Source organism: Balaenoptera acutorostrata, chromosome 12, assembly GCF_949987535.1.
Source record: "Balaenoptera acutorostrata chromosome 12, mBalAcu1.1, whole genome shotgun sequence".
NCBI lineage: Eukaryota > Metazoa > Chordata > Mammalia > Artiodactyla > Balaenopteridae > Balaenoptera > Balaenoptera acutorostrata.
The window spans coordinates 14,507,510-14,651,688 of NC_080075.1; the positions used below are offsets into that span (position 1 = coordinate 14,507,510).

A 144,179-nucleotide genomic window follows, 5' to 3' on the forward strand; every position below is an offset into this window, starting at 1 on the left:
CTGTAAACAGTCTACCTGCCAGGATCCACAGAAGAACATGCAGTTAACTGGCAATAGAGTGACAGCAGGTGCTGAAAGCCCAGATTTGGGCAGGTGGTTGGACACTTCCCATGTCACCATCTTTGGGAAGGAAAATGAATCAGGAGTTCATCTGTTGAAAAAACTAGTCCTGATATAACCTACTTGCTCTGAAATATGTCATGCTACTTACATTTATTCAGCAAAATGGCATATATTTAACCAGGATTTTTATTCGGAGAGAAACCTGTGAACTATAAGGTATTAAAGACCATCCTCAAGAGTTTAGCACCAAACTCATTCCCTTACCCCAAATATCTCCAAAACAGGGATCAGGAGACATGAGAGCAGCTTTCAGCCAAGCATATTCTCTGCTGTTACTGACTGAGGGCAGACTTACAGACTCGGCTATATTTTCATGGCTATGGAGAGGATGAGAGGTAACATAACCAAAGCAAAAGACAGTTTATGGTATAATGTGCACCAGACTGGGTTATACAGAGATTGGAGAAAGGCTCCTTTACAATTTCAAAAGTTTTCTAAGGGCTAACAAAAAAACTACAATAATTCATTCAGTTGCATTCCTTTAACTCTAAGGAGGAATGTATCTAATTAACCCATTCTGGGACAATATATGTGTTTTATTTAGAATCTGGTAATCAGAGACCTCGAGTTTCTTCAAGCAGCTTAGAGTTTTTAGTCTAGGAATATGTGGTGTTAACTACAAGTTGCTTCTTTATCTGAGAATTATTCCATAGCCTGAGTGCAGTACTAGTGTTTTCTGAAATAATATTCCTATAGGGTGGACCATAGGTGGGAATTGGGAAAGGCTTTTGATGCCTCGTAACATGTATTAATCAGCTAAAAAGGAGAGGAGTAGGACAAGAAAAGGATGGAACAAATGGACAGTACCTTCCCCATCTGTTCCTTCCTTAACCATTTTCAGCCATCTAGGGAAAATACATTCTTTTTTCCCCTTTAATTAAAGTTTTTACTGAAGGGCAATATATCTCCATAAAAGTATATAAATATTAAATGTGAAGATTATTAATTTATCACAAACTCAACACACGCTTGTAACCTATCACCCAGATCAAGAAACAGAGCAATTGCCACATCCCAGAAACCTCCCCTGGTTCCTTCTTAGTCACTACTTCCACCATCCTCCCCAAATGTAATCTCTATGATAACTTCTAAAATCATAGATTAGTTTGGCTTCTTTTTGAATGTTATATAAGTGGAACCATACAGTATGTAGTATTTTGTGTATAGTTTCTCTCATTTAAAATTATGTTCGTGAGGTTCATCTCTATTGTATGGAGCAGTCGTTTGTTCATATTCATTACTGCATAGTATTGTATGGACATACCACAATTTATCCATTCTATTATGGTGGACATTTGGCTTATTTCCAGTCTTTGGCAATTACAAATAGTGCTGCTATGAACATTCTTGTATATGACTTTGGGTCACATTTCTGTTGAGGGTGAAATTTCTGGGTTATTGAGTATGCCTATGTTCAGTTTGGGTAAACACTGACCATTTTCTAAAGTGGTTATACCAATTTACACCCTGCTCAGCACTATATGAGACTCACAGTTGTTCCACATTCTTGCTAAAATTCGATGGTATAATTTTTTTTTTCATTCTTGTAATTCTGCTAGGCATGTAGAGATATCTCTGTGGTTTTAGTTTACATTTCTCCAATGACAAATGAGACTGAGACCCTTGCCATATGTTTATTGGCCATTTGTATTACCTCTTTTGTGAAGTCCTTTTTCAAACCTTTTGCCTATTTCTCTATTGGGTTGCTGTCTTTTCTTGTTGAATTATAGGAGTTCTTTCCATATTCTGTATATAAGTCCTTTGTCAAATATGTATATATTGCAGATATTTTCTCCCTGTCTGTAGCTTTCCCTTTAGGGGAAAGGAGGGATTTTTTAAAACCATTTTTTTCCCTTGGAAAATTTTAACCATACACAAAAGTAAAGAGGTTAATATAATAAATTCCCATATACCCAACTTCAACAATTGTCACCTCACAACCAATCATGTTTCAACTATATCCCTTCTGAAAATCACCCTTTTCTAGTGCCCTAATCTGTCCTTTTGTTTCCATTATTAATCCTTTGGGCCTTTATTACCTCATTCAACATTCATTTGTTTATTCTTCATATATTGATTGGATTAATTCCAGTTGAATTAATAATAAAATCCAATGAATGTATTTTTGTACTTATATTATCTGCGTTCTCTGCATATGGTGACTCTATTGACCACTCCCTTCTTGAAATTCCTTTCCCTTAGGCTTCTCTGAAACTACCTAGTTTTCCTCCTACTTCTCCAATCCTTCCTTCGTAATTTCCTTCCTGGGATCTCCTTCCTCCCTTCCTCCTTCAGAGTTCTGTTCCAGTTCTCAAGTCATTTGGGTGATTTCATCAATATTCATGTCCTTGACTCCCACTTATGTGCTGATGGCTTCTGAGTCCATTTCCAGTTGAGAACACGGTCCAATACCAGACTTCTATATAGAGCTATCTTCTGAGCATTTCACTTGGAGGGTCCACAACATCCACGGCACACTTGCTGATGGTGGCCGCCTCACACCCTGTCACCAACCTATTCTCCCATTCTTCCATTATACTAGAATTTTAGCTGAACAAATATCCAGCTATCAGCTATATTTCTCAGCTCACATTGTGGTTAGGTGTGACCAGTGTGACTAATTCTTGTCAATACAATGTAAGCAAAGTGATGCATGCCACTTCTGGATCTTGACTTAAAACACTGGGTATATGTATTATCACTATCTCTTCTGCATCCAGCTTGCCAGATATGGTGATGACTAATGCAGCCTTGAAAGTTAGGTGTGACCAGTGCACAGAGCTGCCTCACCAGCCTGGGTCCCTGCATGACCTCACAGAGCAGAGCTACCTGACTATGGAGAGTACTAGACTGTTCCACAGACAAGTACACTTAATATTTAAATAATTGCATTTTGGGGTCTCTCTGTTATAGCAGATTAGCCTTTAACTATTACAGCATCTCAATCATACCATATCAAAAATTTACTAATCATCCTTTCACCTAAAAATCCTGTGTCTATGGTTCCAGTATGAGTAAAGTCTGCGGTTACCTAGTCATTTTTCCTCCATCCCTACATCCAATTTTCCTGAGTGCAGTTCATACTGTTTCTTTTTTTTAAAACAGTTTAATTTTTATTTATTTATTTATTTAGGCTGTGCTGGGTCTTAGTTGTGGCATGCTGGATCTTTGTTGTGGCATGTGGGATCTTTAGTTGCAGCATGTGGGACTCTTAGTTGTGGCATGTGGACTCTTAGTTGTGGCATGCATGCGGGATCTAGTTCCCTGACCAGGGATTGAACCCGGGCCTCCTGCATTGGGAGTACGGAGTTTTATCCACTGGACCACCAGGGAAGTCCTGATACTATTGCTTAATAATGACTCAGGACTTCTACTTCTGGCCATGTTGGAGTAACTGGTACTAGGCTGGTCTTCTTGCCTTAACTGTAAAACCAGACAAAAATATATGAGCAATTGCTTTCAGGCAGTGGACAGTAGGCAGCACAAGACCAAGATCCCTGAGAGAAGGGCACCTAACAGGGTAGCCCCACAATTACCCAGCTCACTGCAGAGAGCAGTTTCCTGACTGCAATGCAGAGAGCTTGATCCCAGCAAAGCACGGTGAGATTTAACCATGATGTTGCATGTATATATAGTTCATTTTTTTTTCTTTTTTAAAATTTTATTTATTTATTTATTTATTTATTTATGGCTGTGTTGGGTCTTCGTTTCTGTGCGAGGGCTTTCTCTAGTTGCGGCAAGCGGGGACCACTCTTCATCGCGGTGCGCGGGCCTCTCACTATCGTGGCCTCTCTTGTTGCGGAGCACAGGCTCCAGACACACAGGCTCAGTAGTTGTGGCTCACGGGCCTAGTTGCTCCGCGGCATGTGGGATCTTCCCAGACCAGGGCTTGAACCCGTGTCCCCTGCATTGGCAGGCAGATTCTCAACCACTGCGCCACCAGGGAAGCCCGTATAGTTCATTTTTTGTATTGCTAATTAGTATGCTATTGTATAAATATACCATAATTTATGTATTCATTTGCTGACGGACATTTGTTTCCAGTTTTTGCTGTTATGAATAAGTCTGCTTTGAATATTATTATACATGTCTTTTGATGGACATGAACACTTACGTTGAGTATGTAACAAGGGAAGGAATTGCTATAACATAAGGTTTATATATGTTTAGCTTTAGTAGATCCTGGTAAAGAATTTTCCAAACTAGTTGTACACTCTCATTGCTCCATATTATTTTCCAACACTTGATATTGTCAGTGTTTTTAATATTAACCATTCTTTTTTCTTCCACTTCAATTGAGATATAATTGACATACAGCGCTATAGAAGTCTAAGGTGTACAGCATAATGATTTGACATTTATACGTCATGGAATGATTGCCACAATAAATTTAGTGAACATCCATCATCACATAGAGATACAAAATTAAAGAAATAGAGAAAAATGTTTTTCCTTGTGATAAGAACTCTTAACATTTACTCTCTTAACTACTTTCATATATAACAGAACAGTGTCAGTTGTATTTATCATGTTGTACATTACATCCCTAGTATTTATTTTTAACTGGAAGTTTGTACCTTTTGAGTACCTACATCCAATTCCCTCTTCCCCCCACATCCTGCCTCTGGATCTCTTTTTCTATGAATTTCTTTGTTTGTTTGTTTTTGAAGTATAATTGTCCTACAACACTATGAGAATTCATGGTGTACAACATAGTGATTTGATTTTTCTTTGCAAATTTAAAAAAATTGACGTATAGTTGATGTACAATATTATATAAGTTACAGGTGTACAATATAATGATTCACAATTTTATACTCCATTAATAGTTATCATAAAATATTGGCTATATTCCTTGTGTTATACAATATATCCTTGTACCTTATTTTATACATAATAGTTTGTACTTCTTAATCCTCTGCCCTTATAATGCCCCTCCCCTCTTCCCTCTCCACACTGGTAACCACTGGTTCTCTATATCTCTGAGTCTGCTTCTTTTTTGCTATATTCACTAGTTTGTTGTATTTTTTGGATTCCACATGTAAGTGATATCATACAGTGTTTGTCTTTCTCTGTCTGACTTATTTCACTTAGCATAATACCCTCCAAGTCCATCCATGTTGTTGCAAATGGCAAAATTTCATTCTTTTTTATGGCTGAGCAGTATTCTGTTGTAAATATATACCAAATCCTCTTTATCCATTCCTCTTTTGATGGACTCTTAGGTTGCTTCCATATCTGGGCAATTGTAAATAATGCTATTATAAACATCGGGGTGCCTATATCTTTCTGAATTAGTGTTTTTGGTTTTTTTGGATATATACCCAGGAGTGGAATTGCTGAATTCTATGGTAGTTCTACTTTTAGTTTTTTGAGAACCTCCGTACTGTTTTCCACAGTGGCTGCACCAATTTACATTCCCACCAACAGTGTAGGGGGTTCCCTTTTCTCCACATCTTCACCAACATTTTTTATTTTTTTCTTTTTGATGATAGACATTCTGATAGATGTAAGGTGATATCTCATTATGGTTCTTATTTGCATTCCCTGATGATTAGCGATATTGAGCATCTTTTCATGTGCTTGTGGCCATGTTCAGTTCCTCTTTGGAAAAATGTCTGTTCAGGTCTTCTGCCAATTTTTTAATCTAGTTGATTTTTGATCTTGAGTTGTATGAGCTGTTTATATATTTTGGATATTAACCCTTTATAGGACATATAATTTGCAAATATTTTCCCCCATTCAGTAGGTTGTCTTTTCATTTTGTTAATGGTTTCCTTTGCTGTGCAAAAGCTTTTAATTTTAATTAGGTCCCATTTGTTTATTTTTGCTTTTATTTCCTTTGCTTTAGGAGACGAATCCCCAAAAAAATATTATTACCATTTATGTCAAAGAGTGTTCTGCCTATGTTTTCCTCTAGGAGTTTTATGGTATCTGCTCTTACATTTAGGTCTTTAATCCATTTTGAGTTTATTTTTGTATATGGTGTTAGAGAATGTTGTCATTTCATTCTTTTACTTGTAGCCGTCCAGTTTTCTCAGCACCACTTATTAAAGAATCTGTCTTTTCTCCATTGTATATTCTTGCCTCCTTTGTCATAGACTAATTGACCATAAGTGTGTGGTTCATTTCTGGGCTCCCTATTCTTTTCCATTGATCTGTGTGTCTGGTTTTGTGACAGTACCATACTGTTTTGATTACAGTAGCTTTATGGAATAGTGTGAAGTCAGGGAGCATGAATCCTCCAGCTCTGTTCTTTCTCAAGATTGTTTTGGCTATTGAGGGTCTTTTAAAAATTATTTGCTCTTGTTCTGTGAAAAATACCATTGGTATTTTGATAGGGATTGCATTGAATCTTTAGATTGCCTTGGGTAGTATGGACATTTTAACAATATTAATTCTTCCAACCCAAGGACACAGTATATCTTTCCATCTGTTTGTGTCATCTTCAATTTCTTTCATCAGTATCTTACAGTTTTCTGAGTACAGGTCTTTTACCTCCTTAGGTAGGTTTATTCCTAGGTATTTTTTTTTCTGTTTGATGAGATGGTATATGGAATTGTTTCCTTAATTTCTCTTTCTGATATTTCATTGTTAGTGTATAGAAATGCAACAGATTTCTGTATATTAATTTTGTTTCCTGAAACTTTACTGAATTCATTGATGAGCTCTGGTAGTTTTCTGATGGTGTCTTTAGGATTTTCTATGTATAGTATTATATCATCTGCAAACAGTGACAGTTTTACTTCTTCCTTTCCAAACTGGATTCCTTTTATTTCCTTCTCTTGTCCAATTGCTGTGGCTAGGACTTCCAATACTATTTTGAATAAAAGTGGTGAGAGTGGGCGTCCTTGTCTTATTCATGATCTTAGAGGAAATGCTTTCAGCTGATCCATTCCTTTGTATCATTTAGTCTACTGTTGATTCCTTCTAGTATATTTGTCACTTCAGTTATTGTATTTTTCATCTCTGGTTGTTCTTTATGTTTTCTAACTCTTTGTGAAAAACTTCTAACTTCTTGCTCTGTGCATCCATTCTTCTCCTGAGTTCTTTGATCACACTTATGATCATTACCCTGAGCTCTTTCTCAGCTGGATTGACTATCTCCACTTCACTTAGTTCTTCTTCTGGGGTTTTATCTTGTTCCTTTGTCTGGAACATGTTCCTCTGCTGCCTCATTTTGCCTATGTTGTTATTTGTATTTTTATGCATCTGGTAGGTTAGTTACATTTCCCAACCTTGGAGAAGTGGCCTTCTGTAGGAGACGTCCTATGTGTCTCAGCAGCACACTCCCCTCTCATCACCCTAGCTATATGTTCTAGGGGTTCCCCCTGTGAGGGCTGCATGGGTTCTTCTGTTGTGGTGGGCTGACTATGTGGGCAGTCCGGTAGGCTTGCTTGGCGCCTAGTCTGATTGGTTGCCAGACCTGCCTTGTGTGACTGCTGGCTGGGGAGGCTTAGTCACGAAATGACTGACTATAGAACCCCAGGGGGGCCCCAGGGCTAGTGCTGACTCACTGGTGGGCAGAGTTACGGCCCAGAAGACTCTGGGTGGGTGAAGACACTGGTGGGTGAAGCCAGGTCCCGGGGTTAGTGCCAGACGACTGGCAGACAGAATCAGGTCCTGGAGTCTGGCTGCAGGGCCCAGGGATCCCAGAGCTGGTGTCAGATCACTGGGGCAGCAGGGGGTGGGGGGGGGGGTAAGGAGGAGGCTGGTTCCTGACACTATTGGGTACAGGATCCAGGGTGTCCTGAAGCTTGTGTTGACATAATCGTGGCCAGGGCTGAGGCCCAGCTGGTCCCAGGGCAGGGTCTGGCTTGCTGTGGGCAGGCTGGATCCACAGGCTGCAGGACTGTGGTTTTCTTGTGTCTGGTGTCTGCCTCCTGGTGGGTAAGGCTGGTCCAGAGGCTAAAGTAGACTTCCTGGAGGGCTGGGCCGGTGCCTGCCCACTGATGAGTGGAGCTAGGACCTGGCAGGTTGGCAGGGCCATGTTTAGGAGCAGGTCTAGAGGCAGCTGTGGGCCCAGGATGTCTTTAGGCAGCCTGTCTGCTAATGGCTGGGGCTGTGTCCCTGTGCAGTTAGTTGCTTGGCCTGAGGCGTCTCAGCACTGGCACCTACAGGCTGTTGGGTGAGGCCAGGTCTTGGCACTGATGAGCTAGAGGGAGGATCCCACAATGATGGCCTCCAGCAGCAGTGTCCATACGGTAGAAAGCTCCCATATATGGCTGCCACCAGTGTTTATGTCCCCAGGGTGATCCACAGCTGCCACCTGCTTCTCCAAGAGACTCTCCAAGATCAGCAGGTAGGTCTGGCTCAGGCACCTATCAAATTACTGCTTTTGCCTTGGGTCCCAGTGCATGTGAGATTTTGTGTGTGCCCTTTAAGGGTGAAGTCTCTATTTCCCAGGACTCCTGAAATTAAGCCCCAATGGCCTTCAAAGCCAAATTTTCTGGGGGCTGATCTTCCCAGTGCAGGACCCCCGGGCTGGGGAGCCTGATATGGAGCTCAGAACTCTCACTCCTGTGGGAGAACCTCTGCACTATGATTATTCTCCAGTTTGTGGGTCACCCACCCAGGGGTATGGGGCTTGATTATATCACGAGTCTGCCCCCCTACCCATCTTGTTGTGGTTTCTTCTGTATGTCTTTAGTTGTAGAGCATCTTTTCTGGTAGGTTCCGATCTTTTTCATGGATGATTGTTCTAGAGGAGGTGAGCTCAGGGTCTTTCTACTCTGCCATCTTGGCTGATTCCTCATTGTATTTTTGATTTTCATTTCCCTGATGGCTAATCTATGGGGTTTTTTCTTGTATGTTTGTGTGGCTTAAAACAACAACTTATTATTTTTTTTAACTGAAGTATAGTTGATGTACAATATTATATAAGTTACAGGTGTACAATATAGTGATTTACAATTTTTAAAGGTTATACTCCATTTATAGTTATTAGTAAATATTGGCTATATTCCCTGTGTTATACAATATATCCTTGTAGCTTATTTTATAGATAATAATTTGTACTCTTAATTAAATGTATTTGTATAGTTTTTAGTGGTTGCTCTAGGTATTACCATATATATATAAAATTCATCACAGTCAACTGATGTCATCATTTTACCAATTCAAGTATAGAAATCTTACCTCCCTTTAGGTCCTTTTTCCCTCACCTATTTATAATATAATTATTTTAAGTATTACCTCTATTTAGAACCACATTAGACAGGGTTGTAGTTTTTGCTTCAACCATCAAACACATTTTGGAAGACAAAAGGGGAGCAAAAGCCTACTGTATTTTTCCATATTTTTGCCTACTCTGATTTTTCTTTCTTCCTAATGTTCCTAGATTCCTTCTTTTATTGTAACCTTTTTGTTTAGAGAACTTTCTGTTTAGAGACATCCCTTTCTTTCAGGGTAGTTTTCTAGTGACAAATTCTACTCCTCTCCTCTTCCTCCCCTCTCCCTCCTCCTCCTCCTTCTTACTATGATTCGCCTCCTGGTAAATTGAAATTTTTATCATTATGTAACTTCTTTATCCCAAAAAAGTTATTTTGCCATAAAATCTATTTTGTCTGATAATATTATAGCTATGACATTTATACCATTGTCTTTTGTGACTTCTACTTTTCCTGACTTTTCTGTGTCTTCTTTCCTATCTTATTAAGAGTAGTATTTTTAATTCCATTTTTTCCTTTACTATTTTGGAAGCTTGCTTTTATTTCACTGCTTATCCTTACAGGTCTAACAAATTTATTTAAAAATCTAAAATTATTGGGACTTCCCTGGCGGTCCAGTGGTTAAGACTCTGCACTTCCACTGCAGGGGGCATTTGTTCCATCTCTGGTCAGGGAACTAAGATCCCACATGCTGCATGGTGTGGCCAAAAAAAAACAAAAACAAAAACAAAACATAAAATTATTCAATATCTTTACTCCTTCCCAAAGAATGTTAGATCAGGGCTTCCCTGGTGGCTCAGTGGTTGAGAATCTGCCTGCCGATGCAGGGGACACGGGTTCGAGCCCTGGTCTGGGAAGATCCCACATGCCGCGGAGCAACTAGGCCCGTGAGCCACAACTACTGAGCCTGCGCGTCTGGAGCCTGTGCTCCCCAACAAGAGAGGCCACGATAGTGAGAGGCCCGCGCACCATGATGAAGAGTAGCCCCCGCTTGCCGCAACTGGAGAAAGCCCTCGCACAGAAACGAAGACCCAACACAGCAAAAATAAATAAATAAATAAATAAATAATAATTTTAAAAAATGTTAGATCAAGTATGTCTTGTTTTCAGTATATCATTGCTAATGGGAAATAATGGAAGGCATGTGAATCCCCTTTGATCATTTTAACTCCAATGACTTCCCATTCATTTTTCATATTACTAATGTAGAAAGTTTTAGTTTTATCTTTTTAACTCTCCAAATTCACTACTATTGTTTATTCAATAAGCTTTTAGATTAACCATATGTTCACTAAATTATTTGTCACGATTTCTACTTATATCTAAGGCCTTCCTTCAAAGATCACTGTTATTATTTCTAAAACACATTCTTAAAAATTGTTTAGTGTTGATTTGTTTGGGGATTTTCTTGTCGGTTGTTAGTTAGTTTTCCCCTGAAGATGTCTTTATTTTGCCTTATTTGGAGATGATAACTTAGCAAGGTATACAGTTACAAGTTAATAGTTTTTTGTTTGTTTTCTTTTCTAACCACTCTGCAGATGTTCTTTCACTTTCTTTCATCTTCCATTGTGGCTATTGGGAAGGGTACTGTCAGTCTGACTGTTGTCTTCTTGTATGTAACCTATTTTTTCTCTCTGATTATGTTTACAGTATTCTTTGATATTTTGTACTGCCACTTTAATGCATAGTTTTAAAAATCCCACATGCTGCATGGTGTGGCCAAAAGAAACAAAAACAAAAACAAAACATAAAATTATTCAATATCTTTACTCCTTCCCAAAGAATGTTAGGTCAGGGCTTCCCTGGTGGCTCAGTGGTTGAGAATCTGCCTGCTGATGCAGGGGACACGGGTTCGAGCCCTGGTCTGGGAGGATCCCACATGCCACGGAGCAACTGGGCCCGTGAGCCACAAGTACTGAGCCTGCACGTCTGGAGCCTATGCTCCGCAACAAGAGAGGCCGTGATAGTGAGAGGCCCGCGCACCGCGATGAAGAGTGGCCCATGCTTGCCGCAACTAGAGAAAGCCCTCGCACAGAAACGAAGACCCAACACAGCCAAAAATAAATAAATAAATAAATAATTTTTAAATTTATTTATTTATTTATTTATTTAGCTGCACCACACAGCATATGGGATCTTAGTTCCCTGAGCAGGGATCAAACCCATGCCCGCTGCAGTGGAAGCACTAAGTACTAACCACTGGACTGCCAGGGAATTCCCTAATTATGATTTCTTAAAGAAGTCTTCTACTTTTTTCATCAGAGCTGTGGCCTAAAACAAACATCTTCTTCTTGGTCCCCTTTGCTAGCAGACAGACTTTTTTTCTAGCCTGTTCTTTCACCAAGGATGAGGTTTTAATGGCTCCTATCTTCAGGGGGTCTCAATTTTGCTTCACCATTTTACCCTGCCAAAAGCCTTGCCTCCTGTTCCTCTAACCAATCATTAAAACCAAGCATACTATTTGATTCCATTTACGTGAAGTTCAAGAAAGGCAAAACTAATCTATAGAGATAGAAATCAGAATGATGGTTATCTTTTGGGGGTATTGACTAGAAACAGGCATGATGGAGCCTTCTAAGGTTTTGGAAATGTTTTAAATATTGATCTGCATAGTGGTTTTATGGGTTTATACATATGTAGAAATGCATCAGGTCATACACTTACTTGTGCACTTTACTATCTACAAGCTATATCATATTCTTTTTACAGTACACAAACAGGGTTCTTGGCTTCTGTTATTGGCAGATATTACTGATTTCTCTTAAACCATGCACATAAAATAGTGCTGGCTGTATGTTATCAAGAATCTCTATGTGTTTGCAGTGAGTTTTTCAGAATATCCAGTCCACTGTAATGTTGAATGTGTGAGTTGGATGCTACTCTTCCATTTCTGATACTGTGATACTGACTTTTGGAGACTTTAATAAAGTATTCCTTAAAAATTCAGCTCGATTTTTTTTTTTTCCCTAAGTTCAGGCTTTGTCTCTGCTGTGCTGTGGAGAAATAAGAAAAGGCATGTAACCTCCCATGAGAGGTGCTTTGGTGGTGGAAATGGTGCTCTAGATGGCAGTGTGAGATGGTTGCAGTGATTACTGTGATTTCCCGGGGAAGGTACATCCTCCAAGCTAGAGTCAGTCCTCAGATATCTACTTACCCCTCCCAAGTGGAAACTGTCCCTACTTTGGGGCCACTCATGGAGGATAGAAGTTCGTTGTTGTTTTTTAAAGGATTCAGCTAACCAGTCTGCCTCCACCCTCTATCACCTTCTTCTTTAAAGTGGGGGACCCATGTGTATAAATGAGGATTGTTATAGGTTGAAATGTACCCCTTCAAAAGATATGTTGAAGTTCTAACCCCAGGTACCTCAGAATGTGATCTTATTTGGAAATAGGGTCATTGCAGATGTAATTGGTTAAGATGAGGTCATGCTGGCTTAGGGTGAGCCCTCAATACAATATGACTGGTGTGCTTATAAGAAGAAGAGACACAGAGGCGAGAACATTGCTATGGGCTGAATTGTGTCCTCCCCAAATTCATTATATGTTGGAGCCCTAACCCCCAATGTGATGGTATTTGGAGATGGGTCCTTTGGGAGATGGTTAGGTTTAGATGAGGTCATGAGGTGAGGACCTCATGACGGGATTAGTACTCATAAGAGGAAGCAACATTAGAGTTCTCTCTCTCTACCATGTGAGGACACAGCAAGAAGGCCAAGCCAGGAAGAGAGCTGTCACCAGGCGGGCACTTATCTTGGACTTTCAGCCACCAGAACTGCAAGAAAATTAATTTCTGTTGTTTAAGCCACCCAGTCTATGGTACTTTGTTTTGGCACCCCAAGCTGACTAATACAAAGACCACATAACAACAGGGGCAGGGATTGAAGTGATGCAGTGGCAAGTCAAGGAAAGCCAGTGATTGATGGCCATCACCAGAACCTAGGAAAGGGCAAGGAGCAATTCTACCCAGAGTCTGAGAGGGAGCATTGCCCTGCTGACACCTTGATTTTGGATTTCTAGTCTCCAGAACTGCGAGAGAATAAATTGTTTTAAACCACCTAATTTGTCATACTTTGTTATAGCAGCCCTAGGAATCTAATACAAGAGTCATTGTAAGGTTGGTGGAAGAAGGTTGCAAGTGGGGAGGAGATGACTCAAGGTCTTTCTTTGCCTTATCTCAAGTCATAAACTGTGACTAGGAGTCCCTCATACCTGAAGGTTGGTCAGAAATTAAGAAATCCACTCCAAAATTATTATATAAGGCAAGGGAGAGAATTCAATTTCCCAAAGGTCAGTTTGTATCTAACATTTTCAGAGTCCATCTGTTGTATAAAACAAGGTGCATCTTGTTTTTATTAGGTCAAAATTCCTGCCAGGAATTGGATTGTGACTTTCTTGCCCAAAGCATTTCATTTAACAGTCTACCTGGTGAATGGGGAACAGTTGTGAGCCAGGAAACTCACTAAGGTAGGAAATCTTACTGAAATGAGCAAGGACAATCTGGGGAATGAAGGAAAAACAGTCCTTTCTATTTGTCATTTCAAATTTAGGGAAATATTTAAAGCATCAGGCACTGAGGCAACTTTCAAGTCAAGGATATGCATCTATATATCATATTTTTCAGGGATCTGGAGGAGAATGCATATAAAACCTTTTCAAATGTGTGTGCATAAATGTCTATGTGAACATATGGCAAGGGAGTGTGATCCTGCTAAATACTTGCTGTGTTTGGCAGGAGCAAAGAGCTAGAATGCCTGCTCACTTAGTTCTTCCCACCCCCTCAGATGTGAGTCTCAGCAGGTGGGAGGATCCGGTGCGTGCTTCCTGAGGTCTGTGTAGGAAGGACAACTTTCAGCCGCAGCCACAGCTTTGTCCAATGCCAAGGCAGTATCAGGACACGAAGAGAAAGTGTATGTTGCTCTAAGTGTGGAGCCTGGAAAATGCGTGGAAGATGCATAGTGCCCTTCCAGTCGCTGAGGAGCAAATGCATTGATGTGTATGTATGTATGTATGTATGTATGTATTTACTTACTTATTTATTTATTTATTTATTTATGGCTGTGTTGGGTCTTCGTTTCTGCGCGAGGGCTTTCTCTAGTTGTGGCAAGCGGGGGCCACTCTTCATCGCGGTGCGCGGGCCTCTCACTATCGCGGCCTCTCCTGTTGCGGAGCACAGGCTCCAGACGCGCAGGCTCAGTACTTGTGGCTCACGGGCCCAGTTACTCCGCGGTATGTGGGATCTTCCCAGACCAGGGCTCGAATCCGTGTCCCCTGCATTGGCAGGCAGATTCTCAACCACTGCGCCACCAGGGAAGCCCCACTGATGTGTTTTTAAGGCTCTGTCGGTAGCTTTGGGCTCTGTATTTCTGTGAGATGCCACGTACCAAATCAAACTGTCCTCCACACTCTGTTTGGCCTCTTTGTCCTCGATGACCAACTTTAGAACAAATGCACCTTTAGGAAATGAAATGCCTGTGGCCCCAAACCCCCAGCCCCTAGTAACTGGGAAGGGTCTTAGGCACATGCGGTTTCTTTTGCACTGGAAACTCTTCACCCCTCTGCTAGCTCATCCTTCAGGCCTCAGCTTATACAGGCATACCTCAGAGTTATTGTGGGTTCGGTTCCAGACTGCCACAATAAAGCAAATAATGCAAGAAAGCTTGTCACACGAGTTTTTTGGTTTTCCAGTGCATATAAAAGTTATGTTTACACTATACTGTAGTCTGTTAAGTGTGCAATAGCATTATGTCTAAACAAATGTACATACAAAAATACTTTATTGCTAAAAAATGCTAACCATCATCTGAGCCTTCAGCAAGTTGTATTATTTTTGCAATATAACATCAAAGATCACTGATCACAGATCACCATAACAAATATACTAATAATGAAGAAGTTTGAAATATTGCTAGAATTACCAAAATGTGACACAGAAACATAAAGCGAGCAAATGTCATTGGAAAAATGGTGCCGATACACTTGCTTGATGCAAGGTTGCCACAAACCTACAATTTGCAAAAAAAATGCAGTATCTGTGAAGCACAATAAAGCAAAATATGCTCAGGGAAGAGTCACTGAACACCATGTTCTTCCTATAGTCAGAATTTTACACACTTGTGGTAATTCACTCAATTTTATTTATCGCCATTGTTTAGTATCTGTCCTTCTCATCAGATTGTATGAGGTTCTTTCTTGTTCATCGTGGTTTTCTTACAGCCTATAGAATGTCTGACACATAGTAAGCATTTAATAAATATTGTTGACTAATTGGAAGTCCAGTGACCTCCCACCTGAAAAATTGCTGCCTTATAGTTCATTCTCAAAAAAAAGAAGAGGGATATGGTGAAGGAGACTTAAAAACATTTCTACAGATCTCTCATCTTCAGAGAGCTCCATCACACTAAAAAAAAAAAAAGGAAGGGAGGAAGGAAGAAAGGGAGACAATTCAGTGGAAAACGGGCAAAGATACGAAGAGGCAATTCACAGAAGAAATTCAAATAGCCAACAAATATACCAAAAGATGCTCACCTAGACTAGTAATCAGAGAAATGAAAATTTAAAACAATATTTTATACCCTCGAGTTGGCAAAAATGTAAAATATTGATTAAATTCATTATTAGCAAGGATTTAGGGAATAGGGTGCTCTCACACACTGTTGGTAGTTCAAACTGTGCAACCTGTATGGAGGATATTGGTAGTACTTGAAAAATTTAAACTGTGTCTATATTTATTGCTAAAGGGGAAAACTGGAAACCACTTAATGTCATACAATAAGGAAATGGTTAAATAAATGTTAGTACATTCCTGCTTTGGAATCCCTTAGCTCTAGATATTAATATCAATGAAAATCTATGTAAAAAATTTTTAAAAAGAAGATTGCAAAACAATATGTAGAATATGCTCCCAAATAAGTAAAAATATATTTAAAAAATTCTCCAAAGGAAAGATCACAAAGAATTCACACCAACTATTTAATATTATAACTATAGGTAGTTTGAGACCTTTTTCCCTGAGGAAGTGACTTGGAGGTTTTACTTTTTACAGTGAACATATACTGCTATTTTTTTAAAAAGAACTTTATTGAAGTATGTTGACATAAAGTGTACATATTTAAAGTGTCCATTTTTACTGAAGTATAGTTGATTTAGAATGTGTTAGTTTCAGGTGTACAGCAAAGTGATTCAATTATATATATATATATAATCTTTTTCAGATTCTTTTCCATTACTGGTTATTACAATATATTGAATACAGTTCCCTGTGCTATACAGTAGGTCCTTGTTGTTTATCTATTTTATATTTAGTAGTGTGTTTCTGTTAATCCCAAACTCCTAATTTATCCCTCCTCCTCCTTTCCCCTTTGGGAACCAAGAGTTTGTTTTCTATTGTCTGTGCGTCTGTTTTCGTTTTGTAAATAATTTCATTTGATCATTTTTTAGAGTCAACATATAAATGATATCATATGATAATTTGTCTTTCTCTGTCTGACTTACTTCACTTAGTATGATAATCTCTAGGTCCATCCATGTTGCTACAAATGGCATTATTTCATTCTTTTTTTATGGCTGAGTAATATTCCATTGTGTGTGTGTGTGTGTGTGTGTGTGTGTACACTGCATCTTCTTTATCCACTCATCTGCTGATGGACATTCAGGTTGCTTCCATGTTAAAGTGTCCAATTTTTAACACTGTAGGTATCTGTGAAATCATCACCAGAAACAAGATAATATCCATCATCCCCCCAAATATTTCTTATGTCCCTTGGCAGTCCCTCCTTCCAGCCTCTTTCAAAACCAAGCCCTGTGCCCTAGCAACCACTGATCTACTTTCTGTCACTATAGTTTGCATCTTCTAGAGTGTTATAGAAATGAAATCACACAAAATGTACTCTTTTTTTTTTCTGGCTTCTTTCACTCGGCATAATTGAGATTCATCCATGTTGTTGCACGTATCAAGTTTGTTCTTTTTTTATTATCTACCACAATTGGTTTATCTACTCACCTGTTGATAGACATTTGGATTATTGCCAGTTCTTGGTAATTACAAATAAGGAGGCCTGTACAAGTCTTTGTAAGAACATACGCTTCTCCCCCTCTTGGATAAATAGCTGGCAGTGGAATGGCATGAGATAGATGTACGTTTATCATTTAAATAATTTGCCAAAATATTTTCAGAGTGGTAGTACCATTTTACATTCCCACCAGAGATGGGAGTATGGGGTTGAGGCACTAAATGACTCTTCCCATCATGAGAGGAGGTAATGACAGCAGCCATCAGATCACCATTGTAGGTTCAATCAGAGATTGCCCAGCTAAAATGCGACTAGTCCTTCTTAGTCCCAGAGTCCTCTGAGAATTTGATTAAGGTTATGGTCTATGTGGACTGCAGGACCACACACACACACACACACACACATGGCAGGTAGGAATTATTCACGCTGGAAATGGCGAAGGCCCAAACAGAAGCTGTGACACTTGGGATGAAAGGGGAGGGCTGGAGTTCAAAAAAAAAAGGGAAGTTACAATTGTTGGGACTTGGTAAGAGGGACAGGAAAGATAATGTCCAGGTTTTAGTGACTAGGTCACGGTAGTGACAACAGAGGGGAGGAGTAGGTCTGCCGGGAGGAAGAGGTCATTTCTGGCTCGCTGCACGTGAGGTGCCTACGGGACAGAAGGACAAAGATGTTAGGAAAGTGGTTGTAAAAGTATTGTACCTCGTTTGGGTAGAGATACAGATTTCCGGTGCCACAACATACAGGTTTAGGTGAGCAGGCACAGCTGTAATCACCAGGTGTAGTCAATAAACTCGCATCTTTCAGAGCAACCACCTCCACGCCTCGGGAGAACACACCTGGGTCCACAAGTCCCCTCCCAGAAAGTGCGCAATCGCGTCAAGGTTTCTGACAAAACTCCGCCGACCCGAGTCTGCGCATGAGTTCGGCGCATGCGCACCAAGGCTCCCCGCGGCCGCTCCCTGCTCCTGGCGCCCCGACTCCTAGCCTCTCAGCGGCCCCGCCCAGGCGGCTGCCCGTGACCTGCCTGGGCGCAGGGAACGGAAAGCTGGGAGGGGTGAGACGAGTTCAGTTCGCCATGGGACTGTTTGGAAAAACCCCAGAGAAGCCGCCCAAAGAGCTGGTAAGGGCTACGGCGGCCGCACCGGAGTGGGTGGGTTTGTGTGGGGCGCGATAGAGTTGGTAAACGACTGGACAGTCTCCCCCCAGCGGCTGGCCAGGTGCCGCTCGGCCCCCATTTCCGGGGCCTCCCACTCGACTGAGGGGCCGGAGGAAGTCTCTTAGGAGACGGCTGTAGCGAAAGAGAACCCTGGTATTCCACTCCACAAGGGAGCCGAGGGCCGGGTTAAGACTTCCTCGGCCTCGGCTCCGGGCGCGGAGGCAGCAGCGCCGGCCTCGCCTCTGGAACCCCTTCCCCGGCGCGCGTTGGTACGTCCCGCCCGGAACCTTTCCCTGGCGCAGGCCCCGCCCCCTCACTCCCGCCCGCGGACAGTTGGCAGACCTCCCCTGGTTCCGAGCGTGGTACCCGGAGGACCCCGTCCCCGCGGCGGGACGGTCCGGGCGCCCGCCGCCCGTTCCCCACCAACTGCGCCGTATTGCGAGGGAGGCTCTGGATCTCTTTCCCCTGCCCTCCAACGTTCTGTTGACACCAGACGCGCAATGATAGCAGGGACCCCACTCGGAAGAGTGGTCCAGGAGATAACTCTGCATCTGGCTTAGACTTCTGAATCTGCCTGTCAACTGCGATCACGTCGGGATACTGTGGAGCGGTTCAGTGCCCTGCAGAGTCCGTGTGCCTAAATTTGTAATCTGGTTCCGCACACATCAGCTTTGTGATCTAGGCAAAGTTAATTTCTCCGAGCCTTAGTCTTGGGTGTCAAGTAGGAATGATAATAGTGTCACTTAAGAGTCATTGAAGATGAAAGGACGTTAAGTTTTAGCTAGTAGTGCTAGTTAGGGTAAATTTGTGTTTTTGTTTTGGGCCGCCCCAGGCTGCTCGTGGGATCTTAGTTCCCGACCAGGGATCAAACCCTGGCCACGGCAGTGAAAGCCCGGAATCCTAACCACTAGGCTATCAGGGAACTCCCAGGGTAAATTATATATTCTACAACCTTGCTCTCATTGGCAGGCAGGTTCTTAACCACTGTGCCACCAGAGAAGTCCAACCTTGCTTTCAAAATGCAGACCAACAACATCAGCATCACCTGGCACCTTGTTAGAAATTTTGAGCCCTACCCGAGACCTACTGAATCATGATTTGAACTCTGACAAGATCTCCAGTGATAAATATGCACATTAAAGTTTGAGAAGAATTACAACACCCAGTACAGACTTACACATAATGGGAAACAAACCTAAAATCTTTCATTTAATAAATGGTCTCACATGTTCAGCTCTAGTAGGCCTGTTTTAAAAACCAATGTCATGCATCATGAGGTTGTTGGCACATAAAATGTGTGTTGATGTTGATCGTATTTGTTAATGTACTAGAACAGTAGGCACTCAATAATTATTAGTTCCCTCAGGCAACTTATGCAATTTCACTCCCTGGTAAAATAAAAATTGCGGAGCTTAAATGAGGTAAGAATATGTGACATTACTTTTCAAACTGTAGAGCATTATATAGATGCACATTTTGTGGCATGTATGTATTCTGAGATGCTTATTGTAGAAGTGCATTTCTGACATTAGGAAGGATTATTACCTTCTGTGTTTGGTCTTAGGTTTGCCATTCATAAAATGAGAAGATTCTGGGAAAACAGTCTCATTACTATTTGATCTCTAGTATATGTATTACTTGAATAGCACTTAGACTGCTTGTAAATGATAAACGTAATTGCTAAGAGCTCGAAGATTGTATACTCTTCCAATAGGGTAGCCTACCTGTGAAAGTAAATTAAAACCTGAAAATCACAGGGTTGATGCACAAGATTGTTTTTTTAAATATGCCTGCCAGAGGGATATTATAAAGTTGAAATAAACAGCCAAAGAACGTATCGTCTAGCAAGTAAGATATGCATTTCAAGAACAAGTCTGGATTGGGTATCACATATATAGTTACAGGAATTCAGAGGTTGGAGTGATCACCCCCAGACTTGTGTGATTAGAAATGATGTGGGGGACTTCCCTGGTGGTGCAGTGGTTAAGAATCCGCCTGCCAATGCGGGGGACACGGGTTCGATCCTGGTCCAGGAAGATCCCCTGTGCCGCAGAGCAACTAAGCCCGTGCACCACAACTGCTGAGCCTGCGCTCTAGAGCCTGCGAGCTACAACTACTGAGCCCACGTGCCACAACTACTGAAGCCCGTGTGCCTAGAGCCCATGTTCCACAACAAGAGAAGCCACCACAGTGAGAAACCCGTGCACCACAATGAAGAGTAGCCCCTGCTTGATGCAACTAGAGAAAGCCTGTGGGCAGCAACGAAGACCCAACACAACCAAAAATAAATAAATAAATGAATAATTTTAAAAATATGTTAGAGTGAAGCTGTACATTTAAAAAAAAAAAAGAAATGATTTAGCCCTCCACTATCATATTTTCCACACACCTCCTGCCTGTGAATTGGTTCTTGACTCTCTCTCCTTTTTTAAAAAAATATTTATTTATTTATTTGGTTGCGCTGGGTCCTGATTGCAGCACAAGGGATCTTAGTTGGGGCATGCATGTGGGATCTAGTTCCCTGACCAAGGATCAAACCCAGGCCCCCTGCATTGGGAGCGTGGAGTCTTAGCCACTGGACCACCTGGGAAGTCCAGGTTCTTGACTCTTTAGTAGGAATTTTAGTGTTAGATTATTTACTTTAACTGGTACTGGAGATACCCTGCCCAAGATTTTCTTCAAGTTCCTCTTCACAGTACTCCAAGCTATCCTTTGAGTTCTAATTATACCTTGTTCTAATTTGTCAGAAGAGTGTCTCTGTTTTCTTTACATTCAGTTTCTACCAAGCTCTTTATACCTTGTGATTTATGAGGAAATTGTTTTGTCACCTGCCACAATTATTTAGCATTGAATTTGTAATTCCAGAAAGTGCCAATAAAGCAGGAATGAGAAATACTTTTTTCTCCGTAGAGCTGTGGAAGCACAGGTAAAGTATTGAGAATCAGTATATGAATAAGAAGACAAGTAATGTCTGACATTTTAGTTTTAGTTTGGCATTTTTTTGAGAGGGAGAAGGAGAAAAATTTAAAATTCAACTTTATAAAAGAAGCTAAGTAATGGAAACTTAAAAAACAAGCCAGGGGCTTCCCTGGTGGCGCAGTGGTTGAGAGTCTGCCTGCTAATGCAGGGGACACGGGTTCGAGCCCTGGTCTGGGAAGATCCCACATGCCACGGAGCAGCTGGGCCCGTGAGCCACAATTGCTGAGCCTGCGCGTCTGGAGCCTGTGCCCCGTGACGGGAGGGGCCGCGATAGAGAAAGGCCCGCGCACCGCGATGAAGAGCGGTCCCCGCACCGCGATGAAGAGTGGCCCCCGCTTGCCGCAACTGGAGAAAGCCCTCGCACGAACCGAAGACCCAACACAGCCAAAAATAAATAAATAAATAAATAAATAAATAAGAAAATCCTTTAAAAAAAAAAAAAAACTTCTTAAAAAAAAAAAAAAAAAAAAAAAAAAAAAAAAAAACAAGCCAAAATCCAAGATAATGTTGGCAGAGAGAGAAGAGTTAGAGGAAAAAGAGAACTGACTAAATGCTGTAGAGTCAGCTGGGCAACTCTTGAATTAGGATCAATTTACAGTATGCCTTCCACTGGGGAGTGGTAGATGAGGTCCCAGCACAGAATAAGCAGGGGCCAGGTGCAGCCATGCCACACCATCATCATTGTCACTTAGGCTGTGGTGACAAGTCAGGTCAGGCAAGTCAGGTCACATCACATATACATATTTATGTTATGGGTGATGACGCCAGAGCTTTGGTAAAGTATGCAGCACAGAGTACGTGCTAAATAAATATTGAGTGATGAATGAGTATCAGAATAAGATTAAGTGAGGTTTCAAGTCAACTAGTATTAAGATGAGCAGTGTTTCAAGGGATATTCCAGGGAAACATTAGCTGTATAAGGGGCTTTACAGACTAAAGTCTTTGCCCCCAGCTATCTCAGATACTTTGATGGAGACATCTTAGTGGTGAAACTTGTTCTATCTTAAAGTGTCCAACTTAAGACTGGATTGGGCCTGCTGAGGATGAGCCTTGTAATCCATTTAGAAACTGAGACTGTCTTAGGATGGGAATCAAGAGGACATGAGATTATGCTCGAAAGAGATTCTTCTCTTGGACCTGAGGTTCTGCTGGAAAATTGTGCTGTCCTTACTTAGGGACTTTGCTAATTTAGCCTTTGGGTAGAACATGTAGTCACCTTTTATGGCATCAGAATTCTGAAATCATGTAAGTAAGTTATATCCATAGACTGAGTCATGACACATGGTTGTGGGTTGCTATCTAAAGGGGGAAGAAAATGAGAAAGGGAGATGGGGGAAAAGAGAAGGCTTCATTCACTTAGTTCATACAACAAACGTTTATTGAGATATTTTAGTGTGTATTGGGTTGACATAGGTTTGCAAAAATAAGACACTGGAGGACAACTTCAAAGAATACCAAGTTTTGGGGGAGGCTGACATGTGAACAAATGCTTATATTTTAGGGTAAATAAGAGCAGTAATATAAGTATGTACAAGATCTATGATGTCACAGTGTGTGGGGGGAGTAACTTACTGTTCAGAGTAGGGAAGAGGACCTGGTCATGGAGGTTATCTGGGTCTTGTCATAAGAGGCATTAGCCAGGTGGATGGATTGGTATAGGACTGGGAAAGAAGAGGCATTCCAAGCAAAATAAACTGCAGATGCAATGTATATAGAAGTGTGGAATGTAGGTTGGAGGAACCAGAAAAAAGTTTAGAATGGTTGAAGGATGAAATAAGGTTATATCTGAGTGGGATGCAGGAGGAGTGATGGCAGTGGTAAGATATTAAATTGGAGAGGTAGGTAGAGGGCAGATTAATGAAGGCCTATGTATCATGCCTACTAAGGATGGGGAGCATTCAGAATAGTGGTTTGGAGCAAGAATTGGAGGGAAGAGACTTAGGTATGGAGCAATTAAGTGGCCCAGATGAGAGATGATGCTGGTCTTAACTGAGAGCAAAAATGGGGATAGAAAGGATAGGAGGAGTTTTAGAAATATTTAGGATATATAGTCAGAATTTGCTTATCTGCTGGATGTGGGATGAAAGTGCAAAGATGATTCTTAGGTTTCTGTTTAACCTCACCGCCATCAAATCCATCATCCCACTCAGTGTTGGTGTCATGAACTGAAATTGAGAGAATTCAGGAAAAGAGCAGATTTTTGACAGGATGGTGATGGAGAGGAAGGAACCACAGAGCGTGGTTTTAGACAGAATTCAGGGGATCAGGGAAGACATTAGAAAAAGTGTTATCCTGGAAGAATACTTTCTTTCTTACTTCGTGTCCTCAGCAAAATTGTAAGCTTCTTAAGAGCAAAGATCGCGTTTTTCTTATCTACTTTGCAGCATAGTGTTGAACTCCCTTAATAAGAGTAAGGTGTCTATCAAATATTTGCTTCATGAATAGAAGTAGAGATGGTGAGAGAAAATGCTTACACATTTGAAGATACTCTAATTGACCATCTTCTCTATATCCATCTGACAGTGATCAGAGGAGGCAATTTTTGACCTAAGTTCACTTAGATTTGTTGCTTTTGGCTAATTTCTAGTTTTATGTATGTTTTAAATCTTGAAGGATACCCAAAGTCCTAGTTTACAGACATCACCTTCAGGGAGAGGAGCTAGGTAGCTGAGGGTCAAAAGTGGGAGGGGAACTTACTTTTAACTATATATCTGTTTTAGTCCATTTGGGCTGTTATAACAAAATGCCACAGACTGGGTAGCTTATACACAGTAGAAATTTATTTCTCACAGTACTGGAAGCTGAGAAGTCCAAGATCAAGGAACCCTCAGATTCAGTGTCTGATGATGACCTGATTCCTAGTTCATAGATGACCATTTTTTCACTGTGCCCTCACATGGGCAGAAAGGGGGATCAAGCTTTCTGGAGTCTCTATTATAAGGCACTAAACTCATTTCATGAGGGCTTTGCCATCATGACCTAATCACTTCCCAAAGGCCCCACCTCCAGATACCATCACATTGACGACTATTTCAACATCGGAATTGGGAGGATACAAACATTCTGTCTATAGCAGTGTGATTTGTATATCCCACCCTGATACGTGGAATCAACCATTTCTCCAAGGAGTACAAGTTTCTTTTAGTGGGAATGGTATTTAGAAACCAAAATTTAGGTGCTCGTGGTGCTTATTACTACTGGAGTGTTCTTGCTTCTAGGCCTTTTAATTAGAAGAAAGAAATATATTCTTTAAAAAATCATGGGGGCTTCCCTGGTGGCGCGGTGGTTGAGAGTCTGCCTGCCGATGCAGGGGACACGGGTTCGAGCCCTGGTCTGGGAAGATCCCACATACCACGGAGCAACTAGGCCCGTGAGCCGCAGTTACTGAGCCTGTGCGTCTGGAGCTTGTGCTCCGCAACAAGAGAGGCTGCGATAGTGAGAGGCCCACGTACTGTGATGAAGAGTGGCCCCCACTTGCCGTAACTGGAGAAAGCCCTCGCATAGAAACGAAGACCCAGCACAGCCATAAATAAAAATTAAAAAAAAATCATGAAGGTGATTAGAGACTAGGTTTTTTGAGCCAACCCTCCTGCTGAAAATAACTAGAAGAGCTAGATTAAAAGTATAACTATTTGAAATTACTGAAAACTACCAAGGTAGTGAAGAATTGCAAAATCAAGATCTGAGAGAAGTGGGAAGCTCAATTACATGAGCCCAATCATTTGGGACCAGTTTTTCCCCCTAAAGAGATCCTCTAATTCCTCATGCAGTGTTGAGAAACTGAGAATTTGAGGAGAGATTTTGACATCCTTTGGTTAGGGGGTTCAAAAATTGGAGTTCAGGGCACACCAAGGATGAGGGACTCAGTTAAGTCCCCAAGACTTTTGGTTAGAACTCTGAAAGGATACACCTTAGTGGTAACAGTGAGCTAGAAATAAACCAGCCTTTACAAAGACTGAAGTCCAGTGTCAAATCATCCCTATCCCTGATTGGATTTATTAAGCTTAATTAATAACCAGTTGTCAGTGTTCTTAAGCTAGATGTTTGCCTGAAGCAAATTAGGTCTTCTGTGGAAGAAGATAACATCATGCAGAGACACGTTCATACTGTGGGTTTTCACATACAAAGTTCAGAATTCACAAAAAAAGGCATTGATTCATAGGAAATCTTTATGTATCCTGGATACAGGTCTTTATATATTCTGGATACCAAGGCTTTATAAATGCTTTTGTTCCCATTTATGTGGTTACAAATAGCTTCTCCAATTTTCTGAACTTTTTCCTTCCTTTAAATGGTATCTTATGATGAGTAAAAATTCTTAATTTCAGTGTAGATAAGAATATCAGTCTGTTCCTTTATGCTTATTGATTTTTGTGTCTTGTTAAAGAAATCTTTTCCTAAAAAGAAAAAAAAAAAGGAAGAAATCCTTTCCTAATCTGAAATCATAAAGGTATTCTCCTATACTGTCTTCTTAAAGTAACATAGTTTTGCATTCTGCATTTAAGTCTTCAATCCACTTAATTTCAATGAAGGATGAGAACAGGGATTCAATCGTTTTGTTTTCCATTTGGCTTACCATTTGTTTCCACACTGTTTATAGAAAACACACTCTTATTTGTTTTAGTTTCCTGTGCCTAGTTGGCTTGACATGTAGTAGACTCTATGAATGAATTTGAATAAAGTGTATATCTTGATAGTGTGAAATTCTCTGTAGCGTTCTTATGGTTTTCACAGCATACTGTCTGATTTACAATTTGATTTTTCTTTATACTGTACTCGTTGCTTATGTTCTGCTTAACTTATCAATTATAAATGCTTTTTGTTTATTACTAAAACCCTATTGGTACTAAATAAAGGTTTGTTAATTTTCCATTTTATCAGTTTTCATTTTCTTGTTTATTGTAGTGATCTTTCCAGTTGTGAGACTTGTTTGAAACAGTTTCTTGAGCTCTTTGTACTGGACTGTATTTTACCCTAACAGAACATTAGATTCACCTGAAGAAATTTTAAGTACTACCTATCATTTGGGCTCTATTACTAGCCCAATTAAATTGGTATTGTTTAAATGTCTCAGGTAACTTCTGTGTGGAGTGAGGTTGAGAACTACTGATCATGGCTGGATAATTTTGGTTATTCCCATTTCTCTTAGGAATTTTTTCTTTCACAAAATCCCTTTCGATTTTGTAAGTTAAAGAAAAAATTTTGACCAGTTTTATGAACCCTTTTCTCTGACATTTAAAAACATAGATTTTTGGTAAGTGTTTCTAATGACTGAAATTTTATGCTTCTTCACAACACATATTTTATGCAGTTAAATTCAACAGATAATTATTGAGCATTTGCTTTGTGCCAGGGGCACAAGGGGTTAGTGAATAAGAAAAGGTCTTTGACCTGCTGGAGCCATACAGTCTATAATGTGTATACACATTAATATCAGTATATTATATATAATTATGTTAGTTTAATATAATTAATGTAATGCTTACAAAAGAGAGGAGGTATAGGGTTCTGCCTAATTATACTGCAGGTGGGTTTAACTTATCCCAGGAGTCACGGAAGGCCTCCCAAAGTAACATTTAAGCTGAGACATGAAGACCAAGTTCAGAAAATATGTTCTTTATTTTTCTGACTCTTGCTAACATTTGGGGAAAGCAAGATTTTCTGGTGGTCGTGTGAAGTTGTTCTGTCGGCTAGTTGCCACCTTTTACGTAGTTATTAAATTGCTCCAATTCATGCCTCAGGGTTCTAATCATAGATATAATTCACCAAGTATAAACAAAGTAGAATTTAGCATTTTGGACGTTAATAAAATGGAGATTGAGCTTAATCAGCATTATTGGGAAGATTTGAATTTAGGGCATTTAAAAACTAGTTTCTTTCAATTGTGAGAAAAAATATCTATTTGTTATATCATCAGTTGAGCATATTTGTGTGGGTCTAATTATTCTGGTCTGTTGATCTATGTGTCTATTCTTTGGCCAGCTACTCTCTCTTGAATACTGTAGCTTTATATTAAATCTTAAAGTTGGGTAATGGGGAATCCTCCAGCATTGTTTTTCTTCACAGTTGTCTTGGCTACTCCAGGGCATTTTTGCCTTTCCGTATAAACTTTAAAATCAGTTTGTTGATATCTACAGAATAGGTTCTGGTGATTTTGATTGGGATTGCATTGAATCTACAGATGAAGTTGGGAAGAACTGATATATTAGTGTTTAGTCTTCCAATCCATGAACATGGAATATCTCTCCATTTATTTATATGTCTGTGATTTCTTTCATTAATGTTTTGTAGTTTTCTACATGTACATCCTATACATATTGTTAGATTTTTACCCAAGTGTTTTATTGTTTTGTTTGGTGCTATGGTAAATGTTTTTAAAATTTCGGATTCCAATTGTTCGTTACTTGTGTATTGGAAAGCAGTTAACTTTTGTATATTAATCTTCTGTCCTACGACCTTGCTATATTTGCTTGTTAATTCTTGGAGTTCTTGGAGATTTTTTTATATCCATTCCAAAGAATCAACAACAAATATATATAAATATAAAAATATATATATAAATATATAAATATATAAATAAATATATATATATATATATATATATATATCAGTTTAATTGTTTTGTCCCAAATTTGTGTACCTTTTCTTTTCTTATTGTACTAGCTAGGGCTTCATTACACTGTTGAATAGGAGTAGAGAGAGATGATATCCTTGCCTTGTTCCTTATCTTAGGAGGAAAGCTTCTAATTTCTTGCCATTAATTATGATGTTAGCTATAGTTTGGGGTGAGGGTGGGGTTGCAATTTTTTTTTTAAATTAAATTGAGGAATTTTCCTTTTATTCAGGTTTGTGGAAAGTTTTTATTGTGAGTATAGGAGAATGGTTTTCCTGTGTCAATTCATATGATTTTTCTTATTTAGCCTATTGATGTGTGGTGGATTACGGTGACTGATTTTTGAATGTTGAACCAGCCTTGCATACCTGGAATAAATCACACCTGGTTGTGGTTTATAATTCTTTTTATGTAATTTTACATTCAATTTGCTAACGTTTTGTTGAGGATTTTTGCATTCATGAGAAATACTGGTCTGTAGTTTTCTTTTCTTGTAATGTCTTTATCTGGTTTTGTTATTAGGATAATGCTGGCCTCATAGAATGAGTTAAGAAATATTCACTCTTATATTTCCTTGAAGATTTTGTAGAGAATTGTTATCGTTTCTTCCTTAAATCTTTGGTAGAATTCACCAGTGAAACCATCTGGGCCTGATACTTCCTTTGTTGGGAAGTTATTAACTACCGATTCAATTGCTTTAATAATAATAGACCTATTCAGATAATCTACTCCTTGTGTGAGTTTTAGTAGACTTTCAAATAATCGGTCCCTTTCATCTAATTTACCAAGTTTGTGAGCATAGAATTGTTCATAATATTCCTTTATTGTCTTTTTATTCTCCATGGAATCAATAGTGATGACCTCTTTTGCATTTCTGATATTGGTAAACTTGTCTTCTCTCTTTTTTTCTCTGTTATCCTGGCTAAAGGCTTATCTATTTTATTGATCTGTTTAAAGAGCCAGATTTTGGTTTCATTGATTTTCTATTATTGTACTTTCCTCTTTTCAATTTCATTGATTCTGTAATTTTTATTATTTCTTTTCTTCTGCTTGCTTGATGCTTAAATTTGTCTTCTTTCTTTAGTTTCCTAAGGTGGAATCTTAGATTATTGATGTTTAGCTCTCTCCTAATATATGCATTTAATGCTATAAATTAACTTCCCAATGCTTTTGCTGCACCCTACACATTTTCATAAGTTGTATTTATTTCCACTTTAATTTAATTCAAAATGATTTTAGATTTATCTTGAGACTTTTTCTTTGACCCATGTGTTACTTAGATGTGTGTTGTTTAATCTCCAAAATCTGGGGATTTTCTAGCTATTTTTCTGTTACTGATTTCTAGCTTCATTCCATTGTGGTCTCAGAACACACTTTGTATGATTTCTATTTTTTAAAAATTTGTTAGACTGTGTGTGTTATGGCCCAGAAAGTGGTCTGTCTTGAGGAGTGTTTCCATGTGAGCTTGAGAAATCTATGTATTCTGTTGTTGGACAGAGTATTCTGTAAATGTTAATTAGATCAAGTTGACTGATAGTTTTGTTCAGGTCAGCTATATCCTTACTGATTTCCTCTCTGTTCCATTTGTCGATTATCTCAAGGGAGGTTTTGAATTCTCCAGCTATAACGTGGATTTGTCCATTTCCCCTTTCAAGTCTATCAATTTTTGCCTCATATATTTTGATGCTCTGTTTTTAGGTGCATGCACACTAAGGATTGTTTTGTTTTCTTATTGAATCCTTACTTAATGCCTCTGTTGCTCTGATAAGTTTTTTTGTTCTGAAGTCTGCTTTGTCTTAATACAGCTACTCTCCCTTTCTTCCTTCCTTTCTTTCTCCCACACTCCCTCTCTTTTTTCTTTCTTTACTTCTTTATTTTCATTGATGTGAAATTTACATAACATAAAATGAACCATTTTACCCTGAACAATTCAGTGGCATTTGGTACATTCATAACATTGCAACCACCACCTCTATCTAGTTCCAAAACATTTTCATCACTCTAAAATAAAACCCCATACCCTCTAAGCAGTTACTGCCCATTCTAATCTCCCTCCAGCATCTGGTGACTACCAATCTGCTTTTCTATTCTAATTTCTTATAAGTGGAATCATACAATATATGGGCCTTTTATGTCTGGCTTCTTTCATTTACTACAGTGTTTTCCAGGTTCATCCATGATGTAGCTAGTACTTCCTTTTTATGGCTGAATGATATTTCATTGCATGCATATCTCACAACTCATGCATTCATCCAGTGATAGACATTTGAGTTGTTTCAACCTTTTGACTGTTGTGAATAGTACTGTTATGAACATTCTCATATGAATATTTTTTGAGTACCTATTTTCAGTTCTTTTGGGTATATACCTAGGAGTAGAATTTATTTACCTTTTTGAGGAACTCCATAAATGTTTTTCACGGTGGCTTCACCATTTTACCTTCCCACCAGCAATGTATAAGTGTTCCTATTTCTCTCCTTGCTAACACTTATATTTTTGATTTCAGCCAATTCTGTTATTATAGTCAATATGCTCTATGTGAAGTGGTATATTGTGGTTTTTATTTACATTCCCTTAATGACAAATGAAGTTGAATATCTTCTCATGTGCTTTTTGGCCATTTGTATATCTCCTTCAGAGAAATGTCTGTTTATGCCCTTTGCCTGTTTTTTAATTAGGTTGTCTTTTTGTTATTGAGTTGTACGAATTCTTTATAATGTTAGAAGACCCTTATCAGGTATATAATTTGCAAATGTTTTCTACCATTCTGTAGGTGATCTTATTATTTTTCTGATAATATTCTTTGATGCACACTTTTTAATTTTGATGAAGTTCAATATATGTATTTTCTTTTTTGCTCATGCTTTTGGGATGTTTCTAATATAAATCCAAAGTTATGATGATTTATCCCTGTATTTTCTTCTGAGTTTTATAGTTTTAGCTCCTATATCTAGGTCTTTGACTAATGTAGAGTTAATTTCTATATAGTGTGTGAGATAGGAGAGAGCTTGGTTTTGATTAGTGTTTGCATGGTATATTTCCCCTTCCTTTTACTTTTAATGTTAGTCTTTATATTTACTTTTAACCTTAGTCTTGTAAGCAATGTATAGTTGACTTTCTTTCTTTCTCTCTCTCTCTCTCTCTCTCTCTCGCTTTCTTGCTTTCCCCTGTCTGGTTTTCACTGAACCTTTCATATGATTCATTTAATCTCATCTATTAGCGTTTCAATTATGTGTTTTTAAAAAGTTTTTAGTGATTGTCCCAGATTTTGAAATATACATTTGTAATTAAGTTAACTTCAAATGCCATCATACTGTTTCACATGTAATGCAGATACCTTTTTTTTTTAGTGAAATAGAAAGTCTTTGATTTATTTATTTATTTATGTATGGCTGTGTTGGGTCTTCGTTTCTGCGTGAGGGCTTTCTCTACTTGTGGCAAGTGGGGGCCACTCTTCATTGCGGTGCGCGGGCCTCTCACTATCGCGGCCTCTCTTGTTGCGGAGCACAGGCTCCAGACGCACAGGCTCAGTAATTGTGGCGCACGGGCCCAGTTGCTCCGCGGCATGTGGGATCTTCCCAGACCAGGGCTCGAACCCGTGTCCCCTGCATTGGCAGGCAGATTCTCAACCACTGCGCCACCAGGGAAGCCCCAGATACCTTTTAACAGTGTATTCTGTCCATTATGACATTGCTCTCATTCATTTCAGTTATCCATATTCTATTTTCACCCAATATACTGTTACCATTATTACTTTAAGAACAGGAAATTCCCTGGCGGTCCAGTGGTTAGGACTCAGTGCTTTCACTGCTAGGGCATGGGTTCAATACCTGGCTGGGGAACTAATAGCCCGCAAGCTACGCCACACAGCCAAAAAAAAAAAAAAGTTAAGAATAAGAAAAAAGATTTTGTCTTCATTTATCCTTTCCCTAATATTCTTTCTTTATATATGTCCCAGTTTCTGACCTGTGTAATTTTGCTTCTCCCTGAAGAACTTTTAAAACACATTTCTGGTAATCTAGATTTGCTGTGATGAATTCCCTCAATTTTTGTTTGTCTGATAAAGTCTTTACTTCTTCTCTTTTGAAAGATAATGTTGCTGGATGTAGAATTCTAGGTTGATGATTTTTTCTCCAACACTTTATCTCACTCCACTCTCTTCTTGTTGCCATAGTTTCTAACAAGGAGTCTTTTGTAATTCTTATCTTTGTTCCCCTGTAGGTGAGGTATGTTTTTTCTCTGTCTTTCAAAATTTTCTCTTTGCTCTTGTATTCCCCATTTTGAAATGAGATAACTAGTTGTCATTTTTTGGATTCTTATCCTACTTTGTCTTCTCTTTGCTTCCTTTATCCATGGTTTGGGGTCTGTCATTAATTTTGGAAAGTTCTCAGCCATTATTATTTCATATTTTTTCTGTACTGTTTTCTCTTTTTTTCTCCTTCTGGTATTCAATTATGTGTATGTTACATCTTTTGAAATTGTCCACTGTTCTTAGATGTCCTCTTCTGTTTGTTTTCATTCTTTTTCCTATTGCATTTCAGTTTTGCAAGTTTGTATTCACTGGTTCAGATTCACTGATCTATTCCTTGGCTTTGTCTTATGTACTGATGAACTCGTCAAATGCAGTCTTCATTTCTGTTATAATATTAACGTGTCTTATATTTCTAGCATTTCTTTTTGATCCTTAATGGTTCCATCTTTGTGCTTACATTACCTGTCTCTTCTTGGGTAATGTTTACTTTTCCCACAAGAGCCAGAAAATGTCAATATCTATGTCATATTTAAGTCTGGTTCTGATGCTTACTTTGTCTCTTCAGACTATGCTTTTTCTTGTCTTTTAGAATGCTTTGTAATTTTTTGTTGAAAACTGGACATGATGTGTGGGGTAATAGGAAATGAGGTAAATAGGTCTTCAGTATGAGGTTTTGTGGTGATCAGGCTAGGGGTTTGGCTATGTTAATGTTTGCTGTGGCTATAGGTGCCAGAGGCTTAAAGTTCCTCTACTGTCCTTGTTTTTATTTCTCTTGTTATCTTGGGCATCCACAAAAACTCCTCTTTAGATAGGGCATGCATCTTGCGTCTCTTTTATCTCTAATGCATTGTTATACTGGAGCCCTGTTGGTGTGGTGGTAAGGTGTGGGCGACTGGAAGCATTCTATAATCTTATTAAAACTCAGTGTTTTAGTGGCCTGTGTCCCTGGACGTGGAGTTCACAAGTGTTTCTTAGCTTCCTGCCCACTCCCAGTGACATAGGAAGACTAGGAGAAAGCAGATAATGTCAGATAAACGCCCTTCTCCAGGGTGAGATAAGGCTCTAGTAAGGATTGTTTTACTGGAGAATAGGCCTTTGTTACAAAGAACAACACTGTGTGAATATTCAGAATGGTTACTTTTCTTTTCTCCCTGCCAGAGAAACAAGGGTATCTTTCTTGCTTTTTCACCATGAGAAACTTCTATGGTTCTTGGAGGTAAAGCCCATGAAAGTTTTGGGGGCCCTAGGAGTTTCATTCTCATGGTAGTCTACAGTCATCTACCAGCAGTTAGTCAAAATTACCATTTAAATGTTCCTTCCAGTGGTCCAGGTAAGCATATCTCAACTGTTACTCTCTGTATTCACCTCTCTCTCCACATTGCAGGATGGCAGTTTGCCCTATAACCTTGGTTTTCTGTTGAATCAAAGAAAAGTTGTTGGTTTTTTTCCTTGTTTTATGAATGGGAGTTATGACTTCCAATCTCTATATATCAGAGCTGAATCTGGAAGTTGTCTTCACTTTGAATGATATTTTCACCAATATAGAATTTTGGATTGAGAGGATTTTTAAAATTCTCTCAGCACTTTAAAGATGTCTCTCTATTATCTCCTGATCATAGTTTCTTTTGAGAAGTTTGATGTACTTCTTATCTTCATTCCTTTGTCATTAATGCATACTTTTTTCCTCTCTAGCTGGGTTTAAGATTTTATCTCTGATTTTCAGCATCTTGAATATAATGTGTTTAGGTGTGTTGTGTGGTGTTACATTGTATTTTTGTTTTGTTTTGTTTTTGATATTTACCTTGTTTGGGATTCTCTGAGCTTCCTGCATCTGTGGTTTGATATTTTTCATTATTTTTGGAAATTTTTCAGCCATAATTTCCTCAAATACTTACGCTCTCTTCTCTCATTTCCTGCTGGGATACCAATTACACATGTATTAGACCATTTGTTATTATCTCATAGCTCTTGGATACTTTGCTTTATTTTATTCTTTATTTTTTAGTTTGGGTAACTTCTATTGACTTTTCTTCAAGTTTGTTGATTCTTTCTTCAGCTGTGTCAAGTTTTGTGAGCCAATGAAGGTGTTCTTTGTGTACGTTTCAGCATTTTTATGCCATTTCCATTTGAAGAACCTGAAAGTTGATGTGAACTCCCATTGTACTTGTGGCTCCTGAGGTTCTTTGCTGTCCACTAACCCACACTTGGACTTTATCAATTTATTTAGAAATTTAACTGAATTTTCTTCAGTTGTTTGTAAGGTGCCTGCCATCCCAGGCTATGCCACAGATGATTCAGTGCTGGTGTTCCCTCTTTTCTTAGAAGTGCCTTTCTTTAGATTTCATGCTGCACTGTTGCCTTGTGACCTTTTCAACAGGTTCAGGAAAAGTTATTTTGTAGTTCATTCAGCTTTGTCTTACCATCTTGAGAGACTTCTCAGCTTTCTATATCTAGGCAGAGATGGAACTCTCCAAATCTTTTTGAAATTATCCCCCCTTAGATTAAACCTTTCTTTAATGTCTTTGTTTGAATCTTTATTTTCTCACTAAGTGCGTATTATATTCTTCTCTGTGTCGTATCATTTGCACATTTCTCTTTCTTGCTCTCATTTTCCTGAGCTGCTACCCCATATATGATATACAGTGATCCTTCACAATGAAGTGTATTACTTGTAACATTGAAGTCTTTTTACAGAGATGAAAATACATTTTGCACCAAGTCAGAAAACTTGTTATTCTGGTTTGGAAATAAAAGTAGGTAAATTAATTACTATTTTTCTCTATAATGAAGACAGGTTGACTTTAGTCTTCAATTATCATCATTTGTCATACAATTTACTTTGTTAAACTTTTTAATTTTAGAAACTGCTGGTTGTCACTTATGAAAGTGAAACAAAATTTGGGTTCACATTGAACTATTTTAAAGTTTTGGGTAATTGTCTAACAGAGAAGGCTGTGTGGCATCTAAAACAATTTTTTAAAAATAGCCTTAATGAATATTCTAATATTACAAGGTAGAATTTTAAAGTATTTATTCCAAACTGGGATGATTTAAAGCAGCTTCTGAACCTGGATTTTTTTCATAATACTTTTTTATGTTATCTTTTTAAAAAGTATTTCTTGAAATAGGTTATATTTGCACATATTATAAAATTCAAAAGGCAGCAAAGTGTATCCTAAATTACAGGAAAAAGTAAATCTCCCTTTCACTCCTGTTCACAAATTAATTCAGTTTCTATCTTTGAAGGCAGCCTAATTTCCTTTGGATTTTTCTGTCGATATTCTGTAATATATGAATATATAGAGACATGTTTATATATCTCCCTTTTTTTCACCTCCCTCTCTTCCTCCCCTTTCCTGCTCCTTCCTTCTCTCCTTTAGCCTCTCCCTCTCTTCCCTCTTTCTCTCTCTTTAACATATGTAATATTATACTGTACACATTCTTTACCTTGCTATTTTCATTTATATATATATTTTTTTTTAATGATATTCTTGTCTGCTTACATTCTTTTTATGTATGTATGTATGTATGTATGTATGTATGGCTGTGTTGGGTCTTCGTTTCTGTGCGAGGGCTTTCTCTAGTTGTGGCAAGCGGGGGCCACTCTTCATCGCGGTGCGTGGGCCTCTCACTATCGCGGCCTCTCGTTGCCACGCACAGGCTCCAGACGCGCAGGCTCAGTAATTGTGGCTCACGGGCCGAGTTGCTCCGCGGCATGTGGGATCTTCCCAGACCAGGGCTCGAACCCGCGTTCTCTGCATTGGCAGGCAGATTCTCAACCACTGCGCCACCAGGGAAGCCCTTCATTTATATTTTGAGAATTAATTCCATGGGTAGTCCTCAGTGCATTGCCTTTCTCTCTTTAATTAGAATATACTGTTCACTTATGGAAATTCTCTAATGTGTTTAACTGGTCTTCTGTTGATATACATTTAGGTAATTTCTAGACTTTTGCTACTGCAAACAGTGCAGCAGTGCGTTTTTACAAAAGTCATTTCACTGTTGCCATTTATTGTCTTAAATTGAATGTTCACCCCTTAATGAACATGAGCAGTTATATAATGTAATAATAAATTTTGAAACAACCATTTTTAAATGACTTTGCTTTTAAGCTTCTAGATTCGTTTAAACAATGGACAGCCTTAAATTAAAAGGCAAATTGTTAAGTAACTGTAATGGTAAACAGATGTAATAAAATAGTTTCTTAATCTCTTTGAATTAGAATTTTTCAATACCAGACATGTAAAACAATACGGAAGACACTGGATGCTGAAGTTGGTATAACATCGTAAGAACTAATTTAAAGTTTTATCTTTAATCGGGACAGAGTATTCTCATTTATTTGCTTTATATTAGTAAAAGTTTTGAACCTGAACCTACGTGATAAATGTATATTATCATAATCTTTTTTGTATCTGTGGAGTTCCATGTTACATTTATTTGAAGGATTCTGCTACTAAAAACAAGCTTAAAAACCACTGCAGTTGTTCATTCTGCCTCATTTTCAGGTTTAAATTTGCATTGTGAAATTTATACTAGGCATTGTTCCTGGAATTCCAGTAACTGCTGAAGTTTGAATTGCTCCAGTAGATTGGCTATCATCAAAGATGACCAATTGAAAGCAGAAATAATGGGAGCTAATCAGTATTTTGATCCATGAAAAAAAAATTGAACAGATTTAGCTGTATCATATACAGGATTAGGAGTAATTCACTGCCTTATATGATTCTTTATGTGTAATAGATGATAAATATTTTTTCTATAAACCTGAATTGAAATAGTTTTACTTATCAAAGTTGCTAGTTCAAACAAAAATTATTTAATCAGGGACTTCCCTGGTGGCTCAGTGGTTAAGAATCCTCCTGCCAATGTGGGGGACATGGATTCGAGCCCTGGTCCGGGAAGATTCCACATGCCGTGGAGCAGCTAAGCCCGTGTACCACAACTACTGAGCCTGTGCTCTAGAGCCCACGTGCCACAACTACTGAAGCCCGCACACCTAGAGCCCATGATCCGCAACAAGAGAAGCCACCACAGTGAGAAACTTGCGCACCACAACGAAGAGTAGCCCCCACTCACCTCAACTAGAGAAAGTCCGTGCTCAGCAGCGAAGACCCAGTGCAGCCAAAGATAAATTAATTAATTAATTTAAAAAAATTATTTAATCAAACCTGGTCTTGTACCCCCATTCCTTAGTCTGTATTGAAGGACACTCTTTTGCCTAGGTCTCTTAGTGGCTTTTGTTCTTACACAGAGTAAAATGCCGTAGCCCCTCCCCCATCTGGATAGTGGATAGTCACATTGTTCCCTTGCAGGCGTCTTCAGGTCTCTGCTCAAAAGTCATCTCAGCCATTGAACTTTCTTTCATCTCCATGTATAAAGTAATCCTTTCCCAACTCCCCTTGTCCTACTTCCTTGATTTATTTTTCTCCCTAGCACTAATTTTCTGACCTAGTATACATTTACATGTTTATTTGCGTATTGTCTGTTTTTCCTCATTAGAATGTAAGTTCATAAGTCTTTATTTTGTCTCCTGCTGTATCACTAGCACATTGAGTGGTGCCTAGCACATTGAACAGGTGGTAGTGGGTGCTCAGTAAACATTTGACTGTTTGAATGTTGAATTTTCTTTCCTGCTCTTTCTGAAAGTTCTGGTTAGATTATAACAGTGTCTTCATATTTCTGGATGTATCACCTACAGTAATTTTGGGTACCTGTGTTCCCCTTGGACATTTGTAAATCAGTATTTTATATTTTTATCATGAGTTTAAACAGTGGCAAATGGTATGATTTTTTGTATATAGTAAATGTTGTTGTGTTTGAATAGAATTGTTATGACACTTCTAAAAGTATCACAGTGATTCGATACCTATCAATGTTCATTTAAAACATACATGCACAAGTTCTTATTTACAGTCAGACATTTTTCATTATTTTTTTCTCTTTGAATGAGAATCTCTATTTTTTTTCTATTCCACTTTCTCCCATATATTTCTCCTAATGTAATACTTCTATGCTTGAAATAATTATACTTGGAACAAAAATATGTAAATACTTTTTATGATAAAAACACTCAGCAAACTAGAAATAGAAGGGAACTTCCCTAACATGATAAAGGACATTTATGAAAATCTACAGCTAACCTTATACTTCATTATACATTATAAATTGTGAAAGACTGAAAGCTTTTTCCCTAAGATCAGGAACAAGACAAAGACACCAGATTTTGCTGCTACTAATCAATATTGCATTAGAAGTCCTAGCCAGAGCAATTGAGCAAGAGCAAGAAATAAAAAACACCCACACTGATAAGAAGTAAACCTATTAATTTGCAGATAACATGATTCCACAGATAGAATATGCTAAAGATTCCTCATGCACCAGAAAATTAGTTATAAGTGAATTCAACAGAGTTGCAGATTTCAAGGTAAATATTTAAAAAATCACTTGTGTTTTTTACATTAGCAATGAAAAATCTAAAAGGGGAATTTTAAAATTTCATTTACAGTAGCATCCAAAACGATAAAATACTGAGGGATAAATTTAACCAAGGAAACAGTACATTTGTACACTGAAAACTACAAAAAATTACAGGAAGAAATTCCAAGTTTATGGATTGCAAGACTTAATGTTGTTAAGATGGCCGTACCACCAAAGTGATCTGCAGATTCAGTGCAGTGCCTGTCAAAGCTCCAAATGCCTTTCTTGCAGAAATGGAAAAGTTGAGCCTCAAATTCATATGGAATACAACAGGTTCCAAATAGCCAAAACCATACTGAGAAAGAAAAACAAATTTGGAGGACCCGCAGTTCATGATTCCAAAACTTACCGTAAAGCTATAGTAACTAAAACTGTGGTATTAGCATAAGGATAGATGTATAGATCAGTCAATGGAATAGGATTGAGATCCCAGAAGTAAACCCATACATCTGTGGCCAGTTGATTTTCTATAAGGGTGCCAAGTGAGAGAAAGATAGTCTCTTCAGCAAGGTCTGTGACAAGTGGATATCCACATGTAAAGGAACGAAGCTGGGCCCCTGCCTCACTCCATATACAGAAATTAACTTGGATCAAAGATCGAAATTAAAGTCTTTGACCTAAAACTATAAAACTCAGAAAATACATAAAGGTAAGTCTTCATGACCTCATATCTAGAAATGGATTCTTTTGCTATAACACCAAAAGCACAAGCAACAGAAGAAAAAAAAGGCAAATTGGAATTCATTAAAATTAAAAGCTTTTGTGTATCAAAGGATATTATCAAGAAAGTGAAAAGATAACCTATGGAATGGGAGAAAATATTTGCAAATTATATATCTGATAAGGGTTTACTATCAGAATATATAAAGTATTCATATAACTTAACAATAAAAAGACAGCTGAATGGGGCTTCCCTGGTGGCGCAGTGGTTGAGAATCTGCCTGCTAATGCAGGAGACACGGGTTCGAGCCCTGGTCTGGGAAGATCCCACATGCCACGGAGCAGCTGGGCCCGTGAGCCACAATTGCTGAGCCTGCGCGTCTGGAGCCTGTGCCCCGCAACGGGAGGGGCCGCGATAGTGAAAGGCCCGCGCACCGCGATGAAGAGCGGTCCCCGCACCGCGATGAAGAGTGGCCCCCACTTGCCGCAACTAGAGAAAGCCCTCGCACGAACCGAAGACCCAGCACAGCCAAAAATAAATAAATTAATTAATTAAATAAATAAATTAAAAAAAAAAAAAAAAAAAAAGAATAAACCCATGTGTTCATAAAAAAAAAAAAAAAAAAAAAGACAGCTGAATGGATAGAAGACATCAATAGACATTTCTCCAAAGGAGATACACAAATGGCCAAAAAACACATGAAAAGATATTCAACTTCATTGGTCATTAAGGAAATGCAAATCAAAATCATAATGAGATGCTCTTTCAACAGCTCCAACAGATTGGCTATAATCAAAAAATTGGAAGATAACAAGTGTTGATAAGGATGTGGAGAAATAGGAACACTTGTACATTGCTTGTGGGAATGTAAAATGGTGAAGCCCCTTTGAAAAAAAGTTTTGGAGTTCCTCAAAAATATAAAATAGAACTGTCATATGACCCAGCAATTCCACTCCTAGGTTTATACCCAAAAGAATTGAAAATAGGTACTCAAACAAATACTTGTATACAGATGTTCATAGCAGCACTATTCACAGTAACCAAAACATGGAAGCAACCCAAATGTCCATCACTGGGTGAATGGATAAACAATTTGTGTTGTATGTACACTCAATGTAATATTATTCAGCCATAAAAAATGTTGATACATGGTACAACATAGATGAACCTCAAAACCACTATACTGAATGAAAGAAGCCAGACACAAAAGGCCATATATTATATGATTTCTTTTCTATTAAATATCTAAAATAAGCATATCAAAAGACATAAAAGCAAATTAGTTGTTGCCAGGGAGTGGGAGGGAGGATGGTCATAGGGGAAGATTATTTATAGGTTATAGTGTGTTCTTCTGACATATTGAAAAATTTCTGAGACTATAGGGAGTTGGTGATTGTACAACATTGTAAAGGCACTAAATGCCACTGAATTGTACATTTTAAAATGGCTAAGTAGGGCTTCCCTGGTGGTGCAGTGGTTAAGAATCCGCCTGCCAATGCAGGGGACATGGATTCAAGCCCTGGTCCAGGAAGATGCCACATGCTGCGGAGCAACTAAGCCCATGTGCCACAACTACTGAGCCTGCGCTCTAGAGCCCATGTGCCACAGCTGCTGAGCCTGCATGCCACAGCTACTGAAGCCCTTGTGCCTAGAGCCCATGCTCCGCAACAAGAGAAGCCACCACAATGAGAAGCCCGCACACCGCAACAAAGAGTAGCCCCCGCTCGCCACAACTAGAGAAAGCCTGCACACAGCAATGAAGACCCAAAGCAACCAAAATTTTAAAATAAAATAAATAAATAAATAAAATTTATTTTTAAAATGGCTAAGTATAGTTATGTGAGTTTCACTTAAAATATATATATTTAAACCTAACATTAACTTTTTTTTTTTTTTTTTTTTTAAAAAGTGGAAATTTTGGAAACATCACCAAGAATCCTGCCATCCTAATTCATTACTGTTTCAGTCCCCACCTCCCTATTTGTCTTGATCTACATGAAGACAGAGTTGTTTTTTTTTTTTTAATTTTATTGATTTATTTATTTATGGCTGTGTTGGGTCTTCATTTCTGTCCGAGGGCTTTCTCTAGTTGCGGCAAGCGGGGGCCACTCTTCATTGCGGTGCGCGGGCCTCTCACTATCGCGGCCTCTCTTGTTGCAGAGCACAGGCTCCAGACGCGCAGGCTCAGTAATTGTGGCTCACGGGCCTAGTTGCTCCGTGGCATGTGGGATCTTCCCAGACCAGGGCTCGAACCCGTGTCCCCTGCATTGGCAGGCAGATTCTCAACCACTGCGCCACCAGGGAAGCCCTAACATTAACTTTTAAAATTGTATAACCATACAGTTTTAAGTGCTTTAATATTTCATCTGGGTGGAGTTATTAGAGTTGATGAATAATAAATATTTTACAGATTTTGTTAAATAATGATTTTAAAGTCATTAAATACATCTTAAGGATATGAATATTTTAATGCCATTTAGTTCATGTATTCATGGATGAATGCTAAAGGGTTAGCATCAATTCCATTCCTGTTTTATTACTTTTTACCTTAAACCCCACAGCCATTGTTTATTATAAAGGTGAACCCTGATCCTCATGATGGGCTTATTGGTAGGATTTCTGGTAGTAATTGCAGACACCAGGGTCTCCAAATGTTTGAATTTGCGGCTACTAGCAATGTCCAGTCGTACAGGATGAGGATGTTTTTGATCTTTTTGGAAGCCTATCCACATATTTCTCATAGTAAGATCACCAGGTCTTTGGAGGTGGACTGGTGGATTGCAAAAGCTGGGCTGCGTGACCACCACCCTTCACACAGACACCGAGGTCCATGCCAGCAAATTGCTCCTTGTCCAGAAGCAGAACTGGTACCAGTAACTTGTATTGTAGCTGTATTGTAGCTGTGCATGGTTGGATCATCTCTGGGGGTAACCCATTCACCTAAGGAGCCAGTGTGCCATGGCTGCGGTCATCTTCTTGTGTCTGAAGGCCTGCGCCAACTGCAGAGGGTCCTTGGATGGCATGGCTGTGATGTAGAGAAGACAGCCTCATCATGAGGCACCTCAACTAGGAGAAAGCCCTATTTTATGTTTTATTAGACTCAAATGATGAGAAACATTGTTAATATAAATAAGTAGATGGTAGTGGAAAGGATTTTTCTGTGTCAGTGTCACTTAGTTTTTTGAACTTCTGTGTCATATGCCAAAAAGCAATAATTGATTAAATGTAAAATTTAGTTTTAATGATTTATCAGCTGATAACTCAGATTTTCCTTCATTTTTGAAACTGAAGAATTAGAAAGAAATGCATAAGAATTTGGTAATCATTAGAGTCATTAGAGTCATTCACTACTTTTTCAACACCTATAGCAGTATTTCTAGTTGGCCCTATGTTTAGTGCTTCAGAGGTTTTTGCCTCTCAGGGAAACCTGTCATGGTAAGAAGAGACACATAGGTTAGAGAAATATATTTCTTTTGTAAAATGAAAAAGTGTAATTGTTAAAGGGGAGAAGGAAAAGGTGAATTCTTATCACACAGGCAGAGCAGTTTTTTAAAAATAATTATGTATAGAAATTGAAAATCTTCTGATGCCCATAAAACCTTTCTATGCCCATGGTACCTCATGAAAAATTTTTATATACCTGCAGGGTACTGAACTTTCTTGGAGAGCTTGTATAAAGTGCTTCATACTGCCTTCAGATAGGAATCTTTGAATAGTTTGAGACTTCTATGTACTGTGAATAAAAAGATGGAAAAAAAAACAGAATTTGTCCAGAGAAGAAACTAAAAAAAAGAATTTGGCCCTAAGGCTGTTTCTTTCAAAATAGGTTTATATTATTTCTAGCTTGTGTCAGGAATAAATGTAGAATTAATATAAAATTCTTTAAAATGTGGTGAATTGGGGGTATTGACTTATAATTCCTTTTGTAAAATTTTTCCCAGGTCAATGAATGGTCATTGAAGATAAGAAAGGAAATGAGAGTTGTTGACAGGCAAATAAGAGGTAAATTATTATTTTACATCTCCTATTCTTTATCTTGGTGTATTTTGTATTAGTTCATAAAAGTAAACTGTATCTACAGCTATAAAACATAGTTTATATTAATTATTTATGGCTGCCCTAATTATTTGCTTTCTAATTTTAGTAAGAAAAACAAGATATTATCAACTCAAAAATCTTCACATTTGATAAGAACTAAAATCTTTCCTCCAGCCTGGAATTGAGCTATTCAAGGGGGAAAGGCCATATTCATTCATCTCTGATTTCCTAGAGTCCAGGTTACTGTTGGAAACAAAGCAGGTGCTCACATTCTGTGGTAGACAGAATAATGGCCTCCCAAAGATGTCCATGTCCTAATTCCCAGAACCTGTGAATATGTTACCTTACATAGCAAAAGGGAACTTGCAGATTTGATTAAATTAAGGATCTTGAGGTGGGGAGGTTAATCCTGGGCTATCTGGATGGGCTTATAAGAGTCCTTATAAGAGGGAGGCAGTATGTTGAGAAAAAGTGAGAGAAAAGGAGATGTGACCACAGAACCAGATGTTAGAGTGCTGTGCTTTGAAGATGGAGGAAGAAGACACAAGCTAAGGAATGCAGTTGACCTCTAGAAACTAGAAAAGACAAGGAAATGGATTCTTCCCTGAAGCTTCCAGAAGAAATGCAGCCCTTCCAACACCTGGATTTTAGACTTTTTTGTTTTTGTTTTTTAATATTTATTGGGCTGTGCCGGGTCTTAGTTGCGGCACACAGGATCTTCGTTGCCGCATGCAGGATCTTTTAGTCGCGGCATGCGGGCTCTTAGTTTGCGGCATATGGGATCTAGTTCCCCGACCAGGGATCGAATCCGGGCCCCCTGCTTTGGGAGTGTGGAGTCCCAACCGCTGGACCACCCGGGAAGTCCTGATTTTAGACTTCTGATCACCACAATTAAAGAATAAATTTTTGTTGTTTTAAGCCATTTAAAAAAAAAAGTAAAATCTCTTCCTACTTACAAAGAAATGGTTTTGTGGAATTCAAATTAAATAAATTGTATGTAAGGAATGCAGTTCCATTTTCACTACAGTTTTATCTTAGCATGGCTGTAAATTGAGCAAAATATGTTTCTAAATAAAGCTGATTATTGTTGAGTACTACTTAAAACTAAGGTGACTTGCAAAGTAACATTTGAAACTTTTATGATTTTTAACACTTTCATGATTGGAGAAAAATTAATAACAGAGGTATCACAATATTACTCCTTTTAAAAAAGAATTAGAATAGCAATATAGGGGTAGGGAAGTAAAAGGTACAAACTATTAGGTATAAAATAAGCTACAAGGATATATTGTACAACATGGGGAATATATAATATTTTATAATAACTAAATGGAGTAAAGCCTTTACAAATTGTGAATCACTATGTTGTACATCTGTAACTTATATAATATTGTACAGCAACTATACTTCAATTAAAAAATAAAAATGGAAAAAATACTTGTAAATAAGATATTCCAAAAGTAAATAAATAAAAGATAATTACAGAGGGGAATTACATTCATAGCCATGATGGAGTAATGGTTATGGATTTGAACTTGCACTCCATTGTAAATAAAGAAAAAACTGGACAAAAGCTGTGAAACATCTGTTTTCAAACATTGGATAACTGTCAGTGCAGGATTTTGATCAGTGAGAAAAGGGAAACAAAAGGAGAGAGCCCTAATATGGTCCTCATTTTCTGCCTAGGGAGACTTTCTGGGTCATAGCATGTGGAAGCAGATTCCAAGCAGAGTGTGGTGTTCTCACTGAGTTGAGAAAGAGACTAGGGTTCAGGGAGGCTGCAGTGGCTGGAACTTGTGGGGCAGAGTATCAGAACAAGAGCAATATCCAAAGAAAAAGCTGTAAATATCCACACGGGGTCCCATTGAGTCTTTAGCTGACTATTAAGTTGTGCATACTTAGAATGAGATTTTAGGACGCTAGGCAAAGAACAGTTACTGGGGACAGAACAACTACCAGGAGGAGGCTATAAGCTAAACAATTCCCAGAGTTAACAGAGGATTGAGAGATGGTAGAGTTCTGACCAGACACAGTAAAGAGACTTTGTTGAATATCTGGGGCATTCAATAGAGACTGCAGAAGGGTCATGCCTTAGTATTAAGGTGAAAGTAGCCCTAGCTTAAAGGCTACCATAAGCCCATGCCAACAAAGCTTAAAAACAAATCTGCTACTGTGTAGCACAGGAACTCTGCTCAATGCTCTGTGGTGACCTAAATGGGAAGGAAATCCAAAAAAGAGGGGAGATATATATATAGAGAGAGAGAGAGAGAGGGAGAGAGAGAGCTGATTCACTTTGTTGTACAGTAGAAACTAACACAACATTGTAAAGCAACTATACTCCAATAAAAATTAATTTAAAAAAGTAAAAATAAATAAAAATTAAAATAAGTCTTGAAAGCTGAACAACCAAAATAAAGCTGAACATTCTTTAAAGCTCTTTAAAGCTGAACTACCAAAATTGCAGATACCCAAAAATGAAACATTTAGAGTGTTCAACATCCAATGAAAAGTTACTAGGAAAGTGTGACCCAAAATCAAGAGAAAAATCAGGAAATATAAATAGACCCAGAAAAAAAATAGATGATCAAATGAATAAGCAGACAGGGATTTTAAACAGCTATTATAAATATGTTGAGGGATTTAGAGGAAAACATAATGAACATATGTTTCAAAGGAAAACATGAACATAATGAAGAGGTAAATAGAAAATATTGAAAACAAAGTAGAACTTAGATGAAAGATCTAGAATGAAGTGAAGTAAAATGAAAGCTTCACTGAATGGGTTGAACAAGCAGATTATACACTACAGAAAACAAGATCAGTGAAATCAAAGATAGTAATACAAACTATCCAAACTGCAGTACTGAGAGAAGAAAGTAAAAAAAAAAAAAAAAAAGTCAAATGATCCAACATGTAATTTGAGTCTCAGAAGGAAGAGAGTCCAGAAACGATCACATGATATAATAGCTGATGAAAACTGTAAACCCACAAATCCAAGGAACTCCAATTTCAAACAGGATAAACACAAAGAAAACCTTGCCAGGATGTATCATAATCAGATTTCTGAAAGGTAACAATAAAGAGATAAAACAGTCTGAGGAAAGGGTAATGATTAAAATTTTATTATCAGAAACAATACGAACCAAAACATCTTTGCTATGATAAAAGAAAAATCCCCACATTATTCTAGAATTCTGTGCCCAATGAAAACAGCATTCAAAGGTGAAGTAAAGATACTTGTATACAAAAGCCAAGAGAATTTGTTGCCAGTAGGTGTACAGTACGAGAAATGTTAAAGGAAGTTGTAAGCTGAAGGAAAATCATACCAGATACAAATTTGGATTTACCCAGAGGAATGAAGCATGCTGGAAATTATAAGTATGTAAATAAATATAATGTTTTTCTCTTTTAAAAGTTTCTTTTTAATAATTATTGACTGTTTAAAGTAAAAATAATAATGTGGGGCATAAAACATAGGTAGAACTAAGCAGTATGACAATAATAGCACAAACAGTTGATTAATGTCATCTTTAGAAACCACATAAATTCAGTTAGTGTCTCACAAACCTTGTTTATTCCTGTTTTGTGCTTTGCTTATTGTATACCTTCTCACATCCATAGCTCACTTATCTGGTTAAATGATCTTCAAGCTCTGTCTTTCTCCTCATGTTTCCTGTTATTTCTCATTCATAGCAATTTATTAGTTAACTAACTAACTAACATGATATCAGAAAAATAATAGTTGGTTTTGGAGTCCTTACACTACCAGATTTAAACCATCACTGCTATCAATTAGCCACCTGTCCCTATTAAAATTCTTTGAATCTAACAGAACTGTACTGACAATTATATCTGTGAATGTATGTAAAATGTTTAGGACAGTACTTGGCATATAGTAGACAATTTACTACATTGATGGTGTTACCAAAAAAGGAGGGTGGGGGTTACTTTAGACAAAGTATAACTTTGAAATAATGTGATTGCTTTAAATGTTACTTGCATATGAAGGTTTACCACTGAAACACTTTCAAAGTCTTTCATTTGGTTTTTGTGTTTTTGTTTGTTTGTTTTCTTTAGATTACACAGCTTTATTTACTCTTTGATTTGAATTTTATTTTATTTCTTTATTTTTATACAGCACGTTCTTATTAGTTACCTATTTTATACATATTAGTGTATATGTCAATCCCAATCTCCCAATTCATCACACCACCACCCCACCCACCGCTTTCACCTCTTGGTGTCCATACGTTTGTTCTCTACGTCTGTGTCTCTATTTCTGCCTTACAAACCGGTTCATCAGTACCATTTTTCTAGATTCCACATATATGTGTTAATATACGATATTTGTTTTTCTCTTTCTGACTTACTTCACTCTATGACAGTCTCTAGGTCCATCCACATCTCTAGAAATGACCCAGTTTCATTCCTTGTTATGGCTGAGTAATATTCCATTGTATATATGTACCACATCTTCTTTATCCATTCATCTGTCAATGGACATTTAGGTTGCTTCCATGACCTGGCTATTGTAAATAGTGCTGCAATGAATATTGGGGTGCATGTGTCTTTTTGAATTACAGTTTTCTGTGGGTATATGCCCAGTAGTGGGATTGCTGGGTCATATGGTAATTCTATTTTTAGGTTTTTAAGGAACCTCCATATTGTCCTCCATAGTGGCTGTATCAATTTACATTCCCACCAACAGTGCAAGAGGGTTCCCTTTTCTCCACACCCTCTCCAGCATTTGTTGCTTGTAAATTTTCTGATGATGCCCAGTCTAACTGGTGTGAGGTGGTACTTCATTGTAGTTTTGATTTGCATTTCTCTAGTAATTAGTGATGTTGAGCATCTTTTCATGTGCCTCTTGACCATCTGTGTGTCTTCTTTGGAGAAATGTCTATTTAGGTCTTCTACCCATTTTAGAATTGGGTTGTTTGTTTTTCTCATATTGAGCTGCATGAGCTGTTTATATATTTTGGAGATTGATCCTTTGTCCGTTGATTCGTTTGCAAATATTTTCTCCCATTCTGAGGGTTGCCTTTTCGTCTTTTATATGGTTTCCTTTGCTGTGCAAAAGCTTTGAAGTTTCATTAGGTCCCACTTGTTTATTTTTGTTTTTATTTCCATTACTCTGGGAGGTGGGTCGAAAAAGATCTTGCTGTGATTTATGTCAAAGAGTGTTCTTCCTTTGTTTTCCGCTAAGAGTTTTATACTGTCCGGTTTTACATTTAGGACTTTAATCCATTTTGAGTTTATTTTTCTGTGTGGTGTTAGGGAATGTTCTAATTTCATTCTTTTCCATGGAGCTGTCCAGTTTTCACAGCCCCACTTATTGAAGAGACTGTCTTTTCTCCATTGTATATCCTTGCCTCCTTTGTCATAGATTAGTTGACCATAGGTGCGTGGGTTTATCTCTGGACTTTCTATCCTGTTCCATTGATCTATATTTCTGTTTTTGTGCCAGTACCATATTGTCTTGCTTACTGTAGCTTTGTAGTATAGTCTGAAGTCAGGGAGTCTGATTCCTCCAGGTCTGTTTTTTTCCCTCAAGATTGCTTTGGCTATTGGGGGTCTTTTGTGTCTCCATACAAATTTTAGGATTTTTTGTTCAAATTCTGTAAAAAATGACATTGGTAATTTGATATGGATTGCATTGAATCTGTAGATTGCTTTGAGTAATATAGTCATTTTCACAATATTGATTCTTCCAATCCAAGAACATGGTATATCTCTCCATCTGTTTGTATCATCTTTAATTTCTTTCATCAGTGTCTTATAGTTTTCTGCATACAGATCTTTTGTTTCCCTAGGTAGGTTTATTCCTAGGTATTTTATTCTTTTTGTTGCAGTGGTAAATGGGAGTGTTTCCTTAATTTCTCTTTCGGATCTTTCGTTGTTAGTGTATAGGAATGCAAGAGATTTCTGTGCATTAATTTTGTATCCTTCAGCTTTACCAAATTCATTGATTAGCTCTAGTAGTTTTCTGGTGGCATCTTTAGGATGCTCTATGTATAGTGTCATGTCATCTGCAGGCAGTGACAGTTTTACTTCTTCTTTTCCAATTTGTATTCCTTTTATTTCTTTTTCTTCTCTGATTGCCATGGCTAGGACCTCCAAAACTATGTTGAATAATAGTGATGAGAGTGGACATCCTTGTCTCGTTCCTGATCTTAGAGGAAATGCTTTCAGTTTTTCACCATTGAGAATGATGTTTGCTGTGGGTTTGTCATATATGGCCTTTATTATGTTGAGGTAGGTTCCCTCTATGCCCACTTTCTGGAGAGTTTTTATCATAAATGGGTGTTGAATTTTGTCAAAAGCTTTCTCTGCATCTATTGAGATGATCATATGGTTTTTATTCTTCAGTTTGTTAATATGGTGTATCACATTGATTGATTTGTGTATATGGAAGAATCCTTGCATCCCTGGGATAAATCCCACTTGATCATGGTGTATGATCCATTTAATGTGTTGTTGGATTCTGTTTGCTAGTATTTTGTTGAGGATTTTTGCATCTGTGTTCATCAGTGATATTGGTCTGTAATTTTCTTTTTTTGTAGTATCTTTGTCTGGTTTTGGGATCAGGGTGATGGTGGCCTTATAGAATGAGTTTGGGAGTGTTCCTTCCTCTGCAATTTTTTGGAAGAGTTTGAGAAGGTTGAGTGTTAGCTCTTCTCTAAATGTTTGATAGAATTCACCTGTGAAGCCATCTGGTCCTGGACTTTTGTTTGTTGGAAGATTTTTAATCAGAGTTTCAATTTCATTACTTGTGATTGGTCTGTTCATATTTTCTGTTTCTTCCTGGTTCAGTCTTGGAAGGTTATACCTTTCTAAGAATGTGTCCATTTCTTCCAGGTTGTCCATTTTATTGGCATAGAGTTGCTTGTAGTAGTCTCTTAGGATGCTTTGTATTTCTGCAGTGTCTGTTGTAACTTCTCCTTTTTCATTTCTAATTTTATTGATTTGAGTCCTCTCCCTCTTTTTCTTGATGAGTCTGGCTAATGGCTTATCAGTTTTATCTTTTCAAAGAACCAGCTTTTAGTTTTATTGATCTTTGCTATTGTTTTCTTTGTTTGTATTTCATTTATTTCTGCTCTGATCTTTATGATTTCTTTCCTTCTGCTAACTTTGGGTTTTGTTTGTTTTTCTTTCTCTAGTTCCTTTAGGTGTAAGGTTAGATTGTTTACTTGAGATTTTTCTTGTTTCTTTAGGTAGGCTTGTATAGCTATAAACTTCCCTCTTAGAACTGCTTTTGCTGCATCCCATAGGTTTTGGATCGTCGTGTTTTCATTGTCATTTGTCTTTAGGTATTTTTTGATTTCCTCTTTGATTTCTTCAGTGATCTCTTGGTTATTTAGTAACGTATTGTTTAGCCTCCATGTGTTTGTGTGTTTTACGTTTTTTTTCCCTGCAATTTATTTCTAATCTCATAGCGTTGTGGTCAGAAACACATGCTGTTTTCGGATGGAATGTCCTATAAATATCAATTAAATCTGTTTGGTCTGTTATGTCATTTAAAGCTTTTGTTTCCTTATTTTTCTGTCTGGATGATCTGTCCATTGGTGTAAGTGAGGTGTTAAAGTCCCCCACTATTATTGTGTTACTTTTGATTCCCTCTTATAGCTGTTAGCATTTGCCTTGTGTATTGAGGTGCTCCTATGTTGGGTGCATATATATTTATGATTGTTGTATCTTCTTCTTGGATTGATCCCTTGATCATTATGTAGTGTCCTTCCTTGTCTCCTGTAACATTCTTTATTTTAAATTCTGTTTTATCTGATATGAGTATTGCTATTGCAGCTTTCTTTTGATTTCCATTTGCATGGAATATCTTTTTCCATCCCATTTGCATGGATATCTTTTTCCATCACTTTCAGTCTATATGTTCCCCTAGTTCTGAAGTGGGTCTCTTGTAGACAGCATATATATGGGTCTTGTTTTTGTATCCATTCAGTGAGCCTGTGTCTTTTGGTTGGAGCATTTCATCCATTCACATTTAAGGTAATTATTGATATGTATGTTCCTGTTATCATATTCTTAATTGTTTTGGGTTTGTTTCTGGAGGTGCTTTTCTTCTCTTGAGTTTCCTACTTAGAGAAGTTCCTTTAGCATTTGTTGTAGAGCTGGTTTGGTGGTGCTGAATTCTCTTAACTTTTGCTTGTTTGTAAAGCTTTTGATTTCTCCATCAAATCTGAATGAGATCCATTATTACCATATTCTTAATTGTTACCATATTCTTAATTGTTTTGGGTTTGTTTCTGTAGGTGCTCTTCTTCTCTTGTGTTTCCTACTTAGAGAAGTTCCTTTAGCATTTGTTGTAGAGCTGGTTTGGTGGTGCTGAATTCTCTTAACTTTTGCTTGTCTGTAAAGCGTTTGATTTCTCCATCAAATCTGAATGAGATCCTTGCCGGGTAGAGTAATCTTGGTTGTAGGTTCTTCCCTTTGATCACTTTAAATATATCATGCCACTCCCTTTTGGCTTGTAGAGTTTCTGCTGAGAAATCAGCCGTTAACCTTATGGGAGTTCCATCGTATGTTATTTGTCATTTTTCCCTTGTTGCTTTCAATAATTTTTCTTTGTCTTTAATTTTTGTCAGTTTGACTACCATGTGTCTTGGCATGTTTCTCCCTGGGTTTATCCTGCCTGGGACTCTCTGCACTTCCTGGACTTGGGTGGTTATTTCCTTTCCCATATAAGGGAAGTTTTCGACTATAATCTCCAGATATTTTCTTGGGTGCTTTCTCTCTCTCTTCTCCTTATGGGACCCCTATAATGCGAATGTTCATGCATTTGATGTTGTACCAGAGGTCTCTTAGGCTGTCTTCACTTCTTTTCATTCTTGTTTCTTTATTCTGTTCCGTGGCAGTGATTTCCACCATTCTGTCTTCCAGGTCACTTATCTGTTCTTCTGCCTCAGTTATTCTGCTATTGATTCCTTCTAGTGTACTTTTCATTTCCGTTATTGTATTGTTCATCTCTGTTTGTTCTTTAATTCTTGTAGGTCTTTGTTAAACATTTCTTGCATCTTCTCAGTTCTTGCCTCCATTCTTTTTGCGAGGTCCTGGGTCATCTTCACTATCATTATTCTTAATTCTTTTTCTGGGAGGTTGCCTATCTCTACTTCATTTAGTTGTTTTTCTATGGTTTTATCTTGTTCTTCCATCTTAGATATCGTCCTCTGTGTTTTCATTTCGTGTGTCTTTCTGTGATTGTGGTTTTTGTTCTGCGGGCTGCAGGATTGTAGCTCTTCTTGCTTCTGCTGTCTGCCGTCTGGTGGATGAGGCTTTCTAAGACGCTTGTGCAAGCTTCCTGATGGGAGGGACTGGTGGTGGGTAGAGCTGGGTGTTGCTCTGGTGGGCAGAGCTCAGTAAAACTTTAATCTGCTTGTCTGCTGTTGGGTGGGGCTGAGTTCCCTCCCTGTTGATTGTTTGGCCTGAGGCAGCCCAACACTGGAGCCTACAGCTCTTTGGTAAGGCTAATGGCAGACTCCGTGAGGGCTTACGCAAAAGAGTACTTCCCAGAACTTCTGCTGCCAGTGTCCTTGTCCCCGTGGTGAGCCACAGCTGCCCCCCGCCTCTGCAGGAGACCCTCTGACACTAGCAGGTAGGTCTGGTTCAGTCTCCTATGGGGTCACTGCTCCTTCCCCCTGGGTCCTGGTGTGCACACTACTTTGTGTGTGCCCTCCAACAGTGGAGTCTCTGTTTCCCCCAGTCCTGTCAAAGTCATGCAATCAAATCCCTCTAGCCTTCAAAGTTAGATTCTCTGGGAATTCCTGCTCCCATTGCCGGACCCCCAGGTTGGGATGTCTGACGTGGGGCTCAGAACCTTCACTCCAGTGGGTGGACTTCTGTGGTATAAGTGTTCTCCAGTTTGTGAGTCACCCACCCAGCGGTTATGGGATTTGATTTTTTTGTGATTGTGCCCCGCCTACCATCTCATTGCGGCTTCTCCTTTATCTTTGGATGTGGGGTTTTTTTTTTTGGTGAGTTCCAGTGTCTTCCTGTTTATGATTGTTCAGCAGTTAGTTGTGATTCTGGTGCTCTCACAAGAGGGAGTGAGCACATGTCCTTCTACTCCGCCATCTTTTTTATTTATTTATTTATTTAGACTGTGTTGGGTTTCACCGCTGCGCGCGGGCTTCTCATTGCGGTGGCCTCCCCCGCTGTGGAGCACCAGCCCCAGTTGCACGGGCCTCAGCAGATGTGGCACGCGGGCTTCAGCAACCGTGGCACATGGTCTCCAGAGCGTACTCCGCCATCTTGAACCAATCCTCATTTGGTTTTATATTAGCAGTCAAGGTGACTGCTATATTAAAGAATATATTACTGAAAAAAAAGAGTACCTGCAAGACTGTTCTATGCTCTTAGAAGTCAGGATATTGGTTTCCCTTGTTGGGGGCATGGTGAATTAGTAGGGACATAAAAGGACTTCATGTTATGTTGGTAATATTTTGTTTCTTCATGTGGTCCCTAGTTACATGGGTGTGTTTAATTTGTGACAGTTTATGTGGCTTTATGGTTATGTGTGTGATATATGTATGTACATATGATATACTTCAGTAAAACATTTAAAGAAAAACAATAGTAACTTAAAGCAAAGTATAACTACAAGTAGTTCTTATCTTCTTATGGAGGACTCAAGGTAGTCCACATTTTTAGCTTTCAGCCAAATGTGACACATTTAGAGCACTCATGATAGGCAATACTGGAGTGAATTTAGAACATTCATTTTGCCCCTCTCCTCAAATGAACATAGTTAGCTTACGTTTTTACCCCCATGACTATAAAGGTAATAATACACACACTGATGCAGAAAAGTATAAATAAGAAAGTTAAAATCATTCTGAAATCTTACCACCCAGAGATAACGGCCACAAACATTTTGGTGGTCATCCTTTCAGATACATTTCTGTCTGTATTTGTACTTACATATAAATACTTGTTTATAAATGAATCATAGTATTCTTGCCGCCATTTTATTTATTACATTAAAATATACATAACAGAAGTTGACCATTTAAGAAAAATTTTATTGAAGTATAGTTGATTTACAATGTTGTGTTAATTTCTGCTGTACAGCAAAGTGATTCAGTTATGTAGATATTCTTTTTCATATTCCTTTTCATTATGGTTTATCACAGGATATTGAATATAGTCTTCTGTGCTATACAGTAGAACCTTGTTGTTTATCCATTCTTTATATAATGGTTTGCATCTGCTAATCCCAAACTCCCAATCCTTCCCTCCCCCCACCCTCCTGGCAACCACAGGTGTGTTCTCTATGTCTGTGAGTCTGTTTCTGTTTCGTAGATATGTTCATTTGTGTCATATTTCACATTCTACATATAAGTGATATCACATGTACATAAATTGATCATTTAAACCATTTAAAAATACACAGTTCATTGACATTAAGTACATTTACATTGCTGTGCAGCCATCACCACTATCCATCTCCTGAATTTTTCCTTCATCTCATATTGAAACTCTGTACCCATTAAACAGTAACTCTCCATTTTTCCTTCTCCACATCCCCTGGTAACCACCATTCTGCTTTCTGTCTCTATGTATAATTAGACTGTTCCAGGTACCTCGTATAAGTGTAATCACAGAGTATTTGTCCCATTGTGTCTGGCTTATTTTACTTACCATAATGTTTTCATGACTCATTCATATTATAGCATGTATCAGAATTTCCTTCTTTTTATAAGACTGAATAACATTCCATTGTATGTATATATATCATTTTGTTTATCTATTCATCTATCGCTAGAAATTTGGGTTATTTCTACCTTTTGCTATTGTGAATAATGCTGTTACGAACATGAGTATACAAGTATCTGTTCAAGCCCCTCCTTTCAGTCCTTCTGTGTATATACCCAATAGTGGAATTGCTAGGTCAAGTGATAATTCTTTATTTAATTTTTGAGGAGCCACCATAGTGTTTGCCACAGCACTGCACTGTTTTACATTCCTAACATTAAGGGCTAAGACATTCAAAAGCAGCCACACTTACAGGGGAATATAGGTGGTCACTGTGCATGCCCAGGGAAATACACAGGCTCTGAAAAGACCTGAGAAGGCTAACTTTACACCTCAGGATGATCTCCAGTACAGAGACACCATCCAGCAATAAAACAAAACAAAACAACCATATCAAACCCTGGGGAAGTGGGAGAATCTGGTTTCCAAAGTTATCATCTTAAAAAGTTTAAATGTCCAGTTTTCAGCAGTAACAACAACAAGATCACAAGGCATACAAAGAAACAGGAAAGTATGGCCCATTGAAAGGAAAAGAAATGAATAGAAAATGTCCCTGAAAAAGACCAGGTGACAGATTTACTAAATAAAGACTTTAAAACAATGATCTTAAAAATATGCAAAGAACTAAAGAAAGATGTGGACAAAGTCAAGAAAATGATGTATAAACAAAATGGAAGTATCAGTAAAGAGATAGAAAACATGAAAAAAAGCCAAAAAGAAATTCTACAGCTGAAAAGTATAACTGAAATTTTAAAAATTGCTAAAGTTATTCAGAAGCCGATTTGAGCAGGCAGAAGAATTAGTGAACTTGAAAATAATACAGTTGAAATGTTCAAGTCTGAGGAACAGAAGGAAAAAACTTTGAAGCAAACAGAGCCTAAGGGACCTGTTGGACAGTATCAATTGGAGCAACATACATGTTGTGGGAGTCCCAGAAGGAAAGGAAAGAGAAAAGGGGGAAGAGAGATTATTTGAAGAAATAAAGACAAAAACTTAACAAATTTCATAAAAAACATGAATATAATCATCCAAGAAAGTCCACACACTCTAACGTAGAATAAACTCAGAGACCCGTGCCAAGGCACATTATAATCGAACTATAGAAAGACAAAGAGAGAATGTTTAAAGCAGGAAGAAATGACCTGCCACATACAAGGGATCCTGAATAAGATTTTCAGCAGATTTCTCATCAGAAATGTTGAGGGCCAGAAGACAGTGGGTTGATATATTCAAATGCTGAAAGAAGATACCTATACACCAAGAATCCTATACCCAGCAAAACAAAGGAGAAATTTTGACATTCCCACTTAAACAAAAGCTATGGGAGTTTGTTACCACTAGACCTGCCTGGGAAGAAATGCTAAAGGGTGTCTGTACTTCAGGTTGAAATTAAAGGACAGTAGACAGTAACTGGAAACCATATGAAAAAATAAATACCTCCATTAAAGGTAAATACATGGGCAATTATAAAAGGTAATACTCTTGTAACTTCATTTTTTGTTTTCACGTGATTTAGGAGGCATGTGCATTTTTAAAAAATTAAGCTATATTTTTGAACACATTAGTGCAGAAAGATGTGCTTTTGTGACATCAGAAGCTGTATGGGGATGGGGACAGAGCTGTATAGAAGTAAAGTTTTTGCATACTATTAAAGGTAAGCTCATATAAATTCAAATTAGTGTTATAACTTTAGGATATTAAGTGCATTCACCATGGTAATCACAAAGAAGGTAGATATAAATTATACACTAAAGCAAATGAAAAGGGACTTGAAGTTTCACCATAAGAAAAGAAACAGGGCTTCCCTGGTGGCACAGTGGTTGAGAATCTGCCTGCCAATGCAGGGGACACGGGTTCGAGCCCTGATCTGGGAAGATCCCACATGCCGCAGAGCAGTTAGGCCTGTGAGCCACAACTGCTGAGCCTGTGCGTCTGCAGCTTGTGCTCCACAACAAGAGAGGCCGTGACAGTGAGAGGCCCGTGCACTGTGATGAAGAGTGGCCCCTGCTCGCCACAACTAGAGAAAGCCCTCGCACAGAAACGAAGACCCAACACAGCCAAAATAAATAAATAAATAAATAGCGTTCCCTTTAAAAAAAAAAAAAGAAACAGATAAACACAAAAGAAGACATTAATGCAGGAAATGAAGGACGAAAAAGCTGTAAGACCTACAGAAAAAAATTGCAACATGGCAGAATTAAGCCCTTCCTCATCAGTAATTACTTTAAATGTAAATGAATTAAACTCTCCAATTAAAAGACAGAGTTTGGCAGAATGGGGGCAAAATGACCCTAATGTATACTAAGATACAAATAGGTTGAAAGTGAAAGGAAGGAAAAAGATATTCCATGGAAATAGTAACCAAAAGAGTGGAGATTACTGTATTGATATAACACAAAATAAACTTAAAATTAGAAAAGATTCCAAGAGTCAAAGAAGGACATTATATGTTAATACAAGTTTTAATACAGTAAGATGTAATGTATGCACCTAATAATAGATGGTCAAAATATATGAAGGGAAGTAGATCTATAACAATAGTTGAAGATTTTAATAACCCATTCCCAAAATTGGATATAACAACCAGACAGAAAATAAATAAAGATAAAAGAGGACTTGAACAACACTATAATGAACTAATAGACATATACAGAATACTAATAGACATATACAGAATAGACATATGCAGAATACTCAATGCAACAGCAACAGAATACACATTCTTTTTTTTTTTTTTTAAACTAGATTTGATTTTTTTTTTTTTAATGAGGATCTTGAATCAGATGCGTATGTTTGATTGATTGATTGATTGATTGATTTTGGCTGTGTTGGGTCTTCGTTTCTGTGCGAGGGCTTTCTCCAGTTGTGGCAAGCAGGGGCCACTCTTCATCGCGATGCGCGGGCCTCTCACCGTCGCGGCCTCTCTCGTTGCGGAGCACAGGCTCCAGACGCGCAGGCTCAGTAGTTGTGGCTCACGGGCCCAGCCGCTCCGCGGCATGTGGGATCCTCCCAGGCCAGGGCTCGAACCCGCGTCCCCCGCATTAGCAGGCAGACTCTCAACCACTGCGCCACCAGGGAAGCCCCAGAATACACATTCTTAAGTGCACATGGTACATTCTCCAGGATAGACCACATGTTGGGCCAAAAACCAAGTCTCAATCAGTTTTTAAAAAATAAGAAGGAAAATTAGAAAATACTTAGAGATGAGTGAAAACCACAGCACTATATATCAAAACTTTAGGGATGCAGCAAAAGCTCAGAGGGAAATTATAGCTATAAAGATGCTTTACATTAAAAAAGAAGAAAGATATCAATCAACAACCTAACTTTACAACTTACAGAATTAGAAAAAAGAAAAAACTCAACCTAAAGCTAACAAAAAGAAGGAAATAAGAAAGATTAGATCAGAGAAAAAGAAATAAAGACTAGAAAAGCAGGAGAGAAAAATCAAAGAAACCTAAAGTGAGTTCTTCAAAAAAGCAACAAAACTGATAAACCTTTAGCTAGATTGATGGTGGCAGGGAGGGAAGAAGGGAGGAGGAGGGAGAGGGAGAGGGAATCAAATTCCTAAAATCAGAAATGACAGTTGGAGCACTACTATGATTCTACAGAAATAAAAAATGTAAGAGAGTACTATGAACAATTGTACACTAAAAAAATTGGGTAATTTAAATGAAATGGACAAATTCATAGAATTACAAAATCTACCAATACTGAAACACCAATAGAAAATCTGAATAGACTTATAACTCTTGGGATTAAATTAGTAATCAAAAATCTCTCCCAACAAAGAAAAGTCCTAGACCTGATGTATTCACTGGTGATTTCTACTAAACATCTAAAGAACTAACACCAATCTTTCTCATACTTCTTCAGAAAATTGAAGAAAAGGGAACACTATCTAACTTGTTCTCTAAGGACAGCATTTCCCATAGCAAAGCCAGACAAAGACAGTACGGGAAGAGAAAACTACAGACCAATACTCCTTATGAACACTGATGCAAAAGTCCTCAACAAAATACAAGCAAACAGGATTCAAAAGGATTATATATTGTAAAGCAATTATACTACAATAAAGATGTCTAAAAAAAAAAAAAAGGATTATACACCATGACCAACTGGGATTTATTCCTGGAATGCAAGGATGGTTCACCTATGAAAATCAATCAATGTAATACACCACATCAACAAAATAAAAAAAACCAAACTATTCCAAAAATTTGAATAGGAAGAAACACTTCCATACTCATTCTAAGAGGCCAGCATCACCCTGATATCAAAACCAGACAAAGATATCACACACAAAATAGAAAAGTACAGGCCAATATCACTGATGAACATAGATGCAAAAATTCTCAACAAAATATTAGCAAACAAATTCAACAGTACATTTAAAAGGATCATACTCCATGATCAAGTGGCATTTATCCAAGGATGGAAGGATGGTTCAGTTTATGCAAATTAGACATTGTGATATACCACATTAATAAACTGAAGAATAAAAATCATACAATCATCTCAATAGATACAGAAAAAGCTTCTGACAAAATTCAACATCTGTTTATGATTAAAACTCTCAACAAAGTGAGAAAAGAAGGAGCATCACTCAACATAATAAAGGCCATCTATGACAAACCTATAGCCAACATCATACTCAAGGTTGAAAAGCTGAAAGCATTTCCTCTAAGATCAGGAACAAGACAAAGATGCCCACTCTTGCCCTGTTTATTTAACATAGCATTGGAAGTCCTAGCCATGCAGTCAGACCAGAAAAAGAAATAAAAGGAATCCAAATTAGAAACGAAGAAGTAAAACTGTTACTATTTGAAGATGACATGATACTATGTGTAGAAAATCCTGAAGATGCCACCAAATAACTATTAGAAATAATAAATGAATTCAGTAAAGTTGTAGGATACAAAATTAATGCAGAGAAATCTGTTGTGTTTCTTACACTAACAACAAACTGTCAGAAAGAGAAATTAAGAAAACAGTTCCATTTACAATTGCATCAGAAAGAATAAAATACCTAGGAGTAAATCTAACCAAGGAGGTAAAAAACTTGTACTCACAAAACTATAAGACACTGATGAAATAAACTGAAGATGACAGAAACAAATGGAAAGATATACCATGCTCATGGATTTGAAGAATTAATGTTATTAAAATAGCCATACTACTCAAAGCCATCTACAGATTCATTTCAGTATGTAGCAGAATTCCAGTGGCATTTTTCACTGAACAAATAATTCTAAAATTTATATGGAAACACAGAAGACCTCAAATAGGCAATAAAACTGATTTAAAAATGGGCAGAGATGGGCTTCCCTGGTGGCGCAGTGGTTGAGAATCTGCCTGCCAATGCAGGGGACACGGGTTCGAGCCCTGGTCTGGGAAGATCCCACATGCCGCGGAGCAACTGGGCCCGTGAGCCACAACTACTGAGCCTGCGCGTCTGGAGCCTGTGCTCCCCAACGAGAGAGGCCACGATAGTGAGAGGCCCGTGCATCGCGATGAAGAGTGGCCCCCACTTGCCACAACTGGAGAAAGCCCTCGCACAGAAACGAAGACCCAACATAGCCATAAATAAATAAATTAATTAATTAATTAATTTTTAAAAAAATGGGCAGAGAACCTGAATAGGCATTTTTCCAAAGAAGACATACAGATGGCCAACAGACACAAGAAAAGATGCTCAGCATCACTAATCATCAGGGAAATGCAAATCAAAACCAGAGTGAGATACCATCTCACACCTGTGAGAATGGCTATTATTAAAAAGACAACAAACAAGTGTTGGATTAGGATGTGGAGAATAGGGAGCCCTTGTGCAGCATTGGTGGGAATGTAAATTGGTGCAACAACTGCAGAAAACAGCATGGAGGTTCTTCAAAAAATTAGAACTACCATATGATCCAGCAGTTATACTTCTAGGTATTTTTCCAAAGAAAACAAAAACACTAATTTGAAAAGATATATTCACTCCTATGATTATTGCAGCATTACTCACAGTAGCCAAGATATAGAAGCAACCTAAGTGCCCCTGATAGATGAATGGATAAAGATGTGTGTGTATATACATATATAAACTAGAATACTACTCAACCATAAAAAGGAATGAAATCTTGTTTGTGACAACCTGGATGGACCTAGAGGGTATTATGATAAGTGAAATTAAGACAGAAAGAAAATACCATATGATTTCACTTGTACTTGGAATCTAAAAAACAAAACAAATGAACAAACATAGCAAAACAGAAACCGTTATTGATACAGAGAACAAACGGGTGGTTGCCAGAGGGGAGTGGCGCCGGTAAATGAGTGAAATAGGTGAGGGGGATTGAGAGGTACAGACTTCCAGTTACAAAATAAGTGAGTCACAGAGGTGAAATGTACAGAGTGGGGAATATAGTCAATAATAATATAGTATCATTATATGATGACGGATGGTAACTAGACTTATTGTGGTGATCATTTTGTAATATACAAAAATACCAAATCACTGTGCTGTACACCAGGAACTATCATAGTGATGTAGGTCAATTATAGTTTAAAAAAACACAAACTCATAGAAAAAGAGATCAGATTTGTGGTCACCAGAGTTGGGGTTTGGGGAGAGTGAGAACTGGATGAAGGTGGTCAAAAGGTACAAACTTGCAGTATAAGATAAATAAGTACTAGGGATGTAATGTATGACAGGATGAATATAATGAACACTGCTGTAGGTTATATTTGAAAGCTGTTAAGAGAGTAAATCCTGAGTTCTCATCACAAGGAAGAAATATTTTTTCTGTGTTTTATTTTCTATCTATATGATGATGGATGTTAACTTACTGTGATCATCATTTCATGATGTATGTCAGTAAGTCATTATGCTGTGTACCTTAAACTTATACAGTGCTGTATGTCAGTTATATCTCAATAAAACTGTAAGGAAAAAAACTTTCTACAAAACTGTCTAAATAAAACCAGTATGCTACTGGCATGAAGACAATCATTAAGACCAGTGAAATAGAATAGAGATCCCAGAAATCAACCCTCACGTATATGGTCAAATATATGTGAGGACCATTCAGTGAGGAAAAGACAGCCTTCTCGACAAATGGTGCTATGTAAACCGGATTTCCACATGCAAAAGAATGAGTTTGGACCCTTACCTAAAACCATATATGGAAATTAATTAAAAATGGATCAGAGACCTAAATGTAAAAGCTAAAACTAGAAAACTCCTAGAAGAAAATAGGGCCATAGCTTCATGACATTGGGTTTGGCAGTGATTTCTTGGATATGACCCGAAAGCCACAGGCAACAAAAAAGTATAACAGACCACATAGACTTCATGAAAATTTAAAAGTTTGTGAATCAAAAGACACAGTAAAAAGAGAAAACAGTAAAAGGGCAACCCATAGATTGGGAGAAAATATTTGCAGAATATACATAGAACTGACCTCGTAAAACTCAACTTAAAAAAGCCCTCTTCAGGCACTTTCCTGGTGGTCCAGTGGTTAAGATTGCACACTCCCAATAATGGGGGCCCGGGTTCGATCCCTGGTCAGGGAACTAGATCCCACATGCCACAACTAAAGATGCCACACGCTACAACTAAAGACCCCACGTGCTGCAACTAAAGATCCTGCACACCACAACAAAGATCCCGTGTGCCACAACTAAGACCTGGTGCATCCAAATAAATATTTTTAAAAAAAAGCCCTATTCAAAAATGGACAAAGGACTTGAACAGACTTTCAAGTCTATAGAATATTTTTTGAAGAAAACATACCAGTGGTCATTAAGCACATGAAAAGATACTCAACATCACTAATCATTAGGGAAATATAAATCAAAATCAGGATGTGCTACCACCTTATACCCATTAGGATGGCTGCTATCAATCAAAACAAAACATAAAGTAACAAATGTTGGCAAAGGATGTGGAGAAGTTAGAACCATTGATCACTGCTGGCAGGAATGTAAAATGGTGCAGCAGCTGTGGAAAACAGATAGCTGTTCCTCAAAAGGTTAAAAATAGAATTACCATGTGATCCAGAAATTCCAGTGTCGAGTATTGCTGTGGGCCGAAGGTTTGTGTCCTTCCCAAATTCATGTGTTGAAGCCCTAATCTCCAATGTGATAGCATTTGGTGGGGGGCAGGGGGTGCTTTTAGCAAGTAATTAGGCCATGAAGGTGGAGCCCTCATGAACGAGATTAGTGCTGTTACCAGAAGAGACACAAGACAAATAATATCTGCCCTCCATGTGAGAAGACACAGCAAAAAGGCATCCATCTGCAAACCAGGAAAAGGGGGCTTCCATCAGGAACTGAATTTGCCAGCACCTTGATCTTGGACTTCCCAGCTTCCAGAACTGTGAAATAAATTTCTGTTGTTTAAGCCACCTAATCTATGGTATTTTTATTACAGCAGCCTGACTAATCTAATACAGATATTGGTACCAAGAAACTGTAACAAACACATAAAATGTGGAAGTAGCTTTGGAACTAGGTTAATGGGTAGAGGCTAGAAGAATTTCGAGTTGCATACTAGCAAAACCCTAGTTGGCCAGGAGTGGACCTTCAAAGGTGATTCTGGTGAGGGCTTAAGGGAAAAAAACAGAGAGCTGGAGAGAAAGCCTCCATCTTCTTAGAGAACACATAAATAACCATGTACATAATGTTAGTAGAAGTACGGATGGTAAAGGCCGTTCTGATGAGATCTCAAACGGAAATGAGAAACGTTATTGGACAATGGCGAAAAGGCAATTCTTGATAAAGTGGCAAAGAAGTTGGCTGAAGTGTGTTCAGGGTCTACTGTTTTGTGGAAATTAGAACTTGCAAATAATGAAATTGTGTGTTTAGCTGAGGAGATTTCTAAGCAAAATATAGGATGAGTGGCATGGTTCTTCCTGACTACTTATAGTAAAATGTGAGGAGAGAGAAATGAAGAAGGAATTGTTAAGCAAAGTGGAACCAGAACTTAGAAATTTGGAATCATCTCTGTTTGTTCATATTGCAAAACTGAGAAAGCTGGTTCAGAAGACACCAAGTGTATGGCTGACCTATCTGACTGACCATTTGATAAGGAGAGTAGTATGGGTGTGACCTATGGATTTTATCAGCTACTCCAGAGAGATCACTGCCAGTCTGAACTGATGGAGATGGATCCAGGTCAGAATTAAGCAAGGCTGTCTGACTTAGATTTTACAGGACAAGACAGTAAAACTTAGGCTTTTAACTTGCACTTTTCTTCAGGGAAAGGAAAGAATGTCCCCAAATCTGATTCAGACATCATCAGGGCCACTACCTCAGTTCCTATATATGCTAGGCTGCCTCCAAGCAAAGACCCCTTACCTGACAGAGCCTCAGCTTGGGTGGGGCCCCCACAGAAAGCTGCAGCATGGTGGTACCCCACCAGCCATGGTGGTGACATTGCCACCCTTGTGGGTCTGAAAGTCAGAATATCAAACCAGAGAGGTTTATTCTTATTTTTCTTGTTTGTTTGCTTGTTTTTTATTGGAGTATAGTTGATTTACAGTGTTGTGTTAGTTTCTGCTGTACAGCAAAGTGAATCAGTTATACGTATACATATGTACACTCTTTTTTTTATGGATTCTTTTCCCATATAGTCCATTACAGAGTATTGAGTAGAGTTACCTGTGCTATGCAGCAGGTTCTTATTAGTTATCTATTTTATATATAGTAGTGTGTATATGTCCATCCCAATCTCCCAATTTATCCTCCCTTCCCCACCCCGCCCCGCGATCTCCTGGTAACCATAAGTTTGTTTTCTACCTCTGTGACTCTACTCACAGTGGATTATTCTTGAGTCTTAAGAGCTCATGGAGTTTGCCTTGCTAGGTTTTGGACTTGCTTGGGACCTGTCACCCCTTCCTTCTTTCCTGTTTTTTTCTTTTGGAGTAAGAATGACTATTCTATGCCTGTCACAGATTCATAGCTGGAGAAGAATTTTGCCTCAGGTTGAATCATACCTCAGGTCCCAACCATATCTGATTTAGAGAATATTTAGATGAGACTTTGGACTTAAACATTAAAGTTGATGCTGGAATGAGTTAAGACTTTTGAGGCTGTTGGGATGGAATGAATGCATTTTGCATATGAGAAGGACATAAATTGTGGCGGGGGTAGGCAGAGGCAGAATGCTATAGACTGAATGTTTGTGTGCCCCTAAATTTCATACATCGAAGCCCTAATCCCAATGTGATGGTATTTGGAGGTGGGGACTTTGGGAGGTAATTAGGTCATGAGGGTGTAGCCCTTATGAATGGTATTAGTGCCCTTATAAGAGGAGAGACAAGAGGTGAACTCTCTGCCCTGTGAAGATACAGCGAGAATGCATTCACCTGCAAACCAGGAAGTAGGTTCTCACTAGGAACCCTGATCTTGGACTTCGCAGCTTCCAGAACTATGAGAAATAAATTCATATTTTTTAAGCCACGTGGTCTATGGTAATATAAGTATATACACAAATGATTTGAAAGCAGGGTCTCAAAAAGATACTTGTACACTCATGTTCATAGCAGCATTACTCACGATAGCTAAAGGTTGTGAAAGTAACCCAAGTGTCTGTCGATAGCTGAATGGATAAACAAAATTTGGTATATATATGCAATGGAATATTCGGCCTTTAAAAAGCAGGGTGTCTGATACATGCTCCAACATGGCTGAACCTTGAAGACTTTATGCTAAGTTAAATAAGCCAGTCACACACACACACAAAAAATACTGTAGGATTCCTCTTACATAAGGTACCTAGAGTAGTCAGATTCATAAAGACAGGAAATGGAATGGTATTTGCCAGGGGCTGGTGGGAGGAGGGAATAGGGAGTTGTTATTTAAAGCCTTTGAGTTTCAGTGTTGAAAGCCATAAAGAGTTCTGGAGACGGGTGGTGGTGATGGTTCACAACAATATGAATGTACTTAATACCACTGAACTGTGTACTTACAAATGGTTAGGATGGTAAATTTGATGTTATGTATATTTTACCAGAATTGGAAAAAATCTCTACTAATCATAAAGCACGTAACATAGACATATCTTACCTCTAGTTGATACTGATGTGATACTTTTAGTATGTTCAGGCTTTCCTTTAGTTGTAGGTTTTTATAAATCATTAATAAATGTACTGAGATTGTACTCCTGTAATTGTGGGAATACTACTTATTGATTATGAGAGCAAGCTCTGGAATTCATTTACAGTATTCTTTTTTTTTTTTTGGCCACACCATGCGGCTTGTAGGATGTGAGTTCCCCAACCAGGGATTGAACCCAGGGCCGTGGCAGTGAAGCACTGAGTCCAACCACTGGACCACCAGGGAATTCCCCGCATTTACAGTATTTTTAAAGTTCCTTAGTACCAGTACCAACAGGTGTTAGAATGGGCTTGCAAAAGCAGTTTTGAAATTTTGTCTAGTATAATAGGATTTACTTTTCTGTTTACTCTTATATTACTTTAATGTTGTTTCCAGAAATAGTGTATACCAACCACATTAATTATTCTTATTTAGTTTATATCCTCCTATCTGTTTTCCTGTTTAATAGATACATTTATATAACAGTAAGAACAGATTTCATTGCCAATAACTCTCCTGGTTTACCCTTAATTTTTTGATGTTCTGTCTTATGTTCTAAATTTAGATATCCAAAGAGAAGAAGAAAAAGTGAAACGATCTGTGAAAGATGCTGCCAAGAAGGGTCAGAAGGATGTCTGTGTGGTTCTGGCCAAGGAGATGATCAGGTCAAGGAAGACCGTGAGCAAGCTCTATGCATCCAAAGCACACATGAACTCTGTGCTCATGGGGATGAAGAACCAGCTGGGTAAGACAGCAGTACCTTACAGCCACATCATTAGCTGATGCTCTTGCCGTTATTATAACGCTGGTTTCCTTGAATAGGCAGGACAGTCTTAGCATTGGCTTTTATTCTTTACATTGTCTTAATTGGGGTATTATACAAAAGCAAAATATACTTACTACTCTGGTTTTTATTTTATTGTTACTCATTTTCTTTTGCCAGTGTTGTTGAAATAATGGGAAAATCTCCATCTAAATGTACTTTGTTTAGAATTTAGACTGTATTTCCTCATGTGAAAAGTGTTGTAAAGTGACCTGAGGGTTGAGTCATAGGCATAAGAAGTGCGCCCACACCTTAGAGGGAGGATGAAGGAAAGGATTTCTTCTGCCCTAGGCCCAGAGTTGCCACAGGCAGGATTTTAAATAGTCTAAGTTTGTCTTTGGCTTTCACTCACCTCCTTTTCTGCCTCATCTCTGACTCTCAACCTAATGCTTTCTTACATCTTAGGAACCTGCAGGCCCTGTATTGGGTATTTAGCATACATGTGAACTATCAGTTTAATTTTTTTTATTTTTAAATGATATATTTTAAGAAAGTTGCTAGAAGGCTATACAAAAAGCTAATAGTGGTTACATCTGTGGAGCTAGAACAAAGAAGTGAGAGTAGAAAAAGAACATTAACTTTTCATTTAACCTGCCCTTGCATTGTTCTACTATGAACATCTGCTATTTTCATAATATAGTTTTTAATACCTTAAAAAACAAACTAAATTAATCAGTTGGATTTATTTGCTAATGAGAATTTATCTTATCCGTCAGGTAGGCTGGGGCAGAAAAGTTGAAACACATTTATATCAAGGGAAGTCCAAGGTGGATCAATGAGTTGACCAGACACAGCTTAACAGAGCCTCAGTTAGGACCCAGGACTTCACTGGAGACCCAAGGCGGGGAGTCCTTTCTAACTTCTCCTTGCTTCAGAGAAAATAAATATTCTATAAAGATACGTCTCATTGTCTTTGAATATTTCTAGATCCTTACACTAAAATGAAGAGGCCTGGGATGAAAGATCATGTGGAGAGGCCCAGACCAGCAAATAACTGTCCAGTCACGTCACTGTTGCTGAGAACCAATACAATTTGACATTTTTGTTATATTTGCCTCAGTTTTTTTAAAATTAATTTTTATTAGAGTATAATTGCTTTACAATGTTGTGTTAGTTTCTTGCTGTACAGCAAAGTGAATCAGTCATACCTATACATATATCCACTGTTTTTTAGATTGCCTTCCCATTTAGGTCACCACACCACAGCATTGAGTAGAGTCCCCTGTGCTATACAGTAGGTTCACATTAGTTATCTATTTTATACATAGTATCAAGATTGTATATATGTCAATCCCAATCTCCCAATTCATCCCAACCCCCCTTCCCCCCTGCCTCAGTTTTTATATTGTAAAAGAAAGCAGTATTACTGAAGTTGAAGCTTCTTTAATACACCTTCGCAGTTCCATTCCCTTCTCTTTCAGCCTCCTCAGAGGTAACCACTATCATGAATATTAAAATTTGTATAAATAGTATTATACTATGTGTACCATTCTGCATGGTTTTTCCCATTTATCATTGTCCTGTTGAAATATACCCATAAATATAATGATAAATATATTTTGATAAGATGATAAATATGTTTTGATAAATATATTGATATAATGATAAATATAGTTTGATATGATAAATAAATATGTTTTTAACTCCTGGGTGGTATTCCATCCTGTGAATGTATCACATTTTATTTTTCTCTTCCCTGTTGATGGACATTTAGGCTGTTTTCAATTTTTGCTGTTACTAACAGTGCTGCTGTGAATGTCTTTTCACTTTTACACATGTGTTTCTTTAGGACAGTTATATACTCAGAAGTAGACCTGCTGGGTTAAAAATAGCTGGGTTTAAATTTTGCTAGAATTGCAAAATTGTTCTCCAAAGAGACAAATTTGTATTCCCACCAGCAGTGGATAAGAGTTCTTTTTTCCATACCTTTCCACCAACCTTTGTCAGACTTTTTAATTTTTGAGAAATGTTATAACATTTCCCTGGGAACTAGTGGGCTTGACCAGTCTCTTCTGTTCACCTTTTCTTCCTGTGTACTGATTCCAAAATATCTTTTCAAGGAGTTATAGCTCACAAATATTCATTAATCTACATGAAAAATATCTCTTCTCCTATAGCATGTACTTTCAGTAATGAACATAACTGTAAACATAAACAACATATGTCAAGAGCCTGTTATCCTTTAAATATACATCCATAATAATATATTATGTTGTTTCAAATATATATTATATTGTGGCTTTATCACACCTGAAAAGTAAAATATCTGCTATTTGATACTTGTATGTTAAAATACTCTAGGGCTCTGTTCTAGATCCTCTGCTCTTTTCCATCTTTCCTCTCTCCCCATAGGTGATCTCATCTAACCTCGTGCCTTTAAATGCCATTGATTTCCAAATCTTTATCTTCAGGCCTGACTTTATCAGTGTATAGTTGGCATCTCCACTCATATCTTAACGGATACGTCAAAATTAATACGCCCATCCAAGAATCTTGGCTGGTCTTACTTCATCTGTATCCCCACTTCTCCCTATATTTTCCCCTGGAAATCCAAGACATCATATAATTTCATCTGCAGATATTTCGACATGGGTTTCTAAAAAGCAACGGTTCTATTCCTTCTGTTCCTAGGTCCTTCAGTTCTTGGGTATGTTGATGTGTTCATTTCGTTTCCACTATATTTTCTATTTCTTTCTGAAAGGAAAAGATTTTAGTGAGTTGTTAGAAAAGATTTTAGTCAGTTGTTAGATTTACCAGACTGATCCTTTAATTTTTTTATCTTTCCTGTTTTCACTTTGGAAATAATCATAGTACCTGCCTCATAGGATAGTTGTGAGACTTAATTCAGTGCCTGGCACATGGTAACTGCTGTATATGTAGGTTCTAAATGTTATTGTCATTATCATCATCAATTTCTCTTTGTGTTCTACTTTCTGAGAAATTTGCTCAACTTTATTTTCTATTTCTTCTCTTGAATTCTTTATTTTAGCTGTCTTAATTTTAATTTTCAGGAAAGAGTTCTCTGATCTTTTTTTAAAAAAATCATCTTGTTCTTATTTCATGAATATAATTTGTTCTTTATTATTGATAGTCTTTTTTTTTAATATACATTTTTATTTATATTCCTTTCCATTATGGTTTATCTCGGGACATTGAATATAGTTCCCTGTGCTCTACAGTAGGACCTTGTTGTCCATCCATTCTCTACGTAGTAGTTTGCATCTAATAACCCCGAACTCCCAGTGCATTTCTCCCCCATCCCCTTGATAATCTTTTTTTTTCTTTGCTATTTTATTTACTTATTTATTTTTAACATCTTTATTGGAGTATAATTGCTTTACAATGGCGTGTTAGTTTCTGCTTTATAACAAAGTGAATCAGTTATACATATACATATGTCCCCATATCTCTTTCCTCTTGTGTCTCCCTCCCTCCCACCCTTCCTATCCCACCCCTCTAGGTGGTCACAAAGCACCGAGCTGATCTCCCTGTGCTATGCGGCTGCTTCCCACTAGCTATCTATTTTACATTTGGTAGTGTATATAGGTCCATGCCACTCTCTCACTTTGTCCCAGCTTACCCTTCCCCCTCCCCGTATCCTCAAGTCCATTCTCTAGTAGGTCTGCATCTTTATTCCCATCTTGCCCCTAGGTTCTTCATGACTTTTTTTTTTTTTTAGATTCCATATATATGCGTTAGCATACGGTATTTGTTTTTCTCTTTCTGACTTACTTCACTCAGTATGACAATCTCTAGGTCCATCCATGTTGCTGCAAATTGCATTATTTTGTTCTTTTTTATGGCTGAGTAATATTCCACTGTATATATGTACCACATCTTCTTTGTCCATTCCTCTGTCGATGGACATTTAGGTTGCTTCTATGTCTTCGCTATTGTACATAGTGCTGTAATGAACAATGGGATACATGTTTCTTTTCTCTTTTTTTTACAATTTGTTTTTGGTTCTTTTTTTTTAATATCTTTATTGGAGTATAATTGCTTTACAATGTTGTGTTAGTTTCTGTTGTACACCAAAGTGAATCAGCTATATGTGTACATATATCCCCATATCTGCTCCCTCTTGAGCCTCCCTCCTATCCTTCCTATCCCACCCCTCTAGGTCATCACAAAGCACCGAGCTGATCTCCCTGCACTATGCAGCAGCTTCCCACTAGCCATCCATTTTACATTTGGTAGTGTATATATGTCATTGTTGCTGTCTCACTTCGTCCCAGCTTACCCTTCCCCCACTGTGTCCTCAAGTCCATTCTCTACATCTGCATCTTTATTCTTGCCCTGCCACTAGGCTCCAGTACCGTTTTTTTAGATTCCATATACGTGCATTAGCATACAGTATTTATTTTTCCCTTTCTGACTTACTTCACTTTGTATGACAGACTCTAGGTCCATCTACCTCATTACAAATAACAATTTCGTTCCTTTTTATGGCTGAGTAATATTCCATTGTATATATGTGCCACATCTTCTTTATCCATGCATCTGTTGATGGACATGTAGGTTGTTCCCATGTCTTGGCTATTGCGAAAGTGCTGCTAGGAACATAGGGGTGCATGTATCTTTTCAAATTATGGTTTTCTCCAGACATATGCCCAGGAATGGGATTGCTGGATCATATGGTAGCTCTGTTTTTAGTTTTCTTACGGAACCTCCATACTGTTCTCCATAGTGGCTGTACCAATTTACATTCCCACCAATGGTGTAGGAGGGTTCCCCTTTCTCCACACCCTCTCCAGCATTTATTGTTTGTAGATTTTTTTGATGATGGCCATTCTGACTGGTGTGAGGTGATACCTCATTGTAGTTTTGATTTGCATTTCTCTAATAATTAGTGATGTTGAGCATCTTTTCATGTGCTTTTTGGCCGTCTGTCTCCTTTGGAGAAATGTCTATTTAGATCTTCCACCCATTTTTTGTTTGGGCTGTTTGTTTTAGAACTTGTATTTTTATGTGTATTTTTTTTTCATTTGTATCTCTAGCAGGCATGGAAACGTAATGTTGTTTGTTTTTATATACTCTTCTGAGGTTTTTTTAAATTAAGTTTTTAGAGAGTTATAGATTCACATACATGCAGTTGTAAGAAATAATAGAAAGATTCTGTGTTTACCCTTTACCCATTTTCCCCAGTGGTAACATCTTGCAGAGTTAAAGTAGGTATCACAACCAGGCAGTCAGCACTGATATAGTCAAGCTTTAGAATGCTTCCAGTTTCCATCACTACAGGGATCTCTCATGCTGCGCTTCTGTAACCAAACCCACTTCCCTCCCATTCCCACCCCCTCCTTATATCTGGCAATCACTAATCTGTTCTTCATTTTATAATTTTATAATTTCAAGAATGTTATATAGGAATCAGACTGGATGTAACCTCTTGGGATTGGCTTTTTTTCCTCTTTTTCTTCTTTTTTTTTAATTGAAGTATAATCGGCATATAATATTACACTAGTTTCAGATGTACAGCATAGTGATTTGACATTTATATACTTTACAACTTGATCACCTCGATAAATCTAGTAACTGTCTGTCACCCTACAAAGTTGTTGCAATATTTTTGACTATAATTCCCTGTGCTGTACATTACATCCCCATGACTTATTTATTTTATAACTGGAAGTTTGTACCTCTTAATCACCTTCACCTATTTTGCCCAACACCCCCTTAGATTGACTTTTTTTCACTCAGTGTAATTCTCTGGCAGTTAACCCAGGTTTTTGCATGTATCAGTAGTTCATTCCTTTTTTTTCTTGCTGAGTAGTATTCCATGGTACGGATGTACCACAGTTGATTAACCATTCACCTGAAGGATATTTGGGTTGTTTCCAGTTATCAGCTACTATGAATAAAGCTGCTATAAATGTGTGTAGATTTTTGCTTGAACATAAGTCTTCACTTCTCTGGGATAAATGGCCAGTAGAACAATTGCTGGGTTTTGTGGTTGCATATCAGAAGCTGCCAAGCTGTCGCCCGGAGTGGTGGTACCATTTAAAATTCCCACCTGCCAGTGTCTGAGTGATGCAGTTTTTCTGCATCCTCAGAATTGGGTGGGCTGAGGTGGGCTGGAGCCGGACGAGGAGAGAGGTGAGCCTGCTGCTCCCAGGACTTGGGCCCCGCGCTGGTCTCCCATCTCCCAAGGAGCGGTGGGAACTGCCAGACTGTTTTCTACAGCAGCTGCACCATTTTGCATTCCCATCACCTGTGCACCAGGTTCCAGTTTCCGCAGATTGGAGCCGTGTGGCAGACACGGTCTTGGTGCTCCGGTGGGTGTCAGGCCTGAGCCTCCGAGGTGGGAGAGCCGAGTTCAGGACATTGGACCACCAGAGACCTCCTGAAACCATGTAATAGCAATCAGCGAGAGCTCTCCCAGAGATCTCCGACTCAACACCAAGACCCAGCTCCACTCAATGACCAGCAGCTCCAGTGCTGGACACCCCATGCCAAACAACTAGCAAGACAGGAACACAACTCCACCCATTAGCAGAGACGCTGCCTAAAATCATAACTTCACAGACACCCCAAAACACACCACCGGACTCAGTCCTGCCCACCAGAAAGGCAAGATCCAGCCTCATCCACCAGAATACAGGCACCAGTTCCCTCCACCAGGAAGCCTACAGAACCCACTGAGCCAACCTTAGCCGCTGCGGCAGACACCAAAAACAGCGGGAACTGCACACCTGCAGCCTGCGAAAAGGAGACCCCAAACACAGTAAGTTAAGCAAAATGATAAGACAGAGAAATAGGCAGCAGATGAAGGAGCAAAGTAAAAACCACCAGACCAGACAAATGAAGAGGAAATAGGCATTCTACCTGAAAAAGAATTCAGAGTAACGATAGTGAACAGGATCCAAAATCTTGGAAATAGATTGGAGAAAATACAAGAAACGTTTAACAAGGACCTAGAAGAACTAAAGAGCAAACAAATGAACAACACAATAAATGAAATTAAAAATTCTCTAGAAGGAATCAATAGAAGAATAACTGAGGCAGAAGAATGGATAAGTGACCTGGAAGATGAAATAGTGGAAATAACTACCACAGAGCAGAATAAAGAAAAAAGAATGAAAACAATTGAGGACAGTCTCAGAGACCTCTGGGACAACATTAACTGCATCAACATTCGAATTATAGGGGTCCCAGAAGAAGAAGAGAAAAAGAAAGGGACTGAGAAAATATTTGAAGAGATAATAGTCAAAAACTTCCCTAACATGGAACAGGAAATAGTCAATCAAGTCCAGGAAGCGCAGAGAGTCCAATACAGGATAAATCCAAGGAGAAACACACCAAGACACATATTAATCAAACTATCAAAAACTAAATACAAAGAAAAAATATTAAAAGCAGTAAGGGAAAAGCAACAAATAACATACAAGGGAATCCCCATAAGGTTAACAGCTGATCTTTCAGCAGAAACTCTGCAAGCCAGAAGGGAGTGGCAGGACATATTTAAAGTGATGAACGGGAAAAACCTACACCCGAGATTACTCTACCCAGCAAGGATCTCATTCATATTCGACAGAGAAATTAAAACCTTTACAGACAAGCAAAAGCTAAGAGAATTCAGCACCACCAAACCAGCTTTACAGCAAATGCTAAAGGAACTTCTCTAGGCAGGAAACACAAGAGAAGGAAAAGACCTACAAAAAAACCCCCAAAACAATTAAGAAAATGGTAATAGGAACATACATAACGATAATTGCCTTAAATGTAAATGGATTAAATGCTCTAACCAAAAGACAGACTGGCTGAATGGATACAAAAACAAGACCCGTATATATGCTGTCTACAAAGACTCACTTCAGACCTAGGGACACATACAGACTGAAAGTGAGGGGATGGAAAAAGGTATTTCATGCAAATGGAAATCAGAAGAAAGCTGGAGTAGCAATTCTCATATCAGACAAAATAGACTTTAAAATAAAGACTATTACAAGAAAAAAAGAAAGACACTACATAATGATCAAGGGATCAATCCAAGAAGGAGCTATAACAACTGTGAATATTTATGCACCCAGCATAGGAGCACCTCAATGCATAAGGCAAATGCTAACAGCCATAAAAGGGGAAATCGACAGTAACACAGTAATAGTAGAGGACTTTAACACCCCACTTTCACCAATGCACAGATCATCCAAAATGAAAATAAATAAGGAAACACAAGCTTTAAATGACACATGAAACAAGATGGACTCAATTGATATTTATAGGACATTCTATCCAAAAACAACAGAATACACTTTCTTCTCAAGTGCTCATGGAACATTCTCCAGGATAATCATATCTTGGGTCACAAATCAAGCCTTGGTAAATTTAAGAAAATTGAAATCGTATCAAGTATATTTTCCGACCACAGCGCTCTGAGACTAGATATCAATTAGACGAAAAAAACTGTGAAAAATACAAACACATGGAGGCTAAACAGTACGCTACTAAATAACCAAGAGATCACTGAAGAAGTGAAAAAATACCTAGAAACAAATGACAATGAAAACAGTGTGACCCAAAACCTATGGGATGTAGCAAAAGCAGTTCTAGGAGGGAAGTTTATAGCAGTACAATCCTACCTCAAGAAACAAGAAAAATCTCAAATAAACAACCTAACCTTAAACCTACAGCAATTAGAGAAAGAAGAACGAAAAAAAACCCAAAGTTAGCAGAAGGAAAGAAATCATAAAGATCAGATCAGAACTATATGAAAAAGGAATGAAGGAAATGATAGCAAAGATCAATAAAACTAAAACCTGGTTCTTTGAGAGATAAACAAAATTGATAAACCATTAGCTAGACTCATCAAGAAAAAGAGGGAGAAGTCTCAAATCAATAAAATTAGAAATGAAAAAGAAGTAACAACTGACACTGCAGAAATACAAAGGATCATGAGAGATTACTACAAGCAACTGTATGCCAATAAAATGGACAACGTGGAAGAAGTGGACAAATTCTTAGAAAAGCACAACCTTCTGAGACTGAACCAGGAAGAAATGGAAAATATAAACAGACCAATCACAAGCACTGAAATTGAAACTGTGATTAAAAATCTTCCAAGAAACAAAAGCCCAGGATCGGATGGCTTCACTGGCGATTTCTATTAAACATTTAGAGAAGAGCTAACACCTATCCTTCTCAAACTCTTCCAAAATAGAGCAGAGGGAGGAACACTCCCAAACTCATTCTATGAGGCCACCATCACGGTGATACCAAAACCAGACAAAGATGTCACAAAAAAAGAAAACTACAGACCAGTATCTCTGAAGAACATAGATGCAAAAATCCTCAACAAAACACTAGCAAACAGAATCCAAGAGCATATTAAAAGGATCATACACCGTGATCAAGTGGGTTTTATCCCAGGAATGCACAGATTCTTCAATATACGCAAATCAATCCATGTGATACACCATATTAACAAGTTGAAGGATAAAAACCATATGACAATCTCAATAGATGCAAAAAAAGCTTTCAACAAAATTCAACACCCATTTATGATAAAAACCCTCCAGAAAGTAAGCATAAAGGGAACTTACCTCAACATAATAAAGGCCATATATGACAAACCCACAGCCAACATTGTTCTCAATGGTGAAAAACTGAAACCATTCCCACTAAGATCAGGAACAAGACAAGGTTGCTCACTCTCACCACTAGTATTCAACATAGTTTTGGAAGTTTTAGCCATAGCAGTCAGAGAAGAAAAAGAAATAAAAGGAATCCAAATCGGAAAAGAAGTAAAACTGTCACTGTTTGCAGATGACATGATAGTCTACATAGAGATTTCTAAAGATGCTACCAGAAAACTACTAGAGCTAATCAATGAATTTGGTAAAGTAGCAGGATACAGAATTACTGCACAGATATCTCTTTCATTCCTATACACTAAAGATGAAAAATCTGAAAGAGAAATTAAGGAAACACTCCCATTTACCACTGCAACAAAAAGAATAAAATACTTAGGAATAAACCTACCTAAGGAGACACAAGACCTGTACTCAGAAAACTATAAGACACTGATGAAAGAAATCAAAGATGACACAAACAGATGGCGAGATATACTATGTTCTTGGATTGGAAGAACCAACATTGGGAAAATGACTATACTACCCAAAGCAATCTACAGATTCAGTGCAATCCCTATCAAACTACCAATGGTATTTTTCACAGAACTAGAACAAAAAATTGCACAATTTGTATGGAAACACAAAAGACCCCGAATAGCCAAAGCAATCTTGAGAAAGAAAAACAGAGCTGGAGGAATCAGGCTTGCTGACTTCAGACTGTACTACAAAGCTACAGTAATCAAGACAGTATGGTACTGGCAACAAAAACAGAAATGTAGATCAATGGAACAGGATAGAAAGCCCAGAGATAAACCCACGCACATATGGTCACCTTATCTTTGATAAAGGAGGCAAGAATATACAGTGGAGAAAAGACAGCCTCTTCAATAAGTGGTGCTGGGAAAACTGGACAGCTACATGTAAAAGAATGGAATTAGAACACTCCCAAACACCATATGCAAAAATAAACTCAAAATGGATTAAAGACCTAAGTGTAAGGCCAGACACTATAAAACTCTTAGAGGAAAACATGGGCAGAACACTCTATGACATAAATCACAGCAAGGTCCTTTTTGACCCACCTCCTAGCGAAATGGAAATAAAAACAAAAATAAACAAATGGGACCTAATGAAACTTAGAAGCTTTTGCACAGCAAAGGAAACCATAAACAAGACGAAAAGACAACCCTCAGAATGGGAGAAAATTTTTGCAAACGAAGCAACTGACAAAGGATTAATCTCCAAAATATACAAGCAGCTCAATATCAAAAAAAACAAACAGTACAATCCAGAAATGGGCAAAAGACCTAAATAGACATTTCTCCAAAGAAGACATACAGATTGCCAACAAACACATGAAAGGATGCTCAACATCACTAATCATTAGAGAAATGCAAATCAAAACTACAATGAGGTATCGCCTCACACCGGTCAGAATGCCCATCATCAAAAAATCTACAAACAGTAAATGCTGTAGAGGGTGTGGAGAAAAGGAAACCCTCTTGCACTGTTGGTGGCAATGTAAATTGATACAACCACTATGGAGAACAGTATGGAGATACCTTAAAAAACTAAAAATAGAACGACCATACGACCCAGCAATCCCACTACTGGGCATATACCCAGAGAAAACCATAATTCAAAAAGAGTCATGTACCACAGTGTTCATTACAGCACTATTTACAATAGCCAGGGCATGGAAGCAACCTAAGTATCCATCAACAGATGAATGGATAAAGAAGATATAGCACATACATGCAATGGAGTACCACTCAGCCATACAAAGAAACGAAATTGAGTTATTTGTAGTAAGGTGGATGGACCTAGAGTCTGTCATACAGAGTGAAATAAGTCAGAAAGAGAAAAACAAATACCACGTGCTAATACATATATATGGAATCTAAAAATAAAAAGTGGCTCTGAAGAACCTAGGGGCAGGACAGGAATAAAGACGCAGACGTAGAGAATGGACTTGAGGACACGGGGAGGGGGAAGGGTAAGCTGGGACGAAGTGGAGAGTGGCATGGACACGTATACACTACCAAATGTAAAATAGCTAGTGGGAAGCAGCCGCATAGCACAGGGAGATCAGCTTGGTGCTTTGTGACCACCTAGAGGGGTGGGCTAGGGAGGGTGGGAGGGAGATGCAAGAAGGAGGGGATAGGGGGATATATGTATACATATAGCTGAACCACTTTGTTATACAGCAGAAACTAACACAACATTGTAAAGCAATTATACTCCAATAAAGATGTTTAAAAAAAAAAAAAGAAAGTCAAGGACACCATGCCTAACAGACTAAATCTCCGGCAATAAAAATTTGAAAACAAAACAAACAAAAAAATTGGGTGGTGTCACTATTTTCTTTTAGCCATTCTGATGGGTGTGTAGAGCTCTCTGATTGTTGTTTTAATTTGTATTTCCCTAATGGTTGATGATTAGGAACATTTTTTTCATATGCTTATTTGCTATCGTGTCTCTTTTGGTGAAATGACACTTGCCTACTTTTGTGTATGTTTGAAATTCTTCACAATGAAATGCTAAAAGATTAATCTCTTTAAATCCGTTTATGTTGTTTTTGGTTTTAGTTTCTTTTACTACATCTACTGATGTTTTTGTCACAAGTATGCAGTCATACTGTGTCTGTAATTGAAAACTTGAGGAGAGCTAGGGTGAAATCTCTCACCCTCCTTTTGCCATCTGAAATTGGTTACTGTTTTACTTATTTCTATAAAAAAATGTTCTGGAATTTTTGTGGTCAGTACCAAAAAGGAAAAGCCAATTTCTGACCTAATACTAAATATGTCATTTTATGTAGGAGCACTTGAGTCTTTATAAAACCACCTCAGTGCTGTTTACTATTAAGACACTAATATGTTTAATTTTTTTATCCAGTTTGAATATTATAGTTCTCTGTTGTTTTCAACCATTCATTGGTTTATTCAACAAATATTTGAGTGTCAGCTGTGTGAGGGCACAATGCTAGGCACTGGGAATAAAATCGTGAGTCCACCTCCAAATAAAAAAGAAACCTAGTGCTGTCTTGGGCAGCACATGTACCAAAATGGGAACCTTACTGAGAAGGTCAACATGGCCTCTGCACACGGATGACGTGCAAATTCATGAAGGGTACTTTATTTGAAGAACAAACAAAAAAGAAATCCACCCACCAAGTCCCCACTCTCTAGAGATGTCAGGGGGCCCCGGCACTGTGCAGAGGGAGGCCCTGAAGGTGGAGGGAGCCTCGGACACTGGAGGGCCTGCAGGAGGCCCGGGCAGGGCTGCTGGGGAGGAGCTGAGCACAAAGAGCCATAACCATGAAGCGCTACTCATTGTGTTTCACAACCCCCTCTGTGCGACTTTGGTCTTTCTAAGTTTAAATGTCAGCTAGTTTTTATAATGCTAACTTATTAATGTTTTCTGTAGAATTTTAACCTTTTTATTTTGGAGATTCTTATTTTATTGTGAAATATATACAGCTAAAATTTTTTTGTGATCTGCCGATTCATCCCTCCCACCCTTAACCCCTGGCAACCTTTTTACTGTCTCCATAATTTTCCCTTTTCCAGAATGTCATGTCGTTGGAATCATGCAGTATGTTGCCTTTTAGATTGACTTCTTTCACTTAGTAATATGCATGTAAGGTTTCTGCAGGTCTTTTCATGGCTTGATAGCTCATTTCTTCTTAGTGCTGAATAATATTCATTGTGTGGATGTACCACACTTCATTTATCCATTATTATTGTTCACCTACAGCAACATCTTGGTTGCTTCCGAGTTTTGGCAATTATGAATAAAGCTGCCATACACGTCCGTGTGCAAGTTTTTGTGTGGACATAAGTTTTTAACTCCTTTGAATAAATACCGAGGAGGGCTATTGCTGGATCATATGGTAAGAGTATGTAGCCAGGACATGGAAGCAACCTAAGCGTCCATCGACAGATGAATGGATGAAGAAGATGTGGCACATATATACAATGGAATATTACTCAGCCATAAAAAGAAATGAAATTGAGTTATTTGTAGTGAGGTGGATGGACCTAGAGACTGTCATACAGAGTGAAGTCAGAAAGAGAAAAACAAATACCGTATGCTAACACATATTTATGGAATCTAAAAAAAAAAAAAGTTCTGAAGAACCTAGGGACAGGACAGGAATAAAGACGCAGACATAGAGAATGGACTTGAGGACACGGGGAGGGGGAAGGAAGGGTAAGCTGGGACGAAGTGAGAGAGTGGCATGGATGTATATACACCACCAAATGTAAAATAGATAGCTAGTGGGAAGCAGCCGCATAGCACAGGGAGATCAGCTTGGTGCTTTGTGACCACCTAGAGGGGTGGGATAGGGAGGGTGGGAGGGAGATGCAAGAGGGAGGAGATATGGAGATATATGTATACGTATAGCTGATTCACTTTGTTATACAGCAGAAACTAACACACCATTGTAAAGCAATCATACTCCAATAAAGATGTTAAAAAAAAAAGTATGTTTAGTTTTGTAAGGAACTGACAAACTGTCTTCCAAAGTGGCTATACCATTTTTCATTCCCATCAGCAATGATTGAGCGTTCCTATTGCTCCACATCCTCACCAGCATTTGGTGTTGTCAGTGTTTTGGATTTTGACCATTCTAATAGGTGTATACTAGTATCTTATTGTTGTTTTAATTTGCATTTCCCTAATGACATAGGATGTTGAACATCTTTTTATGTGCTTTTTTGCCATCTGTATATCTTCTTTGGTGAGTTGTCTGTTTAGGTCTTCTGCCTGTTTTTGATTGAGTTGTTTGTTTTCTTATTGATGAGCTTTAAGAGTTCTTTGTATACATTAGATAGCAGTCCTTTATCAGAAATGTCTAATGAAAATATTTTCTTCCAGCTTTTGGCTTGTCTTCTCATTCTCTTGTGGGGGTCACTATTTTTATTTATAAAATAATTTTTTCTGCCACGTGTCCTTTTTTTCCTTGTGGAACATAGAAAATACCTTTTGGTCCAGTATTTTATTTTTCTCATGTATCAATATGTGTCTTCTTGGTTTTGAGTTTCCAGGGTACATGTACATTTATTTTGTCCTTTTAAAAATCCACCTCCCCAATCCTTTTTGACTGGTTATCAAATTAAATATTGTTGGAATTAGTTTTATTTCTAAGTTCATTTTTGCTTCATCTTTTCCCTACTATATTGACTCTTCCTTTTCTTGTTTCTTTTAACAATCAGAAGTTTATACCGTTTTCAAGATACAAATGTTTCAGTATTTAACTTAACACTTGTCACGTCATTTTTATTGTCTTTTTATTTTTACTAATTCAAAAAATTTATTGAACACATGTCATATTCAGCCAGTCTCTCTGGGATACAGACTCAGGATGCAAATTAGGATAAAACATATGCCTGTGTAGACATCAAACTTGTATCATTCAAGCAGAACTATATGGAATTTGCTTTATTTTTACCCTTCTTCTCTTCCTCCCATCACTTACCTTTTTACAGTAATCAATAGTAACTTTAACATTGTAGAATTTCTATCTTTCTTATATCATTATAATGACATATATAATTTATTGCTTATTTCAGCCATACATATTCTTAACACTTCTTCTCTATAGACTAATCTTAATAAATAGATGAATATTTTACTTTCCCTTTTCAATGTCAAGGGAAATGAAGTATTCTCTGCAACTAGCAAACTTCCTTACTCCTTTAGAAAAATCACAAAATGCTGTGTATGTCAGAGAGGGATTTCTCTGGTTCCTCTTGTTTCCTTGCCCCTTGTTTTCCTTAGCTGTGACAGCTTCCTGGAGTCTGGATTCATACAGAGGTGGATTGGTGGTGATTCCTGGGGTAGCTGGTGGGGCCCTGTGCACCAGTTTTGGTGAACAGCTGGACGTGAGGCATTTCTCAGAACTTTTAAGTCTCATGAAATTTCAAAACTGATTTGAAGGGTTGCCAGCTCTTTATTTTGACATGCTAAAGACTTTAGGGGGGAGAAATGATCATTTGTTACTACCACGATTTCTTATACAGAACATATAGTATGTGTATGATCTCAGAAAACAGAACATTTTTTGTAACAAGGAACTGTAGCCGTCTTACACTGACACATACTGACTCTCATTTTCCTGTGGACCAGCAACAGGCCCCTCCCGGGCAGCCCCCCTACGTAGGCTGGTGTGTGGGAAGCACTGCTTGGGTTGCTTAAAGCCTCTTTTCCAGTGTGGCCCCAGCAAGGCCTACCTAGAGCCATTCCTCCCGTGTGTGACTTGTCCTGGGGGTGACATCATTCCTAGCTGGCTTCCTTCCCTAAAGGTCAGATGCAGGCTTTCAGCCCATTCTCCAGATCAGCTGGTTGGTGTGGGTGCTCGGAAAATTTGTACCTATTGTAGCCAAAGTAGCACACAATTTAGGAAAGTCAGTCTTTGTCCCAGGACAGTAATGTAGTCTACAGGTACATAAATAGCTTTGGAAGTCCACCCACTATTGCTGACTTTTATTAGAATAGCTTGTGATTTGACTGTCTTTCTTTATTCCATCCTGCGTCACATTCTGTTGAGCAATCCTGACTGTTATCTTTCCCTTTCAGCGGTTTTGCGAGTGGCTGGTTCCCTGCAGAAGAGCACAGAAGTGATGAAGGCCATGCAGAGTCTTGTGAAGATCCCAGAAATCCAGGCCACCATGCGGGACCTGTCCAAAGAGATGATGAAGGTGCCCTGGGGCCACCCTATGTCCTGTTCCAAAGCACTAAGAGTCAGCAAGCGGCAGGGGCTAGGGTCGGGGCTGGGCAGGAGTAGACAGGCCACTGTTGCCAGACAGAAATGATTTTGAGGACAGAGGAGCAGCTGTTAACACTGGTTGAAACCGTCTGAGCTGAGCGTGGCAGAGGCTGGGTCAGATTGCCAGGGTGTTCCTTAGAAGAAGCGATAGGATACCCAGAGCTCTAGGGGAGGTGGGAGACCCAGGAAGCAACTGCGTGGGATTCGGGGACCTAGGATTTAAGGGTTCTGACATGAACAAGGAAACAGAAAAAAAACCCAGGTTCCTCCGTTTGTCTCAGGGGAGTGTTAGCAAAGCTGGCAAGGGAGGTGTTTCAAGACCAGAGATGGGCAAACTTTTTTTGTAAAGGGCTGGATAGTAAATGTATTTTCTACTTTGTGGGCCATACGTCTCTTTTGTAACTACTCAGCTCTACTTGTAGCATGAAAGCAGCTGTAGATCATGTGTAAACAAATGGTCATGACTGTGTTCTCATAAAACTTTATTTATGAAAGTAGACAGTGGATTGGGTTTGGCCTGCAGGCTGTCGTTGGCCGACCCCTTAGACTAGAAAAGGAAACTGAGAACCAAATAGAAAGCAGTAAACACCTACTGCCCCGGGATCGGGGCCTGGCAGGGACCTGTCCTGGTGGCCTTCAGATGGGGGACAGGGCCCAGGAGGGCGTAGTTACTGAGCCCCCGCCTGCCAGTGGTGCAGCACACACACTGTCCTAGAAAGTCCTCCCAGCCACCTTGGGAGGTAGGTATTTTTTTCCCCATTTTATACAGGAGTAGGAAACTGAGTCTTCAAGTTGCCAGGTAACTTATCTGAGTGGCCTTGGTAGGAGGTGACAGATCTGGGGTTGGAGCACAGATGCCTGAGCTGCCTCAGAGGACATGGTGATAAGAGGTGCCTCATCAGGTGCTGTTTCACACTTTGAACCTGTGGCCTGAGCCCAGACGGTACACCTCAAACTCTTGTTTGCAGCTTGTGCATAGAAGCTGCCTCCCTTCCTCCTCGGGAATTTCATGTATGAACTTGAGTTATAAACAGGGCTCTAGGGCATGGGAGAGAGGAACTGGAGAAGAAAATTGATAGAAAAGAAAGGCAACATAAAAAGCCCAGCGCCCAGGTCTTTGGCATGAGAAATCCTTGGGCAGTCCTGAGGAGGGCACCAGGTCAGCGGGGTCTGTCCTTTACAAGTGGTGGGTGGATGTCTCATCCCCCAAGTTGTGATGCCTGTCCCACGTGGGACTGGGTGACAAGGTAGTTCTGAACTGACTTCACGCCTGCTCTCTCTGACTTACGTAGCCACCAGGATCTGAGGGGCGGAGTCTTTTTTTAGAATCTGGGGTCTTTTCCACAAAAGTTTCTGAATACTGAGCATAGTATAGATTTGGAGGAGGGCCTGCATGTAGTAGATAGTAAATATTTCCTGAATTCATCCAAGGGTGCATCTCCAGGTGCACACTGAAGCCTCTGGCGGGGTCCCAGCGTGTCGAGGGCGACGACATGATCTCAGTCATTCCATTTGTCCCCAGACCCTGGCCTGGCGTGTGGCACAGAGCGTACATTTGACAAATGTTTGCTGGTTGGATGAATGTAGAAGTGAATGGCCACTTGTCCCTCCAGGATGTGGAGGGCTGTTAGTCAGGCTGCCCTAGGCTCTTTTAACTGGGATGGTGAGTATGTATCGAGCCTCTTTTACACTAGCCTCCAGCACTAAGATCCATTCACCCAGGCCACAGGGCTCCACTTGTATCCTTGAATGTGAATTTGTTCCTTTTGGTTGGGAGCAAAAGGTCTGAGAATGGGCAGAATATGGAACTAGCTAGATTCGTGCCATTAAGAGTCACCTGAGTGGTCTGACAGCAGGACAGGCAGGAGAGAGGGCTTGCTCTAAATCTGATACCTTCAGCACGGTCGGTGAGAGTCGTGCCCTGGCTGAGTGCAGGGGAGCCAGGGCTGGAGCTGCCACACGTGACCTTGCGCTCGCATGACATTGCTCAGCCAGGAAGGCTGCAGGGTCTGCTCGTGTTGGCTGGTGTTAGAGAGCAGTTTTCTCCTGCCCGCAGTGGCGCTGTGCTCTTGAGAGCGAAGGAGGCTGACTGGCCGGCTTCAGGCCACCAGGCACGGGGCTTCCAGGAGGGACTGTGGAAGGCACTGCCTTGTTGGGCCCCGAAACACTGTCTTATCGGTTCTCTCAGGCTTTGGTGAATTGACTGATCCTTGCCAGGACCCTGCAGACCCTGGGCCAGCAGCTGTAACTTGGACGTGCTGAAGTACAGGCCTTTTCGGGGTTCCGTGGGGCCCCACCCCGCTCTTGGTGTTTGTTATCATAGTGTCTGCTGTGACTTCAGCCAGTTTTCATATTGTGTTTCCACTCCTGCACGCATCGGTTTGCGACGTCAGGGCAAATGCTTCCCGAGACAGCGCCCTCTCATCTCAGCACGTTGTTCCCCACGTGCTGCGTTATCGTCTGAGTTACTTTGTGAAGCTCTGCTGACAGAGGCCCCCTCCTCCAACCTTGGTACTGAATTTGGAGAGCAATTTCCCTTTGGCTTTTTGCTTCCTCCAGAGAGGGCAGACAGCATGCGGTGTTGCCTGCAGCCAGCTGTCTGTGGCTTAGCCCTTGAAAGTGTGGACAGGACTTGGAGACACCAGAGCTCGGTTGATGCTGGGCCCATAGGGGCGCCTGCTGGGAGTGGATTTAACAGTTGCAGGGGCTTCCCTGGTGGCGCAGTGGTTAAGAATCCGCCTGCCAATGCAGGGGACATGAGTTCGAGCCCTGGTCCGGGAAGATCCCACATGCCACGGAGCAACTAAGCCCATGCACCACAACTACTGAGCCTGCACTCTAGAGCCCACGAGCCACAACTACTGAGCCCCTATGCCACAACTACTGAGCCTGCGTGCCTAGAGCCCGTGCTCTGCAACAAGAGAAGCCACCGCCATGAGAAGCCCATGCACCGCAACAAAGAGCAGCCCCCGCTCCCTGCAACTAGAGAAAGCCCACGCGCAGCAATGAAGACCCAATGCAGCCAAAAATAAATAAACAAAAAATAAATAAATTTATAAAAAAAAAAAAAACAGTTGCAGGAAGTGACATGGTTTATTCTGTGTTTAGGCTGGGATCATAGAAGAGATGTTAGAGGACACTTTTGAAAGCATGGACGATCAAGAAGAAATGGAAGAAGCAGCAGAAATGGAAATTGACAAAATTCTGTTTGAAATCACCGCAGGTATGACCCAAGATCCTTCCTCTTTCCCCTCTCCTTTTATGGCCATTCTTCTTGCATTCGCAAGATTAACTACTAGCTTTTTCTTTAGATTATAACTCCCTTCTACATTTCTTATTTTAGATTAGAGCCAAAATTCTAACAATCAAAATCCTTAGTGATTATGACTTTGATATCATTAGAAGTTGGTGTTTGCACACATTTGTCATAGTGAGCAAAACCCCACCAAAACAGCTGTTTTATTGCCCCTTTTCTGTTTCTTGTCAAACTGAACCAGGTATGAAGGACAGAGAAAAGGAGGGACCACTTGCTTAAGCTGATGTTTTGTTGACCTACGTGCTGTTTCTTTACAGGGGCCTTGGGCAAAGCACCTAGTAAGGTGACCGACGCCCTCCCAGAGCCTGAACTTCCAGGAGCGATGGCTGCATCAGAAGATGAGGAGGAGGAAGAGGCCCTGGAGGCCATGCAGTCCCGTCTGGCCACACTCCGCAGCTAGGGCTGCGCAGCCAGGCCCGCAGGCTCTCCTCCGGCCCTGCCATCGGGCGCGCACTCCTTGAAGCCTCCGCCGTTTTCTGTATCTCTTGCACTACACCTCTGGGTGAGGCACTGCGTTCTGGAGAACGTTCTCTGCTAATCTCTCTTCACTCTCTGCAGAGGTTTGGGGATCTCAATGGAATTGTTTTGAGAGGTGGTGTAATAAATGCATCATTTTCAGGAGAATAAACAGAAGTATCTTTTGGGGGATGAGGGCAAAGAAGTCTGTCTTCTCACGAAGCACTTCTGAGAATAGAGTCAATTGCCTGAATGTTGAGGACTCTATATATTTTTTTTTTTGTCTGTAAAACACTATATAAATGGATTTTAATAAATTTCTGCTTTAACACTTGGTCTCATTGTAGATTGTTGGGTGCAGTGAACTTTCAAGGTGTTTGCTGTCCCAAATTATTTTATATGTTGACCTTGGAAAGAGGAGGTGCTATAGCAGGGCACATGGGATTCGGAAGCTCAGCTGAAAGGGCTTCTGCTTTGTGGCCCCTGCTCCCCAGCCTTCACAGATGTGCTGTGTGAGCTACTCTTCTGCTTTTTGTCATCTGTGTAAGCAAAAGGATGCTTGGGAATTGTGACCCCTTGTCTTGTTGGCTGGGTAACTATATTACGTGTGTCCTGAGGGGTGTGTGTGTGTGTCTGTAGCTTTCCTCCCTTTCCTTCCCATTGCAAGTTGCAGACAGCTGTGAGATTAGGACTCTTTCACCCTCTGATTGCCTTTCCGTGCGTTAAGCTGGTTGTCTTGGATGCATGGGATATGGGCGTACATATCAGTGCTTTCTCAAAGCCAGGAGCTGCCCGGTGAAAGAGGCATGGTGTGGTCATGCATTATAAACAACTCACACATTTCTAAGCTGTATTTTGAAATAATTCAGCAGTAGCAATTTATATTTGTGTGGGCTTGACAGTTTACAAAGCTGTTTAACATATGTAATCATTCAGTCTTCACAAGTTAGGGAAACAGCTCAGCTTGCTGAAGTGACGTATCCTAAATCACAGTCACGAAGTGGCAGAACTGGGGCTCAACCCAGGTCTCTCTGGTCCAAGTGTTGTGTGCCCTAAACAGGTAGGAAAAAAACCCAACCACTCTCTCCCAGGTTGGCTTTGTAGATTGTATGGAGAAATCCAAGTGTATCAGATGTGCTGCAGTGAGGGCCTTCGAGTCTCATCCTGCAAAATAGGAATCTTCAATCCAGGGGACCGTCCTATTGCTCTTGATCTCATCTTTAGGATACAGTTTGTTGTTTAAGTAAACATTATTTTTCAGAGAAGTTTTAGGTTCAGAGCACAGTTGAGCAGAAAATAGAGTTCTCATGTACACCTCTGGCCCTGACACAGGCACCATCTCCCCCTTGTGTGTACTGACATCTCACACCCCACAAGTACATTTACTCCTGGAATCATACAGTACGTAGCCCTTTCACATTGGCTTCTTACACTTAGTAATATGCATGTAAGTTTCCTCCATGTCTTTTCATGGCTTGACAGGCCATTTCTTTTTAGTGCTAAATAATATTCCATTGTCCGCATGTACCACACTATCCATTCACCTATGGAAGGACATCTTGGTTGCTTCAAAGTTTTGGCGATTATGAATAAAGCCATAAATGTCTGTGTGCAGGTCTTTGTGTAGACATGCATTTCAACTATTTAGGTGAATACCAAGGAGCACAGTTGCTGGATCTTATGGTAAGAGTATGTCTAGTTTTGTAAAAAACTGACAGTCTTCCAAGTGGCTGTATCGTTTTGCATTCCCACCAGCAATGACGCGAGTTCCTATTGCTCCACATCCTCACCAGTATTTGGTGTTGTGTTTTGGATTTTGACTATCCTAATAAGTGTGTAACGGTATCTCGTTTTAATTTGCATTTCCCTGATGATATATGATGTTGAACATCTCTTTAAAGTGCTTTTTTGCCATATGTATATATTCTTTGGTGAGGTATCTGTTTAGAACTTTTGCCCGTTTTTAATTGGGTTGTTTCTTATTGCTGAGTTTTAAGACTTCTTTGTATACTGTGGATAATAGTGCTTTATCAGAAATACATTTTGCAAACATTTTCTCCCAATCTGTGGCTTGTTTTCTTACTCTCTTCACATTGTTTTTCACAGAGCAGTTTTTAATATTAATGAAGTCCATCTTACCAATTATTTATTTCATGATAGTGCCTTTGATATTGGATCTTAAAAGTCATTGCCATACCCAAGGTCACCTAGAGTTTCTATGTTATTTTGTTAGTAGTCTTATAGTTTTGCATTTTACATTTAGGTCTGTGATCTGTATTAATTCTTGTAAAGCATGTAACGTCTGTGTCTAGATATATTTCTTTGCATGTGGATGGTCCAGTTATTCCAGCACCATTTGTTGAAAAGACTGTCTTTGCTGCAGTATACTGCCCTTGCTGCTTCATCAAAGATCAGTTGACTGTATTTGTGTGGGCCTATTTTGGGGCTCTCTATTCTGTTCCATTGATGTATTTGCTTCTTTTTTTGCCAATACCAAATTGTCTTGATTACTGTAGCTTAATAGTAAGTCTTGAAGTCAGGTAGCATCAGTCCTCCAACTTTGTTCTTCTTCAATAGTGTTGTCTATTCTGCGTCTCTTGCCTCTCTATATAAACTTCAGAATTCATCTGTCAATATCCACAAAACTTGCTGGGATTTTGATTGGGACTGCTTTGAATCTGTAAGTCAAGTTGAGAGGAACTGACGTATTGACAGGATATAGTTTTATGATCCCATTTATCTGGCTAATTTATTCACAGAATGATTTTGGAATTAAGGAATGCTCACAATCCCTGAGCGTTTTTGTCCTTATGTGGATAATCAAAGTTTATCCAGGTGCATGGATGGACAGAATAATGACAAGCACTCTTTCCACCATTCAAATAAAATGATGTAAATGTAGGGTTGGTTTGTTTTAATTGTTTGAATTGGTCCTGATTTTTCCATTCCTGTTTTCAGGCTAAGGAAAGAGCATTCTTGACTCGTTATCAGGCCGCATATTCCATTTTCCCTCAATACTCTGTTGGGTATCATTGGAAACAAGGTGAGTCAGATACTCTTCTGGCCCTGGAAAGGTCTGCAATCCAGAAAGGGAAACCATGGTGTCAACGCCTGCAATAAAAGTTTTCCTCTAAACCTCAGGCCCTTGATTTAGGTCCAGCACTAGCAACACCAGCTCCCACTCTCCCCACCCCATCCACAGATGAATCTACTTGGTGCCCAAAAAAACCCAATTTTAAGGGTTGCATTCCAGAATAGCATTCCACACTGCCAACTCATTTGTTTTGTCTTCAGACACAGCATACTCTTTAAAAATCACTGTGCAGCTTGTGGTGATCACCCAGCAGTTCGTTCTAGGCAGATGATAACTTCACTTTCTCTGTCCCTCCCCACTCTCCCCATGTTGTCTATCAAAGACACCTTCCTGAGCCCCTGCCAATTGTACAGCTCACCTGGCCTTAGGCCCTTTTGCGTGTCATATACTTAAAAGTGTGTCTCAGAACTCCTGGAGAGAAGGGGTTGTGACTCATATTTGTTCCAAAATAGTACTAGTCATGCCTGCCTCTGCACCTCTCCCTAAAATCCAACCCCATAACTGTATTTATGGAAACAACTGTGAAAAATCAAAGCTTTGAAAAACTGGACAGTTTTCCTTGTCCTACCCTAGTGACAGATGCTCTTCAAATGGTATTCTGTATTACCAATAAGAAAGGCTCATAAGTGAAAATAAACTTGGGAAATGTTTGGTTGAAATAAACATAAAGCAGGTTTTTTTAAACTTTTCACAGCCTTTCATATGCTTTTACCAATTTATTTAACCAAGCAGTTTCCTTTTGAGATACCAGAATGAACATTCCCTAGCCACTGAGCCATTTCAGAAATCCAAGTCTAAACCACAGTAGGGAAATACTTTTTCTTAAGGAAGTTCTCATTTACATATAATTAATTATAGTTTTTTGGGTTTTTTGGGTTTTTTTTTTCACACACACACACTGTATTTTATTTTTACAAGAGATAAATAGACTGACACCAATCATTGTAAATGGATGACCACAACAAAAGCAACAATGATTGCAATTACCAAACATGAAACACACTCTTACTATGTCATAATATTGACATTCAGTCCAGTAATCCTCCACTGTAACAGCTCCTTTACTTTGCAGTGAAAATTGATATGTATATTCTTTGCCTCTGAGTCCTTGTGGGATTTTTTTTTAATTCAAACAAAGTCACAAAAATTATAATCATCCTCATCAGTTCACTCAGTCCCATGTAATTAATTTTTTTTCATCTTGATCTTTTGTTAGCACTTCTATGAGTTCATCAGTTTTTCATTAGAGTTCTGAAAATGTTTATTCATTCAGTTCAGCAGTACAGTCAGTTACTAATTATAGTTTTATAATATATTTATAGAGTTGTCAGCAAAATGGAGGAGTAGACAGCTCCAAACACCCATCCTTCCAAAGAAACATTGAAAAAAGTACCAGAAACTGTCAGAACCAACTTTGTCAGAACTCTGGAAAACAAAGGTTTACAGCAACCAAGAAGATGCTGTATTAAGAAAAAAGAAACTTAAAAACAGAAAGAAAGCTTTGTGGCATTTTTACTTGCCCTGGACAAACCTCTCTCCCAGCTTGCAGCGGTCTTGAAGACGGCAGCCCACATTCTCAAATGTGAGACCCTGGTCCCTAGTCCCAGGGAAAGAGAGAAGACCTTATTCCTAAATTGTCATGTTTGCCCCAATCTAAGGGCCATCCTGAAAGACTAACACAAGGTGCTCATCTCTGGTTTGCCTATCTTGGAATTTATTCAGGGTGGAAAAGCAGCAAGTTTTGCTTGAAAACATGTTAAGGATTTTTTTTTTTTTTTTTTTTTTAATGTGCAGAGCCACCTGGGGCAAAAGATTACAAGAGACTGCTCAAAACCTGGGAGGAAAAGCCAGGGAAAGGATTTCTTTGGGATATTAGTGCATTCAAAAGCAATTGTGTATACTGGGGAATTTAGAAAAGCAGGACAGGAATTATGCTCAGAAAAGACCTGAAAAGACCCCAGTTTTCACCACTGCTTGACCTATAGGCTTGGTGCATTCAGAAAGTGAAGGCTGAGGCAGAATCATAAATGGTCTGGCTAAGTGTTAAGAGTGTCCCAGCACAGAGCCAATCCATAGAAGATTGGGAGAGGTGTTTTTGTTTGTTTTTTAAGGTTCTGAAATTCAAGGAAATCTCTTGTCAAAACACTGGCTGAACACAGCTAAGCCTTCAATAATTCAGAACAGAAAAATCCCTGGGAAGGGGGAGATTCTGATTTCCAGAATTATTCTGGAATATTGGAATGTCCAGTTTTCAACAACAACAAAATCACAAAGCATACAAAGAAAACGGAAAGTACAGCCCATTCAAAGGAAAAAAATTAAATTTACAGAAACCATCCCTGAGGAAGCCCAGATACCACACTTGCTAGACAAAGACTTTAAGCCAGCTGTCTCAGATATGCTTAAGAGGTAAAGAAAACCAGGAAAATAATATATGAACAAAATGAGAATATCAATAAAGAGAAATAATAAAAAGGAACCACATAGAAATTCCGGAGCTGGAAAGTACAATAACTGAAATGAAAAAAAAATACACTAAAGGGGTTCAACAGCATATTTGAGGAGGAAGAAGAAAAAAATAGGTAAACTTGAAGATAGAACAACTGAAATGATCCAGTCTGAGAAGCAGAAAGAAAAATGAACACTGCCCAAGGGACTTGTGGGAGACCATCAAGCTCACCAACATGTGCATTATGGGAGGACCAGAAGGATAAGAGAGAGAGAAAAAGGAGCAAAAAGAATATTTGAAGAAATAATGACTGAAAACCTCACATATCTGAAAGATACTAACCTATACATGCAAATAGCTCAACAAATTCCAAGCAAGATAAAATCAAAGCAATCCACGCTAAGACACGTTATAGTCCAATTGTTGAAAAGAGACAGACTCTTGAAAGCAGCAAAAGAGGAGCAACTCCTCATGTACAAGGGATCCTCAATAAGATTAACATCTAATTTCTCATCGGAAACCATAGAAGCCAGAGGCAGTGGGGTGACGTATTTAAGGTGCTGAAAGAAACTTTCAATGAAGAATTCTACATCCAGCAAAACTATCCTTCAAGAATGAAGGAGAGGGACTTCCCTGGTGGTGCAGTGGTTAAGAATCCGCCTGCCAATGCAGGGGACACGGGTTCGATCCCTGGTCCGGGAGGATCCCAGATGCCATGGAGCAACTAAGCCTGAGCGCCACAACTACTGAGCCTGCGCTCTAGAGCCTGTGAGCCGCAACTACTGGAGCCCACATGCCTAGAGCTTGTGCTCTGCAACAAGAGAAGCCACCACAATGAGAAGCACGAGCACCACAACGAAGAGTAGCCCCTGCTCGATGCAACTAGAGAAAACATAGGCAGAACACTCAGACATGAATCGCAGCAAGATCTTTTTTGACCCACCTCCTAGAGTAATGAAAAAACAAAATAATAAACAAATGGGACCCAATTAAACTTAAAAGCTTTTACATAGCAAAGGAAACCATTAACAAGATGAAAAGACAACCCTCAGAATGGGAGAAAATATTTGCAAACGAAGAAACTGACAAGGGATTAATCTCCAAAATACACAAACAGCTCATGCAGCTCAAAATCAAAAAAGCAACCCAATCAAAAAATGGACAGAAGACCTAAATAGACATTTCTCCAAAGAAGACATACAGATGGCCAACAAACACATGAAAGGATGCTCAACATCACTAATCATTAGAGAAATGCAAATCAAAACTACAATGAGGTATCACCTCCCACCAGTCAGAATGGCCATCATCAAAAAATCTACAAACAATAAATGCTGGAGAGGGTGTGGAGAAAAGGGAACCCTCTTGCACTGTTGGTGGGAATGTAAACTGATACAGCCACTATGGAGAACAGTATGGAGGTTCCTTAAAAAACTAAAACTAGAACTACCATACAACCCAGCAATCCCACTACTGGGCATATACCCTGAGAAAACCATAATTCAAAAAGAGTCATGTACCACAATGTTCACTGCAGCTCTATTTACAATAGCCAGGACATGGAAGCAAACTAAGTGTCCATTGACAGATGAATGGATAAAGAAGATGTGGCACATATATACAATGGAATATTAGCCATAAAAAGAAACGAAATTGAGTTATTTGTAGTGAGGTGGATGGACCTAGACTGTGTCATACAGAGTGAAGTAAGTCAGAGAAAAACAAATACCGTATGCTAACACATATATGTGGACTCTAAAGAAAAAAAATGGTTCTGAAGAACCTAGGGGCAGGACAGGAATAAAGATGCAGATGTAGAGAATGGATTTGAGGACACAGGGAGGGGGAAGGGTAAGCTGGGATGAAGTGAGAGTGGCATGGACTTATATATACTACCAAAATAGGTAGCTAGTGGGAAGCAGCCACATAGCACAGGGAGATCAGCTCGGTGCTTTGTGACCACCTAGAGGGGTGGTATAGGGAGGGTGGGAGGGAGATACAAGAGGGAGGAGATATGGGGACATATGTATATGTATAGCTGACTCACTTTGTTATAAAGCAGAAACCAACACACCATTGTAAAGCAATTATACTCCAATAAAGATGTTAAAAAATTTTTTTTTATTTAATACACTTAACCTACTAGTTTAGCCTAGCCTACCTTAAATGTGCTCAGAACACTTACATTAGCCCATAGTTGGGCAAAATCATCTAACACAAGCCTATTTTATAATAAAGTGTTGAATATCTCATGTAATTTATTGAATACTGTGCTTGAAAGTGAAAAACAGAATGGCTGTATGGGTACTCACCATTACTGTACCCAGCTGAAAGCACACTGGATTTGAAGAATTTTGAAGGACTGAACTACAATTAACTGCTGGATGATGGGGATGCTACAGCCGCAGGGTCGTCTGTCTCTCTTCTGATGAGGCTTGAGAATAGCCGGTAGAAAGACCTGGGGCACTGACATTTGGTTTAGCAGGCATAGTGTTTGTTCTTCAGGAAGATAACCAGTTTTGAGTGCACAGTTTTTCTTCTCTATGGTAAGCAAGAGCTTCCTGTATCTGCCTGCCAGGTCTTGCCAATCTCTTGTAATTAACATCCATGTCTTCTAACTTCCGTACACCACTGGTGATAGCAGCAAACGCCTCTGCCAGTTTCTTTGCTGTGAACTTTCTTGGTGCCTCGGGTATAACTTCTTCTTCCTCTGCCTCAACTTCTTTACTTCTTTCTTCCTCCAGTTCAGTCAGCTCTTCATTGGAAGGCTCTTCAGCCTCGATGCCAAGAAGCTCATGAATATCCTCTTTATCAACGTCCAATTCTAGCTGCTTCCCAAGCACTAGCATCTTGTTCCTTGACTATTTCGGCAACAGTAGAATCTTTGTTAAAAGCCTTTCAGTGCATCCATGTAGGTCTTCAGAACTTTCTTCCAAATGCCATTCATGCATTGCTGTGCGACTTCTTCCCATGCTGCACTGATGGTTCACATTTAGAGCATGGTTGTGTTTGGAAGCGAATACACAACCTTTACATCAGGATGCATGTCACAGACATGCTGTGGACGCCCCGGAGCTTTGTCCAAGATCAGCTGGAATGGGACGTTGTTTTGCCTACAATATTCTCTTGCCTGTGACAGTTAAAAGTCTCCAAACAATGCTACTGCTTCCAGGCGTTCTTCTTACGGTAGTAACAAATGGGAAGTGTATGCTTCCTCACATTCTTGAATGCTCTAGGATTCTCTAATTGGTACATTAGGAAAGGCTTTAATTTGAACCCTGCAACATTTCCACCCAAAAGCAGTGTTAAATGGTCTCTGAATGCCTGACATTGTCTTGGACTCTTCATGAATGTATGTATGTTCTGGCATACAGTTCTAGAACAAGCTTGTTTCATCAGTATTAACTTTTTGTTCTGGCAAATATTTCTCATCCACAATCATCCTACATAGCTCTTCTTTAAAAGCTTCAACACCTTTAGCATTGGTACTCACTGCCTCACTGTTGAATTTCACATTATGAAAATTATGATGCTTTTGAAGCATTGAAACCTCCCATGACTTGCTATAAACACTTGTGTATAAAGAGTGAATCGAAAAGACTTCTTGCCTTAGCCTGGGTCATCAGTCAGCTAAGTGGTGTACGTTTCTGTATCTGGTCTTCTATGTGACAAGTAATTTTTCAATATCATCAATTAGCCCAGCTCTTTTCTTCGTGATGATGGTGTATCTAATTGATGCTGTTTCACTGCATCATTGATTCACTTCTTATCCTTTAAGATGGTTATCATCAATGGAAAATTCCTAACTCATGTGCGATAATCATTACTGGCTTGCCACCTTCGTGCTGGGCAATTACCTTGAGTTTTATCTCAAGAGTAATTGCCTTCCTCTTCTTCTTCCTACTAGAAGCAGCAGATGCAGATGGGCGTTTTGCAGACATTACAGGATGTGAAAACACAAACCACAATCTGTACAAAATGCAAGCAACACAGTACACTGAAGCGTATTGGTTGTTTACCCTCAGGATCATATGGCTGACAGGGAGCTATCAACATCCATTTCTAATAAAAACTCTCAACAAAGTGAATATAGAGGGAACACACCTGAATATATATGGTGTCATATATGACAAGGCCATAGCTAACATAAAACATACAATAAAAAATAAAAAAGGAAAATCTGAATAGTCTTAGATCTGTTGAAAAAACTGAATCCTCTGTTAAAAATCCTACTGCATGTTTTCACTGATGAAATGCTTCTACTAAACATTTTAGAAAGAAACATTACTTCACATACATTTTTTAAATTTATTTATTTATTTATTTGGCTGTGCCAGGTCTTTGTTGTGGCTGGCAGGATCTTCGTTGCGGCGTGCAGGATCTTTATAGTTGCGGCACGTGAACTCTGTTAAGGCACGTGGGATCTAGTTCCCTGACCAGGGATTGAACCCAGGCCCCCTGCATTGGGAGCACGGAGTCTTAGCCACTGGACCACCAGGGAAGTCCCATACACATACATTTAAAGCTATAAATTCCCATCTAAGCACTGTTGTAAACTGCATTCCACAACTTTTGAATGGTTGTATTTTTATTATTCCGTTCCAAGTATCTCATTTCCATTCTGATTTCTTCTTGATCAATGGGTTACTTAGAAGTATGTTGCTTAATTTCTCGACATTTGAGAATTTTGTAGTTATCTTTGTTTTGGGGTAGTGTATGGTTGTTCTTGACTAAGCAATGTGCGCTTGAAATGAATGTGTACTTTGCAGCCACGGGCTTTAGTGTTCTAATAAGTGTCAATTTGTTTGATAGGTTCAAATATTTTATATTTGTACTGGTTTTATATGTTTATTGTATCAATTACAGAAAGAGGTGGGTGAGAATCTTCAACTGTAATTGTGAACTTGTTTTCTCCTTTAATTTTGTCAAATTTTGCTTCATATTACTTTGCAGTTCTGTTATTAGGTTCGTACTTACTTAGGATTATTGTATCTTCCTGCTGAATTAATCCTTTCATGATTGTGAAAACAACTTCTCTCTGGTAAAACCCTATCTTAAAATCACTTTGGTATTAATATAGCCATATTTGCTTTCATACAATTAGTGTTTGCATGATACAACTTTTTCCGTGCTTTTACTTTTAACCTACAAACTATCTTTTGTAAGTAGTATATATAGTCAAGTCTTTTACTTAATCCAGTCAGACCATCTTTATCTTGCAACTGGAGCACAGGTATCGTCCACTTGTTGAAAGTTCGCTTTACACTACTTCACTTTTATGAAATACCTACATTAGTACCTGTTTTTGCTAACTGAAAGAAATCTGAAGAGGATTTTTCCTTTTACCAAAAGAAAAGGCAAAATGTGAAAACAGCATTCAGCGTTTGTTTTGCAGAGAGGTGTTGCAGAGGCAGCGTGCATCCTGAGCAGTGAAAGCGGCCCCGCCAAGCTCCTTCCCAGGAAACTACACTCAGCATCTCAGCATCAAGGCGCCATGGCTTTGAGCTGTGTCTGTGAGCGTCTGTGCTTTATGTCTATTTATTTTGTGCATCCATTAGCAAGATGATGTGTCCTAAGGTACCTGCTTCTACGCTTGCAAAAGGTTTCAGAGGAAACCTCTACTTTCAATACTTTCGAATAGTGGGAGAAACTTGCATTTAGAAAAGTCCCACTTGTTCCTTCTTTCCTACCTTTTTAATCAGTTAAAAAAATAAGAATGTTCATTTTCTCATTCAACTCCAAAAGCTTTTCCTACTTGGAGTTAATTTTTATTTTGGTTAAGATATACATAACACAAAATTGACCATTTTAATCATTTTTAAGTGTACAATTCAGTGGCAGTAAGGATATTTACAATGTTGTACAACCATCACCACCATCTATCTCCAGAATTTTTTCATCATCCCAAACAGAAAGTCTGTAACCGTTAAACAGTAACTTCCAGTCCCCCTTCCTCTCAGCCCCAGTAACCATCATCATTCTACTTCCTGTCTCTACTCTAGGAACATGACTGTCCCTCATATAAGTGGAATCATACAATATCTGTCCTTTTGTGTGTCTGCCGTATTTCACTTAGTGTATTTTCAAGACTCATCCATGTTGTAGCCTGTGTCAGAATTTCTTTCCTTTTTAAGACTGGAAAATATTCCACTGTATAGATTTGCCACATTGTTTATCTGTTCATCTATTGGGTTGTTTCCACTTCTTGGCTCTTGTGAGTAATGCTGCTATGAACATGAGTCTACAAGTACCTGCTTGAATCCTTGCTTTCAACTCTTTTGAGTATAAACATAGAAGTGGAATTGCTGGATCATGCATTAATTCTATGTTTAACTTTTAGAGGAACTTTATCCAGACTTCTAAAAATATTGTTCCACTGTTGCTTAAGATTATCCATGAATTTACAGTTTCCCTTGTACAACGTTTTTTCTTGCATCATGATGTGGGTTACTTTTTTTTCCTAAGGATATTCTTTTTTTTTTCTTTTTTTTTTAATCCTAAGGATATTCTTAAAAGTTCCTTCAGCAAGGGCCTGAAGAGAAACTCTGGCTTTTATCTGAAAATGTCAGTAAGAACAGGGAAAATAATTTTGCTGTGTCTAGACTTATTTTCAGGCATGTTCTCTGGCACAGTAAGAGTGGCATCTACTTTCTTGACTCCCCCTGTTGTTGTTAAGAAGTCAGCTGTTAAGTCTGTCACCTCTTTGAAGATCATGTTTTTCCCCATTGTGGGTACTTTTAAGAACCTATTTGTTTTGGGTATTCTTTTAACTTATTACTGTTACTTACTACCCACAGGTGTGGATATTTTATTTATCTTGCTTGATTTAGTTAGGCTTCTTCAATCTGACATGTCAGTATTGGAAAAATTTCAGTCTCAGAATGTCACCCTCCCTCACCAGTCTCTTCTCTGTCACTGATGGTCAAACCTATACTTTTCTGTGTCCACCTTATAAGTTAACACTTCTTTACAGTTTCCTGTTACTCAATGCTGTCTTGTGTTATTTTTACCAATCTTTCAGTTTGTAAAAGAACTTTTTTCTGCCACTTAACTCATGTGCTGAATTTCTAATTTTAACCATCATGTCTCATTTCTGTAAAAGTTCTATTCAGCTTCTTTCCAAATCTGGTCATGTCTGGCAATCTCATTCTTTCATCATATTCCTATACTCTCATTTCTTCAAACAAACATACTAAACATTTCAGAATATGAAATAAGTGCTGGATCATTCCAGAACCTACAAACTTTGCAAGTTTGATAAATACGGCAGTTTCAGGTTTGCACTGACTCTTGCTCATGGTAGCTTTCAATTTTCATATTTGTGGATACAATGCATTTGATTGTGAATAACAGTCCTTGGAACTATCATCTGTGGGACTCCTTTGAGGCCTGGCTTGAAGGTGATTTCCTCTATAGAGAATCCAAGTTTTCCTCTTCTTTTGCCTATTGGAGATTTCTAATCAACAGTGCCAATTCTAGATCCAAAACTGTATATGTATAAAGAAGCTTCTGGTAAGAAATTCCCAGGGAAGACGTTTCCCACTAAGATAGGTAGATATTTCTACTTATTTTCAGAAAACTTTGTTTTTGAAAGTTCATCCATTAAAGATTTTGGTTTGAAGTGGGCTGACATTAGGCGGGGGTCTTTGATCCCCTACTCTGAGCTCACAGGTAAAAATCCAGGCTCTAGGCCTTGTCTACGCTACTTGATTTCAATTTAATTCCTTTTAGTACAGCTACAGCTGTCCAGGAGAATCAACGAGCTATAGAAAAGTGGCTTCTTTATTTTATTCCTTCATAGAGATGATTATTTTAAATACTACTGTTCTAAAACTTCTAATAATTTCATTTTCCTTTGTAAACTCTTAAACTATAAAGGGTCAGAAGAGAGACAAAGAATTTTGATCTCTTACCTTTTGAAAAGCATTTAACCCATCACTATTTGGTTTTTTGGTTAATTGTCACTTCTAAAGGTAGTTAATCAGTGGTGTTTCTTTACAGAAGTGTGACAGGAGTTTCAACTTGGCTGGGGAGAAACCTGTTTCCATGTTAGCATTGTAATAACCACTCAGAAATCACTACAGCATCAAATTTCTGTGCTTTTAAGATGAGTTCCTGGTGCAAACTCTTACACCTGTAACACTGATGAAGTGCGTGTTGACTCTGCAACCAGAGAATGATGCCAATAAACTGAGTCAGAACATTATATGAATACTTTAATGCAAAATGCTTAACACTTAAAATTAGCAAAGCTTCATTTAAATTAAAACTCCGTTTAACTAAAGATGGTTAACCCCAAGAATGGTGCAGTAGTTGACCTCTGCTATATAATGCCAGTCCTAAGGCAATACAACGTCCAAATGTCGGCGGTCGCTTCCTCCACTGCCCTTCTGAACCCTAAGGGGTCGGGGAGAGGGTACTCAGACACAACAAAACACAACCCAAATAAACTGCGCGGTGATTCCTAAGAGCTATAACCCATTTGACTAAGCTGTCCAACCACACAGCTGGGGAATAACTGCAGGTCTTGTTCCAGAGCTGATAAGGGGTTCTGTTTTTACAACTGGGTAGAAGCTCTGCACTAGGTGAGAAGTCACAGTTTAAGGATGCATGTTCTGTAAATAGTTACTACATATACACATTTAGTGTCTGTAAACACTAGAAATATACATTAGACAGAGTACCCTTACCAGGTGGGTACAGTTTAAAAAAGAAGATGAGGTAACATGAGTCTCAAAGTCCACAGGATTCCTGCCTGAAGAGTTTGAACAGCTGCCAGTACTTCACTTCCAATGTGCGGGGTAAGGCGCCTCTGGGACCCTCAGGGTTTGCCAGAACTGGATTCACTGGCTTTCAGCATAGCAACCGCGTCTTTCACTGCATGGTAGATAACATTCTTCACCTGAAAAAACGAGAGAAGATGTGGTCAGCTTACCATGAAATCTAAAATCTGTCAGTAAGAATAAACCTTCCCCCTACCAATTTTATACCATGCTCTTGAAATTCAAAACTCAAAATTCAATATGAAATGTTAATAATACTTGAAAGGCCCCTGGGCTCCTTTAGGCTGTTATTTTATACACATTTTAAACCCATGCCTCCTTTGAGGAACTTAAACGCTCATTTTCCCCCTTCCAGAGGCTTTGATCCTACGTGGCCCTGCCCCCAGTGAGTGCAGACACAAGCAAGCCCCAAGGTACAGCTCTATTTTTCAGTTTATCTATTTCCCTAGTTTTCCAAACATGGAATCATATGTTAGATGATTCACTACTGAAAGCCTCTAAACCAAAATGAGATTTCCTCCATGTTTATTCCTCCTTTGCCTAAGTAGGCAGCAGAACTAGACATAAAGCCAGTTCATCAGCTCACTGTACCAAGTGTGGTATGGCCAAGTTTGCTGATTATTTTTATAAGGTCAGTAATGGGCTATGAAGCCAGAGTCAGAGAATGCCAGGAATCACAGCCATTTTTACCTGTAATTTATCTTCATGATTTGTATGAGTCTGTGACAGATAGCGGAATTCCTGAGTAAGCCAGAAGCAGTGTTTAACATGTTCTGGAGAAACAAAATCTTCAGCCACTTTGATACAGCTATATAAGTTATGAACCTGGAAAACAACAAGCCACATCAGTCACACATGCCAAAGTTTGTAGTGTAAGGAGAATAAAGAATAAAGTAATGGTTCTTGCCTGATGTGGAGCTCCTGCTGGGATAAATACCACATCTCCAAGAAACTGCACGATAGCCCAGCCTTGAACTCCATACTCTTGATGAAGACGCTTTCTTAGCGATCGGTCTAAATACCAGCTCTGATCATGAATGGGGTCGTGGTCTGCGGGGTTTTCTTGACCTTGCTCTTCTGATACCTAGAATACATTCCAAGTATTATGAAACTGAGTAACATGCTGGGTCCCCATGAGGGCATTTTGCCCCCTGGGCAGTGTGGGCAGTCAGCCAGTAAATGTCAGGCCTTCTGTAACATGTGTCCCTGTTGGCAGAAAGACAAAACAGCACTCAAAGACATTAACTGAGTGAACCAAGAGGAGACTGAAAGAAAATGTGGGTTCCCTTCTGTCATTTCCTATAAACCGTGACTGGCAGTCTGCATATTTCTGTAAACACTGTGTTAGGACAGTATTTTGGCCTAGGCTTTTGAATGTAAGTAGACTTAAGCTCCTTAGAAATAGACTTGCTACACTGCAGTTCTTAAAAATCTGTATTCACTTAACAATTTGAGTTATGAAACAGTCCCAAAGTTGGCTGCAGGTTAAACTTGTTTATTCTAGACCCAGTATCTGGCAGCAAAGACTCAGGGTGACACTATCAAAGGAACAATATGGTGACCAGCAGGTTTTCTGGAAGAGTCAAATTATCCTTAGCTCGAAACATCCTGATTGAAGCAAATGCTGGCTAAGGGTCTAACCCGGCACCAGGCAGCACCACTCCCCATGAACACCTGCTAGGAGCGTTCATATCCACTCCCCATGAACACCTGCTAGGAGCGTTCATATCCACTCCCCATGAACACCTGCTAGGAGCGTTCATATCCACTCCCCATGAACACCTGAAGAATCCCAGCCACAAATATCTGGGCTGCAACTAGCAGCCTCAGTGGCGAATAGGTTAAAAACTGAATATGCCCATCTTTCCAGTTGCCTAGAACTTCCACACAGAACCCCTGCTGAACAACGTGCTAACTACTGGAAACCTGGAATCTTCAAAGTCCCTGTATCCCTTTCCCACATAAGCTAATGGCCACAGTAGGGTGTGAAGTCTTCCTGACCTACTACTAAATAAGGGTGGATAAAACCAACAGGGACCTTAGTAACTCACTTGCAACACAGCTATCAAGAGCAAAGAAATGACACATGGACTTCTGAAGTGCTTAGATTTTTAAGGCAATAAAAACAAATAGGTACTACGTGATGAACAGAGGAACTACCTTGAAGGTAGCACACAAAAACCTCCAGATGCACTATGACGTAACACACAGACATAAGAAAAAAGATAAGTTTCCCTCTTTTCAGAGGTGTGAGCCTAATCATCTAGAAATCGTTGTTCCTTAGCAACCAGCTTCAGCCTATCCAATCTGAGATGCACAGATCTAACTTTTGAAGCTGTGATTATTCTCCAGTAACCCAGTCAGGTCTTGACATGTAGTATAATACTGCTATTCTGCATATCTCTCTTCACATGCCATAGGGTAAGGAGCACACCTTTTTAAGAAATTCTCGTATCTTCTCTGTGTCCTTAGCAGCATATATGTGCCAGAGGGCTCCTGGCTTCTCTTTTCCTTCAATAAATCGCTTTATCGTGAGTTCATCAGAATCTCCATCTTGGATGGTTTTAAGGACTTCTGGAGCAAGAGGAAGCAAACATCAGACCACAACGTCCCAGCTCAGAGAATAAGCCCCACTTTTATGCTCAGCACCCTACCTTCTTCTTGGTCACACTGTCCTTTGGGAATTCCCACATAGACCATGACATTAGCTGCATCAGATACATCTAAGTGAAGATTTGTTGTTCCATATTTCCTATCTTCTGGAGTAATTAATCCTGCAAACAGAAAATGCCTTAAATTTACTGAAACAGCAAAAACTCCCTCAGTCTTTCCCACTCCCTGGAATACGTGGTCACAAAACTTAAAAGCTACCTTTCTAATCATGTAAAAGTAATGGAACAATATTTAATATTAAGTTATTTTATCCTTTCAACTTTGGGGAAAAAAGTTATTAAATATTTATTTGTAAGAATAAAAAACCAACTCCTAATACTAGCACTTGTTTCTGGTGAGAGGCAAAATAGGTTTCCTCCTGCTGAGAACAACTAAAAATCCTTGATGAAATTATTTTTTAAAATATCTTTTTAATGAGTCAGTATGCTGGCAAGAAAAGAAGAAAGCCAAAACTAGAAAGCAGGACTCGGGAACGGTACAGTGGACGACTGAGGCTGGGATTTGCCAAAAGGATGTTTGCTCAAGCGGGTGAGCTCAAGCTTTGGTTGGCACAGACTAGAAGGACTCTGGGGTAAGACGTGAGTCTAACAGAAACCCCCTCAGAAACACGTAAAGCTGGGACCTCAAACGACTATGGACTCAGTGCAAGAAGGAACGCTGCCCACATGTTCCCTGGATCCCTCAACTGTGAAAGAGGTGAGCCTGAGCACGAGGTCCACGCTGGTGCTCATAACCCGAGACTCTAACCTCTTACCCCAGGAGAAGGCGCATTTGTTCAGCATTCACCCTGAGGCTCATCAAGCCCTGCGGTTACCTTGGACGCACATCCTGACATGCGGTCACTGCTTCTTGAATGGGCAGCAGAGCCAAGCATAGCTCGGGGTGGGCAAGCCGAGGCTGTTTTCTAACCTGTCAGGCCCTGAAGCAGCCCTGTCTTGTTCGGAGGCCAAGGAACTTCTCTCTAGCTTGCAGGGGCCTGTGTTTTAGGAGCAGCTATACACAGGAGAGGGGACCTATCATTTCAACCGCGGACCATGGCCCTAGGGCTCAGCTGCACTGTCCTTTCTTTCCAGTTTGCTGAAATATCAGCCCTAGGAGGATGTAAAGCAACAGATATTGGACAAAAATCATAGGATATATGAGATTTCCTTTAAAATAGTAAAGGAAAAATATAAAGGGAGGAAATAAGGAAACAATTATGGAAAAGAACCTGAGAGCTGTTGTAACTGGGGGATGAGTACAGGGGAAGTCACTGTCCTGGACTCTCACGTTTTCAGTGCATTTGGAAATTTTTCTATAGTAAAAAAATGAACAAGTAAAATCTGAGAAGAGAAAAAAGCAACTAACAAGATAGAAGGCAAATGAATGAAATGAACAGTTATCCACGACAGCACGGAGGAATATCCAGAAGTCTGATTCCACTTATATAAAGCTCAAAAGCAGGTTAAATACTAAAGGATATTCTGCAGGAACACAACCATATATGGTAAAACTATAAATGTAAGGAAATGATAAACACAAACTTCAGGATGTTGGTTAACACTGGGGGCAGAAGGAAGGAGATGGAGCTGGAGGAGTGAGGAAAGGTGAGCAAGTCTCAGAGCCTCATCAGAAGCTGCTTGCTCGTCTGGCCGTTGCCAAACTGAGTAAAAAGTGTTCCGCAAAAGAGGAAGGAAACGACACCTACCCAGCCATCAGCCCAAAGTCCAGCCAATCCCAGCTACAGGTGACTGCACACTGATGAAACCAGTCTCTAAACTGAGAGAGCCTGAACTCAGATGGAACCAAAAACAACGGTCCCAGGGAAAGGATTCCCAGAAAATAGAAAATCCTGAAACAAAACACACCATGGACTTTTATGAAAAGAACACAAGCTGACACAGTAGGGGCTGCTGGGTGACAGAGTACTGGGGTTGGAGGCTGGGTCAAGCCTAGAAATTAGGAGACTTAAGTCCTCCTCCCGGACCTGCCACTAGATGCCCCTTGGATATCCTGACCAGGTCACCGTCCCCTCTATCGTCCTGAAGTCCTGGTCCCCACGTGTAAAGCTGGAGCTGGAGCTGGAGCTGGAGCTGGAGGGAGGGTGACTGCGTGGTCTTTGCAAAGAGCCCTTCGCCCCACGCTGTCTGTGCAGGAGTCACAGCTCAGCCACCCAACCTCTGAAAAACGACTGCTCTTTAACGACGTTTGTGATAGATAAGGTGTGAGGGGTTTGAAAATGAACACGTTTTCTTTATTTTCAACCCCTAACTGCTTACTCTGAACGGGAACAATTTTGATAGGAAAAGCTAGTAGAGAGTAACACTGCCCTCTATCTATTGGTATCTGGGAGGAAAAGAGCTGCTGTCAAGCCATTTAAACCAAGCAGACTATTTATTTTGAAAACTTCTCAGATAACCACTTCTACCCTATAAAGCTGCATAATTTCTATAAGGCATGGATAATCACTATGCAACATTACACCATTTGCTTTAGTAGAAAAATGCTTCCATTTACGTAAATTCATTGCAAATCTTCACTGTGAACAGAATATGCCCCGAAGTCCCAGCCATCCAGCTTCTTTGAAGGGCTCAGGGGAAGGGAACATCCTGGGCATCTAGACTGTGGGAACTTCCCAAGGTAAACTCCCCTCTTGGAATGTTCCCTGACCTCACTCCAGGTGGTTCCCTGGGCCAACTCCACCGGAACAGAAGAAGTCAGGGGCTGAGGTCCAAGCTCCTCCCTCTCCCAACAGCATCTGGAGAACATGGCAAAGATGCCAAAGACTCTGGCTTGCCACCCTCAAGTCTGAGAGACTGGAGCTGGGATCATTATGGGAGGAAGGAAATAAATCGGAGAAATACAATTCTAAGGGTGTTTTCAGTACTAACTTAAGTAACTAACTACTACCCACCAACACAGAACACTGAATTTAAGAGTAGCAGTTGCTGAAACAGCTGGAATGCTAGCAGACTGACCTAAACGTCCGGCAACATTAAAACAATTAATAAAATTACATTCATTCAATTATGTACCATGCAACCGTTAAAAACGATCACACTAAAAACCATTAAGCAACATGTAAAGATTTTACTGTATAATATTAGGTGTAGGAGAAACTTTTTAAATGGCCTATGCCCTACGACTGCAACTATGAAATGGAAATATACATACACATGACCAAGGAATGAAAGGAAATATGCAAAAATGAAGACTACTGCTGTGTTAAGGGTTGGGATTATAGACGTTTTCCATCTCTCCCTCCCCAAAAATCAATGTTCCAAACATTCTGACTTGCCTTACTTCTGTAATAATTTTTTCAAGTGAGCCATTTCTTCCTTACCATAAGCATTATACATCTTGGGACCCAGATCTGGCCTAACAAAGTAGTTTGGCAGCCTTGAGGCCAAGTTCAGTTTGCCATCTCTCCTTGTGTACTCAGGCAGTGGAATGTTGGCCATCAGATCATCAAACCTAGGACAAGAGAACCATGAAATTTGCAAAATAAGCTTATGTTTCTAATATATCGTGGGATTTGATTTGTTCCTTCTATACCAAAAGGAACAACAAAAATATCTGTGCTCGTGAAGATGGAGATAGCTATCATTAACAACATTTAAGATTAGCATATGGTATCACTTATATGTGGATTCTAAAATATGATACAAATGAACCTATCTATAAAACAGAAACAGAATCAGGGACATAGAGAATAGACTGGTGGTTGCCAAGGGGGAGGGGGTTGGGAAAGGGTAGGAGTGGTAGTTTGGGATTAGTAAATGCAAACTGGTATATGTAGAATGGATAAACAACAAGGTCCTACTGTATAGCACAGGGAACTATATTCAATATCCTGTGATAAACCATAATGGAAAAGAATATAAAAAAAGAGTGTATAGATATGTATAACTGAGTCACTTTGCTGTACGGCAGTAATTAACACAACACTGTAATTCAACTATACTTCAATAAAAATAAATTTAAAAAAAACAATATTTAAGATTAGAATTATAGTGCTTATGAACAAAGACATCTTCTTTCTCTCCTACAACACACATATATATCAAAATGATCTAGAATACTGCAGACAGAAGATCTGAAAAACAAATTCCTGATGATAAGAAGTGACACTAAGGGATATATTATTCATTAGTTCTGAGGATTCTCTGCAAGGTTCAAGCTCAATTCAGGAAAATGGATCTAGCAATTCCGCTGTCTTGTCTAAAGCAATGATATCACTGTATTATACCCAACCCCAGCATGTCTGATCTCACTCCTGCCTCCAGATCAGTGCGTGCACGTCTGAGTCGGCCTCTTCTCTGGCGGAGCACTACAGCGGAAATGCGTGGAGTTTTCACTAGTGAGCCAGATTTAAAAGTCAGTAACTTCACCTCAACACCTCAAAAAAAATTCATCCTACCAAGTCAAGGACAGGATCATCTCTCCCCCTCCCCATAATCGTACCTGGAGGGCATCATATCTCTAAAATCTTCTCCTGGTGGCCAGTCCTTAAGTTTCAACACCATGGGCTCTTTTTCATTTTTCAAGCGGTCTGCAAGGGAACCAGAATTACTGAATTGCTACTATTCATAACTCGGAAACAGACCAAAATCGATGGCAAATTAGCACTTTAAGCCTTAACAATGCAAATAAAACTTATCTCTGCAAGATCTTCATAACCTGACACATTTGGTATACAAATATTATTTTTCTTTAATATTCCCCTCCTGCAAATGGCCAATCATTTTATTTCTACAGTGCCAAGAAATCCATTCATACCCAGGAAGCAGCAAGGGGTAGCAAAATGAAGATCACCAACTAGTTTGTGTTACAGCCCTGCCTTTTCTAAATGATTATTCAACTGCTACTCCTTCTTTGAGATTTCAGCCACTCCCTTCTTTCTATTCCACACAGGCGGTGTTTTGACAGATCCAATCTCCTCCTATACAGTGTTCTAAAGAACTGAGCAGCTCCCCAACTAACAAACAGCAATTTAACAATCAAAGCGCCACAGATTTTAGAAAACCCAGTTTTCTGAGGCCAGCATGAAATAGAAATGACTTACTTTGCTCAGAGAGACTGAAGCTACCTGATGTTCTGTCCAGGGACAGCTAGGGCTAATAGGGCCCACTTTCCCCCGCCTCCCCATCTTCTAGGTGACACATACAGGGTTTAGTCAGAACTATTTTCTTGTAATAGCGCAGTTACCCACTGCAGGTAATGTGAAGGAACCAAGAACCAAGGAGCTCTAATTGAAAAAAATATGTTGACGATTATGATTAACAGCAATGGTAACTATTATTTCACTTCTTGCTGTGTTCCAGTCTCTGCTCAGTGTTTTAACCATTTAGTCCTTACAACTAAATCCGACATCCCAGCGAGATTTGGCACTATTTAATATTTCTACTTTTGGATGAGGAAACTGACAGATGCCTGAGGCTGTCCAGCTATTGAAATTAAACAGCAGAACTGAAACTGGAACTGAGTTTCAAACCTTATATTCATGAGGACTAACATCTGTATAGTGTCCTATAGTCAACCGAGTCCCATAACCTAGTTTGAACAGGTGCACATTCCAGGAGACAAGAAACACAGGAAAATACGGGTACAGTGTATGTGCAGGACACCAGTGGCGTCTCAGCGTGGGTGGGGTACTGGGGGTCTGGGCAGCAGAATCATCAGTATGCAAGAGGCAGGCTGCGGTGGACTCTGGGCTGCCTTAACCATTTGCAGGCACGAGGAAGTGTGAGCCCCAGAAAAATGCAATTACCAAGCTCACGTACACAGCAAGTACATATCAAGAGTCAGGATTTGAACCCACGCCTAACTGGAAAGCACACTGTAGTATGTGTGCCCCTCGATCCCCTTTCAAAGGACCTGCTGCCCAGACACAGCTTCGGGGTCTGCGTCAGCTGCAGAGAGCCGTCCTGCCAGGTCACGCCCTCTCTGGGGCACCGGCACCTGGAGACCGAGGGAGGTGAGGGGATAAAGGCCCCGACTTTCCCCACTTCAGCCCAATCTGAGACAATGAGAGGCGATGCCTGCTCCAGAGCTCCCTGCCAGACTGGCTGAGGCTCCGCTGAGCCTACGCCGCAGCCGGCTCCTTCTCCAGCCCAGTCCTGCTTCCTCCTCCTCCATTTCACAGACGTTGATCCCCACGTAAACATCTTACGGCTGAAACTCAATCCTAACATCTACGTGTGGAAACCCCCATCATGCCCTACTTAGAGTTAGCTATACCTTTGTTCTAAAGTTCGTTGAAAGTATGGGCCATAACCTGTAAACGTGGGTAATGGGAAATAAGGAAGCAGGAGATTACAAGGTAAAACTATGTCGTAAAAGAATGAGAATGATAAATGAGCAAAGTTGAATTATTGAGTCCAATAAGAATGAACTGGCCAAGCCCTCCAGTGGGGGTGGCAGCATGAGGCCAGGTGCCTGTGCTGATGAAGCGGTTCTCGGAAACAGCTTACTGACTGGCCGGTCCACGGAAAGGGCCCAAGCTCAGCACCAGACACTCACGCCTCCTTACCACCACCATCGCCCCTTGCCCAGGTGAAGCAGGCAGTGACCAGGATAACCTGCGTTAAACGGATTCACGTTCTCTGGCACGTTCAGTTCTACTTATCTTGTTAAACATAATTAAAATTTTTTAAAAATAAAGAGGCGATATAAAAGCACCAGCTGTGAGTCACAAGCCCCGGCCCTGCGCTCCCCTCCCCTCGGGCACATTTGTGTCACAGGACAGACCTGGAGCCACCTGAAGAGGAGGTGACTAAAACCTCACTCTCCAAGGAGCTACAGAGCGAACTTGCCTCAGTTCAAAAGCATAAACTTTGCAAAAAGAAAGGGGAAGAGGAGATAAGACACTGATTTTAAACTCCAGAGTCATAGAAAATGCTGTCGCTGCCGCTCCTCCCGCGGCCCCTCCTTTCACATCCTCAACCCCCTTAAAAGGTCTGTAATACATACTCGGAACGTCTTCAAATCCATCCCAGAAGTCTCCTACTGTAGCTCCTGTGATGATTTCATTGGTTCTGCAATTAACGAGGTCAACTTCCTGATTCCCAAACTCTTTCCTGAAGGATTCCGGTTTCCAAAGTTCAGTGTTCAGTTTATGGTGCACTCCGGACACCATCACTGGCTAAGAGGAGAGAGCGAAGACTTTAGTTTGAACTCCCCCAGCTCCGTCCCTTCACCCGAGGCAGCCCTTCCTCAAACAGCTGCTGATGTGTTTCTCTGTGGCTGGTCCTCAGTCTCAGATCCCAAAGTGACAGCTTAGCCCCCTGAGTCACCTGCTACACACACCCCTCAAAGTACACTAGTGAGCTTCTAAGAGCAAGGATCACACCTCCCAACTCAGATCCCACTACTCACAGAACACCAATGCCAAGGCTCAGGGCTAGGCAGGGGATGTGAAGCAGAGACAAAGGCAGCGAGAGTGCCCTGTCCAAAGAGGATGCTGCCTCTGGCCTGCAGCCTATTGTTACCAGGCAGGAACAGGGCCCTGGATTGCCACGTCTTTTGGTTATCCAAGACAAGCCCGAAATCCTGATCTTTACGTGAAAGAGCCTGACTAAAATATTGGCAACAAGTTCAACTTTTAAAAAACATTATCTAATCTAAACAAAACATGCTGGTGGACTGTATTCGGTCTGTCATTGTCATCGTGAGCAAATCTTGTTAGAACACAGGACTGAAAAAAATAATTTTTTTTTTGGTTAAATACATACATTTTTCTATTTGACAATTCCCCAAGTCCTGGCCTTGTCCAAGAGCAAAGTGTTCCTTTAGTGAGGACTCCATGTGGCCCAGAAGAAAAGACAAAGATCCGGAAAACATAAACCAAAACAAGAAAGCAGAGGAGCAGGTCTACAAAGCTATGCATCTCCTAAACTATCAACCGAACCTTAAGACTGAACATCACTGCCCTTTAAAAAGCAGGCTCCTTCCCTTGGGAGACTACACACCAATTCCACGTTGACACCACATGGCTCAGGGCCACCTAAGACTGTCTTCAGCACAAGGTTCTAATTAATGGAAGAGGGATGCCTGATTTTTATCCTATTTTGTCTAATCCCCCAAACCCCACCAGCCTTAGTCATATTCCCACTTCTCCTATTGAGGTTTATCACACAAGAATCACCAAGAGCCCAGAATGCGCTCATCAAAAATCCAAGGATGACTGGTTGGAAGCAATCAAAACCTCATCAGAGAATACAGCTCAGGAATGTCTGCGGTAAAAAATAAGACTCATAGCCACACTCTGCTCTAATTGTATGCACAGTAAACAATAAAAAGAGATAAAGTATATGCCATTTATAATCCAGGAAGTGGGAGGGGAGGGGGGGGGTCGTCAGGAGTCTACCAAAGGCACCAAGAAGGGGATGTGAAGTGGGTTGGAAAGCAGAGGCCCCGCTTACCTGCCCTTGCTTCCAGCACTCCCTAAACACATTCCAGTTGCTCTTGTTGTTGGGATCTTGCAGGCACAGCAGGCGACTATCACACAGCCAGTAGTGAGGAGTGTCAAAGCCCAGGATGCTGGGCTTGATGGTCAGTCCTTGCGGCCGCTTAGATAAATCGGAGCAAGTCTTATTTTGCACCAAAGAGGCAAAGATGTCATCAAGGATTTTTGGTGTATTCTTCAGTCCATTTTCTGTCTGAATTTGAAAAAAAAAAAACCACGAGCCTTAAATATGTCATTCCCTACCATCAAAAAACCCATTCCTGGGCTTCCCTGGTGGCGCAGTGGTTGGGAGTCTGCCTGCTAATGCAGGGGACGCGGGTTCGAGCCCTGGTCTGGGAAGATCCCACATGCCGCAAAGCGGCTGGGCCCGTGAGCCACAATTACTGAGCCTGCGCGTCTGGAGCTGTGCTCCGCAACAGGAGGGGCCGCGATGGTGAGAGGCCCGCGCACCGTGATGAGGAGTGGCCCCCGCTTGCCACAACTAGAGAAGGCCCTAGCACAGAAACGAAGACCCAACATAGCAATCAATCAATCAATCAATTAATCAATAAAAAAATAAATCTTTAAAAAAAAAAAAAAAAAAAAAAAAAAAAAAAAAAAAAAAAAAACCCATTCCTATTATGGTAGGATGAGTATACATTACATATCCAGGACAGAATCTAAGCCACGAAAGAATCTTACCCTCAAAAAGGTAAGTCCTCTTCCTCTACCTGACATCACAACTCTCAGAAGTGGGTACAGGAAAAAGTGTTAACAGGTGAAAATGACCCAGCCCAGAATTCTAACCATGTGAAGCCCATGTGCCAATGACACAGCCTCTGTACCCACGAAGGAAAGCATGGGACTCATCCTTCTTTCTACTTTCTATTTCAGTTTCTCTCTACTCTAACTCCAATTCATCTTTACAAGGTGGAGTAATAAACAATAAAACAAATGCGTACCTTTCCTGCAGAGGAATTCAAGAGATTTCGGAGGAAACCAGAATTGTTGTTGCTTACAGGTGTCAAAATTGTGCTGTTAAAGGTGTGGAGGACTGTGTTGGATTTGCTCAAGGGGGGTAGGGGTGGAAGGCATTTGATTTCATTCTTTAAAATTGGCATCGTTGGTTGTTTTTCTAAAAACAAATCAAAAACATCCAGATGGAAAAGCATTCTGAAAAGGCAAATCCGTTACTAGTCTTCTATTGACGGAATTACTTTGGAACTTGGTTTTCATTTACTAGAACCAAAAAAACTTAAGAGGATAAATGACATTACTGATTTAGACATGGATTTCCAACTGCTATTAAAAAAATAAATATCCAACATCTAAGGTGATACTATGGTAAACTGCATTTTTTATTTGTTTGTTCCTGGTATACAAAATACAATTGATTTTAGTAAATTAACATTGTAACTATCAACCCTGATAGATATGTTTACAAACACAGATTCTCTTAAGACTTTTCCCATGTATAATTAGATTGCTTACAAATATCAACAGTTATATCCCTTTCTTTCCAATCCTAACATCTCTTTGTTTGTTTACCTTACTGACTTAAATAGCCAGAACTTCCAATACAATGTTTAATGAAAGAGTGAAAGCAGGAATCCTTCTCTCATGCCTGAACACAGAGGGAAACTGTTAAAAATTATTCAACCAATTAAAAAATTCAATCACAATTTAGGATGTTTGCTGTTAGTTTTATCGTAGAAACTCCTTAGATTAAGGACATTCCCTTCTATTCCTAATTTAAGGTTTTTTTAAAAAAATTATAAATAGGCTTTGAATTTTACTCTCTTCCTGTATCTCTTCACATGACTTTTCCCCCGCTTTTTTAATGTTAAAACTACAGCTGCATTTCTGAAGCTCTGCTTGGTCACCCTGTATGATTCCTTTATTTATAGTGCTAAATTCTATTCACTGAGATGTTGTTTAGGATCTTTGCATGAAAGAAACTGATCTGCAATTTTCCTTTCTTTGTAACACAGCCAGAAAGCAGAATCACCAAAATCCTAATCTAACTACCTGATTCCAAACCCATGTTCTTTATACTATCATCAAGCATCCTGAGACAACAGCACAGATGAGAAAAATAAAGCTGAAGCCAGAACGTTGCAACTTAGACAAAATAGGAAATATACACAGGGTTAAAGGCAGAAAGGCAAAGATCACTATTAAAACACACACGTCTCAGCCCACTCCACTCCTGCCAAACACAAGCTCAGCCTTACCTAGAGTTCTGCCATAAGCAGAAGTTCTCTCCGGCGCTGCATTTGTGTCAGGTCTCAGGGTGGCTACAGAGAACCGCCTTCCACTCCACACTACTTCTAACCACTCTGTTCTCACCGTAACTAAGGCTGCCAGGCCCCTCTGGGAACAGACGGAAGTTCTCAGGAAGGCAGGAAACACTCACCCTTGTTTTCCTTGTTGACATTGCCGCTGGTCAGGTCTGCCAGCCAGTTCAAAGGAGACGTGCTGGCTGGGCAGGCAGGCTTCACGCTGCTGGCCGGCTTGGACGCAGCCTCCCCACCTACAGCCACGGGCTCCAGCACCGAGGGGTTCTGCTGGAGCACGGCACCAAGAGTCGATTTTTCTCCAACCAAGGAAGTCTGTGGTGAGTACAGAAGGAGAATCTTCCACAAGCTGAAAAATTACGTTTCCCTTTTCTTACCTTCTCCCCTAACTGCTCACCAGTAAGAGAGAAATATCCAAAACAAACCACCTAATAGCCCTGGACATCACCACCACTGCAGTAATCTCTCGACAATAGAGCAGAACTATGTAGGAGAGATTTTAATCTTTTAGCTTTTAAGTATTACTAGTAAAAATATAAGATGTAAGTGAAGAATGTAAATACAGCAAGATATCCACCCCCACCCTCGTATCCCCCCTCATGCTCGTTCATATCCCTATCACTGCGTTCACCATGTTGCTTTAAAACGCCCAGTTTGTGCCCATCTCCCCTGTGAACTCACCCCTGTATCATGAATAGGCACTCAAAACCCAGTGGCTGAGTGAGTGAACGAATAAATGAGGCAAGGTAGGAAATACAGCTGTGAATTCAGAAGGAAATGGGATGCAGAAAAAAGAAAATGCTCTTTTGATTTAGCATAGTGTAGTAGGCTTTAAAAATTGATGAACAGCCCTAAAAAGAATTCAAAACATAAACTGAACAAGAACAACAAAAACTGGACAGACAGAACACACCTTATTTTTCTATTACTTAAAAAACTGCCTTGACAACTCAGCTAGTGCGTTTATACATACATAAGAAGGAAAAAGGAGGGTCAAATTCCTGTTGTGGTCCAGGCCCTCACGTTACATGTGATACAATTCTGTGATGCCCAATTACCAGCACTGTTTACTATTCCTCTATTACTGATGAGGAAGCTGAAGCATATATACATGAGTTCATCTGAGCCAAAGTTATACAACTGGAAGTGGCAGAAAAAGAATTCAAATTCAGTCCTGACTACAAAGATCAAAACTCTTCTACCTATGCTGCCTTCAACACCACAGCTTTATCAAAATGTAAAATAATTTCTGATTACTAAAAACAATGTGGGATAATGATTACTGGGGTGAGGAAGAAAAAGGGAGACAGCTGGGGGGTAGATGGGACGGTGAAGGTTAAGGGAATGTCACCAGGAAGAGGCATGTGAGCACCAAGGAAATGTACATTTTTTATGTGGAGTGAGAGCTAAATAAAGGTTTGTTTCAGTATTATTTCCTTCAATTCTTCATATATATTATAGGTAAAACATATTTAATAATAAAAAAAATTTTAAAGCTTATCTGAATAATTTTTACTGTGTAAAACATGAGAAGTTAAAGAACCTATACAAATTTGACAGCAACTTATTAGGTAGACTATAATAGAAAAGGTTTTTGCTTTTTCAAGGAACAAAATTAAAAGCCTAAGAAAAGAGGCTACAAATGAGGTCCACAAAAATAATGTGAAACTTGAGAATGGGTCTATAAAGTATCACATGAACCACATGAACTATCTCTTTCCACTGACAGCTCTCCCCATGTTCCTTTCAAATATACTACAGAAATCCCTGGGTTTTTTGAAAACAGACAGACAACAATCACAAGGATGGTGAATCTAGCATAAACAGTAATACCTGTTTTATGTCTTCCTTTGAGGCTGGCTTTGAAAGGAGTTTGAACTGCCTGTTTGAACAGGGACAATTTGCCTTTATTCCCCATTTTGCTCTTACAGAATGAACAATGTCTCCAACATCATAGAGGGCTAAAAAAAAAGGGCACAGGCAAACATCTGAACAAGGATATTAGGTACTTTCAACCTCAACATTACAAAGCAAAAGCTTATATTTCTAACAGGATAACTTTTTTTAGCAGCATTTTTTTTTAGGGTGCTTACACTCCCCCCTTTACCTCCTAAGTATGCCTTGCCCCAAATGTGCCATTTTCTTTCCTTTTACAAAACTATTTACAAGGCCTTTACCAGAAAGTTCGGGGGCATTATTTAATACATTTCTCGACAATTTATGGTACATACTAAAATAAAGTCAGCAAGTAATTGTACTACACAAAGTAAAACCGAACTACCAGCCCCTATGAGCTACCCAAAACACAGGAAAAGGAAAATCATTGCACCACACGAAATACCTTTTCCAGGAATGATCTGCGTAGGCATGAGGTTCTCTGGTTCATGTATCTGACTCTTCACACATCTCAGCCAAGAGAAAGTCTTGTAGGCAGCACCTGCAAATAACTGATTTGTAGTAATTGCTCTTTATGGACTCTGGTCCCAAAAGTTTCAGAAATCCATCAACCACACATCAATGAAAGGCTTAATTTAAGAGTATAAGGGGCTTGGAGAAGAGTCAAGTCAGTTCTCACCCTGTTGGCAATTTTTCCTCTTCATCCGATAGCAATCCACACACACTCCAAACCCACACCGAGGACACACCCAGTGCAGGTTGAAGATGGTGGTGTCACACACATCACACATTTCTCGAACACCTTTGACAGCTCGCTTCCAAGCAACCTGTCCTACAAAAATCAATAAATCACTTAGTCTTGGGGATGAGAGGGCTCCTGAAATAAAACATGAAGTGGGAGGGGAGTTGATGCCATTCCTCCCTCTCACTGGAGTTCCCATTAACTGTTCAGCCTCCAGAGCCCATCTCAAATCCCCCACCAACGCCATGAAGCTCTCCTGGATTCCTTCAGCACTCCCATCAACTTGTATTTGTACTTCAGACTCAGGCCTCTTCACACTGTATGCAGTCAGGTGCAGTTTTACTTCCCTCTAGGAGACTAAACTCCATGCAAGCAGAATCCCTGCTCAGGCTGTACCCTATCCCCACACCCCACCCCACCCTCCAAGGAGCTCTGCATAGTAGGTCCTGCTGAGTAAGTCAATGAAAAAAGCAGCATTGGTTACACAAGCTGGAGTTCAGACACAAATATAAAGGAGCAGTGGTTCTTCACATTTTGGGTCATGAGACCGTCTGAGACTCTAAAGGCAACATGGACCATGCTTTCTCCAAAGGAAAAAAAAACTGACTCGAATACACAAACCTAACCTTCACTGTCGAGTGTCAGGTTATTCACAGATGCCCTGAAACCACTCAGACTGCCCATTAAAAACCCCAGGCCGCCGAGGGAAACCTGGAGGGAGCAGCACATAAACTAGCGGGGGGCACAATGGTCCAAAGTCGGTTCCGTCATGCGTCAGTGTCAGAAACTCAATTTTTAGAGCCAGGAGTGATGCAGGCACCGAGGACCGACTCACACTAACCAAGTAGCCAACAGATTGAGGCACAATCAAGAATTCTATGAAGTAGCATCTTCGGTTCCAGTGGCCAAACCCTGAAAACTGGAGGGAGGGGCCTTCCAGGACTGGGCAGGAAATCGTACCCCACCCCCCGACCATGGAGGAGTGCCACATATGGCATTAGAAAGCTTCAAGGAGTAAGAGCAAAGGGAGGACATTTTCCTGCGTCACAGAAAAGCCCAATGTCTGCTGATCAGAAGACTGTTTTCTGTCTGTCTCTCTCTCCTGAACAAGACAGGATCAATACTGTCACATTCGTGTTCTACGGAGAACATCTTTTCCTAATCCAGTCAGTGGTTACTTCTTTCTTCAGACTGTCCACAAAAGAAATGACTAACTTCAGTTTGCTTTAAGTTAATCCAACTGCTGAGTGAACCTCTGCCATTTCATTACAATGTAGAAGCTCAGTGCACAATACATAGAACTTTAGGCATTTTACAGATGAGATTTTATGACTTCACCTTGGTCACTTGGATTAGACTGTTTTATTAGAGAGTAGTCTTAGATCTCTTAGCCACCTATTTAATGATTATATGTCATTGAAAAGACAGAATAAATGTATAAAGGCTAAGACCTGCTTCCTCGTCTCAGGATCAGAGGGTACCCCCCAACCCCCTCTCTAGCGACTCCTTGTGGTGGCATCTTTCAGTATCACTCACAGTGAGTTCCTCTCTCCAGCTGACCAGCTTGTCACAGAGGAAATAAAGAGGAACAGGATAATCAAATAGGCAAGGAGGAAAGGTTAATCACAATTACATCTTTAAGGACACATTTTTCAGACGACTCACCTTGAGCAAAGAAAAAACATCAGTAGCTTAAAACAGCCCTTCCGATTCAGGAAGCTACTAATACATTCCAAAAAAATGTTTTTGCAACCCAGTCATTCATATACTACCTCTAGACCAGTTACTTAAGAACTTTTCTTTAAGTCTTCTCTTACTTAAAAGTATATAAGAAGAAAGCTTTTGTATCTCTACTGAAAATGGAAAACCAGTATCACTTGTCCTAAATAGATTATAGGAAAAACAACTTTAATACGATTCTTGACTTATCAGAGTCTCTACTACCCCAACAGAACAGTGATTATAAAGCTGCTCTTCACTTTAGCAGGACCCCGGCTGCCCATGGAGCTCACAATCCCATACCCCACCTAGATCTGAATTCCCGCTCCTGGGAATGTCAGTTCCCATTCCTTGGACTCTGAGATATAACAGTGTTCAAACTTATCCAATAAGTTATTTTTGTGCTTAAGCTAGCTTCAGTTAGTTTCCTGGGACCTACAACCAAAATTCTTAAGATCAGTATGTGTGGATGCTTATATTGAAACATATCTGGCTATGCAAAGTTTGAAAAGATATCTACCAGAGGGATGGAAAGGCTTCACTTTTAACTTGCAACCATTTGGGAAAGATAAAATGATGGAACGAAGTGTGAGACTGACAAAGATAGATGCCCCTTGGTGCTTCTGGCTGGATATCTCACTTCTAAGGGCACACAGACAAGAGGTGTGCTGTCCTCCTCGACACCGTACCTTGAGATGTCGTGAGGGAGGTCTGGCTCTAATGTGTCACCCACACTGATCTCTGTGGTTGACTGGGCTGCCAGATTAGTGTGAGAGTGCTCTCAGGGAGTGGGGACACTGCACACACCCGGCTGGAACCTCCAAGTTTTCCCTGAAAACCTTGACTCTAACAGAATCATTTTCATCTGCGCTCGTTCCCATTTTCATGCCTGGGTCCCAGCCTCCTCAGACCCTGATTCAGTAGGTCTAGGGTACAGCCTGTCCATTATCTTCTTTGAAATGTTTTCTTAAGAACCTTTGTCTTAAAATAAATCCCTTTTGGTGAGTCCACACTTGTTGGTATAAGGCTATGCAAATTCCACCACTACCTCACCTTTACCTTAACAAAAAATTTAGTAATTGCCCTGAAACAAACCCTGCAGACAGATTACTGACTGATGAAATCAATAGGCAGAATCTGTTACAAAAGGAAAAATGCAACTTCATTCTACCAAAGTCATCTACACTTCTGGGTGAAAACGAAATCCATGCAATTAGGACTTAGGTGTCATTTAGGAACAAAAATCGAGTTGGACTGAAAAATCCTACCCCCTAAGAGATGCTCTTACTGTGTGGCTCAATAGTTGACATAGCTTCCTTTTCAGAAATCACCATTTGACAGAAGTGGTCTCCAATGTTGGCCAGGATATACTTTGCCGTGTCCAAATCAGTCCCAACAACATTTTTGGTTAAAGGCAACCACAAGCCAATTGCTTCACTGTCATACTTGTTTGGTGTTAAGAAGCCTTCTACCCGCAATACACCGTGTTTGTTGAACTGTAACCTAGAGGGAGTGAAAAAATAAAAAAAGGATGTTACATACACGAAATAGTGATTTACATCTTGTTGTTACTTTTTAAATGGTATTTAAATCAAGCATTTCCTTCCCAGTTTTCTATAATCTCCATGGCTAATCACAGCCGATTGCTACTTGGCAACATCAATAGAAAGATTTTTAAAACTTCCAAGTTTTCTCCCAAAAGACATGGGGGGTTGGCAGGGAGAGGGAGTTGTGCTTTACACTCGAACTAAGATCTACTCATGTCATTTCCAAGGACAGCTACTGAACCTGCCTGACTTGGAACTTAATAGCAAGAATAATCACAAGTCACCACAGAAGTAAACTGATAACAAATAGAAGGTGACAAATAATCTGACCAAATTTGAATACAACTACTGCTTCCAGAATATTGCTCAGGAGGGGAAGGCTAACCCTAGACAACACTGAAGCCATGACCAAACAGATCCATGAGGTATTCAACACCCTTAGGAATCCTAGCTACAAATTACCATGCAAGCTTCTGGAATAAGAGGCAGTGTTAAGATGGGCCTCAGTACCTAAGAAGGTGGAGCAAAAAGCAGAATATTTTCTCAGCATTCTCTTTTAGCATCTTTGACATCTGCAATGTTTTTTCTAAGCTATGCAATAGTTTTGGACTTATTTAAACACAACATTATATGTCAATCTAGCTGGAGACACAGAAGTAGACATAAAACTCCCAGGGAAATAGGGTATGACAGGTATCATAACAGTCATTGAGTCTTACAGGAGTCAGAGGAAGAAGTGCTGACTATGAGTTTTGCGGGTCTTATATGAAGAAGACTTCATGTTAGAGACAATAATTAAGCTTGGCCTTGCAAGAAAAATGCAGGGACCTTGATTTCTTTGCTAGTCATTGGGCAGCTGCCGAAACTTTTTGAGTCCATGAGACACATAAAGTTGTGCTTTAGAAAAAGCATTTGTCCAGAACTGTGTAGAATGAACTGGAAGGACACTGAGAGTTGCATAACAGATGCAAATGTATTTCTAGGAGTCCAAAGGAGAGATACAAGCTTTTAATTGATAGCCCAAATTAGAGCTAGTCATAGTTCTAAAAAATAAATTTGGAAGTCATTTCAAATGGGGAGGAGATGGAAAACAGGATTTGGCAACTGAGCTTTACCACTGAGACCCTATCCCCTCCCATTTCATCTGCAGAATTTAATGAGAAACAAACTTGATAAGACTAATGACAGTGTCGATCTTCACTCTAAACATCAGGAAAAAAAAGGCTTTGCTTTTACAACCATGATATTCTTTTTACCAAAGAAGTGAGTTTGTTTGAGTTTCTAATACACTGACTTCTGTTAACAGTTATCACAGCTCTAAATGCTATACACACATATTATCATGGTGCTTTTGCAATTTACTCAGGAATGAATGGGACAAACTACCATCTAAAAAACTCTTGTTCATTAAATAACCCTGAATCTGAAAGTTATCAGCACAGATATAATTACTGATCATTAAAATGCCTGTGCATTTAATTCAGTTCATCAGCAGTCTTTAATCTTGATAAAACTAAAGGAGAGGAGAATAGGAAGAAATTAAAGTCAACACTGCTGTTTATGACTAGAACTAGCTGAGACTGAAACTACCTAGATTTCTGAGAAAGTGTATGATATCTAAAAGCTCATCTATACCCAGAACAACACTGCTCATTTATATATCAAAAAGACCAGAAGGCTACCTTTCTCTTCACTCAGGATGGAAGAATTTAAAGAAAATTAATTTGACTTAAAGAAAAAAAAAAGCAATGTAAAAATGAAAGTTTTTGCCTATAAAAGCAGAAAAGATTTTTTAAAGATACACTGGCTGGCAAAGGTACATGGAGACAGGAATGTTCAAACCCTGCCAGTGGGCATGGATGCAGGGCTATTTGGCAAAACTTATGTATCAAAGCCTTAAAACACACACACCTTCTGACCCAGTAATGCCACTTCCAATAACCTTTCCAAAATAAATAATCAGAGATGTGGACAAGCTGATGATCATTTCTGTATTATTTTTAGTGGCAAAAAATACATAATAATCTTAACACCAACAAGGGAATTGGTTAAGTGAATTTTCCAACACTGTTATTATGGGTTCTTGCATACTTACTCAAAAGTATTTGCAAAAAAAAGTTAACATGATCGAGTGGTTCCTATTACGAACTGGGAAAGTATGCACTGGAGAAAGTAAAATTCAAAACAGTATATAGGGACTTCCCTGGTGGCGCAGTGGTTTTGAATCCACCTGCCAATGCAGAGGACACAGGTTCGAGCCCTGGTCCAGGAAGATCTCACATGCTGTGGAGCAACTAAGCCCGTGCACAACTACTGAGCCTGCACTCTAGAGACCGCGAGCCACAACTACTGAAGCCCGTGCGCCTAGAGCCCATGCACTGCAACAAGAGAAGCCACCGCAATGAGAAGCCCGCGCACCACAACAAAGAGTAGCCCCCGCTCGCCACAACTAGAGAAAGCCCATGTGCAGCAACAAAGACCCAACGAAGCCAAAAATAAATAGATAAATAAATTTATTTAAAAAAAAAACCAGTATATACAACACGCCAAGTAGGTATGCTTGAATATATTTTATGACCACATAAACACTAGAATGCACTGAAAAGTTAACAGTAGTTATTTGTGGTGGTTTTTTAGAACCTACAGAATTTTTCTATGTTTGTTACTTTTAAAAATAGAACTTTAGACACCAGGCCGCCCTGTGCTCCTCAGGCCGCCGCCCTGCCCCTCCAGCGGCTCCGGGTCCCCATTGCCGCGCACCAGCCAGGCGGTTCCAGGGATTTGGACGTCCGTGTCTTTGGGGGACCACTACTTCACCTGCCACATGCTTGCAGGATCTGGTTCCCAGGCCGGAGGTCAGGCCCGAGCGCCTGTGGTGGGAGCTCCGAGTCCAAACCACCAAACTAACAGAGAACCTCAGACCCCAGGGAATATCAACTGGAGTGAGGCCTCCCAGAGGTCCTCATCTCAGCACCAAGACCCAGCTCTATCCAACTGCCTGCAAACTCCAGTGCTGGACGTCCCAGGCCAAACAACCAGTAAGACAAGAATACAGCACCACCCATCAAAAAAAAAAAAACAACAACAACAAAAAAATATGTTACAGGGCTTCCCTGGTGGTGCAGTGGTTAAGAATCTACCTGCCAATGCAGGGGACACAGGTTCAAGCCCTGGTCCGGGAAGATCCCACATGCCACAGAGCAACTAATCCCGTGAGCCACAACTACTGAGCCCGTGTGCCACAACTACTGAAGCCCGTGTGCCTACAGCCCGTGCTCCGCAACAAGAGAAGCCACCGCAATGAGAAGCCTGCACACCACAATGAAAGAGTAGCCCCCGCTCGCCGCAACTAGAGAAAGCCCGCGCACAGAAATGAAGACCCAAAGCAGCCAAAAATAAATAAACAAATAAATTTATTAAAAAAAAATGTTACAGACGAAGGAGCAGGGTAAAAATCTACAAGACCAAATAAATGAAGATGAAATAGACAATCTACCTGAAAAAGAATGCAGAGTAATGATAGTAAACATGATCCAAAATCTCGGAAACAGAATGGAGAAAATACAAGAAACATTTAACAAGGATCGAGAAGAACTAAAGAGCAAACGGTGATGAACAACACAATTACTGAAATTAGAAATACTCTAGAAGGAATCAATAACAGAATAACTGAGGCAAAAGAACGGATAAGTGGGCTGGAATATAAAATGGTGGAAATAACTGCCAGGGAGCAGAATAAAGAAAAAAGAATTGAGGACAGTCTCAGAGACCTCTGGGACAACATTAAACACACCAACATTCAAATTACAGGGGTCCCAGAAGAAGACAAAAAGAAAGGGTCTGAGAAAATATCTGAAGACATGACAGTCAAAAACTTCCCTAACGTAGGAAAGGAAATAGTCAATCAAGTCCAGGAACACAGAGAGTACGACACAGGATAAATCCAAAGAGAAACACGCTGAGATACATATTAATCAAACTATCAAAAATCAAATACAAAGAAAAATATTAAAAGCAGCAAGAGAAAAGCAACAAATAACATACAAGGGAATCCCCATAAGGTTAACAGCTGATTTTTCAGCAGAAACTCTGCAGGCCAGAAGGGAGTGGCAGGACATATTTAAAGTGATGAAAGGGAAAAACTTACAACCAAGATTACTCTACCCAGCGAGGATCTCATTCAGATTCGATGGAGAAATTAAAACCTTTACAGATAAGCAAAAGTTAAGAGAATTCAGCATTACCAAACCAGCTTTACAGCAAATGCTAAAGGAACTTCTCTAGGCAGGAAACACAAGAGAAGGAAAAGACCTACAAAAACAAACCCAAAACAATTAAGAAAATGGTAATAGGAACAAACATATCAATAATTGCCTTAAATGTAAATGGATTAAATACTCCAACCAAAAGACAGACCAGCTGAATGGATACAAAAACAAGACCCATACGTATGCTGTCTACAAAGACTCACTTCAGACCTAGGGACACATACAGACTGAAAGTGAGGGGATGGAAAGAGATATTCCATGCAAAGGAAAATCAAAAGAAAGCTGGAGTACCAATTCTCATATCAGACAAAATAGACTTTAAAATAAAGACTATTACAAAAGACAAAGAAGGACACTACATAATGATCAAGGAATCAATCCAAGAAGAAGATATAACAATTATAAATATTTTTGCACCCAACATAGGAGTACCTCAATACATAAGGCAAATGCTAACAGCCATAAAAGGGGAAATCGACAGTAATACAGTAATAGTAGGGGACTTGAACACCCTACTTTCACCAACAGACATATCACCCAAAATGAAAATAAATAAGGAAACACAAAATTTAAATGACACATTAAACAAGATGGACTTAATTGATATTTATTAGACATTCTATCCAAAAACAACAGAATACACTTTCTTCTCAAGTGCTCATGGAACATTCTCCAGGATAGATCATATCTTGGGTCACAAATCAAGCCTTGGTAAATTTAAGAAAATTAAAATCGTATCAAGTATCTTTTCTGACCACAACACTATGAGACTAGATATCAATTACAGGAAAAAAACTGTAAAAAATACAAACACATGGAGGCTAAACAATACGCTACTAAATAACCAAGAGATCACTGAGGAAATCAAAAAATGCCTAGAAACAAACGACAATGAAAACACGATGACCCAAAACCTATGGGATGTGGCAAAAGCAGTTCTAAGAGGGAAGTTTATAGCAATACAATCCTACCTCAAGAAAAATCTCAAACAACCTAATCTTACACCTAAAGCAATTAGAGAAAGAAGAACAAAAAAACCCCAAAGTTAGCAGAAGGAAAAATATCATAAAGATCAGATCAGAAATAAATGAAAAAGAAATGAAGGAAAGGACAGCAAAGATCAATAAAACTAAAAGCTGGTTCCTTGAGAAGATACACAAAATTGATAAACCATTAGCCAGACGCATCAAGAAAAAAAGGGAGAAGACTCAAATCAACAGAATTAGAAATGAAAAAGGAGGAGTAACAACTGACACTGCAGAAATACAAAGGATCATGAGAGATTACTACAAGCCAATAAAATGGACCACCTGGAAGAAATGGACAATTCCTTAGAAAAGCACAACCTTTCAAGACTGAACCAGAAAGAAATAGAAAATATAAACAGACCAATCACAAGCACTGAAATTGAAACTGTGATTAAAAATCTTCCAACAAACAAAAGCCCAGGATCAGATGGCTTCACAGGTGAATTCTATCAAACATTTAGAGAAGAGCTAACACCTATCCTTCTCAAACTCTTCCAAAATATAGCAGAGGGAGAAACACTCCCAAACTCATTCTACAAGGCCACCATCACCCTGATACCAAAACCAGACAAAGACGTCACAAAAAAAGAAAACTTCAGGCCAATATCTCTGATGAACATGGATGCAAAAATCCTCAACAAAATACTAGCAAACAGAATCCAACAGCGCATTAAAAGGATTATACACCGTGATCAAGTGGGATTTATCCCAGGAATGCAAGGATTCTTCAATATACGCAAATCAATCCATGTGATACACCATATTAACAAACTGAAGGATAAAAACCATATGATAATCTCAAGAGATGCAGAGAAAGCTTTGGACAAAATTCAACACCCATTTATGATAAAAACTCTCCAGAAAGTGGGCATAGAGGGAAACTACCTCAACATAATAAAGGCCATATATGACAAACCCACACCCAACATCGTTCTCAATGATGAAAAACTGAAACCATTTTTCAGTGATGAAAAGCTGAAACCATTTTTCAGGGCAACAAGACAAGGTTGCCCATTTTCACCACTATTATTCAACATAGTTTTGGAAGTTCTGGCCACAGTAATCAGAGAAGAAAAAGAAATAAAAGGAATCCAAATAGGAAAGAAGTAAAACAGTCACTGTTTGCAGATGACATGATACTATACATAGAGAATCTTAAAGATGCTACCAGAAAACTACTAGAGCTCATCAATGAATTTGGTAAAGTAGCAGGATACAAAATTAACGCACAGCAATCTCTTGAATTCCTATACACTAATGATGAAAATTCTGCAAGAGAAATTAGGGAAACACTCCCATTAACCACTGCAACGAAAAGAATAAAATACTTAGGAATAAACCTACCTAAGAAGACAAAAGACCTGTATGCAGAAAACTATAAGACACTGATGAAAGAAATTCAAGATGATACAAACAGATGGAGAGATATACTATGTTCTTGGATTGGAAGAATCAACATTGTGAAAATGACTATACTACCTAAAGCAATCTACAGATTCAATGCAATCCTTATCAAACTACCAATGGCATTTTTCACAGTACTAGAACCAAAAATTGCACAACTTGTGTGGAAACACAAAAGACCCCGAATAGCCAAAGCAATCTTGAGAAAGAAAAACGGAGCTGGAGGAATCAGGCTGCCAGACTTCAGACTATACTACAAAGCTACAGTAATCAAGACAGTATGGTACTGGCACAAAAACAGAAATATAGATCAATGGAAAAGGATAGAAAGCCCAGAGATAAACCCCCACACATATGGTCACCTTATCTTTGATAAAGGAGGCAAGAATATACAGTGGAGAAAAGACAGCCTCTTCAGTAAGTGGTGCTGGGAAAACTGGACAGCTACATGTAAAAGAATGAAATTAGAACACTTCCTAACACCATACACAAAGATAAACTCAAAATGGATTAAAGACCTAAATGTAAGGCCAGACACTATAAAACTCTTAGAAGAAAACATAGGCAGAACACTCCATGACATAAATCACAGCAAGATCCTTTTTGACCCACCTCCTAGAGAAATGGAAATAAAAACAAAAATAAACAAATGGGACCTAATGAAACCTAAAAGCTTTTGCACAGCATAGGAAACCATAAACAAGACGAAAAGACAACCCTCAGAATGGGAGAAAATATTTGCAACCGAAGCAACTGGCACAGGATTAATCTCCAAAGTATACAAGCAGCTCGTGCAGCTCAGTATCAAAAAAAACAAACAACCCAATCCAAAAATGGGCCGAAGACCTAAACAGGCATTTCTCCAAAGAAGATATACAGATTGCCAACAAACACATGAAAAGATGCTCAACATCACTAATCATTAGAGAAGTGGAAATCAAAACTACAATGAGGTATCACCTCACACTGGTCAGAATGGCCATCATCAAAAAATCTACAAACGATAAATGCTGGAAAGGGTGTGGAGAAAAGGGAACCCTCTTGCACTGTTGGTGGGAATGTAAATTGATACAGCCACTATGGAGAACAGTATGGAGGTTCCTTAAAAAACTAAAAATAGAACTACCATACGACCCAGCAATCCCACTACTGGGCATACACCCTGAGAAAACCATCATTCAAAAAGAGTCATGTACCACAATGTTCATTGCAGCACTATTTACAATAGCCAGGACATGGAAGCAACCTAAGTGTCCACTGACAGATGAATGGATAAAGAAGATGTGGCATGTATACACAATGGGATATTACTCAGCCATAAAAAAGAAATGAAACTGAGTTATTTGTAATGAGGTGGATGGACCTACAGTCTGTCATACAGAGTGCAGTAAGTCAGAAAGAGAAAAACAAATACCATATGCTAACACACATATATGGAATCTCAAAAAAAAAATATGGCTCTGATGAACCTAAGGGCAGGACAGGAATAAAGATACAGATGTAGAGAATGGACTTGAGGACATGGGGAGGGGGAAGGGTATGCTGGGATGAAGTGAGAGAGTAGCATTGACATATATACACTACCAAATGTAAAACAGATAGCTAGTGGGAAGCAGCCACATAGCACAGGGAGATCAGCTCGGTGCTTTGCAACCACCTAGATGGGTGGGATAAGAAGGGTAGGAGGGAGACGCAAGCGGGAGGGGATATGGGGATATACGTATGCATATAGCTGATTCACTTTGTTATACAGCAGAAACTAACACAACACTGTAAAGCAATTATACTCCAATAAAGATGTTAAAAAAAAAATGGAAGTTTATATTTTTAAGCTTCTTTGCTTTAAAAAAAAAACCTGAAAAGGAGAATGAGAAGGAAAGAATGTGTAATAAGATCTAGATTCCTAAATCGACAGATTAAAAAGTATAATCTGTACTCTTTTCAGTTTTAGACTTACTGTTGGTAGGAGAAGAGGGAGAAAAGTACATTATAGGGCTCAGGGTATCTCAGCTTTTCCCCAAATGGCTCACCTCCTGAAGTGAAAGAAGCGGCAAAATACAGGCGAGTCTTTCTGCTGCTCCTTATCCTTTCGGAGGCTGTCCAAGCGACACTCCCGGCACTTGGGCAGCTGCGCAACAATGTTCACGCAAGAGTCGTCCTGCACAAAGGCCTCACAGCTCTGCTGCAGCTTCTTGAGTTTGGCTGGGTCTGTCAAAACCGACTTCCGGGATGGGGCTAGAAAAAAAGATGAAGGAAAATGGGACCTCAAATTTTAAAAAAATCACATCAATATTTGACTGAATTCTATTCAAAAGGTCAGTTTTCCCAAAGGGAGAACTCCTCTTCTCAATTACTGGTTCAACTGTAGTAATTTCTAAAAATGGCTTAATAGAAGACAACTATCAGAACAATTGGAAGTTTTATTCTCTTTATAAAATACATCTCATTTGGTGAATCCATTTGGCAACTTAAAACCCCAGACTCACAATTCCAAGTTAGTGCATACCTCTATTCACAACCCTAGATAAGAAGAATGCTTCAACAGAGGACCGTGCGGAAGTCAACTGTGTCAGTTTTCACACTCAAAAAGACTGGTTTGAGATGTGTTTTCCAAAGCATTCTGCAAAAGCTAACCATTCCAAATGTCACAGGTCCCTTGGCCTATAAGTGTTATCCTCTAGGGCTTCCCTGGTGGCGCAGTGGTTGAGAGTCCGCCTGCCAATGCAGGGGACATGGGTTCGAGCTGTGGTCTGGGAAGATCCCACATGCCGCGGAGCAACTAGGCCCGTGAGCCACAACTACTGAGCCTGCGTGTCTGGAGCCTGTGCTCCGCAACAAGAGAGGCCGCAACAGTGAGAGGCCCGCGTACCGCGATGAAGAGCAGCCCCCGCTTGCCGCAACTAGAGAAAGCCCTCGCACAGAAACGAAGACCCAACACAGCCAAAAAATAAATTAATTCATTAATTTAAAAAAAAAAGTGTTATCCTCTAAATGCTTCTAAGAGATGCCACTTGACCCTTGACATATCTTCTATTTCCTTCACACATATGTTCCATTCAAGATTAAGAGCATCGGCTAAAGAGAGGATTTTGATTCTAAGTAAATGCATGTTTTAAGTTTTAACTTGTATTGGGCAGGAGAACTTGAAAGGAAAAGTTAAGATGGTTTCTAAAGAAAAAGGGAGAAAAAAATAGAGATGTAACATTAAAGAGCAACCACTGCGTCACACCAAATAACACAGAGAGGAATCCATTTCTAAGTCAAAAGCCTCGAGGTATATACAGTGGGCCCTCTACATCTGTGGGTTCAACCAACCATGGATTGAAAATACTACACGACCTGTGATCGGTTGAATCTGCAGATGCAGAACCTGCAGATGGGAATGGGAAGGCTAACTGTAGGGGACTGGTGCATTTGTGGATTTGTGGTATCCACAGGGGGTCCTGGAACTGATCCCTCTCAGATACTGAGGGACTGTATTTCATATAAAACCGACAGAAAAGACCTATTCTCGGGGTCCAAGGGAGCTAAGAAGAGGAAAGTGGATTCTTAGGCAAACAAAAAACAAAAACACAACTTCTGGGGAACCACTCAAGAGACGGGTGGGAGACGGTGGTAAGTAGTCTTGAAAGAAACTAGAAGAAAGACCTCAAACCAAAGAAGGCTTTAAATAAAATAAGCATCTTTAATAATTACCTTAGAGGTGTTCTAATCTTACCTCTCTTTTAAAGCACGACTAGAGCACGCTGTAAAATGCTAAATGGATGCCATCAGGCCTTGACCCCTTAAACATTCTTATTCAGTTAGTGAAAGAGAAGGTAAAGCAAGAAAGGAGGGAAAATAAAGAAATCAGTAGTTCCTGATGGAATTTTAATCACTCAGATACTGGAAACACATCATCCTTTGAGTTGGACCAGGTTTTCCCAGACCGAGTCCAAAGATTATCTTATCTGTTCTGCCTGGGCTTAAAAGAGGAGACACCTAGAAATAAGCCAGTTGAACTATCTAAACCTAGCTCTTCAGGGAGGAGAGGAACAGCTGATCCCCAGTCAACGGCTCAGTTCAGAGCAGAGCCGCGGGGGAAAAGCACCGCCAACTTCTGAGGAGCTGCACGTCGACTAAACAGAAAAAGGGCAGCTGTTCAACTCCAGCTTGCTTTTGTGTTCTAACCCCTAAGCAAGCAAGGACACACGGCGGAGGAGCAGTTTCCAGTCGAGTCTCTCCATACCCACAGCAATACTGGTGGAAACAGCACAGAGGTGCTGGCAGGCTTCTGATCACACTGTCTTACTCCTCAGCCAAAAGTCCCAGTAGACAGCATGCACCAGGGTGCGGACTAGGCTTCTCATTTCTCTTGAAATCATTTTAGTTGGAGCACAGCTGCACAACATATTAAGAAAGACAAAGCTGGACTCCGAAACTCACTTCTATACCTAGAATGTGCTTACTGGTCCAGAACTTTGTTTCTTCACATATTAAAATAATTTGCCTTAAAAACTAGCTGAATGTGAGGGCTGATGACTCAAAAAGAATAAAGAAATAGAACAGGGACGTGGTTATGAATATTCACTTTCTTCGGGGAGTTACATAACTCCTGAGGAACAGTAGAACCTTATGCAATTAATTTTGTGCAAATTATCAGCTATATCAACTTAAGCCTCAAGAATGAACAAGCTGGGTTAGAAGTATTACTCAGCAAGGAAAGTTGTTTTCCAATTCCTCCAACTCTACTTCAAAAAGACCCCCAAGTCAAACCCACCTCTAGTTTCAGAGGCCTGTAGGAAAAGCTAGAGTGTGGATTATTCATTTGTTACTTACCCAAATGAATAGCGTTTTTATTAAGTTTTTTTAAGTTAATTTTCCCACACAGCTGACAATTATCAAATCTATTTTTAAACTGTAATAGGCCTGAACCTTTTGACATACGGAAGCCATTTAGTTCTATTAATTCTAGTAAGAGAGCATCTGATAACTACCACCACTGATACTCATCCTCAAACTTAACATAAGCAGTGTGAAATACATGTGCCATTTTCTCTATAAGAAGAGTGCTTAGTTCTAAATTGTGGGTGCAGCCGGACCTCCCCTTAAGCAAAGAGACTCTGCCTGGTGTTTCAGCACTGTCCTTAAATTCTTTAACTAAAAATCCCTTTTCTAGAGGTGGTGATGCACTTCCCTTTTTAAAAAAATTTCAAATCTGGACTACCTGTGTGAGCATAAAATTTCAATCACTTCCTTCACTCCAACCTGGCTGTCACAGAAAGATAAGTAATAGGTTGAAGATAAAGCAATCATCAGATCACTTTAGATTTTATTTCAAAATTATTTTCTTACAACCAAAAATTGGGAACCACCTAAGTCATACGGTAAATGCATATAATGGAATCCTTGCAGACTTTAAAATGTTGACAGGCACCTACACTAATGCACTGGGTAAAACTGTTGGTATGAACCCATATGTGTAATAGTTTATCTGTGTTTCTATATACATGGAACTAAGTCCACCAAAATGTTAAAAGTAATCATTTCTGAGAAGATTTAGGGATTTTACTTTCTTCTTTGGACTTGATTGTATGAACTTTTTCTACAGTCATTTTCCTATTATTTTCTCATAAAGTAAGAAGAAGATATGTACGTACTGACAACCATTTCTTACCTTCTACCAATAAAGATATGCAGAAACACTCACCATTCTGGATTTTATTGTTGCTTCTTGTACAACAGCTTTCAGTATCTACTTTTGCTGAAGACTCCTTTAAATTCTGTGACTGGCAACCTAAAGTTGAAGGTTCTACCTTTTTTTCTACACAACAATTAGGACTATTACTATTGACATCTGCTTTCTCTTCTGGCTTATTTGGAAGGACATCAGATGTGGAAGGTCCACGTTCGAGATGCTTCTGCAGTTCAGGAGTACTGGCAATTTCCAATTCTGCCGTAGAAGAAGCCTTTGTAGGTAAGCACTCCTTAGGAAGGTCAGTCGATGATGGAGGAAAAGATTCCAAGCTGCTTTCCTGGTCAGTGTTTGTCTTCAGCTGGGTATAGTTTCCCTTTGGTTCACTCAGGGTTTTCAAGTCTCCAGTTCCAATCTGAGAGGACTTTGAAGAGAGCAACCCTACTTTGCAGACAACATCTGGTGTTCTCACTATTTCAGGCTTTGTATTTAGACAGGAAGAAAGTTCTGGTAAAATCTGTTTATGACTTCTGAAAAAGAGTAATATGAAAACTAGCATCTAGGACTCTTTTATCTCTTGCCTACCTTCCAAAAATAATTGCTTGGTTCCCTAAAGTAACCAGTATGAAAGAGAAAAGAAAACCGCTTATATGAGAGAATTTATGACAGGTTTCTGTGGGCTGGAGTTAAAAGTAATCAGTCAATGGCTCTGCAAAAATATATTAAACACTAAGAAAAAGATAACCCTAAATCCTATTTGCATGTTCTCATAAATCTTTAACTACTTCAAGTTAGTTCTACTTCTCATAGCAAAATGAACCTCAGCTTTCCCTCAAAACAAACTGAGTATCACATGGAACCAAAATCACCAGCAGCGCAAAACCCTATCTGACTATGAACGTGTTACCAGCCTTAGCACTGGACTATTTCACTTTTGTTTGGTCAGTGATCAAGATCCAAAGCAAAGGGAAGAGCCAGCTGATTACGTACTTGTTCACAGACCAATCTGGTACTCCCTCCACCCCCAATAGGGGCTATCCTGAAAGAAATTTTCTTTCTCTGAAATTCATCCTAAAGTTCTTTCCCCAGCAAAATGCAAAGTCCTTTTTTCCAGTTACACTTGTTTTCCTTCCTCTAACAAAGGATCTCATCCTGGAGAAGTTGTTCTCACTTGAGTACCTATACTAGACATCTTTGCTTGGGTACCACCGAACTTCTTACTGCTCCCTCTTTCTGCTCTGAAGACCACCCCGCCCTCTCTCTGACTGTGTGTGACTATGTGTCCCTCCTTCAAGCTCTCTCCCAAGCAGCCGGCTGTCCTCCCAGTGAACCGATGTGCTCATCCACTCTCTCACCTTATTGCAGTGGTCTTCCAAGCCTACCTTTCTACACCAGTCTCTGACCCCTATGTTAGGTTCTTATCAACTGCCTGCACAGGCCACCACTCCTCCTAAAAGAGATCCTTCCCTTAAAACTCTTCTCTCCATTTACCTTGTAGCCACTTTAAATCTCTGATTAAATTTTACATTTCTTATTATCCTCACCTGTAACTTAGTAACTATGCCTCATGACTCAGTATTTTCTATACTGCCACATTTCTCACCTATACTTGAGGTCTGGGCTGATGAGAACCACTCACTGGAACCCTGTCTCCCTCTTCTCCACACTCCCACTGACCTCAGTCTTCCACATACAACCAATCTGCTCCCTTTTCCTTGAAAGTGGACATTTATTCTACAGCTGTCTGTAGTATTTCCATTGACCATTCTCCCTATATCAAGTCAAGAAAGCTCCTCTTTCCTCACACCCCCTTCTTTTCTGTAACCTTTTAAATGTTGTTCTGTATGCCTACTACACTTACCACCTCTGAAGGCACCTGACCAACTTGGGAAGTCTAACCTCCCTGGACAACCTGAGATACACTGGATGGCAGGTAATTACATCAAATTGTAGCTGCACTAATAGTCTCTCTATAAACACTGAATGCAGGGTCAGTCCTGCCACCTGAGCAATGTCAGCTCAGACAGGAAGAACCATGGCTTAAATAACCGTTCTTTGCATTATGATTCAACATCTCTAAATCATAACTACTCACCCTTGAGGAATTTTTGCTCCAAGGTTAGGTGGAGAGTTGGCAGCCTGGGGAGTACCCTGATGTCTTGGGTCCTTACTTGGCGGAGTTGCTGCAGTGCAGCCGAGCAGTATCTCCTTAAAAACTGTTGTGGGAACAGACTGTACAGGACACACACTGGGAGAGGCCTAAAAGATACCAAACCAAACAGATATTACAAGGAAAGCCCCTAGTTGAGGCATTACGAAATGCTAGCAAGATTCAAGTTTATTTGCTTGGTTTAGTAGTAAACAAGCACACCAACATCACCAAATAAAAAGAACAGGACAGTAGAACAAGTAGTAAATCACAAATTAAGGACTTATACCTGAGAGCTATTAAATAAGTCACTCCAGCTTTTCACAAAACTTGCGTCTTCCTGTAAAAGATCACAAGCTGATCTTTTACAGACCTCTGAATCATTATGCCAGGAAAATGCAGCCATGTGGCAATTACTTTACTAATGCAATGCACAGAAGTGAGCTTTTAATCAACAGTCTTCAAATGGTGGCAGCTTCACATGCATTCAGTTCAACATTACTAAGTGCCCACCACGCACTTACTGCGTAGACTGGCAGGAGACCAGACCACATAGGACTCTTGCAGGCAGTGGTGCCTACTGGGTACAAACTTAAGCCTTTACAATGCAATAAAGGTTGAGGACATGGTTCCTGCTGGTATGTGGCTCATCAAGTCACAAAGGTCATCCCAAGCTGCAAAAAATATCAAGTCATGACAGGCCTGTGGGACAAAGTTAGGACACTTGTCCCCTTCCACTTTCGTGTACTTTTAACTTTACAAAAATGTTAATAATGGATCAACTTCTTCCCAGTTTATACTATCCAGTTTATACTTTCCCACCATGGAAAGAGAAGGAAGAGATTAAACTCAACTCCAGACAACTAAACAGTCTATAGCTTTACCAGGTGAAACCCACTGACCATCTTCACCAGCCTCTTCATTATGTGCTTAAATTTAAAGTCACATTGTCCTTTTCAATTGCGTCTCTCTCACACCACAATGACCTTTACATTCACCTTGCCAAATCTAAACTTGCAAAATCTTCAAAGTTTCGTCTTCTAGTTACTAACTTCTAAAGTTTGATGCAGAACTTCCCTGAGTAAATTTTTAAAACCTCACAATTCTGAATACAGACTATGTAGTCTACTCATGAATCTTTTTCGCAGACATTTACTCTGACAGCCTTGAAAATACTGTCTAGTATATGCTAAATACAAATATCTGAAAAATAAGAATTTACTTAATCACTATTACAGTTTCGGCATAGCTTCCAACTATTTTAACGTATCAATGCTAAATCATCTGATCATATATTACACTACGTTAGCTCAGTTGGTTAAATATTAGCAGCTTAGTGTTCCCCAGAAGGATTTTTGGGGGGAGGCTTTGGCTATTCTAAGGACATCCTTGGGCTAGCCAACTTTACCTCTCTGGGCCTCAGCTTCCTAATCCTTAAAATGAGGAAATCAGATATTTTTATTCTGTACAACATCCATTGAACTGCTCGAGCCAAAAAACCCTCCAAGTCATTTCCCATATCCGATCAATGAACCAGGAAATCCTGCCTCTATTTCCAAAATGTTTCTGGAATCTATAAATTTCTTTCCGGGCCACCATTACCACCATCTTTCCCCTAGACTACTATGTGTATACTAACTGGCCTGACTCCCTTCCATTTTTGCCTAAACCTTTTGCCTCCTATCTGAAATTTATTCTACCACAGAGCAATCTTTATAAAACATAAATCAATCAGATGGTAGCACTCCACTGCCTACAAGAATTCTACATGGTCTGGTCTCTGCCAACCCCTGCCCCTCATCTCACTCCATTTGTTTACAGTGCTCCAACTATACCAGCAGCTTCCTCTCTGGTCTTCAAATGTTCTAAGCTCTTTCTTGCCTGCCCCTTTGCACTTGCTATCCCCCCTGTCTGGGCAGTTTTCATGTGGTTGGCTGGTTCCATCCTTCACCCTCAAATCTGCTCAACTGTCACCTCAGTATCTCTGATCACTCTTTCCAAAGCAGTGTCCCACAAGCCACTGCCTTACGCTTTATTATACTGCCATGTTTCTATCTTTAATTGTACTACCACACTGTGAAAATACCTTAAGTTACTTTTTTTTTACTGTCCGTCTCCTCACAATGAAACGTAAACCCCTATGGACAGAGACCCTGCTCTTGTATCCACTGTTATACCTTTTAAAGCCAGGCACATAGGAGATGCTCAATAAAAAAGGCTGGTGGAGTGCATGAATGAATAAACGCTCTTAGCACTTAATATTTCAAAGAGCTACAACTAAGTCTTGTGAGATACCTCAAGAACCAGGCAGTAATGCTCACCAACGTCTAGCACATATTAAGTGTTCAATAAGTATTTGTTGGAAAGCAGGATGGAGGAATAGAGGGAAGGGGGGAGGACTCTGCTGATTTTACAGTGGTGCCTCACCACACCGAGGAAAGGTTTTGTAGCGGAGCGGCAACGACAGCACAGTGGCTAAGAGCATTGGGTTTTGGCGTTAGACCCTGGTTGGAATCCAGTCTCTGACACTTCCTCGCACATTATTTAACCTCTCTAAGCTTCAGTTTCCTCAATCATAATGAGGAGTAATGAATGACAGTAATGAGAAAAAAGGAGAGTAATGAAGCACACTGTACAGGGCTGTGCTTTACCACAGTGCCTGGCACATAGATTAGCTGTCTCAAAGCAGAAAAATATCCTGAAAAGTTTCTCGGTGCAGTCACCATGTGTTAGAATTATCATAACCTGTATGCTTTTCCTTTAAGAAAATGAAGTATATCACTCTACAACTTTACTGAGGTTTAGCTCAACAGGGATAGGGCTCCGATTCCAAAACCCATCTCCACGTGCACACCACTGCATTGGCCTCTGACTTGACAAGGGTCAAAGTTTCTTCTTACCTGAAGAGTTTTCCCTGAAGGTCTTCTATACCAGTCATGGCAATAGTTCCTCCCTGCCAGCAGACGGAGATAATATAATTGAGCGTATAATGATATTCCAGAAAGGACACTGCTGGCTCACACTCCTCAGCAGACTCTCTCAATTAACCAGGCAACGTCCTAACTCTGAGGAATAGTCTGCTAGGCAGAGAAGACCTTCAAGGAGCCAGATGTTACTGGCAAACAGGTTTACCTTATCCAAAAGTATTCATCCCAGCAATCAAGAGTGTTGTCAACCTCAACCTAAACTCCTATCATCCAAACACCACCAAACTCTTTGCCAGTCCAACACATCTGGAAAGTGCAGACACAGTGAGACGTGCACCAAGTGTGTTACTGTACTCACCTTTCACTCACACATGTAAATGAACTCTCTTTCTTTCCCCACTTCTTCCTTTACCTCTCCATCTCCCCTGAAATCTAGGCTAGGCCAGTGTTTCCAAAAACTTGCCTGATTACAAGGATCACCCAGGATATGGAAAAATATTCACAATATACTGTAAAGGAATCAAGGAAGCTACACAAGAGTATGGCTTTTAGTTTACAAAAAAAAAAAAAAAAGCCTCCACGAATATACAGGAAAAAGAAAAAGAAAAAAAACAGGAGGAAGACAGGTATTCCAAAATGTGAATAGTGAGAGTCTCTGAAAAGTATGATTATGAGTGATGTTTCTTTTCCTTACTAGGCTTTTCTGGGTTTCCTAAATATTTTTAAATGAGAATAACTTTTTTTTAAATGTAAGAATCTTTATTTTGAAAACAAGTGCAATGTAAAAGGAGAATAACTTTTATAATTAAAAAAATAATAATAATTTCTAAAATGTCAATACCCAGGTAAAAATTTACCATCTCCAAATTCCTTTAGAATGTGAAGATGACTAGGATAGTTCTTAAGAGCTGGAACAGACATTTTTTAAACATCAAATTTATTTCCACATTTTAGATGCTGAAGTTAAGGCTCAAATAGGTTGAGGAACTTATCTCCCAACCAAAGTTCAGGCTTTTTTGAAAAACAGCTTCTATTGTGTCCAGTAATCAGTAGCACACAAACCTACTGAGCTGGACAGTATGCTGACAGAGAGCAAAGACACAAGCTCCCTGCCCTTCAAGAGCGTGAGTCAGGAAGAGAGGATCACTTACATACGTATATGTTACCATACTTTACAAGCACCTCCTTCAAGCTTATAAATTTACTTGCTCAACTGCCTATCACATCACTGATAAACTTGACACTTTGAAGAACTGGCACCTCCACCAACAGGAGGTCCCCACTGACCCCAGTCCTGCTTGTACCCCAGGTCGATTTCTCCATGATCCATCAGGATGCCATTTCCTCGGGTCTGGTCCCCACCTCAACATAACATCATGTGGCTCTCCTTTTCATCTTACCGAACGTTTACAGTGATGCCTTCTCCATGACAGGCAACATGCAATCAACTTCTCCAAACTGCCCTTTATTACCTCTACGCAAGACTGTTAACAATTTATCCAGTACAAAACCTGACAGGTTACCGTTCTGCTCTGTTTCTCTTTCAGCTTCTAATACCACGATTACTTGACAGTATCCCCTGTGAGTCTGCCTCTAAGAGGCAATAATCACTTGCCTGACACCCTCAATTTACAGTCCTTACTACATTACTTCCCCTTCGTAAACTTTAAGGCAAAATGAAAAGGTGGTAATGCTAATTTCCGTAATTACCTCTTCATTCTTTCCTGAACCACCTGAGGTCAAGCCTACACATTTGGAAGGAAGACAGAGGTATTAGACATCCTGGTTTACAAAGTTTCTCATCAAGTATCAAAGTTCCTGTGGCCTGTGCACTGGCTTAAGACTCAGGAAAGCCAGTCACCTTAGCCGCCCAGATCCCTTAGTATTTGTGTAGCACGTGCTTGCTTTGGTTCTAGTTGATGCAGTCCAGCCTGCCTTGATCCAGAGCCGTAGATGCGTTCACTGACCCTGACCCATTCTCATGCCGTCTCTCCTTGCCCTGCCCCCACCCAGGCTCCAAAGTTCCCTCTACAATGCTGCCAACAATCTTAATATCCACTTGGATCAATTTTAAAATTCTAAACTCCAGGGACTTCCCTGGTGGCCCAGTGGTTAAGACTCCGCGCTCCCAATGCAGGGGACCCAGGTTTGAGCCCTGGTCGGGGAACTAGATCCCGCAAGCCACAACTAAAGATCCCACATTCTGTAACTAAGACCTGGTGCAGCCAAATAAATAAATATTTTTTAAAATAAATAAATAAAATAAAATAAAATTCTAAACTCCAGCCTGGAGCAGAGCATCATAAAGGCGTTTTTGACAATTATAACACGGTAAACTTTCCATGTACCACAAGTGCATCCGGATACCTAAGTTGTAAGAAAAGTAATCTGTACTGTAATAGGACCTAAGGATTCAACTCACTTAAAAAAGAAAAAGCCTTAAGTTTCTTTTTTTCCCTCCAGATTTCAAAATTTGACCCTGTCATTTATACCCTCCCTTGAGAAGTCTACCCCAGTCCCCCATTCCCTCATTAGGCTAGTCTGTCTAGGTTAATCTTTTGGGAATTCTGAATAAAATTGCCCCATTGTGTACACTGTGATGTCCTGAAGACATGTACGAGTAATTACAAAGCATAATAAATAGGGAATTTGACCTAGTCTGGGATATAGGTTAAAATGATTATAGAGGTGTTAGGTATGGCTTCCTGGAGGAAGCAACATCACATTAGATAGATAAATGGGAGTTAATTAGAGTGAAGATAGGATTAGAAGAGAAAGGAGAACAGTGAGTCCTAAGGTTGGAGAAAGCATGAGGACTTGAAGAGATAAAGAAGGCCAGCTTCTCTACAACAGGGAGGAGAGGGAAAAGCCGACAGCCTTAAGTTTCTTGATCCAAATCCTATTTCAGGATAGAATTAAATCCAGTACTTGAACTCAACAGTGCCATTCACAGAAGCCTGTAGTTTTCTAGGCAGAAATTAGTAATGGCAAACCAACCACTTCCTTCAAAAAGTGAGTACGTTTGTTCACCCAATCATAAATGACCAATCAAACCTCTCAATTATTGAGGTGGGAGTCCTATTCCAACACCAAATCTACTCAGAATTCTAAGGTTCCTCCCCTCTTCTCATGCAAGGCATTCTTCTGATTTGACACACACAACTCAATTTATCTTCAAAAATACCTCCATATGGTGAAACTGTCAAATCTATTGACAATTTTCAGGAAACATCGAAACTAAAAACTTTTTCTTGACAAAAGTAGTGAACCAGAAACTTATATTATCTCCATCTGCTTGAGTATAGAAATTACGGCCAAGATCTGGGACTAGCAAAGAGCAGACACAACAGCACAGAAGAGCAGAGAAGACAGTTTTATTACCACTAAACAAACTGGCCATGCACTGTGAGAATTAAAGAAAGGTTTACACAAGTGACAAAAATAAAGCAAGGTTACCTCAGAGCAAGATTTTGCTTGTTTGGAAACCAGGCTTCCATTATTCTCAGAAGATCTGCGTTTTACAGCCCCAATTCTTGTAGAGTTACCTAAAATATTTAAAAACAGGTAAGTTGGCGTCCCTGTTTCTCTTAATGTGAGAAGGATAAAGGGGAAAGGAGAACAAAGATTTTAATCAAACAATGTATCTTACCACATGTCACAAAGTTATCATGTACAACTTCAACATGAATCAGTGATGGATCGACAATTTTCAGTGCTGGAATCTTAAAAACAAATAAATAAAACAAAGATACTGGGAAACTTAAAAATGCTTAGGAACACACCAGAAATTAGCTCTATCAACATAACAGTAGGGGCTTCTGGGACTTCCCTGGTGGCGCAGTGGTTAAGAATCCGCCTGCCAATGCAGGGAACACGGGTTCGAGCCCTGGTCCGGGAAGATCCCACATGCCATGGAGCAACTAAGCCCGTGCACCACAACTACTGAGCTTGCGCTCTAGAACCCACAAGCCACAACTACTGAGCACGTGTGCCACAAACTACTGAAGCCTACGCACCTAGAGCCTGTGCTCCGCAACAAGAGAAGCCACCATAATGAGAAGCCCGCGCACCACAACGAAGAGTAGACCCTGCTCACCGCAACTAGAGAAAGCCCGTGTGCAGCAATGAAGACCCAACGCAGCCATAAATTAATTAATTAATTAAAATTTATTTTAAAAAACAAACAATAGGGGCTTCTTACATATAATTTCTTTTTAAAATAACTGTGATTTTTTTCTACTCTGATATTTTAATACAAAATAATAAAGGTGTTTAGCTCCTATAAGATACTATAATTCCTTTTTATAATTATCTTTCCCTGTCAAGTTATCTTACACACAATTATCATCATCCTTACCTCCTCACAGTTGACTTGAAGAGTTTTTGATGTTGGGTTTCCATTTACAATGGTTGCAGAAAACCACTGAGTAGATGGGTCCAAGCTATAAATTTTTACTTCTGAACCAACTAAGTTTCTGTCGCCTTAAAAAATAAAAATTAAAAAAAATCCTTAGAGCAATATGCATTATCTCCCAACAGCACCATTATCCAGGATAATCTTTTCCCAAGTCTTTAAAAATGCAGTAGACAAAAAGTAAACATTAAAAGATACTGCTATAAATGCAAGAAGACAGACATTTCAGCAAAGCTAGGAGAAGATTTAAACTGCCTATTTTTAACCTTCACTTTTCTCTTGATTTATCTTAGACTTGCAATATATTTATTCTAGCATTTGTATCAGACCATGTAGTATCAGATAACGCATTGACACGTAACTCATTCTCCTATGCAGAGTTTTAGAGGATACAAATTCAGGAACCTCAGCAAAACTGCTAAGTCTGATAAAATACTTACAATTGTGAAATTGACCAAGAAAATCAATAAGAGTAAATGGCAAGATCAAGATTACCAAATTAATGTTTTATTAATTTTATAAGACTGAAATTCCAAACATATCAAACTCCATGTCAAAATATAGCTGAGCTTGTTTAATATCTACTTCACTTTTATAGTCTTCACATGATCCCTGAGCTTTCCAAATTTCAGAGACTTTAGAATACATTACAGAATAAATAAAGTCCTCCACTCATCTAGTTGCATGGGAAAAGCAGCAAAAGAATTTCTAACAAATTAGAATTTTTAATGAGCAAATGAGTGAGAAGGGCTAAAACATAGCTTCTTACCTTGTAAAAGATGGCTTTCATCCAAATGTTTCACAATCAAAGCTTGAAATTCTTTACTGACACTCTGATTATCGATAAGTGAAAGTCGAAGATTGTTTACATCCTGAAAAATGGAAAATCATTACATTTTAAGGTAACAAGTAAGAAGAGTTGTTTAAATTCCAGTGGATATTTCAATCAGTTTAATCACAGGGATTAAAGTAGTGTCAATTAGCCATTTGATGGCAGCAAATCATTGCAACTCCAATGAATTAGACTGGTCAAATAGTAGGAAACCATCAAACCATCACAAATATAAGGCAGACAGAAGTGAAGTCACCCCAAGCTAAGAGGAAGACAGATACTAACAGTGGCTCAAATTTTACATATAATAAGCAAACAACCTAGCTAGTCAGTTGATGTCAAAAATACTCTGTATCCCGAACTCTATGGATTAGGGAAATCACAGCTCCAAATGCAAGGGGCAAAAGACACATACATAGAAATCACTTAGATCCACAGTGTCAATTCATTGAAATTGCTGTTTTTAACAAACATCATTTCACACAGATTCATTTACCCTAACTAGAATTCCAAACGCATTCTTGTTTATGAAGGGGGCCGTGGGGGTGAGGAAGGACAAAATCTGAATGAATAGCGTTAAGCCTTCAG

General features: G+C 39.5%; 2 protein-coding genes and 1 non-coding gene across 7 annotated transcripts in view; 2 read left to right on the forward strand and 1 right to left on the reverse strand.

Annotated features, from left to right (window-relative positions):
• The first annotated feature begins 18,257 nt into the window (after positions 1–18,257).
• CHMP3 (charged multivesicular body protein 3) lies at positions 18,258–87,606 on the forward strand. Its single transcript, XM_007175323.2, has 6 exons — positions 18,258–18,424; positions 43,387–43,447; positions 66,900–67,079; positions 83,309–83,430; positions 86,607–86,721; positions 87,072–87,606. The coding sequence occupies exons 1-6, from the start codon at positions 18,380–18,382 to the stop codon at positions 87,212–87,214; spliced, it is 666 nt and encodes a 221-aa protein (XP_007175385.1). The 5' UTR covers positions 18,258–18,379; the 3' UTR covers positions 87,215–87,606.
• On the forward strand, positions 79,762–79,868 carry LOC114236866 (U6 spliceosomal RNA). Its single transcript, XR_003622715.1, has one exon. It is a non-coding gene; the product is annotated as a U6 spliceosomal RNA (small nuclear RNA).
• Positions 87,607–101,008: 13,402 nt separating the features above from the next.
• The window catches only part of KDM3A (lysine demethylase 3A), a 54,781-nt gene continuing 11,610 nt past the window's right edge, over positions 101,009–144,179 (reverse strand). For all 5 annotated transcript variants that reach the window (XM_028164784.2, XM_007175326.3, XM_057558157.1 and 2 more), the window contains 22 exons: positions 143,529–143,631; positions 142,703–142,827; positions 141,995–142,067; positions 141,802–141,890; positions 135,365–135,528; positions 133,285–133,799; positions 129,626–129,830; positions 120,637–120,851; positions 117,567–117,719; positions 117,333–117,428; positions 116,825–116,952; positions 115,111–115,306; positions 113,657–113,829; positions 112,672–112,908; positions 111,221–111,392; positions 108,713–108,800; positions 107,592–107,722; positions 104,251–104,370; positions 104,031–104,170; positions 102,504–102,680; positions 102,287–102,421; positions 101,009–101,715 (listed from right to left, as the gene is read on the reverse strand). In XM_028164784.2, coding sequence (XP_028020585.1) covers positions 101,635–101,715; positions 102,287–102,421; positions 102,504–102,680; positions 104,031–104,170; positions 104,251–104,370; positions 107,592–107,722; positions 108,713–108,800; positions 111,221–111,392; positions 112,672–112,908; positions 113,657–113,829; positions 115,111–115,306; positions 116,825–116,952; positions 117,333–117,428; positions 117,567–117,719; positions 120,637–120,851; positions 129,626–129,830; positions 133,285–133,799; positions 135,365–135,528; positions 141,802–141,890; positions 141,995–142,067; positions 142,703–142,827; positions 143,529–143,631 — 3,516 coding nt within the window. In that variant the 3' untranslated portion in view covers positions 101,009–101,634. The remainder of the gene's footprint in view (positions 101,716–102,286; positions 102,422–102,503; positions 102,681–104,030; positions 104,171–104,250; positions 104,371–107,591; positions 107,723–108,712; positions 108,801–111,220; positions 111,393–112,671; positions 112,909–113,656; positions 113,830–115,110; positions 115,307–116,824; positions 116,953–117,332; positions 117,429–117,566; positions 117,720–120,636; positions 120,852–129,625; positions 129,831–133,284; positions 133,800–135,364; positions 135,529–141,801; positions 141,891–141,994; positions 142,068–142,702; positions 142,828–143,528; positions 143,632–144,179) is intronic.

Bases quoted from the DNA above. Each gene is read 5' to 3' on its own strand.
- CHMP3 (XM_007175323.2), top strand. From the start codon at position 18,380: ATGGGACTGTTTGGAAAAACCCCAGAGAAGCCGCCCAAAGAGCTG. The intron at 18,425-43,386 runs GTAAGGGCTACG...AATTTTTCCCAG, and splicing joins AGAAGCCGCCCAAAGAGCTG to GTCAATGAATGGTCATTGAA. The intron at 67,080-83,308 runs GTAAGACAGCAG...TTTCCCTTTCAG, and splicing joins GGGGATGAAGAACCAGCTGG to CGGTTTTGCGAGTGGCTGGT.